At 31.2% G+C, this 131,028-nt stretch overlaps 1 protein-coding gene and 1 long non-coding RNA gene across 10 annotated transcripts; one reads left to right on the top strand and one right to left on the bottom strand.

Moving 5' to 3' along the window:
* Positions 1–18,448: 18,448 nt before the first annotated feature.
* Positions 18,449–122,089, bottom strand: dati (zinc finger protein datilografo). 8 transcript variants are annotated; one of them, XM_085201437.1, is made up of 10 exons: positions 121,811–122,089; positions 85,904–86,477; positions 83,820–83,918; positions 82,862–82,954; positions 79,370–79,438; positions 55,344–55,575; positions 26,925–27,109; positions 26,091–26,256; positions 24,989–25,210; positions 18,449–24,706 (listed from the first exon to the last, which is right to left on the bottom strand). In XM_085201437.1, the coding sequence occupies exons 2-10, from the start codon at positions 86,417–86,419 to the stop codon at positions 23,823–23,825; spliced, it is 2,466 nt and encodes an 821-aa protein (XP_085057563.1). In that variant the 5' UTR covers positions 86,420–86,477; positions 121,811–122,089; the 3' UTR covers positions 18,449–23,822. The 8 variants fall into 8 exon arrangements, with proteins under 8 accessions (XP_085057563.1, XP_085057569.1, XP_085057562.1 ...); XM_085201443.1 differs by lacking the exon at positions 121,811–122,089 and adding an exon at positions 94,505–94,690 and having other exon boundaries at positions 24,989–25,153; XM_085201436.1 differs by lacking the exon at positions 121,811–122,089 and adding an exon at positions 94,505–94,689.
* LOC146529689 (uncharacterized) lies at positions 95,995–108,519 on the top strand. Of its 2 annotated transcripts, XR_014878985.1 has the most exons (5): positions 95,995–96,359; positions 97,093–97,208; positions 98,603–98,728; positions 105,453–106,426; positions 108,292–108,519. It is a non-coding gene; the product is annotated as an uncharacterized LOC146529689 (long non-coding RNA). The 2 variants fall into 2 exon arrangements; XR_014878984.1 differs by lacking the exon at positions 108,292–108,519 and having other exon boundaries at positions 96,095–96,359; positions 98,603–98,696; positions 105,453–106,179.
* Positions 122,090–131,028: the final 8,939 nt, after the last annotated feature.

Here is a 131,028-nt window from a genome sequence, read left to right as displayed (position 1 = left end):
AATCGAGGATATGAATGGAGGGAATGGCATGGAGCAGTGTTAGTGTTATAATAGACAATAGAGACCACTCGTAGCGCACGGCACAAGTGTGTTACAGTAAGACTGGTTGTGGGTTCGATCCCCACTTGAAGTAATGAAACATTTAATATTTGTTTTATACCTATATAGATTTGTATACATATATTAAGGACATGAGCATATGACTGAATCGCGACAGTTATGGGTTCGATTTCCACTCGGAGGAATGAATTATTAGTAGTTTATATTTTCATTTCTTCCCTCAAGACAAAAGTGCTACTATAAAAGTAGTTCCCATTAGAATATATCAGTTAGAAACCTTATAGATTACAATTATAAGTATTTATGACAGCGTTGCATATGGGCTAGATCAAAATATTATCAAGGAAGAGGTCAAAGTTTTGATTCTCACTCAGAAAACATAATTGTAGCTCACTTATCTACTTGTACTTGTAAAGAGCGGCGGTAAGTTCCGCAACTCAACACACAATGCCTCCAGAATTCAGCGAAAAGTGGGGAACGGAAGCGTATTAATTGGAACGTCAAATGTATCACAGTTAAACATACACAGCTTCACGCTGCATCCCTGGCGGAGTAGTCAGAGAGAACGGAGAGCCAAAAGCTACGGTCTCTATATACCAGACATCAACCTCTTCATACATGACCTACGAGGGGTCCTCATGCTTTTTACGTGACTTCCTCGTGTTTTCGAAGGTCTTCCTCGTGTTTTCATCCTACGCCTGAAACTTTGTGTAATAATAATTAAGGCTGTCGTGGCGCAGCATCACATTTTCTGACTATAAGCGCGACAGTTACAAAAAACAAGAAAAAACCTTACAAATCCGCGATAACTATCGTGTTAAAATATAATATAATATATAATAGATACATTATAACCTCACTGAAAACAAAGCTAAATGAATTATAAATCATAATCGTCAATCATTTTATTATATGGTTTTAATCATCACTTTTCTTCGAGTTGGAGTCGGCAGAGCGTGAGGTCAGATATCATCTTAAACGTAAATTAAGATATGCACGCTTTATAATAATATATATTTATTACTAAATTTTATATGTTGAGGCCAGATGTAGCGCAGCGTACAAGTGTGTGACTGTATATGTAAAGATTGTGGGTTCGATTCCCACTCGAAGAAATTAAATATTGTATATTTTCAGTTGGCCGCTCTGCAGCAGGCGGCGTCCTCATCCGGCATGACCCTGATATTCAGCATTCCCGCTAGGCACACTGGGCTCCCCCTGCCTATCCTGTTATAAAAGTACAAGTTGCGGGGTAAAGGTGAAGCTGAGAAAAAAATTATGTACGACTTGGTGGCCGTGGTCAAATGTAAATGACTGGAAATGTATGATAGATAACACAATCTAGGTGTCTGCGGTAACTCCGTAGCACCTCATGCACTTAGAATGTGTCATAAAACAAATACCCTCATGTAATATATCTTATAGGCTCGATAGATTGACTTTCGAACACATAAATATATTTTTTTAATTTGCACAAGTAGTTACTGAGATTAGAGAAGAAGAGGCCAGTCGTGGTGCAGGGACACAAGCATTCAAGGAAAGAAAAAAATTAATATCTTCATTTCCTCGCTCTAGCAACGAAGAAAAGCGTGACGTTAGGCTCTACCACTGTTGAGTGGTAGAGCCTAACGTCGCGCTTGCATGTTGATGCAATGTCTCCAGAATTCGGCGAAAAGTGCAGAACGGAAGTGTCTTAATGGGAACGAGTGTCTTAATGGGAACGAGTGTCTTAATGGGAACGAGTGTCTTAATACTAGGCTTAAAGTAAAAAAAAAAGTAAGTATTGATATTCTTTAGATTCTGTCATCTCCGCATTACCTATTATTTTCATAGTGGGGTGGGCAGTTTTTTTTGTGTTAAGACACTACTTTTTGCCCACATAAAACATTGCGTATGAAATGGCACAATCCAAAACAATTTATTCCTTTTTTTTTAACAGAAAGTAGTAGCAACCCAGATACAAGGTTATCTCTACTCCGCTGTATAAGCAATATAGCAGGGTGGACACAGGTGAAACTAAAAAATATACATTATTATTTAAAGTCACATGAAAAGCTTATTTATAAAATTTTATTATTATTTTAATTATCTAATAAAACATATAAATATTTTTATTGTAATTTATTGTAAATGTTGTTTTTCATATTCTGTAAATTCTCACGGGTAAATTTTTATTCAGGTATATTATTTATTATTTAAAAATAATAATTCGTGGGAAAAACGGTGTAGCTCATTAGATTTTTTAAGCTTCACGCTGTATTCCGCACACGGCAGAGGGAAGCTGGGAATCTTCTATTAAAACATTCCCATTAAGACACTCCGTTCCCCACTTTCCACCGAATTCTTAAGGCATTACGTATTGAGTGGCGGAAATCAACGCCCCGCTTTGCCTCGTTACCAGAGCAATGAAATCAAAATAATTAATATTTTATTTCCCCCATTGAGAATCGAACCCACAACAAGTAATTAGCCCCTGCGCCACGACTGGCCTCAACTATTATACAAATAATAACCTATAATAATATTTACATAGCTTCACTCTGCATTTCGCATACGAGTATACCACGGTGATCACTTACCATAACATGAACCGTACGCTCGTTTGCCTTGCCTATATCCATAAAAAAGCATGGTAGGAACCTGGTGTTAATCCCTCCCTACGCACTGCCCAATTTTTAAAATATTGCATGGTGGGTGACAGAACTGAACGCCTCGGTTCATATTGTTATCAGCGCAAAACAATGAAAATAAATTATTTCCCCTATTGGGAATTGAACCCACAATCGTCGCATTTACAGTCTGAGGCTTCTTAATAGATTTATATTTACAATACAATAATAAAAACAACTCTACAAATATTTTTACTAATAAAATATATAATTTGCACTAAAAAGAAAAAAAAATACGTCAAAATCAATAAAATTAACAAACAATCAAAACGTCTCGGAATTCCCCGATGCAGGAATTTTATGGTAAATTTGAAATTTCAAATATCGAACGCTTCGAGTTCCAATTTTCAAATTTGAACTTGGAACGTCCAGTTTGAACGGACAAAAACTGACCGCGTAATGCCGGCCGTCATCTGCCCGAAACACCGCCGACTGTAGAGTAGTGCTTTGTTTATTTATCAACTTTATGTTATATTTTTTTCGTTACATTTTTGATAGTTATTTTAGTATAATGGACTGAACATTTTTCTTCTTTCGAATGTATATATGTATATCTAATTTTTTTTCTTTGCAGGCATCTATGGTATATTATGTTATAAACATATAGCACTTGGTGTCTGTCTCATCTATTAGTGAAAGAAAAATATAGATTTTTCCGAGTGAGAATACTGTCCGTATATTCTGCATACAAAGTTATAGGAAAATTTAATCAAGATATATTATTTAAAAAAAATTTACATAACAAGTATGTATGTTTTATTTTTTAATTTATGTATTAATTTAGACTGAAAAACAACTATATTTTACATAATAAATAAAAAATAATGAATAAGAATTATTCTATGAAATAGATTTTATACCACAAATCAAATAGAATTATCACAAAGCCGACTCTACCCACCGCGATGCCATACTGAAATATGCCGCCTAGCAGCGCAGACTATGCGCAAAAAGGGCGTCCTCGCGTTATCACATACGTATGAGTGGGAAAGAGACAGATATATATAACCAGTTTCTACTGACCCCTTCACTTCCCCGCGCCTTTGAAAAATCAATGAAATAAACTTAAAATGAAGGAAAATCGCAGGTCTTCTTATAATGGTCGTTTTAAAGAAAGAGTTGATTAAATCATTGCGTCCTTGTTTATCATTATTATTTGTAAGTATTAAAATTTAAGAAGACTAAACGCGATGGTTTTTAGTTCGATTCCCATTTGAGGTGGTCCCATTTCGGCCAGTCAAGGTGTCTCGAGAGGCAAGAATAGAACGAAGTGTCGTAAGTTCTCTCTGCAGTGTATGCAGGGAGTATCTAATGTCAAGATACTCCGTCGTCGTCGAAGCTATAAAATATATTATTATGATATAATTCAGTAGATGTAAATAATTAAATGCTAAATAAAAAAAATGGATAAATTAATAGCAAACCAAAGCTTATCTTATTTTTTTTTCATTTTGCTACACACATGAAAGAAATTATACCCCATAATGATAACTTAACCAAATTCATCATATTACCCTGGAAGCTCCACGATCTCTTGACATACTCCTAAATACTCTAGACAACAAAGTGACCCTATAAGGGTTCCATTTTATTCTTTTGAAATACGAAACTCTAAAAACGAACTCCCTACCATCACCGTACAGTGTGATACTTTCGAACTGTTCTTTACCTAGTGTTAGAGATGTTATAAAGGGAAAAAAACGTTAAAGCTCTTTTCACACCTTTTGTTTATACATACGAGTAGGTACATCGCGCGTCGTATATAGTTTCAATGAGACAGTTTCCAAGGTTCTTTCACATGGAATAGACAAGGGAATGCAGTTTCTCAATTTCTGTGCCGAATTCTGGAGGCATTGCATGCGGTGTGGCGGAACTCAACGCCGCTTCGCCTCGACACCAGAGCGAAAAAATGGAAATATACATTTAAATAAATATTACATCTCCTCGACTGGATTTAATTATTTATTAGTAATATTATTAATAAATAATTAAATCTATATAATAATAAACATAGTAACAAAGTGATAGAGGAAAAGCATTAGACGCCACAATTATAAGTGATTCTCACGAGCACAATGCCTATGTGGAAAAAAATATAGGTTCACATACATCTACGTACATTTTATATGTATTGTATATAAATACATACTTTCACCGATACAATCGATGTTTATATAACCGACTCTTAGACTTTTCTACGGTTTTCTTATAATATTACGTTATGGAGGTAAATTAAAAGATTATTCAATTATTTTTATTCTATTACCGTATTTAGATTTTAATTTGTGAGATGTTGTGTTTTTAGCTTTCCGCAAGCAACTTCAAGCAGAGTAGGCAGAGGGAACCTGGGAACTTAGTTTAGACAATTCTGTTCCCCACAACAAGCTATACCTTTAAAGCATTCAGTAAATCAAATCAAATTAAATCGCTGTGTCCTGCACAAAGTACGGTAGGCATAGGGAACCTAGTGTCAAGACACTCTATTTACTACTTTCCGCCGAAATCTATAGGCATTGTGTGTTGTGTGATTGCAACCGCGGGTTTTACCCCGACACCAGAGCGAAAAAATGAAAATATTTAAAAAAAATAGATATTTCATTTCCTCAAGTGGGGATAGAACCCACAATTAGTGCGTTAACACTCACACTTTGTGCTTTAAGGTATTAAATATTTAAATATTCAACAAGTCCAGCTATCACTTTTATCTGTAAAAGGTATTTTTGGTATCCAAATAGCTTACCGTACAAGCGACTGGATATATAACACCCGGTATGGGACAACTTAGTTTCGTTTCCGTTAAAATTTCCTAACCTAACTCGCCAACGTAAGTGGTATCTACAAATTAAAATATTTTTATACCTTCCTATTTTAGTTATTTACAAGTATATACCTATGGTATATTTATACCTATTATGGAAGTATTTTTAAACGATTTCAAAGAAAGGGGTTCAGTCGTGGTGCAAGGCACACAAGCATGTGATTGTAAACGCGTTAGGTTGTGAGTTCGATTTCCACTCGAGGAAATGAGACATTTAATATTGTCGAGGTAAAGCGCGGCGTTGAGTTCGGCCACTCAGTATACAATGCCTCCAGAATTCGGCGGAAATTGAGGAGCAGAGTGTTTTAAGCATAGGCTCTGAGGGAGCCTGCTACACGCGGGATACAGCGTGAAAAATGTCAGCCTTTCTTTTATATTAACATCCACACAAGTATTAAATGCAATAAATACTTCACTATTATATAATTCAAATTATATGTAATGAATTTACCCCATTGATAAATATAAAGGAATATCCTTATTTAGAAATGACATTTTGATAAAAATTTAATTATGACAATAGAGCTTTCTCAGTAAAAGAACAATTTTTTTGTCATTTTAATTATAATTACAATTTTTTTATTTAATATTAAACGTATTTTTTAATAATTATATTAGATATTATAAGCGATTTTTATATGCATTCAAAGGCGAGTGCCGCGCGGTCGACCACACCTGACCTTTATCAGCCACCTGTTTTTGCTCAATAAACGGTATAAAACTGAAATAGTCATAAACAAAATGTCAACATTTCCGTTTGTAGCTGAGTGATAAGAAAATAAAGGGTTGCGCCGGTTTTTTCTAACTTATTAATTGTATTAGTTTGTATTAATATTCAAATCATTATTAAATAAGGTTGCAGTATATGCACGTTTCTCTAAAAATAAAAAAATAAATTCTTTAAAACTGAAAAAAAGTATTTAAAAAAAAGATGCGATTTAGTACATTATAGCTTCCATAATATATGATACACTTGATTGCACTCTGCTATATAAATTTTAAAAAAATCAGCTTCACGCTGTATCCTGCACACAGCAGGGTAGGCAGAGGGAACCTATAAATTAATATAAATTATAAAAATTACACAACTATATTTTAAGTATTACAAATTTGGCTAGAATAATTATATAATGAACCCCTAACCACCGTAGTAAATAACAGACACTATATACCAAATTCAAAATCAAGAACTATTAGTTTCGTAGCTATTATGAAATCAACAGACAGTCAAACAAAAAAAACAAGATTATATACCTATACATAACGTATACTATACCATTCGCTTGACGTTTTACACGCATCATAAACCATTACGTTAGAGCACGCTACTATTCTATACCTATATGAATATATGAATTTATGTAGAATAATTTATTCTACATATTAATAGAAGTGAGCTACCACACCTATTTTGTTATATATCTAGGTATCATTTATTTTAAAGAACGGCGTTAAGTTCCGCTCCACTGTCTTAATATCGAGCGGTGTTTTTGACTCTACTTTATTTCTTCTGTTCCTACTATGTACTGGAAAGAATATAAAAAAGAAACTTACTTCAATATTATTTAGAGTTAATGTAAAAGTAAAAACAAATAACTCCTAAAAGTCCTGTAAACCGTAATAATAAACCCTTTTATAGTCAAGTGAACAGACAGACAGAAACTAAGACATGGCGAAACGTGACATATCCTAAGTGTCCTAAAATAGCCTGGCTACAGGCCTCCCTCCTTCGACAAATGGACTACCCAATACAATATATTAATTCGCGCCAGTAGTTCCTGAGATAACCGCGTTCAAACAAACAAACTCTTCAGCTAAGTATATAGAATACAGAACTATAGATGCGACTGTCAGTAGCTTTCCCCCGGAAGTATCGATAGTAGAAGTTATTGATTCCTTATATTAAAGTCATTACAATATTCTTCAATATTTTCCTTGCTTAGTAATATTATTAAGCAAGAGACTAGTGTGTTATCTTTTGACATAATTTAGAAGGAATCGGTATGGGTTCAATGCCAGTACAGGTTAATGTTTATTTAAATATAAATTATTTAGCTCAATAAATTGCATTCTGTTCTCTTAACGTACTTGTACAAACGTTTACGTAAACGTTTCAGTTCTCCAAACGTACTAAATACAAACGTTTCGTACGGGAAATCCCTAAAAGGAAGAACAACATATAACCGCCACCAAATACACAATGCCTCGAAAATTAAACGGATAGTAGGGAACGAAATGTCTTAACACTATTTTTCCCTCCGTCTGCCCTGCTATATACAATATACAGCGTGAAGCTACAAAAGCAGTGATTGAACCCAACACAAACACTACCAAAAATGTAGGCACCTGAAATGATTAAATAATAACAAAATGGTATATAGTTGTTTACTTTGTATCTAATAAATAAATAATAATCAATATTATGTCATTGTAGTCACAAATCCAATTAGTGTTGACATATCATTAAAGTGTCATTATTCTGTGTCTATTATTTTCTCAATACTACATATACTATGGAGGGAACAGAGTAGCTATGAATAGAGCTACAGTTTTTTTTAATGGGTTTTTATATACCTTTTTCTTTTTTCACGCTGTCGCCCGTACATAGTGGAGTAGGTAGAGGGAACCTGGAAATATAGTGTTGAGGCACTCCGTCCCTATTATGACGCTTCCCTTCCTCAACTTTTGATGGATTCTTGAGGTATTCCATGTTGAGTGGTGGAGTTTAACGCCGTACTTTACCTCGAAAACAGAGTGACGCAACGAAAAATATTAAATCGTATACAATTTATAATGTAACGTTTTGTATATTTTGGTTATAAACGACCTAATAGTCTATAAGTGGTTCGTTAATAATATATAATTATGGTACGGTAGTTCTATATCAAGCGTTTATTTATTAGTAATAACCAGATTGGTCTAAATTTAAGGTTTCCTATTGAAATATCATCCTAGATGAGTTGGTTCAAAATCCACGATTTATATAGGTACATATGTATTACATTTTCGTTATAAGTACACAAAATGAGTCCATCTTTGAATTTTTAATGGTTAAATTGCGTTATGGCGCAGCGGGACTCGCTCGCCCTAGAAATAAGACAAAGTGAGGCGCTGAATTCCGCCACTCATCAGTCATCATGATATCACGAGATTCAAATTCGCTACCATCAGTTAAATATACGTTATTAGGATTAATAATTAAATATTTAGTTCAAATTAAAACTTTATAAAAGTTAAAGTTAATTAGCAGTGTTCCTTAACATTTTCACGGCATTTAACCACGGCGTACGTTAATCATAGAAATTACCTGCTAGGGGGAAGATAAAGCAAAGGTTATATGGGATTAATTATGTTTACAAACGGAAATTCAACGAACTAAGTCATTATGAAAATTACATTGTAATTGAATAATTAAATATTCATACTCGTGTTATATATGTATTTATGTGTATATAATATGTAAAAATATGCGTTTTACGGCGTTAGTTACTAGTTAGTTCAGCTTTATAGTGTATGCCGCTAACTGCGGGTGGGAGCGTAGTGTTGAGACACTGTGTTGCCCACACATCACCCAATTTTGAGAGAGACTTTATTAATAATATAGAGACTTTTATAGACTATACATTCGGAACTTAAACCCGCGACAAAATTAAACTAACTCATCCTCTGAATGGGATCATAAGTCATAAGTTCTTTGATTTTCAAGGTTATTACACATTTTAAATGAAACTATTTTAACCGAATTAATCGCGTATATTTAGTATTATACATTTTTGGAAACCGGACGTTTCCAACACATTTGCAGTAGTCCGTGGTCACAAGTGGTGATAGACTGAGGTGGCATTCGTCTGTCAGTTGACATTTCTTAATTGCCTCAGGGTAGGGCAAATTTAATAACAATAATTAATAATTTAATTAATTGCAATTTAAATAATTGCATTAAGGCAGTACAGGGAAATTATTTTTAACTTAACTTTGTATCCCGTAAAGGAAGGTACAATGAAGGAATCATGGTTTTCATCAAGGTTTTCCATTTTTGCTTGATTTTTTACACAAGCATTGCGATTTGCCTTTTTACCAGAGTGAGATATTATGAAAATTATCGATTCCCCCTTTTTTCTTTTTTTCCCACATATACCAGGTATAGGCAGAACTGACCTGGGAACCTTAAGGCGGAGTGTCTTAGTCATTAATACACTTTCTTTCCCCACTTTCCGCGAAATTCTTGAGGCATTGTATATTAAGTTCCTGCGCTTTGCCCTGTTACCAACGCGAGGAAATGAAAATTTTAAATATTTCTGTACCCCGTATAGGAAACAAACTTATATATAACCGTCGCTCTTACAGTCGCACGCTTGTGCCCCTGCACCGGATTCAATTCCTCAAAAAAATGAATAGAAATATAAAAAAAATATAATAAAACTATCTGTGAATTTTTTATCTGTTACATATTCGACGTAAATCCTAAAACAATAGAAGTGATAGAAACTAAGTTATGGGAATACATACTTTCCAAGAATGATAATTGCAGTATACGCGCGCATTATTACGCGTAATCAGTGCCGTTTCTCAATAAATTTCTTGTTGAATAAATAAGTAATAAATATTTTAGTTATGTGCTTATGGACTATGACTACTATAAGTGCGACGGTTACGGGTTCGATTTCCATTTTTTTCCCCATAATATTTTTTTATCGCTCTTGTAAATAACAAAGCATTGCGTTTAGTTTCGCCACTCAACACGCAATATATCGGGGAAAATTGAGAACGTAGTGTCTTAACACTACTAAGCAGAGCTTGCCTGCTTGCCAAATAGCAGGGCCTACTATTTGCGGAATACAGAATAAATCTAAAAAAAATATTTCTGTCGCAGGTTCGGTATCAACCAGAGGCCTAATATTTTTGCTAGATTAAACGTGCGGCTTCGCCCGCTTATAATTTCAAATGGAAATAAACATATTTACTACGATTCTAAAATACTAACTAAGCGACATACATACTCTTTGTTAAATAGTCATAATTTGAAACACTACCATAGTCCTGGGTTCAAATTCCACGAGACATTATAATCAGAAACACACAGTATGCGTTCCTTGCATATCTATTTCAACATAACCTATCTCAAATAAGAATCCCTTCAGACTAATTGCACGATCTCAGGCGAGGCGCAACAACGTATGAAATATTTGAGCGATGAGATTGATATTGATAAAGGCGTGCTATGTTAATTTGCGTGCGTATTCTTTGATTATAGTACATTTGTTAGACGCATGCGCATGTTTGTATGGTTATTGGAGTAAAATTTCTTTTTTTTTTAGTTTCACGCTGTATCCCGCATATAGCAGGATAGGAAGAAAGAAACCTCCGTTTCCCATTTTCCGCCCAATTCTGGAGGCATTGCGTGTTGTGTGGTGGATTTCAACGCTGCGGTTTGCTCCATTACCAGAACAAAGAAATGAAAATATAAAATATTTAATTTCCTCAAGTGGGAATCGATCCTACGACCTGTCGCGTTTACGGACTCAGGCTTGTTTATTACGATGAATTTTTCTATCATTAAAATATGTTTAAATAGGAATGTGTAACTAATTGATAACCATAATAGAGTTCAGAATAACAAATTGTCAATTGTAATTTTAATTTATTATCATTAATTAAAATGCCAACTTTAATGTCATATACGACTTTTATAAAGATCACATAAAGCACTTTGTGAGTACTTTAAGTGAAGTGTCTTAACACTGGGTTCCCAGGTTCCCTCTGCCTATCCTGCCATGTGTGGGATACAGCGTGAAATTAAAAAAAATACATACATACATGACATAGGGGAGAACGGAGAGTTTACTTAAGAAAGATCTATGATAAAAAGAACTAGACAAAGCTATCAACGTGCTCTTTAAAGAAAAGTATACTTATCACAAAGAAAATAAATAGAGTGAAAATGGGAAAAAATATTCAATTAATTATATTATATTGACTTCGTGTGATGATTTTTTTATAAAGAACAATATATAATAAAATATTTCTCGAGGAAATCGTTAATTACCGTATTAAATATTTATACGCCTCAATAAGTGATTAGAAAATAAATACGATATCATATAGCTGTAAAAATACTTTAAATTCACATATATAAATAATAATTATAGAATATAAATAAATCAGTTTGTCTGTCCACTTGTAAAGACACTTTTAGTAGATTATAGTAGCCTATAGGGTACTTTGAGAGATAATAATTGTCGTACTAATTTCTTAATAAGTATTTTTCTTTCCTAAATGTGGAATAACACTTTAATAATGTTAAAAAATAATTAAATTTATCTACTCATACAATGTCGTGAAGAAATTAGTATTTTAAAGGACGAATATTAAGTATTTGAATTACCTAAGTATGCACATATACAGGGTGAGTCATATTGAACTTTCCGATTTCAATAAGGTGTGTATTAAAAACAAAGCGACATGCAGTAAAAATTATTTTATTGTTTGAAAGCACATAACATGCAGTTTTAATTTAGTTGGTTTTAAAAATGATATCCTGTAAATAGGAGGGGAGGGGATTGTTGAATTGAAGCCCGCACTCTATCCACGTTTTCCGCTGACGTTGACGTCCTAATTCGGCCTTGTGGTCTTGTTTTTAATGCTGATGATGTTGCTCTAAAATTTGATACCCAATTTCTGATTGTTGGTCCAGTGGGAATCGGATCACGTCGACCAATAGCAAAATGTAAACGGAACGCACGCTGTGTTGTGATCACGGAGCCGCCATTTTTAATAAACTCTTCAACTATAAACGCACGATGTTGTCCCGACCAAGCCATTGCTCACACTAAAACTGCATGTCATGGCGCGTCTAATGACACCATCCCCACCCTTCTACTCCTTCCCTTCTTCGTGCAACGTCCTTCCAAAACCGGAAAGTTCAATATGACTCACCCTGTATATAACATATTTAAATTCGATATACCATTTTTTGCAATTTTTTTTTAAATACCAAGACAAACTTACAGAGCCAGGGCAGCCAGCTAGTGATTATAATCAGTATAATCATAGTATTTAATATTTCCTATTTAATCCAACCAAGCGTTACTTACAGTAGCGTCTTTAGAAAATTAAACCTACCTATGCTTCGTTTCACTCTTAATACAATGATTATATCTTGTATTTTTTTGCTTGAATCTGTGTCATATATTTGGCGGGGTAGATAAAGAGTACCTAGTGTCAAAACACTCAGTTCTCCATTTTAATTTTTATAAAGTTTTTTTTGTCTGCTTTTTTAGTAGGCATAGACAACCATACATATTTGTGGATATGCAAAACATGTGTAACATATTATGACACACATATTTTTTGTATGACATCACATCTATGGATCTCCTCAGCCTCCCTTACCCTTGGGAGCCTTGAGTGGGCTTGTCTTGGGACAAGCAACCGCAAAAGCAGTCGCTTAATGGATTACGTAGCCCAGTTGCTCGATACAAGGAACACCTGTAAAATGGGGATACGCTCTGAACCTGCCACTATGGCGCTATCCCTTAAGCCATGGAATACTTACTCTCCTGCCCCAATTGTTTTCAAACTGTTAACCTGCTCATATGACCATCTGACTAGGGCTAAGGATAATTGGTGTAGTAAAACAACTAGCTCACGACCAAGACTGACTTTTATTTCTCATAACCAGTGTTACAATTGTTTTACATTCTACCTTACATTTATTGGGACGAAGTTCCTTACGGCGAGCTTGGAAGGGATAGGAATTTCGCTGCGTGACCGAACTGAAAAAAATGTGATAGTAAAACCGTAAGAAAAATGCGTGGAATAAAACCGTTAAATGAGACGTGCGCAGGCATCTATTGAATCCTTACCTAATTCCAAACAGTCAACATACACACGCCATCTGTTTGGAATCGTTTGAAGCACTATATTATTGATTACAAATAATATGTAATAAAATAATAATATTGCGATTTTTTTGCAATTTGTGTCGATTCTACATTAGCCGGAACTTTGTTCCTACCTGGTGCCCCACGACACCACATTTTTTTTAATATTAATATTACTTAATATATAACATTGGTACTATCCACCATATAAATAGAAGAAGACTTAGGCCTTTCGACATAGACATTGCTAGAAAAAAAATGCAACAGAGCTTCCATTTTAGCACAAATTCTTTCTTTTTCACAATATTTTTTTATTATTATTCCGTTATTTATAGGTAATTTTAAAATATTAGTATAGATATTTACAAAAAGATTTGTTTGTTTGTTTAAGATGTTTTTTTTGTTTTTAAACATTTTTGTATTGTCCATACTTTTAGCGTATGTATAATATAATAACGGGATACACACACTCCATACAATTACTCAACAGCTCGACGCGACGCAACTGATAAAGTTTATTATATTATTCTGATTCCCTTATTGTTTAATATTCAGGTGAGCAATGCGTGCTTGTAATGTTATGCTGTATTTCAATTTACTTTTATTTTGGCATTGAGAAAAAAAGTATGGCGTATGGCGTCTTGGCGCGGGAATGAAATATTTAATATTTTATTTTCTTCACTGGTGTTGAGGATACGTAATTCCTCTGGATATACGTAATGCTTTCGGCGAAAAGTGGGAACGGAAGTGTCATAATGGGAGTGACTTAACACTAGGTCCCCAAGTTACATCTGCCTGCCTTAGTATGTGGGGGGTACAGTGTTAAGGTAACAAAGAAAACTAAATATTTTTTTTAGCTGATCCTACCCCTCGTATAGCACAGGCAGAACCTACCGTGGAGAGGGCGCATGAGTTCTGCGCAAATGCAGAGTCGCGGACGTAGGCCAGGGGGATATGCGCAGAAGAAGGCGGTATGCGCATTTTCAATTCCCCCTACCCTAAAGGAGCTACTGCGGGAGAGCCATGATGATCCTCCTGCAAGTCATTGAGGCTGTGGGTGCCTTAGGAGAAACCCCAGGGCACCCTGAAGGTGACGTAATAGGCGGGCTTCCTGCGGCGTCTCAGATTCGTGGAGCGGGTTTCCGCTGGGTTTTAGTGGGTAGGATCGGATTCACCACTCACCCATAAGGCACTTGCCTTCCATGTGGGCGGTCTGCATAAATGCATTTAAGAAATATAAAAGAAGGCAGAACCCAAAGAAGGCTTTAAGTTTATTGCGGGAAAATGTAGTGAAGCCCAAAAGGAGTATGTTTTTGACGAATATGTATGTATGTCCGATGCTTTGTCCCCTTGTAACTTTTAAACCTGTGAGCCGATTTTGATAAAGGATAGGTCGTTGGATTTGTGTTAACGACGTAAGTATTATTATATAATTCTTTATGTAGCCCGACTGCATAATATTTTTTTGTTTTGTACTTACATAATTTACTTATTATATAAATTTTAAATGTCACATTAATATGTAAAATCGTTGCAAGCTCGCGTGATACTTCCGATAAAGTGCACGCCGCAGTCGGTGAGGATGAAGTGATAATGCACTAACCGTATCACCTGGACACGGTCGCTGGTGGTGATAAAAAAGAGGTCGTTCGAGGTCAAGATGTGTGTGTCTGTAAAACAAGTTTATTTTAACAATTACTTTTATATATAGATTCCTTATAATATGTTTTATTTCCGGTTGAGGTAAATTAAATGTTACATTCTTCTATAACGATACGAATGCCCTTATATAGAACTAACGTGTATGTATTTGTAATGGACACCCAATATTCAATAATTGTGTCTTCAAATTGTAATTCAATACGCAACGCACGCAAAAGTTTGAGGAACGGAGTGACTTGACACTGAGTTCTCTCTCTCTGTCTACTTTGCTATATGCGGGATACAGCGTGAAACTATTTATTCAGTGTTAGACATTAGCTAGATACTTCTCTAGAATAAATTTTAAATTTGCTTCCATGAAAGGGTTGCTTTTTTCTTCTCATAATTAAAGTGATGGTTTGACACGCCAATAGCGCTATTTGTTAGAAACTCATGCACCGTATCCTCATAGTGGGGAGACTGCGGTTAAAAACCTTTGATATTTACATTTTTTATATAAAACTTTTATTCGAGGTTGCTGTGCAGAATTATTTCTAAATAGATTTGTTATTTGCGTATATGTGAAATAATACATAAATTAAGAAAAAAGTGTTTTAATAGAAACATACTTCAGCTTAGTTTTAACACTAACAACTAACTCTGTAATGATTTTTTTTTTAATATTTTTTTATTAGCCTTAAGAACCTGGGCCTAGTATTAGGACTAGACCCAGGTTCCCTCGTCCCTACCTATTCTCTTTTAGGGGGATTACACGGGATACAGCGTAAAGACAATAAATAAATAATCCTAGTATCCTAATATTCCTGAGAATAGTCCGTTGAACTAACTTCAAGCTTTATAATGTTATACTATGTTAGAAAAAGTATATAAAAAATGTAAACAAACTTCTTACTTATGTTAATATTTAAAAAAAGTTAAAAATAAAAAAAATGAAATAATGCAAAATGAAAATTACGCATAGACTATGAGAAAAAGATGGCGGAAAAAATCTTATCGTTATTTAGTGATAAGGTTTGCACGCGATCGTGGCTTGGTTGCTTTGTGTGGAGAAGGCACTGGTACCGATGTCGTTCTATATCTAAATAAATATTAAATTGCAATATAGTTTTCATCTGTAACTACATGAAAGAAATATGTATAAAAAAAATTGTTTTTTATTTTTATTTTTGTCTGTACGGTTGTGCTGTTGTAAGAAACGGTCGTTTTAAGTTCAGTTTTCGCTATTGTACTTTGACAAAAATCTTTTAATATGCTTATTTTTAATACTTATTCATAACTAAAAAAAAAAATACTCAATATACAATATTTCGTTCGATTCGATACGAGAAACATATAAAAAAAATCTTCCTCCATACTAACCTACCTTGCATAGAGTAGCATCGCTCACATCGTATAAGAAGTTTTTCATCGGTTTTTTTAATATAATATTAATTATTACGGTCCGTTGGGGGTTCACTCGGGAACAACGGTCTTTGTATGATATAAATGTGTACATATAAATAATATTACACATTGCTTAATTTATACTGTAAACGTGGCGGTTGTGGGTTCGATTTCCACGATACGCGTAATAAAATATTTAGTACTTTTATTTTCTGGTAAAAAGGCAAAGAGCGGCGTTGAGTTCCACCAGTCACCACGCAATGCTGCAAGAATTCAGCAGAAAGTGGAGAATGTAGTGTTTTAATGAAGGACGAGTGTCTGAGCACTGGGTATTTAGCGTAAAGCTAAAAAATACATTTATTTTCAAGGCCGATTAGACGCGGTACGATGTCTCACTGTATCTAAACGTGACTCCTAGATTTTACTTTCTTTATTCTTTAACGCCAGAGCTCGTATTTATAAGCTACTCTCAACTGGTTTCAATTTGCCACTAAATAATTGTTATAAGAACAGTTTTATTCGGTTTGAAGTAAATGCTGTTAGCGACACCGACTGGGCAGGGAAGACAAGAGAGATGAAGCTTTGCTATTTCTTAGGGACAGAGGTTCCTATCTTTTTATATATTTATAAAAGATGATATCACAACTTAGAATGTAAAGCGATTTTTTTTTCGTCTTATAACAATTAGGTAAGCCAATTTTTCATTAAAACTGAATTACCTTTAATAAAACTAATAGAATTTAGTCATTTATAAACCCTAAAATTTTCTTAAATTAAAAAAAAAAATAACATTTTTGTTTTATTTTATCAACCAGAAAAATATATTTTAATTTTAAGGATTTTTAGTGTGAAAAGAAAATTACTTTAGATCATTTTTTTACACAATTATTTTACAATTATTTACTTATACAAAACTTCAATAAAAAAAGAGTTCACGCTATCTATGAGCAAAAGTTATTATTACGACTCACTGTACTCATGTACAGCGCCTTCTGTATTATAACTTAAAAACTATTTAGTGCTGCCATCTTTTAGTTAAAATTGCAACTATGTTGTACCGTGTAGTGTATGCTTTCTATTTGAAGTCTTAATAATTTTATAATAGATGGCAGTGTATTTCATTATATTTAAAAAAATATTTCTTAATAACGCGATCATTTCACATTTTTTTACACAAATATGATTTATAAATCGCTAAATTTCATGTATAGTAAACTCGTATTTGCTTCTTTTATTATAATTTATAAACTTACAGTTTAGGTTCCTATTATATTTAATAGCTCAAAAGAAGTCGGTTAATCAATTGTTATTACGAAAATCGAGAACATATGATTTTCACGTAGGATAGCTATCGTTGATTAAACAATCAATATAATTATTATAAGATTGAAAAGAAATTAATAAGATTCAACCAGAATTAAGAATAGGTATGATATTACTCCGTCGTGGCGCAGCGGCACAATGTCTGTAAAAGCGAGGGTTGTGTTCCTTCACTGAACACGCAATGTCTAAAAAATATGTCGTGCACTTCGACAGCGGAGTGTCTTAACATTAGATTCTCTCTGCTTACACAGCTGTGTGCGTGAAGCAGATTTTGTTTTTAATAGTCCAAAATTTATAACGATCGACGCTCTAATAAGACATTTTAACACAAAAAAGTATCTATTCATCAATAGATGGCGCTCCTAGCAACATAATAAAATATAAAGTTTACATTCCAATTTAAATAAAAATAAAATATATTTATGTAAGTAATTATCAATTTAATTTTTATCAATATTCCGCGTTTAGCAGAATAGACAATGAAATGAATGAATATGGTGTCCAAACATTATTTTGTGTCGAGTTGCGACATTCTACGTCGCTGCTCCTTATGTTACAGTCCTTTAAATTTAATTAAAATTCAAAATGAATTTAATTTACATAGGGGATTCCATTAATTGAACCTAAAAGGATAAAAAGAAAAACACGGATATGAATCATTCTTTTTATTTTTTAAAATAATTATAGCTAACCGTTTCGGCAATAATAGTCACTATTCTCATTTTAATGACACAGTAAGCATTTTCCGTTGTTAAAATTAACTTTAACATAAACATTAATGGGTTAAATTTTCAATTAAAAAATGTAAATTATAATAATTATATCGTAACATAACGAATTCTAACTTATCTATACATAGCGTTAGGTCGAGTACAAAAAAAATAATAATATATAATATAACTTCTATAAAAATATAATTTTTAAACACATTGCGGCTTACACTAAACTAAAGAAACATGGCATCTCAAATAACATATTACGAAACCACTTAATAATAAACAGCTATACAAAAATACAAAAAAATAATAACGAAAATTTGTCGTGACATATTTATAATTATATATATATCATTTTATTTCAAAATTTTGAACAGGACATTAGGTCTAAGCGTCTGTATATACGTAGAAGTTGGAAATGAGATGGAAAACCATTTTTTCTATTTCTTTCTCTTTCACACTATGTCAAAATTCAACAAATATTCCACGTATATAACTGGAACTAACACCAAACGTCACATCACATGCCTAAAGTTTATTTACAATGTTTTTTTTATTAATAATTTAAATAGGTACGCCAAACATGTTTTTTTTCCAAACTACTTAATTTTTTACCTCTATATATACTAAATTTTACAAATTACGCCGAAATTTTATATTAATTTTGAATTTTTTTACAATATTCTATTTCACATAATTAATATTATTATGTCCAAAAAGTGTTACAACTTTCGTATTTTCCAAATTTGCACGACATTTTTTTTATGCTTGTAAAAGGGTAGAAATTGTATAAAAATAAGACTAGAAATACACCAATTGAAAAATACGTTTTGTTTTTCATAACACAAGAAGAGCTCAGATTTTACGAATGTATGTCTGTGTGACATAAAACTGCGAAACGACATCAACGTAAATGCCCACGTGACATTATGAGGCTAGGTAGTAAATGTAGAAATAAATGCGCTGTTGGTTCAATTTGGCTTAATTTTTTTTAGTTCATCAATAGAATTGAGTGAATTTTTAAACTATCGTGACTAATATTATTATTATTAAGAAATAGTATAATCGCCGATCTATTTATGAATTTTGACTTTGTTGTATGTCCAAAGAAAGTCCAAACTTTGAAGCACCACCAAAAATAGCAGTATCGTGGTTAAACACCGCAATTTCTAAAAATCAGTAGAAAACATTTCTTATTTATCAACGTGTGACCAAAATTTCATATCAAAAGGATCTTAGCTTCAAAATGGATACGACACCAACACGTCGGGTAAACATACCCTTAAACACCAATATAAAGATCCATTATCTATTACATTAAGTACTTTTAAGTACACATATTTTTTTTGTATTTATTTGTTTTTTATTCGTTGTTCACTACATCGATAGTATGCATCAAGCTCATATACTCGTTTAATGCATGCTATCATCGGACCCGTTTATAAAAAATACATTTTATCCAACGGCATTTTATATAAAGAGCCCCGAATTACATTACATTTATTTAGTTACTAGCTTACAATTAAAGATATATGAAATTACTTCTATGTGAGTTATGAATTGAAAACCTGGCTATCCTGTCTACACTTAAATTTAAGATTAATAATTGTGTATATTTGGCTAAATATCGTAAAACAAGCGAATTCAACGGAAACGATGAAGCGTAAAAAGAAAAAACTTTAACAGTCAATAAGGATGAGTAATTCAAATCAACAGCAATTCATTATTAAAAACTTAACAGTTTTCACAGCTTGCACGCGTCTTGCACGAATCGTAGGTGTGAAAGATACTAATGTGTGCAAGAGTGTCCAAGTTGCGTAATTAAAATTTAACTCGAAATAAAAAATGTAATGTAATCGCAAGTTGAAACCGCGAACGTTTGGGATCTATTACGACGGTGGTCGTCAAAGTAATGTATTGTCAAAGTCGATGTATTCTATTCGCTACACATTATATTGTATGTATGTTTGACAGACACCGTCGCAAGAGCTCGCCTAGTGTTTACCACTATTGTTTTCCAAGATTCTTCAACGTGACCCAAGAAAACAAATGAGTGGCCTTAAATTTTTGTCATACATAATTCACAAAGCTAGTGAGGGGAGCGGCCGCTTTAATTTCATCAATATCACAATCAGTCAATAAACTCTTTATTCTATAACAATGTCTATCATTAATTTAGTCTGTTTTATCAAATTTGTACGAAAAAAATATTATTAACAACCCACCCCCCTCACTATTTGCATGAGAGATCAACTTATCCTAGTAACAGAACATTTAAAACAATAATTTGTAAATATTAAATGCCAATGAAACTATATATAAGTGTGTCGTATCCATTTCCCCGCGGGGATCTACCAACAGCGCACTCTGTGGGGGGACTACGGTAGTCGCAGTGAACAACAGAAACCAGTACTATTGATACTAACACGAAGTACGAGAATATTATCCTTTACTTCGTCACAGCCTCGCGGCCATTACTGTTAATTAGGCTTTAATCATTAAATGTACACAGCTTAACTATGGAATTTTTCATCGTAAAATAAATGTAGAAAAAATTTTCTTTCTTATCTTTTTTTTTATAATATTAAAAAATGTAACCTTCCAAAACTTAAGAATAACCTCTGACAACTCGCAGACACGGCCTGTTGTTTATAATAACTATTCCATTTTCGATGATCACAGAAATACGTGCGCGTCGACGTTGTTGCACGCTCGCGGTTTCCTAATTATTAATTTTCATTTGTTTTAATCAAAAAATCCTTAACTATTAAAATTTTATTATCTCGAAAATACGTCTTTTTACAAATATGTGGCGCGCGGCGCAACAACGTGGACGCGTTAGACTTGAACACTTTCTTGGAAACGTAACTTTCGTTCTAAAAATCTAAATTTAGGAGACACCATCCGTGCTTGTTTCTTCTCGCTTTGTACAAACTCGACTCACGAGCTAGTTCCTTAAAACGATGGGTTATTTTATTTATAACTTTAAAAATACCAAACGTCCATAAATTTTTCTTCCATCTACTACCACCTAAATTTAAAAACAATAGCATTTATACAATATTGATAGGAACTTTTTTTCTGTTGTTATATTAAATTTATTTATATATTATTAAAATTTATGAGAAAAGTTTTTTTACATAAATAGCGATCCGTTCACTTAATTTTTATTGCGTTTCTAGTATTTGTTTTGTGTTATCATATTATGTAATAATATCAGTCGAAAAGTTTGAATTTTTGCGTCCGAAATGTGTGATTTCACGTTTCCCAAAAAAAAAACAATCATCATCGGGTAACCCTTCGCGTCAGAACTGTCCATACCATTCCAAATCATAGGAAAAATCGGCCGAAATTTTTTGTATTTTATAAATGAAATACTATAATGGAAAACAATCAAAATATTCTCCACGAGAACCAAACGTCACGAACAAACTGAAAACGAGTTTTGGGCTATTGCATTGTATTTTTTTTCTACATACATTGACACCCCACACCAGGGGAGCTGCACCGTGCACCGGCTGCACCGGCTGCAGCCTCCACTGCTGCGCGAGACATCAATCATTAATTCAAGAAAATCATGATTACATTAAATCAGCTTAGAATACCTTACCTATGTTACGATTATTATATTACTCCGACTGGTCCGCACAAACCCGTACGGAAACGCATTTGTACGCACGAGTCGTCACTTAATTATAATACATGATGATAATATTAAAAGAATTATTCGGCAACACTTGACATTCTTATTGCAAAACTGCAAAATCGTTCTAATTCCAATCGAAATGGGACGATCTTGCTAGTTTCTATTTTATGTGAACTATAAAACTACTATTCGGGCAACTGCATTTATTTGTATATCATTCTGTTGTGTAAAACATTACTTGTTATCATATAAAATGATTTGGGCTATTGTTTATTTATATGTTATGTGTGAAAATAAAAATAAATATATTACTTGGGCTATGTCTGAGTCCGTGTTTAAAGAATGTCTCGTGTTCTTTTCGTCCATACAAGACCGTCCGTCGAACTGATGTTAGCGTCCGACCAAGTCCAATTCGGCATATCGTGTATCGATTCAGTGAATAATCGCTATTTTTATATACCATGAAATAATCACAATTATTTACAAAAGAAAAAAGAAAAATAACGGCAGTCTTCTGAAAAAAAGAACGTAATTCAATATATTAACTATACAAAAAAATATCTTTTAAATTATTAGATTTTTCAGTTAAAAATTATAACCGCTTAATAATAAAAAATAAATCGTTAATTTTTCATTTTTCAATTAAAAACATAAGCATCAACATTTTCTAAATCCTATATATTATTTACAATTATTACTAATATGGCATTTAAATAAAATTATAAGCCAAGAAATAAAGGACATTAATATAATAATAATATGAAAAAAAAAACTTTTTGTTAATATTTTCAAAAATAGAATTTGTGCGTTCAAAATTTGACTAGCATGAGACGTGTTATTGCGTGAAAGTTAAATAATGTTAAAATATATTTATATAATAATAATAATAATTATAGAAGTAATAAAAATATATTTGGAAACTTAATGTAAGTAAATATTGCAAAGGTTCGCTAAATGCGATAAAACGTGCATAAAACGTTTGGCACATCCAAAAAGTTTGTACTAAGCTAAAAAATACGTTGTTCTGTGATAAAGCTAAAATAAAAATAAATATATAAAATAAACTTTGTAACCGTACCCTCGACCGGAGATCCGATACTAAGCGAAGAGCGCGTTACGTATTCATAAAAAATATGGTAAACGCTAAAATTAAAATAAAATAAAATAAATATTGACAACACTAAAAAAAACCAAAACATGTGTATACTGACGATTGCACTCAGTACCTACATCTAATTATTTGTTCGGGCGAGTTTTTGTTCCATTATGTTCATTCGTCTATTTTTTTAGTTAATTTTTATATTTACACAATATTAGATTTCACTACCCCTATGTACACGTTAGTTCTATCTAAGTTTTAGTATAGCTTCAATATCGTCTGTAGGTATAACATTAACATAGAGTAAGTTACTAATCAGAGGCGACTTCTCGCTCCGAAAACGTCATTTTTTTCGAAAATATTGTCAGTGTGGAGCTCTGACGGATGACAATATTGAAAAACTAATTTTATACCTAAAATTGATTTCTCCTTCTCTGAAATATTCTTAAGTGCTTTTATAATTCATCAAATGTCAGAGCTAATAATATATAATAATAAAATATTTTTAGTTAATTTTATAGTATTGCGATAGACATCGCGTCGGATTAGTAATAACTGAATTTTCATGGTTGAGTGTTTTGTTGTAGGTGGACAGCTTGTTGTGCCGCTTGTTGCGCCGCTTGTTGTGCGACCTGCGCCGCTTGGTGCATTTGTTGTTGCTGGACTACTTGCTGAGCGGCTTGGGCGGCCTGAGCGGCCTGGGCTGCCTGAGCCGCCTGGGCAGCTTGAGCGGCCTGAGCGACCTGAGCAACTTGCGCCTGAGCCTGGGCCTGCTGAACTGGTGATGGTAAATTAAATCCAAGCATTCTCGGGTCGTGCAATCTTAGCGCTTGCTCTAGTCTTTGCTCTTGCGCAATTCTGAAGGCTTCGACTAATTCAGGTGATAGTTGTTCATTCGTTTGAAACCCGTTATGTCGTAATGGAGGGTTTTCGTTGTTATGCGCTTGAGATACGGCTAGCCTGAGTGCTTCAGCTTGACTTCGTAACAGAGCTTCGGCTTGTTGAATTCTAATCGCCGCTTCGGAGGGTGGTTGGGCTTCCTGTGTCGGTTCTCTTGCTAGCTGTTGGCGCATTGCTGATACTAGATTCGCAGCAGCTACCTGTACTGCATTGTTCTCACCTGATTGAGTCATCATGTTAGCGGCCGCGGCTATGGCTGCCATCCTTTCATCGTATTGACCATTTGATCGGAGAAGATCTGATATTTTGTTAACTGCTGTCCCTACTTCTGAACCAGCTGATGATGAAAGACGTCCATTTGATGAGGAGTCAGAATGTGCAGGTGAAGGTGGTGCCAGATTCAGAAGGCCAGAACTACCGGCGGACGCTGAGACGGCAGCTATAATATCTCTCTCGCGTCGTTCTGCAGCGGCTCTCGACAGGACGTACTGAGCCGCAAATTGATGTTTAGGTTCCATTCTCATATGCTCCATGTGCGATAGGAGACCTGAAATTATTTAGGTATTTAATTAATTTCCTGTGTGTTTTTTAAATAAAATTAATAGAAGATTCATAATAAATTACTTCTTTGGTAATTTGGGTACAAAAATTATCACACTGGTTAACCAGTAGATGTAATATTTAAAATTGTAAAATATCAAAAATGTTCAAATCAAGCTACTAAAACTAGTAAGTTTACGCTCTTATACAAATTTACATTCGTTGTTCCTAAGCTTGTTACCGACGATAAGGTGAGTGCCGAAATTCTTTAAATGCATAAATAACTTACCACTTTCATGAGTAAACACTGCTTGACAAACTGAGCACGGCCACATTCGCAGACCGCCGGACAGTTGGGACTCGGGGTGACACGCCAGGTGTTTCCTCAAAGAACCTTCATTGACATAATGCTTGCCGCACACCGGGCACGGGTGGTTAGCAGTCCGCCGCTTCGCTATATAAGGATCAATAGGTTTAGCTTGCGGAGGATACGGTGATGTTGAGGGCGGACCTGACATCACCGGGAAAGGTTAGTGGGTTAGGGAGGGAGAGAGAAAAAAAAACAAACGGTTAGTTCCAAGTTAGCTCAGTATGACGAACGACGACTTTTGGTAATTGCTGTTTGGTAATATTTATTTATGACGTGAATGTAGCTTAGACATGGATATTTAATGGGCCGCAATGTTTATTTTGAGGGAAGGCTTTTAACAAAAGTCGTCGTGGCTTAATAATAACGAAAGAAACATTTCAAAACGAGGGAAAACTAAAACAAACTAAATTAAATGGATGGCATTAGATCGATGAATTCAAAACGAGGGTAACAAAGATATAAGGCATATAAACAAAACATGTTATGATAATAAAGCTTCCACATCATCCGAAGAACCATTTGAACGAAGTAATGTTTGTAAAACAGTATACCCTTCCAATAAAGCAGTAACATAAACAGACGATTCTTCAGATGGTATTAAATAACTAATGCTATGACTTAAAATTATGGAGACGATACGTTTTTTGGTTGGTATAACCAACACCCCTTGTGGCTTTGAGCCGTCTGGAAGATTTTAGCTCTGTAAAATAGCAAGAGTTATTTATTTCTCCTTATAATAAGGAATTATCAATTCTTTATAAACTTCCAGTGACTTATCTTACAAACTAATAATCCCTTCTGTAATATTGTCTACTATTTAAATTTTTCACCTAACTTACTCCAAATCTATAATATTTGTAATTATGTAAGAAAAGGAAAGACAATTAAAACAAAGGAGATCGCTTAAACTATTTAAATCTAGAAACTGGATTCAAAAAATCCAAAAGAAACACTATCTATAGAGACAAACAATAGATGACGTTCCTTTAACCAACGAAAACCGAGCTGCCGAGAAACTTACTCGCAACGCCGGACGCATTGGGGTCCTTGTGTGTGTTCTTCATATGTTCGACTAGGGCTTCGCCACCGAATACTACTTTGTGGCATATCGGGCAAGGCGTGGCCGTAGCTCCACCTATCATGAGAGCCGCGTGTTGCTGCAAAACACCAAGGTGCAGCTGAAGCTCCTATCCAGCGTCGATGCGGGCATAGTAAAGATTAGTAATGTATAAACAAACAAACATTATCAAATGGAATTTCGAAATAAATATAATGTTTGAAATAAAAATATAACGGCCAAAGGGAATTTAGATTTTGAACATAAAATGCACCATTTTGCTTGGTGCGTCGTTTTAATATAAAATAGAAAATAAAAGAAATCATAGTTTTAAATATTGATTAAATATAAATAAATACATATTATAATTTAGCTCAATTATTATGCCTTTAAATAAACAGTAAAAAATACAAAAATTGCACTTAAAAAAACAAATGTGCATAATATTTTTAATTTAAGGAGTATTTTAACTTATACATATATCCAAGAAAATACTTTATATTTTTCAATGATAAAATATGAACTTGTAAAAACTATCCCAATAGTTAAATCTTTCCTTTGCAGTTACAAAAAATGTTATTTGTATTATTATTTATTGTTCACGATTAAGAGTTAGAGATTGAGAGAGTGTCTCTAAATGGACGAAAAGTGGACGTAGAAATCTTATTTTCACTCATTCACTAAATACGTAGTAACGTCAAAAGATTATTGCAAATTATTTCTAAGTCACATCAAAATTCACATTTCTAATTATAATTTTTAAATTTTGTTTCACTAAAACCCCATTATTATACTGACCTTTGCTGTGTGCGTTCTCAAGCTGCTCTCAGTGGCGAATCCTTTCCCGCATATGTTACAATGAAAGGGTCTATTCTTGGCTCTCTCGACCTGCGCGTCGTGGTTCCTGAGGTGTTGCTGGAGGTTTGATAGTTGTATGAAAGCTCTCCCGCAGTCCGGTAAATGGCACTTGTATGGACGTTCTCCTGTGAAGAAGGAATACTGTTAGTTTTTATAGTTTTAGTTTTTGTAGTTCTTATTGCCAGAGCAAATTAATTCATACCCCCGAAGGGAAATTGAACTCTGAAAATTAATTTACATCGATATAAATGAATGTATTCACATTCTATTCTATTCAGATTCTATTGTAAATTCTTATGAAAACTAGCCAAGTCAGATATTACACATAAATAAAGTCTCCAAGTTGTAAGAAGAGAGGGCATTTTCTGTTGTTATAAAATATTTTATATTGTTAAAAATAAATTTCAGGACTGACCATTGAACTTGGCATACATTTACATCTCACTTCTTTTATCGCTGAAAGCATACGTTTTATTACAAAACTTGGCTTTCATTTTACATTTATGTTTTTGATGGGATATCATTACTTTTTGTACAGAAATTATAAGTAGGAAGATTCATAATGTAGTCAAAATCAAAATATACTTTATTCAATTTGCCCATTACAAGTACTTTTCCTATAGGACGCTACTACGGCAAGAAACTCAAGAGTTGCTCTTTTTAAAACATAGTTTAGAGTAAGCGCTTTATAGGACATTTCTCTTCGCCGAATAAACCAAGTAGGACACCATTGTGATAATACACTTCTATCTTAATATTGTACAAATCTACTGCAGCCTTTATTTCGGAAGTAGCTCCGTACGTAGTTAAGCAAAGCATGTCTTCTTTAGAAGAGTAAGGATTCCCGTTTCGAGCGCTAGTGTAGATACTTAAATCATTCCAGTTACGACATACGTACTCTACTATAGTCTCGCGCAATTTATTAGTTTGTTGTATATCAATACGCTCAAACAAAGAATATATGCAATAGCATGGAAGAGACAGCTCCCATCGGGAGGCATTGGAACAATTCGGTGTAAGTTCTTGTTTCACCCACAAGCAATTCTATTGAACGACTCATTGTTCAACGTGTCTTGGAAAAAATATAAACAATAAGTTTATTAAGTGCTGACGGTACCAATCTGAATTGATATGATCCCAAGGTCGACTTCGTTCTCTGCCGTTTTCACAAGTGTTCCTAAAACCAGTAAAATCATGAAACCCAGGCCAAAAAAACCATTAAAATATGAGCGCCTTCGTACAATTAAATATATCTAATATAATTAGGTATTTACTTTTTTATTATGGTCAATAATATTATGTTTTATTACTCTTAAGATGATATTTAATTATATAAGAAAATAGATTATATATATCTATGAATCTCGACTATAGTTTTTATTTTGTTGATTAAATGACAGTTGTCAGATTAGAAAGTAATTAATGTATGCTGCGTTTAGAAATCTGATATATTTATTATTATTTTTTTCTAATTTTATTATTTTGTTGGAATAACTCAACACGCAATGCCTCCAGAGTTCGATGGAAAGAGAGGAACTGAGTGTCTTAACACTATGTTCCCTCTGTCTACCCCGCTATGTGTGGGATACATCGTAAAGCGGATTTATTTATTTTTTATTATTTTGTTTAAGTAATTTTTAATTTTCTCTTTTTTGCTCATTTTTTTTATTAACAATTACTTGAATTTTTACTGTTAATAATTACTTTATAATTACTTCTGTTAAGATAGCTGGTAGGCTGACAATATATCAAATTAAAAATCAAACCAGCTTCACGCTGTATCCCGCACACAGCAGAGTAGACAGAGAGAACCTAGCGTTAAGACACTCAGTAACTCCACTTTCCATCGAATTCTGGAGGCATTGCGTGTTGAGTGGCGGAACTCAATGCCACGCTTTGCCTTGGTGGAAATATAATTTTAAATAAATATTTCAATTCCTCGAGTGGTAATCGAACTCACAACCAGTCGGTTTTACAGACACACTTTGTGCCCCTATGCCACGATTGACCTTACAGATAGTATATTATTATTAAATTTTATATATATTTCTATCAATATAATTATTTTTTTTATATTTATATTTTAGTGTATTTTTTTTCTGTTTTAGGGTTCTGTACCTCGAAAGCAATAAAACAGAACCCTTATAGGATCTTATATAGGACTTAGTACTTAAATATTGTAGTCGACTATACAAATACTCTTAGTATAATAAGTACTAAAACATATGTTTAAATTATAATAAACTAGCGGACGCGCGCAGCTTCGCTTGCCTATTTAAGGGTGAATTCTAATAACCCATGAAACATGTGTTCAATGAAATATTTTTAAGTCTAAATTTTAAATTTTATAAAGATCGGTGGCGATTTAAAGATTTTTCCATACAAACTTTCAACCCCTTATTTGCACCCTTAGGGGGTGAATTCTAGAAAACCATGAAACATGTGTTTAATTATATACGTTTAAGAGTCTGAATTTCAAATTTTATGAAAATTGGTGACGATTTAAAAAAACCTATACAAACTTTCAACCCCTTATTTGCACCCTTAGGGGGAGAATTATAGAAAACGATGAATTAAATACTTTTAAAAATCTAAATATCAAATTTTATAAAAATCGGTACCGATTTAATTTTATTTCCATACAAATTTTCAACCCTTATTTTTTAATTATATTTATTAGAATTCACCCCTAAATAAGCTAGCGAAGCTGCGCGCGTCCGCTAGTATTTTTATATCTTTACGTGAAGCCCTTGAAGTCCACATGATGACAGGCTTTCTCAGGACATAAATTAGAGTCATTTTCAGCTACAGATGGAGACAATCTTATCTTAAAATATACTTGAAAGCATCGTGTTGTTTTAGATGGCTTACGTAAGTAATAGTGAAGTTAGTCTACAAAACAAATAAAATATTTACTGTGACATAAATAAAAGCAACATATATAAATAATGCATTGCTCTTATATTATGCCAGGCGCTACACTATAAGTAAATGTTCCTAATTGAATCTATTTATTGAAAAATTATAAGAAAATATTTAAAAAATACTAGTTTCGGATTTTTCCCTTTACATACACCCAATTACTTAACCGGATGCTAAATTTCACCATTCTAGGTCATCTGGAACTTGGTTAACATTAAGGTCTATAGGTCAGTCACCCCCCTAAAAATTAACGATTTTTGGACGTCATTATCTAAATAACTGTGTGAGCTGTGTTTATGAAATTTAATGCACGAATACAGGTAGGGGGTCTAAATATTTGAGCTAAATATTACAGGTTTAGGTGGAATAGATTTTGAGTTACGAATAGGTAAAAAGTGGCTTGAAATGGTTCGTGTAAAATAACACACGGTGCTGCTCGCCAGTTCTGTTTGTAAAAAAACTTGGCCACGCGCTCCGCGCGTTTTAAATTAAGTAACGTACTATATAATTTATGTAAATTCTATTAAAAATATATTCATTAAGTAATAACAAATAAGGATGTGGAGCCTCATCTGTCCCTATAATTATCTGTTCATCTCATGCATTGCGAACGGTTATTTTATGGCAAATGATACCTGAGTAATGGTGTTATAAACATCTAGTTTGGTTGGCTTAAGTGGATTTACACAATATATATTTTTTTAGTTTCACGTTAACCTGGGAACTTAGTGTTAAGGCCCTCTGTTCTCATTAAGAAACTTCCGTTCTTTGCCTCGTTACCAGAGCGAGGAAATATAATTATATATTATATGTTAAATTTATAGATAAAAATATTGTTTACGTATTCATATACCAGGGTAGATAAACAAATCTTAATGTCAAGACACTCCATTCACTGCTCTTCAACCGAATTCAGTGCGTAATGTGTGGCGGAATTCAACGCATCTAAAGCTTTAATAAAATTGATTGTCTCGACAGTAGGACTATAAGCTTTAGATAATATACATTAATGGATACTGAGAATTTGTATCTTGACTTTTCCTATTTAAAAGCTAGTTACTTAAGTATTATGTAAAATACACGTATTTTCTGATTTAAAATGATTTTATGAGTAATTCAATGAATTATTAATTACAACTGATACATATTAATGTATTAATTGAGATATTTATTGTTGTCGATGTATCAAATGATAACAAGGTGTAATTCACGTTTATATTGTTATCAACTTTTTAACTGTGACTTTGTTCGCATATTCTTTTAATTCGCAGTAGTTTCTGAGATCAGAACTTTCAACCAAACAAACTGTTCAGCTTAATAAAATTAGCATAGATATAGAAGTATAGATGAAAATCCAACATATACGTAGTATTACAAGAAGTGAGTTCAATATATTTCGTTATTTGTATTATTTTTTAACAAGAGTAAGCAACTTTGTACATATGAAGATGAAATTTAATATGATTAAAATGAAATAAATGTGTCAATAAAATTCACACCATTGAAGGCCGTTGAGTAATGTCTTATACACTATCTTTGCTTAAAACATTGCCTATATTTAAAACCTTAGTTTAGTTCTTAACGCCGTTAAGCCAAAATGCGGTGTAAAGTTCCGCCACTAGATAACGTGTTAACAGTCTGTATGCCTATTCTGTTATGAAAAAAAGGCTGGCATATATTTTCATTCATCCGGTCATTCACCAACTAACCCGAAACGCAAGTTCAACCGCAACCCACTATGACCGAGCTCATTTTAAAAATAGCACAGCAAAAGTGCATACACCCAGTGCATTGAGGCGAAAGGTTCAGGTCTTTAAAGGAAGTAATAACTTTAAAACGTTAAAATATTAAATAAATGTATTATAATACAGATTCCGGCTGTAAAGCGATGATTGTGGGTTCGATACTTTTGAGGGGGAATGAGTTATTCTCACTTCCTCGCTCTGGTAGAACGCTCAAGTGAAGAACGGAGTGTCTTAACACTAGGCTACATCTGCCTATTCGGCCACTATACGGCCAAACATGTGAAGATATAATTATAGACGGGAAAGACATCTTTCCTATTTTAATCGTAATGTGTTTTGGACATTGTCATGAGAAAATTTTTCTTTTGTTACAGGTGAAGCCTGAAGGCAGTATTCTAAAATTGATCTGTCTCTTTTACCGTACAATTTACTTAGTATGATCTCCATACAACGTGACATTAGAGGAGTGATTAGTTTTCAACTGGCATGTTGGGAGAACAACAGAAAAGAACAGAGATAAATGGGTATTAGAAGTCATAGTCGTGTCTAAGTTAATTTTACTAGACCTAAATATATTTTATGACCATAAAAAAATCGTTTGTCCAATATTTAAAAACATGATTATGCTAACGCTTCTCCATATTACACAACAGTCCCAAATTTCGGCAACCCGGCCATTCATCCCATAACCCAAATCTGCACACGACCGCGACCTAACCCACTATGACCGAGTGCATTTTTTTTAAAGTCCATAATAAAACCGACGCATACTTTTAGCTGCAAGCAAATGCAAAAGTCAATGTCCTCGGCCAACGCACACAGGCGCACATCCCTGTACAACACATATACAGAATGTTTTTGACACGTCCATGTGTGCGTGTTTTTGCATGTTGAGAAGAATGCGCGTACGCACACCGACGCATTTAGAAAGATATTGTAGAATTATTTCCTAGATGCCAAGCCTAGATATATGATATATTGTGCTATTATATATATACATATATAGTATGAATATGACATATGTACGTGTTATAATAAATCTTTTGGATTGAATAACGGGTGATTTTGATTTCTATTTGTGTGGCTTATAGTACTTAGGTGGTCGTGAGTTCGATTTTAGGTTTGGTGTATTGTATTTTGTGTAGGTTTTGTGATTTTTTTTATAAACGGATAAACGAACGTTTTGTGATAAACGAATTTAGTAACAAAAAGTAAATAATTAATGAAGATGACATTTATCCATAAATGTATATCATAGATGTGAGTTCATATCTCACTATAAAATAAAATTAGATATGGCGTTTTTTAATCTTCACGCTGTGAAACATAATGTTGCAAGACATTCCGATGCTCACTTTCTGCCCAATTTTCAAGACAGCATGTTGAGTGGCGAAACTCAACTCCGCGAAGATATTTCTAGATATTTATTAGAGAAAATATGTTCGTCTCATATTTACCAAAGTGAATGTAGGCTTCTAACGGTCCTTACTTTTATTGATAGTAAATTTTACAAGGCCATTTTATTGGATCAATAGATTTTGAAATAGTTTTGTTACTCAATTTCATTACGTAAGGGGTTAATGGAGACTTCGTGAAATTGTTTACATCATGTTATAGTGAAAGTATGGATTGAATAAATTTAATAAACGACAACAAAAACATAAAATAGACCGAAAAACTAACTTCAAAATAAAAAAATAAACATTTTTTTTGCATAACTCCGTACAAGATCTAAAAAGTAACAGATTAAATCTTGTAGTAAGACCTTCCGGGTTCACTGTGCCTCGCACTATTGTAGCTAAGGCCGCCATTTTTCAATACAACCTACGCGTAGTACAAACCAAAATGCGTTGACCTCTCATTTCTAACACACTCACCGCTCATTGGTTTGTACACACTCCCCAGTAACGAAGTGGGGGTTCATTTTATAATGGCCATGTATATGTATATTTTTGTTATTTTCTATGAATAAATGCAAAGGGAAAGGCGTTCGCCTTAGCACAGTTTGAACGATGTTAGCTTGGGATGGTATCTTAAGATTACAATATTTATTGGTATTAATTTGCAAATGTATCTATTATGCTTGTTTTTCGGTTAGATTTATTAGTTTTATAATATATTAAACTATTATAATGAAGAGAAGAGTTTTATATACATAGGTATACAAATAGGTTTAAGTATAAAATATTAAAATTTATAATAAAAGTGGAGAATATAATAAGCAATAAGACACTCTACATAACCCTCATAATGAAGAAAAAAAAACTTGACATTTTGAAAATGTAGACAATTAGAAAATTTAGAAAGAAAATATGTTTTTTAATTGTAATTATTGTAAATTATAAAAGAAATATTTTTTGTATCTAAAATTATATCCCTTGTTAATTATTAATTATTATACTTTATCTAAAAAAGTAATAAGTAGTAAAAAGTCAATAACTCTATAATTTAAAAAAATAACACAATAATTTAAACACTAAATTCGCAATGAAATTAAATGTATAAAATAGATAAAATGGTAATTACTTTCAAGTAACAATCGTCTAGATATCGAAATCAAAGACCTAGGCGGCCCGAGCCTACGCACTAGATTTACATACAAAAGTGCCAGCTCACAAGCTTTGCAAGCGTAGGATTTTGAATTCTTCGCATTATTATAATGTTTAACTGCAGCGTTGAGTTACGCAAATTAAAATGTTGGGTAGAAAGTCGGGAATGGACTGTTTTGAGACTGGGATCACTGTAACATAAAATAGGTATTAAAGTTTTTTTAAGTTCACGCTGAATGGGTGGGAATTGACCCCACACTCATTGCGCAAAAAAAAATATTTTTTTTTTATTTATTGTCGCACGCTGGTGCCGGCCTCGTTAGTAATTCTTATTAATTAATTAAACTTTCCCAACTTAGATAATAGTTTAAACTGATAAAAATAACACTTTCTTGGGTAGGTACCTACACTTTTGTGTAGTTGTTACTTTGTAGTTGTCAATTTAAAATTCAAATAAAATATTTTAACATTTCAAAAGTACGGAGTTAGGTTCCGCCACTTACATGTATTGACTCAAATAAGTGGTGAATGGAGAATACAATGATTTATCAGTAATTTCTTTTAGAACCTAAAATTATAACCAAAACTAACATAAAAAAACTTACTAACTAAATATAAACTAAATAAATATTTACAATTAAGTTATAAGTAAAAAAATAGTTATAAGGCATTTTAATATAACTAATAATAGTTATTAGTACATAGATATTTTTTTCTTTTTAAAATCGACATCAAACGTTGCATACTGGCGTCGATTTTAAAGCGAAAGCCGACGGCGCGATGCAAAATTTATTTTTGAATTTGGGACGCAATCGCCGACGTTATAACTTGCTGTAATGTACTTGTAAAAGCTGAATCTTTTAAATATTTTTCTTAATGTTTGTCTTTAGATTTTTGTCTTAAAAAAACTATAAAAGCTCCTACTATCCTATTAAAATATGTAGGTTATATTGCTCTTAAAAATTAATTTTGTACTATAGGTAATTTGTAAAACATAATTATATTTATTGTAAAACCTCATAGGCTATTATCGATGTCTTTCGAAGATAGAGATTTTTTTAATTGGATTTTTATAGGAAATGCAATGCAATCATTGAATGAAATTGTATATAAGAAAACAGTAAAAGCTTAGTGGTCAGAGAGCTTGGACGTGTTCCAAGAGGATTTCCTTTTTTAAACAAGTTTAAAAAACATGTAAGAAAAAAACAATAAATATATAAGTAAGCTGAAATAATTCCACGTTATTTATAGCAAAAAAGTTGTGAAATTTTGTATGTTTTATACAAAAACTTACCAATAAATATATTAAATTAAAACAACGACAGTAAAAACCAACGAAAACTGCAATTACACTACAATTACACACGTACCTATGTAGGTACATACACACCAACGAACATAACGTATTGAGATTTCATTAGAGCGTTATCCTTGTAACGTCGTTATTTTTAACTTGTTTATCTGAACTCGAGTAACGCCAGGTGACGCGGCTAGGTTAATTTAACAAATAAAATTCGTATGAATTTAAAATATTTTCAACGTTTCAAACTAGTAGTTAGTGGACAAAGTATTAAAATGAATTATTTTAATTTAACATTTAGTTAAATATATATAAAAAAATAATTTATAATATAAAATATCCTTAAATTACACATAGTTACGTATCTTTAAAATACATAACATTAATTTTCTATTAATCATGCGTACGTATCGGAAATTTAAATTATTGGGCATGAATTTGCGTGCACACACGTTAAGTGCATTCCCCCTGGTCCCACCCTCGGATGGGGTGGCGGGGGCACGCACTCCCCCACTCCCCCAGCTGGGAGGAACCCACCCTCAACTATTTGGGGGTGGGTCAAAGAAAAAATATAATAGTATTCCACCTGCGTCGAGCGAATATGCGCGATAGCCAATTTATTGCAACGTTGAGTCGCCATTTTGTTTTTATTAAACTGTTTAATATTTAGTTTAGTTGTATTGAGTGCTTGTTGTTTGTAGATGTATGATTTTAATTGTATCTAATAATATTTTTGTTGGAATTTATTTATTTATATAGAGAATATGTTTTACTAAAATATTATTATTATTGTATATAAATATATGAATCGATATGTTCAATATATATTATACCGGTAGAAGCGTGAGAAGCGTGGAGGCCAGTGCGGACATAGCGTTGAGGCGCAGGCGTGTGACACTACAGTTTACAACACGATGGTTTGTGAGTTCGATTCCCACTTGAGGAAATTAAATACTCAATATTTTCACTTCCTCGCTCTTGTAACGAAATAATGTGCGGCGTGGAGTTACGCTATTCAACACGTAATACCTACTACAGAAAGTGGGGAACCGGTATGTCTTAAGTGAATTAATTTCAATAAACAGATTTACAACAGTTTACATTGAAGATAAGAAACAAGCAGCAACTTTACTCTTTTTCCGCATATTGCACATTGCGTGTTGCATGGCGGAATACAACTCCGCGTATTATCACAAACGACTATTACGATGAATCTACTTTAAGTATAATTTTTAACATAATTGTTTGACAATAAAAAAACAAAACAAAAATGAATTGCAAAGTAGTCTAAAGCAATAAAACATCACCCCTTCCTTACTTTCTTAACGTTGTGAAACTTCTATCCTGAGGATTGCGTATTTTTCCTCTGGTTTGGTTTTTTTTTAATTTTCACCGCGCGGCGCTATCTCGCGAATGCTTCAGTGGTCAAATAAAAACTTAAGGGGTTTTCAAGGAATACAGGAGTTTGTGGAGTTTTCTTTTCAAATTAGTTTATTTTATTTTTTAGACACTAAAAATTGAGTTGAGTTTGAGCGAGTGAATTCATACATTTGAGAAAATGACAATAACAATAACAGAGACAATAACCAAAAAGCTCGGGTTCAACTTCCCGCTAAACTTTAAATATTTATGAGTTTTCTAAAATATTTTTCTTTATTTATGTAGAGTACCTAATGTTTGAATTTAAAAGAAAAAATATTTTTAAGATTTCTAAAGTATTAGGTATACTTTAGAAATCTTAAAAATATTTTTTTAAGTATAAAAATCTAAAATGATGATAGTTCGTTCGTAATAATTTGACGCATTTTTATTTTATATACCTAATAGGAATATCACACTTATGTTTCTTTAAATGGGCAAAGAGTTTAACGTCTTATTTAGTTTTCGTCACAACGGCATATCACTATATTTTTAAAATATTGCAGTCAAGCGTAAAAATAATATATAGTAATTCAATAAAACAACAACAACAATTTTCATACAAAAATTCTACACACTAGAATATCTACTCCAATGCACTATTGTTTTGAACAGTCAAGTTAAGAGATAGCCGGCCAACTCCTGAAAAGGGTACACGTTTTCAAGTAAAAAGATTCCAGGCGAGGAACGGAATAAAGAAAATAATTAAAAAAGTATAATATAACCGTTTTGTAGAGAAAAAAGAGAGAACCAATGTTGGCAAGTTTTCCTTAAGTTCGAGAAAAGCGTCTCGGTTTACGAGTAGGTAGGTACTAGCTAGTAGGGCTGCCGCTAACGACTTTCACACTTAACTTATCATCGTTATTAGTTTTTGAGCTTTTTTTGTGGATTTATTTTTTTCTTGTTTCCATGTTTTTTTTTAAAGTTCAAATATTTTTTATTTAAATAGACTTTTTAGTCAAAAATCAGTTCTTGTGAAAACGGACAAGTTTAATAATGTCCCGACACATGTTTATGGTTAATATAATTTTAATAATTATCAAAAAAATTAGCTTGAAGTTAAAAAAATGGAACATTTGCATATTAGCAAAGAGTGTGTAAAAAAGTCAGTTTAGATTACTAAAACAGAATTTAGAAGTACTGACTGAAAAAAAAATGTATAATACATTTTTTTAATAACCAGCCCTAAGATAAAATTGTATGAACAGAGTAAGAATAGAGGTTGCCGGCGTCACTTCTACAATTATTTTTATTCATCGCCCGAGACATTTTCTAAAAGAAGAAAAAGATACCGAAAGCTGCATCTTACAGAGATTTAAAAATTTAACTCGACTCGATTCGTTGAGAGAATTCAACTTGCAGACACTTTTCATGATTTATATTTAAAAGCTTCTTCAAATATTTTTAAACTGTTACTCAAGTTGTGAGGTTTTAAGTTTTTTTAATTGAAATAATATAAGATAAAAGTGTTATTTTTATGAAAATACATACACAATATTGGTCGCTAGTATTATTTCTGTACTTGTCAAGTAAGAAAAGAGTGATTTATCTATAACTTGTTAGTCTAAGAACATATAACATAATACTTATAACTTGAACTACTAAGGTCCTTTTACCTACTTTTTATAAGTTTTTATAAATATAATAGTGTTTTTAAGTTAATGAATCTTTTATGGGTCTGAGTATACGTGTATATAATAAAATTCCGCAGTGTATTCTTAGTTTGCCACTACCAAAATTTAAAATATCTGTAAAAAAAATGCTAACAAGTAAAGCGTATTACACTGTTCAAGAATATTTAGAGGATAAGCATGTATGGAATTAATGTCTATTGAATGTAATGCAGGATGGCTGCCAGCTAATGTAATAGATTGTACCATTGATTTTGAAAAGAGCAACTGTTGAGTTTCTTGCCGGCTCTTCTCAGCAGAACTGCCTTCCGAACCGGTGGTAACTTTTTGTTCATATGTTCATTCGACGATTCAAAAGTGCTTATAATAATTGCCTATTTTAATAAAGAATATTTTGAATTTCAATTAGAATTTGAATTTAATTTCTAGCAACAGTTAGAAACTAAAAACACTACTAATTTGAAAAATCAAACTTCAAAGAAGCTCGAGTGAGTTTCTAATAAAACAGCGCGCCTTGCAGGTCAACTTTTAGAATAATAATCGAGTCCCCATGATGTTATAAAACAAATAATAAATACTTCCGTTGTAGACTAAAAAAGTGTAACACAATATTAATATAAATCCTCCATTCGGAATCGACCCCATGTTCTTCATCCATTACATATTATATATATTACTCATAACCCTTTGATTACCTGTTGTTTTTTGTAGCAGAAGGGTCCGGTACGCCAATTGTCGAATTTATTTGACATTCGTGTTTAAATGAATCAAATAATTTGTAATTTTATAACGGAATTATTTTAATAATCCGTTTTTTATTGTAGTAATTTTACTTTATATTAATTTTTAGAAAACAATATTCTCAAAGCCCATTTTTCCACTAATCTCGCTATTTTTGTATGGATTTCGTACAAAAAAATGATCACAATAATATATTATTATGTCTTACAATTTTAAAACATACATTTTGGAACTTGTCATGGATTTTATTAGATTTAACGGTGACTTTCTCCGTACACGATAGCCACTAAGATAATAAAAATAATTAATATCTCTAGGTAACAATAATAACACAAAGTATTATTCATATTTCAATTCAAAATTATAGTGGAAGGGTTTAATTTTATCTATTGTTTCGTCCGAAGATGCAATCCAAAAAGGGTGACCCCTGAATGCATCGATGCACAAATTCCGGTGGACAATGGCCACAGAAAAAAAATGGCCTGCAGCTGCCCGTTAGCCAATAACCCCGAAACTATAGAAGTACACTATTATTATGCTAATATTAGTGCTATTATTTAATATTACAGGTATAAACAAGGAAGGGCATCGCATTGTCCGAATTTCGTTTTTGGTAACTTTTTTTGCCATCGACGTGTGAACGGTTGTTATTTGATTGATGACTGGTGTTTGGTTCGGCCTTTATTATTTTGCTAGTTATTTTTTGTTTTATGTTCTTTCGTTTTATATCCTTGTGGTTTAGATGGGAAGTGTGAGATGTGATAGCTTATTCGAATTCTAAATTGAATTTTGTATTTTCGCGACGTTGATTTTCACCAAATCACATGCAGTGAAAATTAGGTGGAAAGTGGATAACGAAGTATCTTAATACTATGCTAAGCGGGAACTCTATTTTTGATAAAATAAAAGCTTCAACTACCGAACGAGGAAAATTATACACCTATATACACGTTTAATTTATATATTTACTAAAAATAATTATAAATATAATATAGGACTTATTTATTTTTAGTACGATATAAGTTATGTATAGTAACGACAAGAATTAATAGTTTATAGTAAAATACCTACAACATAATACCCACAAAATAGGTGCACATAAATCATTTATCAAAAATCAAGATTAGGGTTCCTCAAAAGTCCCCGAAATGAAATACGAATTTTAAAACATCCATAATTATTCATCCAATTAGAATGCACTGCATCTTATACCATTGATTGTCCCAAAATTGAATTTTAATCACCGATTCTTTGCTCACAATAGCCGCGAAGAATGCCAAAAAATAGGGAAAATGGGGAAAATTGCTTTCACAAATGGGTTCGATTTATCCGCCATCGAGAGAGCAGAGAGCAATTATCTCGAGTATCTTTTGAGTTTAAATTAAGTGAAAAAACTTGACTTGTTTTTGTTCGGGAGGGTCCAAGATACACTTTAAGGTTGGATGAAATTCTTATTTATATGATATTTTTGCTGTAATTGTATTTTTTTAACTTTGCTAGAGATAAAAGGAAACTGTAGTTTGAAATTTTACAATATTTTTGTAAATTACAGCGTGGGATACATATTCTACATACAGCTGGGTAAATAGAGGGAACATAGTGTTAAGATACTAAGTTTATATTATATTAGATATAAAAAAACTTTATTACACTTGCTATTATTGAAAAAATAATGCGATATATTACAAGATTCTACTTCAAATGAAAAAAAAAAATTAATACAAACAGATAACCCACACTTAGCCCTATGTAAAATAATCATCAATATCTCTTAAAACGAGAATATAATTATGTTTCATTACACCTATAATTCACCAATACCAGTTATTTGATACAAATCACAGTTTTAATTAAGGTGTGTCTAGCAATCGGCTGGTCGCAGTGTAGACGATAAACAACGTAACCCTTCCGTGTTGCGGGTCAAAAAGGCCCGCACGCAATGAAAACTAAATAACTTCACTATAAGTACCGTGTTTATGGAACTGTTATATTAAATACATGTCTAAATCATGGGAAATTTAATAGTTCTAGCTATATAAGCTAGCTATATAGCTAGCTATATATAAGTGTTATACTTATAATATGCAAAAGTATTCCTATTAATTAAATTAAACAGTTAGGTATATGAAATATATAAACCATGTGAAATTGTCCTATTTATAATCTTTAAATTCATTTTAAAAAGGCGTTATTAAAATATTATTGAATCTTTATCTATCATGTACAGTAACGTTCTAATTTTACCACGAAAATAATTTAGAATTTATACGAAGTTGAAATTTGAATATACATGAAATAAAAATCGAATTTATTACTTCCATCATTATTAAATAAGGCACTGACTGTAAACTCAATAGATGTAGTAGGTTCAAATACTACTCTGGGAAAATGAATTGTTTTCACTTCTTTGCTCTGGTAACACCACGACTCAACACACAAATTCTCAACAATTGGACAGAAAGTGGAGAACGGAGTATCTTAACACTACCAACTACGTTTCTATATATGACATTCAACGTGAAGCTTCCATAATATTTTTCAATTGTAACGATAAAATAGGAATAACCTAGTCATATTTAATATTTAAACAAGGATATTTTCTATTGTAACAGCTATCGTATATAAAGTGTGGGTGCATGTAAGAAAACCAGTTGTACCTACGAGTATGCGGTATTGCACAGCACCGTTAGCTCCACTGATGCAACTTTTGATGCCTATAATAATATAATAGTTCAATTTTAACGTATTCTCATATATTACACGGTTAACGGTTGTTTAAAAATATTATTTTGATTTCTAATCTGGAAATGAACCTGTAACGTTCGTTTAAGTATAAGTACTACGATATTTAGTTAAAGGTATATAAAACTTTTATAAAGTAATATTCAAGTAAAAACTATATATACCTATTTACAATTATTATAAAAAATAATAATTATAATCAACAGAAAATTTAAAGAAACAAAACAAATTTAATTTAAAACTTTCGCCCGAATAAACTCAAACAAACTTACCTTTTAAAAACTTAAACAAAAGGTAAAAAATTTGCATGTCATAACAAAATGTTGTAATGGCTGAACACATTATTCCCATTGTCTTTTCTACGGTCGTAATTAAATTAAAAAAAAACGGATACAAAAAAAATCACGCAACACCATTCTTAGTTAATTAAAGAGCTTTAGTCGACTTAAGTAGCAAGTTGGGAATAAAAAAGGCGGAATGAGTTTAAAAGTTTGCATGTTCTATCAGTTAAGGCGTTTTTTAATATTGTTTTGAAATCTAACACCTTTAAGCGCAATGGAGAAGTTTCTCGTGATAGCTGTAGGTTCGATATCAAAAAATATTGAAAATATTGTCGTTCTCATGATTTGGTTGGATTGAGTGCGACGTTGATTCCGTTTAACGCGCTCAAATATTTATTTATAAAGAGTCTATATACATAAGTCGATAAAATCGGTTAATAATTTCATAAGCAATATTATAATCCAATACCAGCGTTACAAAAATAACCCAAGATTATTTAAATCATATATGCATAAAATACATTTTTAAAGTAAAAGTTCAAGCATCGTCGACTTGAATAAGTATTTTTTTCGTAAGCTCCATTTATCTCACGCAAAGCACCTGTTGCGCTCAGATGTTGCCGGGATCCGGTAAAAAATCACTACACCAATATTGATGGGTCACTTCCGGTGTTTTTTGGTAGATTCCATTAAAACACGATTTTATTGAGCGAAACGAAATCCTACCATTCTACCATATGTTGTCAGTTTTTGTTTAGCGGATTTACGCGTTTATATTTTTGACTGAAATTAAAAATGTATTATTAAAAGCTTACGATACTAACTACAAATATATCCATAGTTTACTATAAATGCAAAAAATTAAGCTATTTTCAATAGGCATTGCATAAATGTAGATTTTATTATTTATAAGCTATAACATACAGAATCGATATTGCAAAACAATGAATATTTAAAAAACACACGGAAGTCTATGCAATTGTATGACAACACTAATTTGTAAACCATAAGAATTTGTATGGAACAAAAATCCTCTTTCTTAGTTCCCTGAGTGTGGCAAATCGTAGTTTTACATTACAATCGGTGGTGTGACGCGAGAAACAATATTGCAACGGAAAAACAGGTTTACTGCAATATGCATTTGAACGCGAGGCCTTCTAGAATGTATTTTTTATCTATTGTTTTCGATTTATAATGACATAAGCTGTGCGATGTGTGCACCAACAGACTTGTTGGTTACGTATCGTTTATATCTAGATGTTTTATAACATTTTTGTTATTTGTGCCATTTTTATTATGTATATGCTTAAATATTATTTGACAATTAAGTAATATAAACAAAAAAGCAACAAAAACAATACGTAATTGAGTTGTTAAGTTAATAATTGAATATATTGAATTGAATAAGTGACCAAAAAATATATTAGAACATATTTAAAAAAAACATGGTAAAGAGAAAAATAGTTTTATCACTTCTAATATCAACCATTTTTTCCATGCTATAATCTAGAAAAATAATTTAAACATAAAAATAAAAAAAATAAGCCTTAATCAAACCAAAAGTCATAACAACGCTAAAAAGCTCAACCCTTCCTTCCATATGGCGTAAAGGGTTGTATCAAGAATAAGAACAAAACACTATATAATTAATATCTACAATTAATTATTCTTATAACGTTATAAAAGAGACGCCGACTGTTCTCATTTTTTTGTTGTTCTCTTCGACTCCATTGTTTTTCAGATTAAATTGTTCTACTCGTTTTGTTCTAATTAGCTGGTTTTTTGTTACATTTGTTTTCTTTTGTAGAAGTATAGTTGTCTTGTATTCAATATTATTAAGGAGCTTACGTTCATTTTCTTTGATACAATAGTTTGTATTTGACCATCTGTTGTGTTTTTAGACAATTGTTTTATAAAAGGACACTTTGTATTATACCTAAGATTAATATTAACTAGTTTAATTGTAATCTTTATTGTTAATTTTGAATACGTATTCGGTATACAAAATTAGTTAAATAATTAATACTTTCTATAATTCTCGGCTTTTACAGATGAATGAATTGGTGTTTCATATTTTCATTTTATTTATTTTACAATACTTTTGTAATACGTATAATAAAATAAAAGACTGAATTCAAAATGGAACCAAAATTAAAAAATGTGCGTAGACAATTAAGACGAGGGTGAAATCGTAAGTCCGATTTAATAACCAATCGCTCCCGACACCTTGAGAAAAAGAAGAAATTCCACCCCCAATATAATTTCCTAATCGCCGAGTCGAACGTCCGGTTCCGACGAAAAAACTCTTAGATAGGTACAAGTGAGTCTGTCAAATTTCGCAATAATTGGATACGACTTTTATTTTTTATTTTTAAGTAAAATGCTGCAAATATTTTGGGGAAGTTATTTTCATTTCTTCAATCTGATAACACAGATCGGGGTTGAGCTCCGTCAATACCCAATGTGACGGAGTGTCTTAACACTTAACCATGCCAAGCAAACCGGACAAATCACAGTGCTTGGTTCAATCATTATAAAGGGTTTTTTTTCAGTATGGATTTTAAACAGAAGATGCAATTTATTGTGTCATACGAGGTAAGCAGAGATAACTTAGTGGCAGATCACTCTATTCTTTTCTTTCCCTCCATTGTGGCGAAAAATGGAAGTGAAGAATGTGGAAAAATGGAAGAGAAGACTGGAATGGAAGAAGGAACTTAACGTCGCCATTATCAATACAAAACAAAAAAACATATTAAAATATTTTTATGAAAAGAAGGTCCACAAGAACCAAGCGTTCAACGTCAATATTTACACGAGGAAAAGAAGGCGACAAAAAATAAATTAGGCGAAAGCTCATTTTGCCTAAATCTCGGCGACATCTGCGGCCCGAGGGCCCGAGGGCCCGAGGGGCCTACGTCTATTACTGTTCGAGTGTTCTTCATACTGATTGTACTGTTATATGCAATTGGTATGGATATATATGTGGTGGGACCCCTATTTACGTATAAAAATATAGCTATAGAGGTGTATAAGAATTGAATGATTGAATGTAGGATATGAACATGCAACTTCTAAATGCTATCTAAAAGATTGATTGAATTTTTTCTAACTATATAATGTTTTCATATTTAGAATAATTATAAAAACAATAATATAAAAAAAAATATCTTTATATTTTCATAATCTGAAATAATTATAAAACAATAATAATTATAAATTATAATCAAAATGTGTGATTTACATTATGACGTGTGTAATATGTGTGTGGAAAATATAGAATCGGGTGTCTTATTTCTATTATCTACCTTACTACAGGGTAGGCAGAGGGAAGCCACTCACCACTCAATTTTCTAGTCATTGGAGAACTCAACTAAGAATTGAACCTACAACGGTGGGATATGTGTAATAAATAATATTATATAGATATTCAAATACGATAAAGAATCTAGCAATTACTTGTATATGCTAAAAAGAAAAATAAAAAAAAATCTTATTCAAAAAGTAATAACTGAAACTGTTATTGAAAGTAAAATTTTTACTCTCAAGAAAAACACTTAGAGTTAATTAAAAGATAACTCGGGCGAATATCGTTACCTTCTTAAAAAGCAAGGGTTACGACTTTGGATTCAATACTTTTTACTAAAAAAATAAGCTTGAGATACAAAAAAGCTTCAAATAAAATAAGTTTTTAAAAAGTTTCGTATTTGCAAATTGTATTAGAATTATAATTTTTTGATTAATTTTAGTTTTTAGGTATAATTGAAAAATTTAAATCAATTTGTATTTAATGGAAATATTACTTAAACAGTTCATACAAACATAATGTAGGTGTGACATTCGTCTTTGGTTCAAATACCAAAAATATAGGTTCCCGACCTAGCTGAATAGACATAGGCTCCGAACAGTCAAAACATGTACCGTACATGAAAGAAAATATTCAAGAGATGCCTTAGAACGCGGAATTATTTTAATTTCCTCTTTAGCAAAATGTACGGAGTTGAGTTCTGCCAATCAATACGCAACGCTGTATTCGGGCGAAGTGTTTTACCATTAGGTACTTTCAAAAAAAAAGAAAAAAAAGGTTCCATACATAAAAGTAAATTTATTTTAAAACAAAATTTCCTTAATTTTCTCTTTTGCAAGGTTTCCCAAAGCAAAACGACAAGACAAGATAAAAACGTAACGTAACAGCGCCGTCGCTAATTTGTACGCAAACACGGTGAAATCAAATAAAGGCCGATCACGCGGAACCTTTTTTCCATTTCGCCTTTTGCAAATACGCTCTTTTGTACTGTGTGCACGATGTTTTGATATTGTGAGTATTTTTTTTTATATTGTTTTTGTCGATTAATATAGTGAAATATATATAAAAACAAGTAGGTTTGCTTTGTCCCGTGCTAAGACAACAATTAGTGCCAATACACTCGTTTCGAGTGGAACTTAACGCTGCACTGCTTTTCTTTTCTCTTAGTGCTTAAATGGTTGACCGACGAAATAAGAATTAAACTTCTCTTTTGTATTTTCTATGTTGTATGTTATTATTATTATTGTGTGAAGAAACTAATGATATTCATATAAAACATATGACTCATTTAAAATACAGGTATTTTAATTATATAGTAAGAAAAATATCCGTAGTTTAAATTCGTTTCGCTTCATTTTTAATATGCGTTAAATTTATAAATTGTATGAATCATTATGTCAATAAATAGTGTGTCATTTTAACTGATTCATTGTAAATTATATAAATATATGGAAGAAATTGTAATAGTTAAATTATTCTCCATTTTTAATAAAGAATATACTTATATGTTGGATTCTGCACATATAATTGGGCCTAAACAATTAAATAGATTAGATAAATAGAAGATATTTTTAATATGCGTAATAATTATTTTCACCTTTTTCTCGTCAACATCATACTATCGTATAAAAAAGAAATAAAAAAAAGGAGTAACCTACTTTGACCTCAGCTTCCTATCAAAGGTGAACTAGAAACATTATACTAGATTGATTAAATACCTATATGCGGTAATAAGCGTACCGTTATTTCATATAATAAATGAACGCAGTTTTACTACGGAGAGATCATTTAAAACTATGATTAAGCAGATACGCCGTATTAGATATAAGTCTTTGCCAATTGCGTTCCACATTATATATTATTAATATCGTTTTGCTGATATTATTATAGATTTAATGAAAAATATATAATTATAAACGTTTTTTTGGTCGTATTTTTTTAATATATAGGTATATAGTTTTTTATCGGCTACGTTATAAAATTATTTTTGATGATATTTATAATAAATATTTATTACATATTATACATAGTATAAACTATAAAACGTTAATTAAAAAGACAAATAATTAAAATTAGTTAATATATTATTTAAAAAAAAATCCCCAAGTATCGAGATTCCTCATTATACAGCCGACCTGTCTTTTCTGAAGGGTGGAATAAAGACGCAGTGAACAAAAAAAATGACAAAAAGATAACCGGGGGCCTCCCGAGTTGGACCAATCATGGAAATTACGCTTCCATTGGGCCTTATTTGTTTTTACTTTCCACTTCGAGAAACATATTTTGAATATATTTTCCTGTGAAATTTTATCTTTTTTATAATGTAAATAGGTTTTGAAGTATTTTTTCTTTTAGGGAAATTACTAAAGAGAAAATTACGCAGAATGGCAGGTACACTCGAGAATGACACAGTGAGAATGAAGAAAAAAAATTCGATATTTTGGATAGGTAGGTATTTCGAGAAAATGAGTAATGAAAGTATGAGAAAAGAGATTTTTGAAGAAAAAGTAAGTGATAAGAGAGGCAGAGGAGACTTCACTTTATTATCGAAAAACAGCGATGATACTAAAGGAAGCTCACGTAAAAAGCACGAGGACGAGGCGAGAGAGATATGCAGATACTGTATGACCTTTGGCACTTCGTGCTCTCTCGCTAGGGATAGAAAGGCAGTTACAGTTAAATATAATATTATTCCAATAAATACAAAATGCAAAAAGCCAGCCTCAAAACTCAATAAAACTCTAAAATAAGTTCACAATGGTTTTTCGACGGTAAAAAGTTTCCGTGAAATTTTCAAACTGTTACAACCGACGTCGGCGTTCCCACGTGTATTCTACTGACAGAACTAAGTTAAAATAAACCCGTTTTTATTAAACTTTTTTGTATACATTTCCAAATTTTATAATTTGGTCAAGAATAATAAGAGGGGAGAATATGAATAATAAATTAAACAAAAATATTTCTCAATAGATAAAAAGTAACTTGATGCTTTTTCCAGAAAAGCAAGGCAGACAGCGTAAACCTGGTGTTACGGAGTGTCTCCGTTTCAATTTTCCAGATAGTATACGGTCAGTGGCTTTCGGTTCACTTAATAATGGAAGATTTATATAGAGGTATACATGTAGATATATAGATTAGAGAAAGTACCTATTATTTTTTACTGTAAGTACTTATATGCATTAAACGAGTCGCATCAATTAAGTAAGAAAGAAAATTTGCATCCCTTGTGGCCGGATTTCGTCCTGCCGCGAATTTTTCCATTAAAATTTTTGAAAACGATAAGATGGATTATGTGCTCAAGTTACCGCAATCCTTTGGGACTCATCATCCCCTCACTTTTGAACATTAGTAAATGAAAAAAGTGGGGTAGGTTGTGAATTCTACCTAATATGTTAAATATTTATTAAATACTAGCGACCCGCCTGTGGTTTCGCCCGCTTGCACTTATTGTTGTATTATAAAAAGTCTGTATATAAACTGTAAGCCTGGACTGGTTTTTTTTAAAATGCGTATAGTAGTTTTTTCGTAAACGGGGCACAAATTTCTATCCATCCTCAAACATAGATAAACTTTCACATTTATAATATTAGTAGGATAATATAAAGTAGATAGCTATAGTATATACGTATAAAACCTTCATATGGTAAATTTAGATTTGTACGGATGACAAGATAAATTAAAAATTCTAAAATAAATATTTTTGTCTGCTCTTTATTAGTCAATTAGTAACAAAATAGTTTAATATATTATACTTATACAGATTATGAAAATATAATTGCTTCCCAGCTTACAAAAAGAGGCCTAACTCCACAATTCACCTAATCTTCCAAAACATTTTAAACAAACAATATGCAATCCAGCCAACAATACATACAAAATTACCATATTAGGCATTCCGCTTTGTGAATTTACGAATAGCAGCTAAAATATATATATCTATAATATATTAATAACACAAATACTAAATCCTATCTAATTAGGCTAAACAAAATCGAACTAATGTATTAACATTTATTGTATAGTTTAGTTTAATTTAGAGGAAATGGATAAGCCGCAATGTGGTGAGCGCTTCGTGGGTTATATACGGACGTACATACATACATGTTATAATTTTAATATTTAGTAATTTTGCCGGCTACTGGTGGTATATAATAGCATGTAGTTAATGCGTCGGACAAGCGATTTGATTCGGCTTTGTCTGTGTATATAAAAATATTTGATTTTGGAGGTTAAGTAAGATATTGATAATAATGAAACAATACTTAAAGAATGTTAAAAAGCATCCTCTAATCGTTTTAATTTTATCGAAATTTATAGTTAGGAACAAAAAACAGAACGAGCAAAAAATAATTTTAAAAAACGCATTTAAATCGATTTTAAGCCAAAGTCTTTGTAATTATAAGTAAAAATGCATTAATATTTTAGACAAGCACCAACGAAGGCTTATAATTAAATACAATAATAATTGAAAAGGGAATTGTTGTTATAAGTAAAGAAAAGGGAATTGTATAATAAAAATGTGTATGCGTAAAATTATATTAATAATTTTATTAATAATATTGAAATACTTTATTTTTAAACAATACAAATAATTATAAAATCATAGCGTTCAATACAAAAAACATATGAAAAACCCCAAGCACCTCCAAAAAATAGACCACGCGCCATACAACCCATACAACTTACATACAAAAAAGACGGAATATCTGTACGATTAATACATTTAAAGGCACTACGAGTACAAGCGTGCGAGCTCCACGGGTCAGCGTCATCGCGACGCAATGACTATTGATTTCCCCACACTACTTGTTAGTTAGTTGACGGTACACCCCGAAAGCACACCACTATAAATATGGAGCTTAAAGCTCTATAATGTTCATTTATTACGTTTATTAAGTTATTATTATTATGTTATTGGAAATTAAGTGTTTTTTTTTAATAATATTTGTTAATATAGTTGTGTTTATATGTGAGTGAGGGTTGTAGGTTCGATTCGTATTTGAGGGAATTAATTTTTTTTTATCTCTTCTCCGCTACTCAATACGTAATGTCTCGGAAACTGGGCGGCGTGTGGGGAACAGAGTGTCTTAATAGGTTCCCTGTGCCTACAACGTTATATACAGCATCAAGCTACTCGTTTATATTATGTATATGTTTATATAATACTTAAAACTGTCGATTTTGAAGTAATCGCACTCGCGACGCCACGTATTCGTTTACCGTAGAGCGGAGAAACGAAAATAATTTATTTCTTGTGTAGATATCGAACCCAAAACAATTGTGTTAATAGTAACACTGTGCCACAGTACCACGACGGCCCGATGTTGAAATTAAATTTTAATTTAAGCTTGTTGAACTCTTTTAACCTTTAAATCACCGGCAAAGAATGAAAAGTGATATCAGAAAATGTTAATAAAAAAACTTCTGAACAGTTACAAAAGGGATGGAACTCTGTAAATTAGTAAAATACTTTCTACTCGGACAGCGAGTCTTTGTTGGCTGGCGACGATTTTTGGGGATCCCCACGAGATATTGACATAAGAGAGGTATATTTTCTAGGGAAATATAAAAACATTTATTATTTTCTATGTAATTAAGTAAATAAATATTTTTTAAAAAGGAAAAGTTAGAAATAAAATTGTAATACACCACTAAATATAGTAGAATATAATACATTTTTAAAAATATAGTAGAATATTATAATTAACCATTTTTAACTTTAATAAATCTTTATAGAATAATATAAGTCTATAAAAAACTCTATGAATGTAAGTTTAAATGTCATTGGTCCTAATACCTATATATAACTAACATTTAATGAACGCCGTGAAATGGAAATATTTTCTGAATAACATATGGATAGAGCCATCCTAACTATGTAAAGTATTTTTAACTTCACTCCAGATATAGGGGACCTAGTGTAAAGAAAAATATCTACGGAGAGATGATAATTATTTAAATATAACCATTCCCCAGATTGGGAGTCGAATTCGCAACGATCGCGAGTAACAGTTTCTTAACGCTCGGCGAGGATATTTTTCATGCTTTGTGCTATTTAATTACTTGTATTCAGTGAAAACATTATTAAAATCTGTTGCGTACTTTTAAATTAAGCGTAGGTACATCAGTGGCAAGTGACGTTGTTCGACACTATATAAAGATAAAATAAAAGATAGAATATAAAACGTATTATACAATATTATGTAATAAGTAATCGTATAATTGATAAGAAACTCGCTCTTGTCAGTTCCACCTCGGCTCGACTTTACAGTTTGATATTGAGTTTTCGCGCTCCCGAGCGTAAGATCCGAGCTGCTGGCCACCTGCGCTTTTTTATCCAGAAATATTACTATTATATACTTAAATTGAATAAAACCATTAGTTTTATATATCTGAATTTAATATAACTTTTAGTAGACTTCAAAAACTTTATCTTATTGATTAAGATTTTTTTTTATTCATAATCTATTAAGAGCTTCATGGTTTTTTCGTATAAAGCAGGATAAAAAGAAGAAATCTAGTGTTAAAACACTCAGTTTCAAACTTTACGTACATTTTTCGGAGACATCGCTGTATTTTACCAGAGCGGAGAAATGAAACTTATTCCACCGATCTATTTCTATAAATATAATTTCAATACTTTATTAAACATACAAATACCTACGATGTTTATATAAATATTATATATATTTCTATATAAAATACCTAATAAATAACTCAATATTAATATATTTTAAGTTTCACATTTCATTCATTTGCATGTTGAATACATTATTTCAAGAGGCCATTCGTACTAAGTTGCGAGTACTTTTAAAACATTACATAAAACATAAGATATAAAGTAAAGTGGAGCTTTCACGTTTTTGCCCCATTGTTATGCGAAATCGAAGAAACGCCGAAGAAAGTCTTTTTCCTCGTCCCCCATTCAAAGGAAAAAAAAATGTTTTGCAAATGTTCTTGTAATTATACTAATTGAATTCATTAAGCGACTTCTGTACCTACCTATTTGTTTTTTATTGTTGTACTTAGTTGTATATTTAGACTAGACTTTTTAGATTAAAACCAGAATTGAGTTCGGTAATTTAAAGTTTAAATAAAAAATATCGTCATAAATAATAATGTCCTTATAAAAATTTCAAATCGATTAAAATATTATAAAACAAACGACAATTAAAAATATTTTTTTCTTATTTTTTATTTTTACATGTCACTTAAACCTGTTAATACAGTTAAAAATCACAACTCCATACTACAGATAATAAATAACCAAATCAAACATCGATACCAACCAACAAATCCAAACCAAACAAAACAAAAATAAAATCGATTCAAATCAACAATCAGCTGTCACTTAAGTAACATAAGTCAACATGTTAAATATGAAATTCACACTCGACTCGTCACGGACAGCGGGTAATTACCACAATTAAAAAAGTCATTAAGTCCAACCATCCATTCACCGGCGGCAAATAATTAGCACGTTCTGATAAAAAAAACGTGGGAATTTTAGGCGTGTTTCGTATAAGTAGTTTGTTTGAATTAATCATTCAGTGTTGTTTCGCAATATTGATTATAATACTAAACTTGCTTTTTATAATATTATGTTGAATTAACAAGAACTGCAAGATATTTTTTCACAAACTTATGTAATTTTAGGTAGTTTAAATAGTCTGTCAATTGTGGAATATATATGGAGATTTAATACGTATTAGCTATACGTATCCAGGAATTAATCATTTTTTCGAATTTGAACTCACAGTCAACGCGTTACACAAGCATGTCCTAATTGCGTTCTAATGGTGTTTTAATATTAAAATATCAAAACATACATCAACTAGTAAAATAAAATCGATTACATTTAATCGAAAAGAAATTGTCTTCAAAAAGTACAGATAATAAAATATCATACAAAGATTAAACAAGAATTAAATTAAACAAGATATGACTTAATAGTTTCACATAATAATAATTTGCATACAAAACAAGATCTCTACATTTATTACTACAATAACCAATAATAAAAAAAACTACAATTATTTTACGTTATATACATAGAAATAGAACATAAAACAAACAATACAAGCCCAATTAAAAACAAAACCCCGCCATTGGCCAACCAGAAAAGCGATACCGTGAAACGAAAAAAGAAACGTGAATTTTTTCTTAACACGTAGAATATACGGAAACGTGAAGCGCCGTGATTGGCCGCCTGCAACGAGGCAAATGCCGACGATTGGATAATTTTTTTTCCCGCTTTTCACTTATACGGTGTGAATTTTTTTCACGGAAATGCCGGCCAATGGTGGTAATACTGGTGGAACTTAGTTTTAATTATAAAAGTTGTTCTACGCTTTGTTTTTGCGTGTGTTCAAATGCGAGTATGGGCGGCATAACGAGTTGGCTGCTAGGTATTCTATAAGTCCACTATTAAAGCGGAAACTCCATTTTAATTTTAGATTTTGTGATGTTTTAGTGCTTTTTGTTACATTTGGCTTGTTTGATTATAGATGTACATAATTATATCACACTAATAGTATTATTTAGATTGTTTTTCTGATGTTTTTATGTTGAACGATAAAAGGGAGATACGGAGTGATAAACTTCTCTGGAGACAGAGAAAACGTTAATTACTATAAACAATAACTGTAAAGAAAACAATTATACACATGTTTTGTGTACTTTCGTTGCAAATCACATTTCGCTTTATCCATATAAAAACAATGAATTCCACCGAATGGAATCGAACTTACAACCATCACTTACAGCCAGACCCAGTCGCACGGCCTCACACTATTCTCTCCGTCTGTCATAAAATAAATCCCAACGCATATTTTTGCACAAAATTGCATCTCGATGCAATCTGCTTTATAATGGCTCGAGTTAAATTTGGAAGACACATCCCGTATGCTGCATACATCAGTATTCGCATATGCATGCATGTCAGTGAGCATGCGTTTTAATAAATTTTGTTTATTTGTTCTATGTTTAACGTTTTACTTTGGATATTGTGAAATCTTTAAATGGTTGGTTGGATTTATGTTTGTTTAGTTCAAGATTTATTTGTGTTATAATAGTATCTATAGATTAGTTATTATTTGATCTTTGATTTTGGACTAAGGACTTTAGCGAAGTGTTCGAGACGTGAAATTAAAAAAATGTATCAAACTTTCAAGGTTCATTAAAGAGTAAAATAGTCATTATTTGATTAACATAGCCAGTTAAGATATATTTTTTTTGAGGACAAAGGAGAAATTAGTGACTCAGTATTCTGTTCTCTTTCGATTTAAGTGACCTTTAGGTCAGTATATTCACATATTATTAAAATATATTTTAGAATAACTTATTAGAATACCATAATTTAATTAATTACGTATTAGGTATTAAAATAAATTTACTCAAGGAAATAAAATGATTAATAATATGTGTATTGTTATTTATAGAAACTGATACACTGATTGTTTTAAATCACGTAACAAATTGGATTCATTAAATCTCATCTAATATATACAAAAATACTTAAAAGATATGGAGAAACAGAAAGATTTGTCACTAAATCGTTATTTTTAGCTATTATCTCCTATTGTTTAGATATTTCATTTTTATTTTATTATAATATTTTTTATAATTCGTCTAGTTTTCATATTATAAATTTGTTAAAAATCTTTATATAAACTGTAGAATATAATATCTAAGCTGTATCAACAAAAGGAAACAAATAGACTCACCAGTATGTAGCCTCGTATGTTGCTGAACATGACTTAGTTGCTTAAATCTTCTATCACAATAAGAGCATTTGTATGGTTTCTCCCCAGTATGCACCCTAATATGTTGTACTAGTTGATGATTGGAGCTGAATGACTTCAAGCACTGCTGACACTGGTGTGGCTTGACTTCACCTCCCAACCCTCGTTGCAGTTCTCTTGCGTGCATTTGCATTGCGTTCTTGTGCATGAAGATCTGGAAGTTGAAGGTGGCTTTATTTTGGCTATGGAGGGTTGTTTTTGGTTGCGTTCGTTCTTGCATAGAGTGAATTATTTTATGTTATAGTTATTTTTTTTATGTTGAAGACACAAAGTACAGTAGATCTTTCATTTCTAATATGAAGTGACGGAGACTCTATCTTATATTATATTAGCGAATTTAAATATATTTGTTAGACGGTATACTACTACATACTATGGTACTTGTTTGAATGATAGAAAAAATCATTTAATATGTAAATTTTAGCTTTTGAGCTGTACATAAAGGTTGTAGGTTCATATTGGGAAAAAAATCTAAATGCTATTACGTTCAATTCTCCTAAATATCTTTTAACTTTTTTATGTAGTAAGAAGAATTTATTGAAGCTTTCAATAATAGAACAAGTTCTATAACTTAATATTAATATCACTTGAAGTATAAATGAAAATTGTTATTTTTCGCAGAAACTATAAAATTTATATTTATTTACATTACTTATTAATTTCTAAAAGACAATATCAATCAAAGACGTGTATTTTTTCACAGAATAAAGGAAAAGGAGAAAGGCATAAAGAAACTAGTGTTAAGACACTTCGATCCCCAATCACTACCCAATTTTAGACTTTGCATATTAAGAGGCGGAACTCTACGCCACGAGATGCTTATGTCCATGAAAATGCTATAAAGAATAAAATATTACTGTTAACTATTTATTTCAACAAACTAAAAAGTTTCATCAAAAATTGCATTTCAAATATGATTTAAACTGAATATATCGTATAAAAAGTACCATAACTTCGTGTGTAAGCCACATTACGTAGCTCCAGTGTTAAGTTTCACGCGGACTGCTATTATTTAGCTATGGCAAAGAAATTGCCTTCCAGGGCACCAGATAAGGCGGAATTATAGGGACTTAAAATTATTTATCGTCGGTATAGAACTCGCGAGGGTTTTGATATACTTTTCATATGTAATTCTTGTTTTAATGTCATATGTTTTATTGAATAACTAGTAAATTTTAATAAATAAGTGAATAAAACAATGTTGATTGATCGGTCCGCGGCGTTGAGTTCCGCAGCTAAATCATCTTAGGAATTGGAGTGGAGTATTTTAATACTATAATGCATGAAAAATTGTAGCTGCTGTATCTTGCAACGGAGTGGTTACGTTATCTCTATCTTAAGAAATAGACAATTAACAGTTTCTTTTTCTTTTTCTAAGTATTTTATCTTAAAATATATAAATATGTAATATGGATATGTTCGTAGTATATTTAAAAAAAAAATTTCTTCATATTATGTTTTTTTATTTCGGTAGTATAATTAATAACGTCGAGTGTTCGGATAAGTGTTAGGATTGCATAGCAACTAAGAACAAAAATTTAATTTAGAAGTTTTTATGTGACCTGGCTTTTATACTATAGAAAAATTTAATAAAAATCTATTACTAAACACATTTTCTATAATTTGAAGTGAAAAAAATTCACTTAAAAAGAAAAATAATTAGGTATAATTAACAATTTCCACAAACAACCATATAAATTAATAATAGAAAATAGCTATTGTCGTTAACAAATAACTAATCTTTTATATCTGCGTTATATATAATATAGGTACATTTATCGAAGCCTTACTTCTATGCGATTGCAAAGAAACGACTTTAGACACGCAAACGTACAATGTAGGCCGAGAAAATGTGTACACCAATACTTGTATATATGAGTATTACGGCCTAGTACGATATATTAACATTATATTGAATCTGTGATAAATGATAATAAAAGATTAAATAAATTTCTATAAAAAAATTAGGGGAATTTACTAAACGTTTTGTCGTGTAATTTAGAAGAATGAGTGAGTAAGGTTACATTTTTTTTATTTCTCGTATACAGATCGCATCTATAAGCATAGAATTTGCAATCAGATACTATTTAATTAACATACATTTTTTTACACTGTAGAAAATAAATTTACCAAAAATCTGTCTTTTGTATTAGTACTTTTACCAAAAATTGCTATCCTTATAATGTGAACAAAATTAAAAAAAATACAATTAAATTCGACAAAAAAAAAACATTTACCTGCTGTAAAAACGGCGCATTTTCAAATTTATTCAAAGTCCACAAATCACAGTGCATTATATTACTTTGAAAAAACGCGTTCATACTACGAGGACGTCTCAAAACATAATGTCAATACTATTTTAATATACATTGATTAAGGAAAATGTGTCGTAAACATTTAATAAATAGTTTTACATAAATAAAATATTTTTAACATATTAACATTATCGTCTTCCTGCAATAAGCTGGAATATTTTTCAGCAGACAACAGGAAAAGACGCTGTGGTGATTTATTTATTATATTATTTTAATACAACATTTGTTAAAAATAATAATACGATTATAGATTCTAATTTAAGAAAAAACAAATAAAACTTGTAAAAAGTTTAAAAACATTACCAATATCAATAATTAATAGAAAGATACTGTTTTTAAATTAAAATTTCGTTTGAATTATTATTAAAATCGTAAGAGGAAAAAAACAAGAATCTTTTGTTAATTAAAATAATTATTAAAATTACAATCGTGATTATACAAGTAAACTGTTGAACTTTTTCCTTAACAAAATTTAGGTTAATGGTTTTTTTTTATTATATGATTTTAAGCTATATTTTAAAAAATGAATAGAAAGTTACAGAAAGAAAACAAAATAAAATAAGACGTCACATTATATTTATATTTGTATAAGAAATAAATAAAAAACATTTTTTTTCTAAAAGCTTTACTTTTTATCAAAAAAAAAACTATTTATTAGAACACTAATATTTATTAAAAAAATGTAGTAATTTTAAGAAAAAATTATTAATTTTACAGTTTCTCGATTAGTCAGGCGTATTGAAATTATTCCGTTATTCGAATATAAGTGGAGTGCCTTCAACCTGGCCTGCAGTGTAGCCCTTTCACGCGTGTTAGAAAGTGGAACTAGAGGTTTTGATCATGCAACGAAGAAATTGCAAAGAATTTATGATTTTGATACCCTATAAGGTCTAAGATTTGATTCCCGGAAAACAGTGGGAGATAAAATGATAATAGTTCAGATTTGAATAAATATAAATTAATTATATCGAATCTCTTATAGAGATTGTCGTGATGCAGGAGTGTACCGTCTGACTGTAAAAGCGATGGTTGTGAGTTCGATTCCCACTTTAGAAAAATTAATTTGATTTCCCGCTGTGGCAAAACGAAGCGCGACATGGAAGTTCACCACTCAGCCCGCAATGTTAGAAATTCGTCTGGAATGGAGAGGACGGAGTGTCTTGACACTTACCCGTGTAAGCAGAGAGAATTAAAATTATTCGCGGGTTAAAGCATGAAGCTGAATCAGAAACGCATATAAATACTTGTTAGTAATAACATTAAAAATAGAAGACGCGTTCTGTAATTATATTCCAGCTTTGTTATTATATTTCTATCTACATTTGTTTCCTGATAATTGTCCTCTTTCCGTACATTTTATTTAAAACAATAACTCTTTACTTAATTTGTTTAATTACACAATAGACCACAAATTAGCTTATTATATAAAATTTTATATAAAAAGTGAACACAACGTTGCATTAAGAACCGATTTGAGGCTATCGTGGTTTAGTGGTACAGCCTAAGTCTAGGTTGCGGGTTCGATTCCTTCTCAAGAATATACTATTACGAAATACTGCGCAAATTAACGCCAAAAACTACGTATACCCAGGAAAAATAACCCTCTTACCAAACAATTGTATTACAATAATTAGTCTCAATCAATTTTTACGTACTTTTCCTTAAAAATACAAAGCTAATATCATTAATTAATCACGTCACACTTAAAACGTTACAGTAAAATCCCCCACCACCCCCACCACCGTAATGAGCAACATAAAAAATTGACGTAAAAACCCCATGAAAAATGTACACTCCATAATTTTTACGTAAACCGTTCCGGCGGAGGCATTAAGTCTCTATTAGTAAGACAACCCTTCCCGATGCGATTTTTAACAAGATTTTTGTCATGATAGCTTGAATTCATTTCAGTTTTTAGAATAAATTATGATTTTTATTACTTTAATTTGTTTTTTTTAGCTTATTGCTGTATCTCGCATATAGCAAAGGACCTAGTGTTAAGACACTCTATTCTCCACTTACCGAGATATTGTATGTTGAGTGGTGGAACTCAACGCCGTGCTTTGTTTTGTTACCAGAGCGAAGAAATGGAAATATTAAAAAAAACATCAGCTGAGAAGGAACCGTCACGTTTCATAGACGACGACGGCTTTACGTTTTAAGTTATTTTTGCCTATCAAAATTTAAATTTTCTATATAGTAACAAAATTAATATATTAATATAATTTGAAGGGTAATATTAAAGTGTTAGTAATGAATGTTAAATTTATATGCCTATTTTATAGATACTAAAAGCTAGGCTAGAACTTAACGCCACGATGTAAGTATTTCTTTTTTAAAATGCTAATTTACATTGTAAATGTTAATGCAAAAAAATGCTAATTTACATACGTAAATGCAACCGCCTGTTTATTTAATGTTTTATTACTGCATTATGTATAAACAATAAGACAACTAATCACAATAAAAAAAAGTGTGATAGAAGAATTCTTTAAGAAAAAGATATCAAAACATTAACGGCAAGCAAAGTCAGGTAAAGAAGCTATTCTACATAAGCAATTCAAACAAAAAATTGACACAAGTCGACAGTGTGTCAAGGTAATGAGCGCTTACAGGCTACTTGTAAGGCAAAGAAAATGTAATTTACATACATACGACAACACGACTTTTTATATATATTTAATCATGATACTCATTAATATGCAAATAAGAAATATTTAGTTAGCCAATTGTTTAAGTTAGTTTTTGTATTTGTGGATATAATACTGGATTTTGAGCTTTTTTGTCTGTTTTGATATAAGTAATTGTATGTCGAGTAAGACCGGCAATTTTTTTTATATTAATTAACCTAGAGCTATTTTGAATAATTTTTTTAACTACAAAAATCTTTATTTTTAAACAAAAAAAATAACATTTTTTTCAATAAAACAAACAAACTGAAATAAAAAGTTGCGATTTAAAAGCTTATTTATAAATAAACATTATAAGAAAGTAAGTCAAGTTCAGAAAAATGCGTTCACAGTCATCAGGTCAGGTATATATAATCTGAATGAGAGCCAAGCCCGATGTAAAAAAATAACTGGGCTTTTGTTGTCGGCGTCGAGTGATAACGGGTGTGAGAAAGATAAAACGTACCTATATGTATTATAAGTAAGAATGTATGTCTGGTTGTTTTGTTTGTTTGTTACGTTATAAGGCAAAAACATATATAAATTTTAATTAAAATAAGCTTAATTTTGTTCTTTGTAAAAGTGATGTTTGTAGATGGTGATGGTTGATGTAGTATTATTTAGTTTTTTTTTTTGTTGAGATTTAGCAATTTAATGTCTTTTTATTATTTTCAGTAATTTTTTAATTCTTTTATTATTTTAAAAATAAATTATAGTTTTTATTAATTATTATATTTCTCTGTTTTAAATTTAGAAACTTAAATGGCTACATGAATTTCATTATGGTGGAGCATGAAGTCTTGAACCGAGCTCGTAGGAATCTGTCAATCTGTACGCCTTAGCCTACAAAGGACCGTTATTGATGCATAGCATATTATTTTTAATTTCATTTAAATACAATAAAAACTTTGTTTTTGTTTACAATAAAAGCTTTAATTTAAGATATTGTTGCTCAGTGAAATATCTAGTAGTAATCGATACAATATGCTCGGAGATTTTATTAAATTTATACTTTTTTTTCCCGACACTGGCAAGTGAAAGTGCGGCGTTAGGTTCCACCACACGTAATCTAGATATAAAGCTTACAATCGAGAACGGAATGTTTCAACATTAGGTTCTCTTTACCTTGCTATACAACAATTAGCAATAAGCCAAAGGTTACATGCAAAAATCACTGTTGTTTTTCTATTCTTGTTTTTTTTAAGCTTCACGCTGTCTCCCGCACACAGCAAGGTAGGCAAAGTGTTAAAACACTCCACTCCCCACTTTCCGCCGAATCCTAGAGGCATTTGTGCCCCTGCATCACTACTGGCCTCTGTTATAATTAACTATATTTTAATTAACTTGGGAATCATAGAATTAAGAATCGATATAGAAAATCCAAATTAGACAAAGAATCAATTAAATCTCCATTACCAATTTACTACCTACTAACTATACTACAAACGAAATACGATTATATCAATTTTAATAACAAACGATAGTTTTTTCCCCCTTTTTTCCAAATAACCAGTTGTAATAACTAAATGACAGGGTGCGCGGGAAGTGATAACTTGTTAATTGTAACTTTGACACCTGTGCCTGTAAGTGTAGTCTGGTACCGGCTACCTCTATCATATGTTTATTTATTGACAACTCAACCGCAAGGGTCTCCAGTGGGGTATTAATGTGGTTTTTTTTTAATTGTTTGTGTTTGTTTGTTTTTTTTTCGATGTCAAATGTCTTCTTTTTTTAGTTTTACCCTGTATATTGTATTAAGCAGGTTAGGTAGAGGTAACTTAGTGTTAAGACACTCCGTTCTTCTCGTGTTAAGTGGTGGAATTTACAGCTAGACGCTGTGCCTCTGCGCCACGATGGCATTAATCAAAAGGAAACCTATTTAAATATACCTCATCCCCCAAATGAGAATCGTACCTACTACCCTCGTGAATAGAGCAACTGTTTTAGCAACGTTCACGACAACACATACCTACATGGTAATCTTAATAAAAACATTTCTTATTATATTTTATGACACACAGTTATAAGTGGGAAAAAAATGTTTTTTCTTTATCGGTTCAAGGCTACATTAGTCATATATTAAACTCGTATTGTTAAAGCGGCCTCGGTTAAGAAAGTACACAGTACTTTTATATATAAAAAAAATGTTTTTAATTCTTATAAAATGACGTTATTTTGTTTCTGTGGGACGTTTATATGAATACGATTATGGTTGTCGGTTTGATTCCCACTTTTGTAAAGATTTCTTCAGTCGAGTAAGATGCGACGTTCAGTTTGGTTCGAACTGTAAGCACGACGATTATAGGTGCGATTCCCAGTCAGGGGAGAGAAATATTAAATATTTTCATTTCCTCGCTCAGGTAAAGCAAAGCGTGGCGCTGAGTTCTGCCATTGAACAACTCGGTAGGAAGTTGGGAACGGCCAGGTTCCCTCAAGCTACCCTGATATGAACGGAATACAATGTGAAGCTAAAAAAAATCCTAGACTTGATTGTAACTACAAAATGAAAAACATTAAACAAATGCTCCATTTCATTCCAGGTATGTAGGTTATGCTGTGTGCGAGCGAGACAGACGCAGTCTGGTCAGATCGCTGTTAAGATAATAACTATCTCGATTGTACGCCCACGAGATTTTGTACTTCCTACTCTTAGAATGTTTTTGGTGGAAGTGGCATTTCTGTGATTGTGTTTTTCTATGCTAAAAACAATATAGTATTTACTTTTTTAAATGTCTATTTCTTTCTTCTTCTCTAGTGAGCTCTAGTACATTTGATTTAAAATACACAATATGAATATACTTTAGGCAAAATTTTAAAAAGGAAACTAAACTTAAATATGTACTTCTAACAAAAAACTTTGAAAAAACATATAACAATTGTGTGCGGCTGATAGTAATTTTGAAATATATAGTCAAGTAGGCGGCGCGGCGTTGAGTTCCGTGAGTCAACACGGAATGTTTTGAAAATCAGAGGCAGAATAAGAAATAGTATCTTAGCACTAGGTTCTCTCTGCCTATCTTGCGGGATACAGCGTAAAGCTGACATATGCCATTTCCGTATTCATATATTCTTAGATCACAACCATAGTGTGCTACATACCATAAATTCCATATCCAATCAAATAACAACTTTAATATAAAGAAATTAAGTTCATTTTTAATTATGAAGCTCTAACTATTAGGCTTTTATTCCACTGACAGCGTAGTTTCACAGAATTATGCCAGACGTACAAATTATGGCTTTAATTGGTCAACTATTCAATAGTTGTAGATTTTATTGGCTGTATAATCGATATATATGTATATAAGTAATATATGTGTAATCGATATATTATCTGAATGAGAAAATCGATTTTTTATAGATCTTTAAAGAGATGATATGTATTTATACATATGTAAGTGGTTTATATTGGAATCAATTATTTAGGTCACAAAGCTTATTTAATAAAATATTGTAATTATATAGAAGCTGTAAACAGTTTCTTTGTATGTTTCAGGGGCAAAATGTATATGTAAATATATAATAAATATATAATAATTACAGTAAATACATAAATATAAGCAATTATTACTAGGATACACCAGGCCAGTCGTTGAGGAGAGGGGGAAATATAAACAGAATTCGGCGGGAAATGAGGAACGGAGTGTCTTAGCACTAGGTTCCCTCTGCCTACCCTGCTGTGTGCTATACCAACTACATAACATGTAATATGTAACATATATAATGTAGAAGTCATTGACAGCACTAAAAAGTGCGCGCATCACTGACCTACGACAACTATGTGTGAAAGTACGTACGTTCATATGGATATCATTGTGTGAGTCTTATAAAGAAACGTGTTGGAATATTTAAAATTGATTGAAAAAATTGCATTTTTTACGTATCTACTTAAAGATTTTTTTTTAAATTTTATGTACGAGTACGTAAGTACATTCTAGGATAGACAGAGGAAACTTAATGTTAAGACACTCCGTTCTCTTTCAGGCCAAATTGCGCAATTTTTGAGACATTGCGAATTAATTGGCGGAACCCAACCCGTATTTTACTTTTTTCTTTATGTATTTTTAATAACATGTCTATAATTATGTATTTAATACTGAAAAATATTTTTTTTTAGTAAAAAAAATGCAAATGTTTTTATTTCTTTTTAAAGAAAACTTTACGTTTTTTATTACAATTTTATCTCCTTTTTCCTTGATCTTATCACATTGACAGTTATAGTGCTATTATACTTTACAAAAAGGCAATAACAAAAGTATATTATGAATACTGACCTATCACAATCATTTTAAACGCGCTTGTAATTTTTATTTATATACATATATATATAAGTGGGTGTATGTGTAAGTATTTTTATATGGTTTTATATAATTTGTCGAAAATTTATATTGAATTTCTAATTGTAAATTATATTAAATTGTTTATAACATAGTTGTATTTATTGTATATTTTTTCCCTACTCATCGCATTTGAGGTGAACTGCAAAGAAAATGGTTATGGATTCCATTCCCACTGACTTCTAGCTAAAATTTTAAAATCTTTTTATTTGGCCCATATACAAAATGTGATCTTAAGTTAGTAAACTCAAAGCTAATTAAGCAGATAAAAATGACTTGAAATGTTTATCGCTAGGATCATTACCAAATTTGAACTCAAGACAATTTTTTTGGTATACAACATTAAAAACCAAGTGTCCTTATAGAGATATTTTTAAAGTGCACATGTGTGCGTGTGTGTGTGTTTATAACGTATCACACATACACATATAAACAATGACATCGCATTCAGATAACCTCATTTCTTTCCGCGATAGCACTCACACTAACGTACATTGAGTTACTCGTACATCGACAACGTGGATGTCCATACATAAATGGTATAAGAAACTGTATTTTTTTTATAGGAAATTTTTAATATTTCAAGTAGGTACCTATTTAAAATTAGAAAAAAATGTTCTAAATTTGGATGTAACATCGAAAAGAATGAAGGAACTCAAGAACTATAGGACCGATGTTTATAAGCCGCTCTCAAGTCTAAGATTGAAGTTGAGATGCCGTTTTCATTTATAAATGATATATTTATGAATGAAAACAGGATCTCAAGATCGATCTCCACCTTGAAAGCGGATTATAAATAAAAAACTACAAACTGTAACTGTGATACAAATGATGTAAAACGACAAAAACATATAGGCTGGAGCATATTGTAAAGAGGTGTAGGTCATCCTGTAGTTCTTATATAAAAAAATTAAATATAGCTATATTCCAATAAAAAAGGATAAGATCAAAAAGTAAATCAGTAATTTCAACATTAAATTGCTTAATAAAAAATTTTATATCATAATTTTTATAAGAATATAAATTCAATTAATAATTTAATTCCATCCAGCCTAAGTTCCATAAAAACAAACGCCTAATGGCCACCATTGCCTAACAAGTCTAACGTAATAAAAATGTACATCAATTGCAGTACAACTAAGTCAATAATTGGAAGAAACTAAAATAATACGTATTACCTTAAAAATAAGATTCATAATTATATACAATATTTATGAATAGTTGAGAATTGGCAATATCCGCGAACGTAGAGCCACAAAGGTATACTATTAATTAAAAAAAACATTGATTCGATTTTAGTTTCTAGTACTTTGAAATAAGAGTTATATTCTCTTGTAATAATTAAGCTAGGTATGCGATGATGTAATGCCTTATAATGTTTATTAGAGAAATGGGATGTGCCTAGAATTTTATAAGTATTTTGCTTGAAATGTATACTTTTTTTAGTGATAAAGAGAGTTGATACTATTTTTATTAATGTAGTAAAAATATAATGTTATTCTAAAGGACGCTATATAATAGTATTATTTTTTAATAAATAATAATATAATAATTCCGTTTTCTCAAAATATTATTTATTTCATCTTTCTTTATATAATTACACACGTTACTCATGAAATCATGATATTTAAATATTAACAGTTATTAATATTCAATTATTAATTTGTATGTTAAAATGGAAGAAGCAACTTTTAATACCTGAATAGGATAAATTATAATAATTGTCAAAAATACTTTCTTAGTTCAGAACGCCATGGCGCAGCAGCACGTCTGACTGTAAGCGCGATGGTCGTGGGCTAGGTTCCCACTCATGTTATGTGTTGTGGATTTAATTAAGTTAACGGAAAGTGAACAGAGGAGTGACTTAACACTAGACTTCCTCAGCATATGCTAAATGCGGGAAGAAATAAAATCGTAACCCAGCACTAGTTATCAAGCAGCCCTAATCTCGATTTCAATTACCCCTCTAATTGATTGAACCAAACCAAACCAAGTACACAACTAAGACCGACATACGTACACACGTACAAAACAACATTTTATAAGTATAAAGTGAATGTGTATAAAAATGAAGTGTCCCTAAGTGCATTGCCCTACCTACTGATATCTTTGTTATTCTTATCAAGAGCCCTGAGCGTTAGCCCTGCGTTTTAAGACCTCACTTGGTCTATATATTCTTTATTGTGTAATAAATTATATTTATGTAACATTGTATGGAGTTTTTAGAGAGGAAGGCTCGTTCGTTATTATTTTTTGATTTATGTTAGAGGGAGGCTATAAAATATCCAGATTTACCTATATGGTATGCGTGGGGAATGGAAGTGTTATAACACTAGGTCCCTAGGATCCCTCTGCCTACTCTGCTGTCTGCGAGACAATAATAAAAAAATAGGCAACAGTCATTCAAATTCCCTTCTTCCCTAACAAAGGGTAACGTATCTATCATAAGCTGTTAAATATCTCTATTCCACCCAAATGTATGTATGGGTTATACAAAAACCCAATTACAATTTCAAATACCTCATGCACTATACATAAGCGCAGGTCACGATCAAGCCTCGAAACTCGCATTTTTCAATGGATTACAGCACAATGTACGCATAAGATGGTTTTTAAAGTTATTCCTTTTAAAACAATACCTTGGATAAGGAATTGTATGTAAATTTATTAATTAATACTTAAAACACACTTTTGTTTATGATACAATATGAATATTTATTTAGCTTTCTTTATTTTTTGAATAATGGAAATGTGTTAATAATTCCTTTTTAATTCGAACTGATGAGTGTAATCTCCGGAAATTGTCTTTAAAAATATTACAACAAAATTTAATATATAAACATTTATTTTTTATTTTTAAATCTAGCTAATTTCTATTTTATATCAAATTTTTCAACACAAATCTACAAATTTAACTTAAAACGAAAGGATGAATACGTAATAAAATATATGGTCCATACCACGTGTTGCCATAATAAAAATAATGGGAGTCTGCGAAACGAGAGGTCGATCACCTCCCTAACCTAAGACAAGAGCTACGCATCACGCACACTAGCACACACACACAAACACGTTCATGTATTCAGTATACATACACGTTTGCCACACACACTAGTATAACCGGCGCGTGCGCCGAACGAGTTTAGACAAACGGAAGAAATATTGTTTCTCTTTTTAGGCGCAAGCTTTTGCGTTATATTCGTTTTTAACGTGTTATTTTTTAATTTTTTTATATTTTTTTTTAAATAAAAATATTTTTTGACAACAAATTGACGCTTACTTTAAATTTAGGTCGTATATTATTGTTATTCATTGTTTATCTATATATATAAAAGGACTTGTCCTCACTGACTGAGGTAAGACGCACGCACAGCCGCAACCGCTGATGGTAGAAACGTGAAATTTGGACAAAAGTTTACTTTCATAATCTGGACATCCACTAAGAAGGGATTTTGAAAAATTTAAACCTTAAAGGGGTGAAATAGGGGTTCAAAGTTTGTATGGAAAAAAAATTAAATCGGCACCGATTTTTATAAAATTTGAAATTTCGATTTTTAAAAGTATTTAATTGAACACGTATTTCATCGTTTTCTATAATTCTCTCCCTAAGGGTGCAAATAAGGGGTTGAAAGTTTGTATAGGTTTTTTTTGAATCGTCACCAATTTTTATAAAATTTGAAATTCAGACTCTTAAACGTATATAATTAAACACATGTTTCATGGTTTTCTAGAATTCACCCCCTAAGGGTGCAAATAAGGGGTTGAAAGTTTGTATGGAAAAACCTTTAAATCGCCACCGACTCTTAAACCACCGACTCTTTTAGACATAAAAAAAATATTTCATTAAACACATGTTTCTTGGTTTATTACGCCTAAATACGCAAGCGAAGCTGCGCGCGTCCGCTAGTCACATATAATAGCATTATGACGAAATTCGACACCTTACACAAAAATACCAAAATCGACATTATTTTGAAAATAAATACCTTCCAAGTATACTTAATAAGCGTTTTAATGCTCTAATTAGAAAGAGACAGCTATAGAATTGAATTACTATGCTATAGCTAAAAATTTATATTTGCAAAACGATACCGTTCGCGTACGTTGATCCTGCGTGCATGTGTGCGTGCGTCTTGACCTACGACAACGTCTGTGTTACGTAATATACTTTTTTTATATATTTTTTTGCTTTTATTATGAACTAACACTTTATGTTATGAAGTTATGCTGTTATTTTTTTCATAATATTTATTTATAAATAAATTGAGCTAAGTTTTAATAATTATATAAGAAATATATTATAATTGCATTTATTTTCGTCATTTTTTTTTATCCGATACTAATCGTTGGGTATATTTTTTTTATAAAAGATATTCAGGGCTACTAATCCATTAAAAAGATCATATAGATATATAGATTTTATTATTTTTACTATACTAATTGTGTAAATGTATTTTTTTCCATACAAATCTGTTTAAAATTCATAAAAATCACAATTTAAATAAAATCTGTCTCAGAACAACCGAGAACCTTGACGTCAGGATGGACAAAAGAAGTATTTTTATCGGGATCAAGTGCGCAGTAACTTTGATATAAACGTTTATAACGAAGGATTTAATAAAAGAAGTTTTCTTGATTATTAATATTTTTAACGTATTAAGAATATTTTTTTCTCAGGCCGTATCTAGAATAATAGCAATTTAGACAGAACGAACTTGGTGTCAAGACACTCCGCTCTCCACTTTCTGGCTAATTTTTATACCGTTTCCGAACTTTGTTATGGAATATATAAAAGCAGCATTCCTTATATCATTATAGAGTGGGAAAATAAACATATAAATTATAATTGCCCCCAGTCGGGATCGGACACATAACCGTTGCGTTTAAAGTCCAACGCTACGCCACTGCGCCAGAACGGTCTGATAAATATATTTATAATTATATGGCCCGGATACGGATACGGATGAGGCCCAAACGTATAACTGTAACGGTTGTGGGTTCAATTCCCACTCAGGGGAACGAAATATTTATTATTATCATCTCTTTGCTCTGATAACGAGACAAAGCACGGCTTTGAGCTTTGCCAATCAACACGCTATGGCTTAAGAAATTGGGGGAAAACGGAGAAATGTCTTCATGAGGAATATTGTAATTATTTTATTCACGTATCTGTAGATATTATTTAAAATTATCGTTTTTATTTTCCGAATCAAATAGAAAAGCATAAAGTACCTCGAAATAAGTCACTACTTTAAATATTGTGCCCATTGAGAATTTTTTACCATTATCTCGATAAAACCAGTACGCCTCTACTGCGTAATATGAAGTAATGTGTATATATTTAATATATAGTAGGTATAATAAAGTATAATGAAATTATTATATTACACTTACGTTAGGTGCGCACGTTGTTTTTTATATAGTATTTTAAATAGCATTTATTCGGATAATAGGAAATATTTAGCATATCTATTGCGGCGTTCAGTTCCGTCACTCAATACGTAATTTCCTTTAAATCGGGTGGAAAATGGTGAATGGAATGTCTTAACATTAGGTTCCCTTTGTTGAATAATTATTAAATACATTTTTACTTCCTTTATAGGTACCCACTTGTTTGAGATGGTCGACTAAAAGATAAATTTCATTTATTATAGAAACAAATTATAGAATTTAAATTATTATGATAAAAAAATAATATAAATAAGTCGTAACAAGCGTAAAAGAATTTCGACGCAGTTTGGGCATAAAGCTTAGTGAACCGTCCAAGTGCGTTGTCTTGGCTTGTCAAGAGGCGCAGGTTCGAGTCTCGTTACGTTTATTTTTATTAAACGTTTTCGAAAAAAATATTGTGTTTAATACTATAAAAATGTTAAAAATAAATAATATACATTTATAATAATATAAATAAAATACATGTTTATACATCTTTATTCAGCATCAAAACAGGAAAACTAATTTTTGAGTTAGACATCGACCGCAAAACACTCGGCTTAATTAACAAAAAAATAATAAAATTGATAAATTTCAAACTATTGTACGTATTGTTACAGCAGGAAGACGATAAAAGTAAACAAGTTTCATATTAGTATAACTATGATTGAATAGGACCGTGTTGGCGCAATAGGACAGCGCCGGTTCGATTCCCGCTTGGAAGAATTCTATTTAATTATTGTCATTTACTCGCTCTGGTAAATAAACCGCGGCGTGGAGTTCAACCAATTATTACAAAATGTTTCGAAAATTTTTGCCTTGCCTTTTGATTATTCGTATGCCGTGTTAACACTGGGTTTCGTCTATCTATTATACGGGAAAGGCGTGAAGCACTAACGATCTATTATAAAGAAAGTCATTACAATTTAAAACTTACTATAAAATTATAATCATAATAATATATTGTTATTTTTGTAAGTGTTACTCGCATTCTACATATATATTTTTTAATATCAAATATTTGTCATAGCTTAATGAGAAGCCATAACTGAAAAAGAAATTCATAAAAAATCTTTTAAATACAGTATTTAAGTATTTTTTGTGAATTTATTTTTGGGTCGTTATTTATAATTAATTATGACATAAAGAAAATAAAAAGAAAATTAAGTAATGAACTTATTATTATAAAAAAAATCATTTATTATTTTATAGACTCTTATATTATATAGTTTTATTGTGTTTTTAGCCTCTATCTTGCATTACTTTAAGCAGGGTAGGAAGATTAGTAGAAACCTAGTGCTATGACATCATTTCAATTATCTTATCGCCATTCTTTGACTTGTTACCAGAGTAAAGAAATGCAAATTATTCATCCCCTGAGTGGGAATCAAACTCTCAACCGTTCCGTTTGCGGTCAAACACTGTGCTGTGCCACAAGAGGCCTATATATTATAATTATATTTTTATATTAGAACTATATTTATATTTATACGCATTTGTAATTAGAACAAAATGTAAATGTCACGTTATGGCATTTAACGCGGTGAACTTATACGTGTTTGTTAGGTTACTTTCCCTAACCGCGTGTTAAACTTAACTGTATAGCTTTTGATAATATTATAAGAAAAGTAATTTTAAAAATAAATTAACGATTTCATAAGTTTTCTATTAATTCGATTATTTTATAATTAAAATATAAGTAACTTAATTTTTTATATGAAAACAAAAATATATAATTCAACTATAATAGTTTGAACTAAAATATAACAAAGTTATATATAATAAAATAATAACTATAATACATTATATAAATAAACACGTCTAAGGATAACAATAAAAAAAATAAACACAATGTTATAAATAACTATTTACCTGCATCGATATATCAATAGAGCTCTACATAGAGACATTTCACACTTCAAGACACTCACTATACAGAAAAAGTATCCAAAAAAATTGCAAGAGTCCACAAAAAAAAACAATAATCTACAAAAAAAAATGCAAGAAAACCACAAAAAAAAATTCTAGCAATTCTAGCAAAACAAACAATATGTCTGTTATCGTCAAATAGTATTTTTCAAATGTCAGGCAAAAAATCCGCGGAGCTCCGTTCGCCTGTAGGCGTGCGGTACTATAGCTAGTACGTAATGCACTTATGTGTAGTAACTTTTTTATTATACTTGGTTCCTTGGTGAGGCTCGCAAGGATGGACGATCTTGATCAGTGTTATGTCACTTTTGGTGAAGTTGTGAAGCTTATTGTGAAGTTTATTGGATAGAGAATGTAGAGTCAAAAATTATGGACATTTGGAGAGAAAAAAGAAAAGATTCTAATTCATAGAAAAAAGAAAGATTTAAAAAAATTTTGCTGCAAGAATTGCTTAATTAAATTGTTATTATAATTTTGTTATTTCGTTTCAATTGTACATAATTAAGCAATTTTATAAACAAGCCATTGACGTGACGTGGTAGGTGGGTGGGTTTGGGTTCGAATCCAACTTAAAGAAACAAAAAACTGCAAGCATGGTATTGTGTGCATGGTAATACAGGTAATGTCCAGAAGAACAAGAAACTGGAGTGACTGAACTCTAAATAGTTTCTAGCCCACAGTTTCTAACTAATAATTACAGCTAGATAAAGAAAATTGGAATATTTGACAAATTTAATAAAATAACTATAAAACAAAGTATTAAAAACACGAAAATAGTATATTAAAATTAAAAGGAATGTATCAAGTCGTCTCTACTACGATATCTCGAGCGAGAAGGCACTATTGCAGTTTTTCATCGCCCTCTCACCGATGTTTTTTTCCGTACCGTTTTTATAACTCCTTATTCGCGATACTCTTGACATTTCTTATGGTTACTTCTAGGTGGTCTTCGTTAAAATAGAAATAATGTATTTTATAATAATATATTTACTTTTGGATATTAATAGTAGAGCTTGGAAGGTTATGGGTTCAATTTCAAATGAAGTTACATCAGTATTTCTCTGATCTGGTTTTACAAAGAACAGCGTTGTGTTACGGTTGCGCTGAACAGCAAACAAAATAGGAAGAAAAGCATTTAAATACAAATTAGTTACTTGTTACTCCTGATTGTTAATCTGTTACATGATTAGATAAATGCATTTAAAAATAAAAGTAAGAAGTAATCTTAATAAGATGTTATATAATTTTTAGTGGCAGCAACAGGAAGTAACTTCGATGAACTTAAGCTCTATCAAGATTTTTTATAACTATATAAGATACCGGTTATTATCGAGGATAGAAAGAGAAAAAGAAAGAGAGTAGCTATTAGAAAGAAAGAAATTTTACTATTTTGTTTGTCTTGGTGTTGAGGTGGCGGAGCTCGGCGCTATGCCTTTTCACCAGAACGAGAAAAGAAAATCCATGTAATTCCCACGAGTGAAAATCAAACCCACAAACGTCGCCTTTACAGTTAGAGTCAAATTTTTAAAAAATATTGTTATTTTTAAATATATTTTTATTTTTAAATATAGTGTAATTAACTGCACCGTGAAACCATGAAATGAGTTAACAACAATCTAAACGTACCGACATCTTCAATGGTTGCCGATAAAAAGCTACACTTAGGTCTTACTTAGGGTTCAACGGAGCGGTAAATGTCTCAAATTAGGTTGTAAATAATAGCTTGTTATTATAGCAACAGCAAAGTTGAACTTGGATGTAATATGTCACGATGTTGGCAATATTGAATTATAAATATAAGAAAAATATTTTAAATGGTTTGAATATGGATATTTTTTATGGGCTAGAGATCTCATAAATATTTTTCAATGAAATGATATAAATATAAATCGTTCTCCGTATTTGACGTAGTTTTGGATTTGATTCCCACTCGGGGGTTAATATAAATAGTTTCGTTTTTGCACTAGAAAATTCAGAGTTAAGTTTCGCCACTCAGCACGTAATGTCTCAAATTCAGTTAATATGACATAAGGTTCTCTGTCTAACCCTCAAATAAGTGATAAAGCGTGAATGTGAATAAAAAATTATATCTTCTTATAAAAAAAAAACTATTAAAATATATGGAAAGTAATATTAAGTAACAGGGGCTGACGCGCTGGTGAAATTAAAGCAAATTCACGTTTGCGAAGGAAAATGCTCATTTTTGGAAATATAAGAAATTAGGTAAGGCAAGAAACAGAATGGCGTTCGTTAGCCTGTTTTAATTTCAACTAATTTTTATTTCTCGTCGTCTTTTTTAAGCGCACGGACCATTAGTGCTGTTGTGAGATGCTAAGTGTTTTGATACTGGTAATTTATGTCTTTTTTGTGCTTTTTCACTCTCTCTCCAGGAGCAAATTAGATAAAGAAATAGATTTTCTCTTTCCTTACATATAAAGCAGTAATAATAAATTTTATTCAAAAATCTAAATTTAAAAAAAAAGACAAAAATAAATATTAAACAGCTTCTAACTTAATACGACCGTTTGTTTTACGCAATGATTGCAAAGACTCGACATGATGAAATATTTATTTTGCACGTACAAACATTTTCTAGTCTTTTCAAGACTTAATGTGTTAATGACACTCATGTTCAACTAATGTTTTTTTTTACTTTTATTAACTTTACGCTGTAATCCTCCCATACAAAAAATATTTATCGGTACTGTCTTGCGAAGTTAGATAATGGATCATTAGCAAGGCTTTCATTTATAAAAAAAACAACACATGGTGTTAAAAAAATCCGTTCACCTTCCGTGTTAAAGAGCGACAGACCTGAATTTATTTTATTTTATTAAACGGAGAATAAATTCACAACCATCGTTAAAAACTAACAATAAAAACTTAACATTTTAAGCAGTAAATATATGATATCTTTTATAAGAATTATATTACCACAAAAAATATACAAATAAATCATGAATAAATAAAAATATGAGAGCAAGTATCAAAATTGGATCGCGCGTCATTTAAATCTAATTTTTTCGAATTTTCATTGAATTCATCTCGAGGGACATTTTTCTAACAATTAGTAATGTTTGTGTCATTTTAAATGGTTACATTATCGCCTGTTTAGAAGTTAACGAGTTTTATAAATTTCTAAAGTTTTATATGAAAAAGCAAAAAATAAAATATATATTCCGCTATATTAGTAGCTTTTAAGAGGACCAAGAAAGCAATCAACCTTCTTTGTGCTGGAGACTGCTGGGTAGCGGAGCTTAACGCCACACATTATTATTTTCAATATAAATATATCCCTAAAAGTAGAAGCTGAATCATCAAATCGTCTACAGTTATGTTTCGCTAATTTTCATTTTAAATGTTTTAGGCCATAGCTATATATCTCTATATATTTTCTTGAATACATAATATAAAATAATTAATATTTTAAGTGCAAATAAAATTAAGTAAAGAGCAGGTGTATGAAAAAAGCGAATTTTTACGAGCCATAAGAAAGTTTTCTAATAATGTCTCGACAAGTTAAGAGTGTTTCACCGCTAATTGCAAAATAAATTTTCAAGTTTCACCAAAAAACCTTCCTCCACGGCGTGAGTTATGACGTTGGAAAAAAATAAGATAACACGGTTCTATGTAATACTGTTATTGCGTTAAAGTTCTTTTTTTATGTAAAAAAGTTGAATTGCTCTATATTTTAGTTTTTAGTAGATATTTTTTTTAATATTCTTGATTCTATTATTTGGCAAGGTAATGCAAATTTGTGAGAGATTTATAAATGGCAATGGATGCGAAGGTTGCGGATTTAATTCCCGGAGTAAATATTTATATTTATAATCTTATAAAGCTATATTGTAATTTAATGTAGTATACATTTTGTTACATTTTTACCGAACATCTTAAAGTGGGGACCGGAGTGACTTAACACTATGTTCTTCCTGCCATTCCTACTTATGCGTGATGCAGCGTGAAGCTATATTAAATTCTTTGCGCATCTTGAAAATTTTTCATTTTAAAAAAGCAAAGGGTTAAATATAATTGTATTCTTAAGCGACTTCGACTATGACATCTTGTAAGAAGCGGGGGTGGTAATTATGAAAAGTGTCCAAGGGTGGAAAAATCGTCCGCGATGAGAAAAAGTGCTATAATGACGACCCGCTCTTAAAGTTAATAGCTTTCGAAAGATTTTCACAACCGCTCCTTTCTTTAACAAGATTCGACTATTTTATTTTTTATTATAATAAGTCGTAGCGCAGGGACTGCTTCTAGCTGTAAACGCGGTTGTAGGTTCAATTCCCGTTGTGTGGAATGAATTAGTTTTATTTTCTCGTCATCAATATCTCATGTCTTAACACAACTCTTTCTATCCTGCTATACGCGGGATACAGCGTGAAGCAAAAAAAGTAAGCAAAAACAATCGCACAACAATATATTCCCAGTGACATAAAAAGACAATTCGAAACGAACGCTTTCATCTCATACATCATTAAAAACATTTTTAAAACAATATTTATAAGAGAGATGCCGCTCAAAAAAGTAAAGTCAATTGATTTACTATTGCATTTCGAAAAATGTATCGGAGATAATATACTGCGTGGTAGGAATGTTTGTATGTACATGTATGTATGTACGTATGTATGTATGTATGTATGTATGTATGTATAAGAGGTGTATGAAGTTAATAAGTTAATAGTATTGGATGGTGAGTAGTGAATTGGTCACTTTTTTTCATTGAATAAAGAAATATATGAAGTTATAGTTTTATTTTTTCGAATTTTCTTTAATTTGTTTAGTTAGAAAAGTTTAAGGCTGATTTACAATTTTATATAAATGTTAACATTTATGAGCTTACTTAATTTTTTTTTTAAAGTATGAAAGTTCATATTTACAACTGGTAAAATTTCAAAGTGTTTTCAGTGAATCGTTTCGTACAATAACTATTGAAAATAAATTAAGCTAATGTACTTCTTAATTAAAACTATTAATATAATTGTCTTTGTAGCAGGACAAGAAGCGGCGTTGAGCTCTGCCATTTAACATGCAGTCAAATTTATGCGCAAACGTCTTGAGGTGTCTTGGCACAAGGTTATGTCTGATTACCCTACTTTGCGGAAAAAGTCGTAAATGGGTTGATGAAATACATACATACCTATATTCACTTGTACATAATAAAAATCTTAAATATCTTTCTTTTCTTTTCCCAAACAATACAAGTAAAAAGGCTAAACACACGTCGCTTGCGACGGATATCAAAATTGTCTCAATTTAAAGGCAAAAACAATTGAAAATTTGAATTTCAAATCGTATACGCGGTGATTTTCATAAGATTTTTTCGGTACACCGCCCTAATAAATCTTGAAGCAATAACAATAAATTCATCCGATCGACATGCAAATGTGGATTTTTTCGACACACTACTTTCTTTGTTGGAAACAAAAACTGAATGGAGCTGTTTGTCGTTTGTTTGAATATTTTTGCATGATATATTTTATTTTTATTTTTATTTTGTAGCTGTAGTAGGTATAGCGCGGTGTTGAGTTCCGTAATTGAACACACAATGTCGAGAATTCGGGTGGAAAGCAGGGAACGGAGTGTTTTAACACTAGGTTCCTTTTGTCTATTCTGGTATCAGAGGAAAAGCGTGAAGCTGTGTTTTGTTTAATAATTTATTATTATTAGAAAGATTGTAGCAAGTGCTTCTTATTAATTTTAATCCTATGATTTTATCTACTTTATGTTAACATATCTATCGAAAATGTAATCAAGTAGGTACTAATAAGTTTTTCTTATATTTAAGAAAAGAAGGCACGACCTTCACCTATGGATATTTATAACAAAAAGCCATTTCCCCAAACAAGAACGGAACCAGCAACCTTCACGTAACACAACCACGACACACGTATGTTCTTAATTCCAAATGTCTCACATTTACGTCTAAAAGAACTGTCGTACACCGGACGGTTTCCGCCAGCAGTATCAGTATCTACAATGCATGCATGACGTTACTTTTTCACCTGTTTACAGCACGATAGGTTGTTATTTAGATTTTAGGCGTTTGTTTTTGTGAACAACGAAAAACTTATTTATTTTAGTATCTGCTTCCTTTGTGGAGTGTTTGTGGGATGTGATATGTGGTGTTGTGGTTGAAATGTAGCTGATGGGAGGGTCTATTATTTTTTCTTTTAATTTCATATACAGCGTGTAAATGAAAAAATAAAAAATAGACCCCACGTGTAAAAGAGTAGGAAGAGGGAACCTAGTTGTAAAACACACCGCTCTCCACTTTTCAGGTACAATTGATAAGTAATTTATACTAAAAAGTTTATAGAATACAAATCTAATTGTAAGCGCAATGGTTGTGAGTTTGATTCCCACTTGAAAGAACTCTGGTAACAAGACAAAGCGCGTCGTTGATTTCCGTCACTCAACAAGTAACGTCTCGAAAATTGGGTGAAACGAGGAGCAAGGAGTATCTTAATACTAGGTTCCAATTACCCCCGGCTATAAGCGGGATACAGCGTGAAGCTAACCAAAGAAAAAAACTAAAGTGTAAACTCTCAAAATATTCGTTTTGCAACAGTTTGGTTCAATTTTATTTTCACGGCAATAATTCAGTATAATACATATGCTGTGTAAGTGCACTTACTTCCTGGACACCACCTTTGGAGCAGATGGCGCAAAAAAAGGAAAAAGAGTGAAATCTCGATACAAATAAATTGTTAGCACACCCCGAGGCACTTTATCGTGCCCATTGCCTTTTGTTATCTTGACCGATTCTATGCGAGGTGTTTTAATGTATTCAAGATTGATATTGCTAGATATTTTATAGTTGCTGCGAAAAATAAACTTTTTTTTTCACCTTTTGATTTGATAGGTATCTATCGTATAGAGATAAAAATCTTATTATTTTTATGTTTTTGTTTATTTTTAATATAAATTTATAAATTGTTTTAATTTTTGTACGTATTTATGAAATCAAAAAGTGAAATATTTAAAATTCTTAACACTAAAGAGTGATTGGTTAAAACCAATACCCCCATACGATTAGAGGCTGTGTTTTAGCTGCTCTGAATGACGGACGTTGAAGTACAGTAGTAGCGAATTCAATTCCTGATTGAATCAAATATCTTATAATTTACTCTTATAATAAGAAAATATATTCTCAAAGAAACTCTAGAAATAAATTTCATTGAACACGTCAATATCAGAGCTGCCGCCGCACGTCCCCTACTTTTGGAAGATAACAATACGCATTGAAACAGGTGCCAACTCACTCGCTGTAGTGTCGACCAGCATTCTTCTAGCGTCCGCTCACTTATGCTCTGACCGGACCTCGCTTGTTGCTAAATTAAGAGGAAAAAACAAGAAATTAGTATAAACATTATATTCTGAACAACATAGCAGAACGTAGTGACGAATCACTATTTTCTTTTTCGTACTGTTATAGCGAATACGACACAAGAAGCTTTGAGATGAATAAATTGCATAATGAAATTCTTATGAGTATTATAACCATGGTAGGGGTCTTTGAAGGATACTTTACGTAAGCTTTATTATTTTTATTTATAAATAAGAATCGATTTCTGTTTATCATAGAAAATGTTAATGTTCCAGTAAATGGCTCAAGCAAAATTAAATATTTTTTTAAGAATTTAAAATTTAATATGATATTACATTTAGAGTTAACTTTCAAAATGACAAATCGACTAGTTAATAATAATAATACTTACGAAAACTGGATTATTTTTGAAACTTTTAAACTCCACTAAGACAAATATTATAAAAATATAGACAAATATACAAACTAATGTTACAAATAGTGTTAGAAAGAAGAGTAAAATAGAAAAAGATAGTATAAGTAAGCGCCAAGACAAACTACTAGAGCTTTTAATTTGCCAGAAAAGTATTGTACAATGAGCTTTATCTATATAAAAATCTGTTTAAGACGTAAGGTGTTTGTTAGCCTCACATTCATTTGTATGAAACTATATATATTTTTTTCTTTTTTTCTCGCTCTATGCCTGAAAGGGGTAGCCAGAGGGGTAGGTCTCCATCTCTATCACCTCGTCCACTATCATCAATCGTTGTTGATGTTTAGACTTTGGTGTACATATTGGTGCAACAATGACATATTTGCGCGTTTTGAAACGTGGTAAGAGACTCAATATAAATTTGTTATTAGTATATCCGCGATGACCCACATTTCCATATTGAATTATTTTTTTAAAAAAAGTAGTTTTTACTTTAACTAAAGTAAAAACATTTTTTTAATACTAATTTAACTAAATTAGGTGTTTTTTTAAAGTCCAATTAAATCATTGTTGCACTAAATGAGCCTATGTGATATATTTATTTAGCAATTCTATTATTTATTAAATCACTGTGAAGATAAAGCTTATTGAAAAAGCAAAAGAAAATTTGCGGAAATTCATTCGAAATGTGTACCTAAAATATAATAAATATTACTTATTAACATACATAACCTGCCACTTATTTTGATAATGTTTAATATAAAAAAAAAATAATTGATTTACCGTCCTCTTTTTAGTTTTACTTTAACTACTAATTGCTTATTTGTATTCAGTATAAAGATTTTTTTATTCCCCCGCTTTGTAAGTAGATACTACTATAATAAGAGAAAAAATAAAACAAAAGAAAGCTAATGTTAACATACTTCATTCCCTAATGTTCAAAAAATTGCGTGTTTAGTGGCGGAATTTAGCGCCGCGTTTTATCTACCAGAGCCAATGTAGTTGTAAATAGAAAGGTTGAAATCGATATAGCTATATACATATGAACATATATATATGTAGAACTGTATATAGATATAAATGATAAATAATCGATTATATGTACGAATAATTTATTTAATATCTAATAGTCTCTACATTAAAGTTATTAAAAGAAGTAACAAGGCACGTAATTACGCGGTTTTAGGTCAATCGCCAGCTAAAATCTATATTATGAAGGTAAATTTTATATGTTATAGAAGTATTTTTATGAGTACTAGTTGTCGCCCTTGACTTTCTTTAAGTATTTACTTTATTAATAATATTTTTTCAGTAAATAAGGATACGATTAAAAATAATAGATAAAACGCGGCGTTAAGTTCCGCCACTCAACTCGCCATATTTTAATATTTATCGAATCTAGAACCTTCACCTAAAGTATACTTATATTTTTCTTAATAAATTTTAATAATTAGATGTCTATAATTTTATTAAGCGATGTTCTTACGCGATTAGCAATATCATTACAAATGACCTTATAGAAGCGATTTTTATTAACCGGTTAATAAGTGTTTGAATAAATAATAAATGTATACTATAAAATATACATATATGCAGTTGATACATCATATAAAACGATAGTCGTGGATTGAAATATGTCGCAATTTTTCTCATGATTTTATTAAGTCTAGTGACGGGATGCGGCGTTAAGTTACGTTTCTTGTTATGCAATGACAAAAAAATAATAAAAATAGAAACCATAATAGTTTATCAGACAGTTGGTTTTCTATTCCCTAAAATGACATGATGTCTGTGTTGAATATATTGACTTTACGTTAATTTCAGATCTCCACCAGGGAAATTAAATATTTTAATTTCTGCGGTCTGGTAACACGATAAAAACCGGCGTTGAATTTCGCCATTCAACAGGCAATGTCTTGAAAATTGGGCAGACATTAGATAGCAGTGTCTTAACACTACGTTCCTTCTGCCTAACCTGGTAATGGAACCTGTGGTAGGCGGAATACAGCGCGAAGCCGACAAAAAAATCACAACTTACCTACAGGAAAAATCTTAAGTTATTATTGCGCATTATAATTACTTGACAAGTTCTAAAGATATCTATAAAAAATAATTAATTATTACTAATATACAGCTCTGACGTCCAACTTATACGCTTTACATCATATATTTTCTTATGACGTGTGTTTATTTATTATTTTAAATTATTATTATGATTTTTTTTAAATTCACAATATATTCTAAACATAGGAGGGTAGAAAGTTCTTTTTTTCGCTTTAGAAAGAAAAACCGTAGCGTTGGATTCCGCCGCAAAACACACAATATCTCAATATCTTTTTTAAAGTGAATAATGAAATATTAAAAATTAGTTTTTCTCTTCTCGAATAAAAAAGAAAATATTTTATTAAAACTTTGATAAGTCGAACAAAGCCACGATCGAAGGTTAGTTTAAGATAAAAATCCTAATAGACGATCGACAACTTTTATTCTACGGTTTAAGTAGTGACATGTGGGCTCTTTTCATTAAATTCAATTGTTAAATTGACGTGAAGGAATTTTCTATCAAAAAGTTTTATTGGGTTTTTAACCTTTTATCACAAAAAAGCGCTGTTTTTATAATATTATTTCTATAGCTGTAGAGTATGTTGAAGGCACTTATCTCATGAAATAGTTATTCCAATTTAATATTTTTTTGATATAGTCCATTTATGAGGGAAGGACCTAGGCTATATCTTAATAAGTAATCATTTCGGTGTAAACTGCAGTCCTAGTAATCTCAAGTATATAGGATGTCACGTGTTGTAAACTTCTTTTTCAGGCGAAGCCGGAAATAATAGCTAGTATGATATACTCGTACGTGTTTCTTTTAGTTTTTTTTTCTAATTATTTTTTATCATATATTCATCGTATTAAGAATATAAATAAGAGTCAAAGATATTTTTTTTAATTCCGCAAAATTTTCGAATGAATTTCCAAGCGCAGTAGTGGAGATAAGAAAAGAAGATAAATAATTACATCAATATTGAGGCTATTCAGGAAATTTACCAATGCGAAGGGCAGCACGTTGCGGTCGCCCAGCGGGGCTTCCCCGGACGGCGATTGCTGTGGCTGTAGCAATAAGTTTTATTATTATTATATCTGTATAAATATCTGTAAATAGTAATAAAATGTGAGAAACTTCTCTTTATATTTTTAGGTACATTTATAATATTAAAATAGCAATACCAATTTACGTAATAAAATAAATATTACTTGTAACTTCAACTTAATTCAAGTTTTGTCAAAATAATTGAAAAATATTTAGTACAAATTCAAAATAAAATAATTAAAATGTTTTTGTTTGTAATATGATTCTATTTAGTCTAAGCCGTATCCGTTAGGCATCACAATGAATATCGATACAATTGTTATTATATTTTGACGTAAACAACGTCTAACATGACAACATGCACAATGCACATGCATGCCCATGCGTTTATATATTGTATGAAGAAAACATAACTTCACAAATAAATATCAAAATGTAAATCCAAATTCAGTTTTTTTAAAATATTGTAATAAAAAATGTAATGTAGCGAGATTTGAATCGGCGTCTCTTGAATATATTTTAATAGAGAGCTAGAGTTCACCATCCAAAAATTATAAAATTTTAATTCAATTTATTTACTATCCTAATAAAAAAAAGAAAGAAAATCGCAAAACTACTTTAAATACGAAAAAAAAGCATAAAATCGACTCACACAAAAAATAAAAAAACTTTAACTATAGGCGACGGACGATAAACTACACTGATGTAAACTACTGACATAACTAAATTTCTTTTAAAAATCTTTAAAAATCTTAGCATGTAAATAACACTTTCAAACACAAAAAAGATACACTTGCTACTTTGAAATACTAGAAAAGCTCAAAATTCACTCAAAAAAAGGCAAAAAAATCCAAACAAGATAAAGATATAAAAAATATTATTTACATCAACTTTATTGATTGACGATAGTAAATTTACCAGTGCGAATGGCACGAGGCTCCTCTCGCTCATCGTGGAGTCCGCTGACGGGGACTGCTGTTGCTGCTTCCGGTGGAAACGGAAAAATATTATTATAATAAATATACTAATCTTATTTATATTTTGCAATAATAATAATAACAATAAATGACATATTATTTATTTTCATTTTTTCAGACATTTTTTGCAGTTTCACGCTTTTCCCGTATGAAAGAGTAGGCAGAGAGAACCCTGTTCAATATTTTCCGCCCAAATTTTAAAATATTGCGAAGTGAGAGACAGCTGTATTTAATATAACACTTTTGTCTATCAGATAGAGGATTTAGAAAATTGTGATTTTTCACGTTTTCCATATCATGAAAGGTAAAGAGTACTTCCATTTTTAGAACTAGAAAGTATTAGCTCAACTTAACCATAAGTTTTCATAAGTACATGGGAGAAACGAAAATATTAAAAATTTAAGCATTACATCGGGTAAGAATTGAATCCACTAACATCATGGTAACAAAATCTTCCTATTACCACAATTTTTCTATTGATTATTTTTATAAAGGTATGAGAACGTACGCATTAAAAATCATGCTAATAATATTCTAAATCACAGAATTAAATCTCAAATATATCACAGAGCACTTCATAAATAACACTTATATTTTGTTAGCAAACACTCCAACTGACACACGAGGAGCGTAAAAATACGAATAAAGCAAATTTTAATTAACCGTTGTTCCAAAAAAACTAACCGCAAAAGTTCAACTGGTCCGCGTCGAACCGTTAAATCTTAATTTACTATAAAAACTATTATGAATGCGAAATACGAATATCGAGAACCGGTTCCTAAGCAAACAATGCTAAAACAAAAAAATTGGAACAGATTCGCAGCAACAAATAACTGTCATCACCCCTTTCGTGAAACAAAGCGACTTAAAAAAATTTGAAAAAATAAAATTACAATGAGCCCCTAATCCGAGCCGTGGGAACCCGACAAATGCTTACCTTGAACGAATATGAAACTAATTTAAAAAGTAATTTTTGTTTCAGTTCACAAATTTTAATTTTAAAATACATGCTATGCACAGCTTTGCATTTAACTTCCGTTTTGTAATAAATGACAATTTGAAATTTTTCAAATTATAATTTGAAACTTTTAATGTTCTAGCATTATTATTTTTTATTTAGGCTGTATAGATTGCTACCTTCGTCAAAAATGTACATATCAAACAAATATTAGCCAACTGTCAAAAAGCAAACGTATATTATTTTAGTACAAAAAAGGTGGTGATTTTATAGAAATATTAAACAATGATATCGGGTTAATAAAATTATCACTGATTAATGTAATCAGTAAATTTTACATATCCTTTGTGGGGCCGGATGCGACAGAAGGACAAAAACGATTTAATAATATGTATGACGGCCCTTAACCCTTTCTTAACAAAAGCTTCACAACATGTTGCTGGTGCGTCTTGTCTTTTTTTTAAGGAAATAGCGATCATTCAAATTCGAAACGAGTTTTTAGACCTCTGAGGTCAGTCTATCGATATGTTTTGGTGAAGATACACGTACGCGTTATATTATTAAATTATTCTCCTATATTTATTTAAATTTTTATTAGTTTGTGTGTTTTGGAAAGTGCAACGGATAGTGATTTGACGAACTACTCGTATAATGAAAATTAGAGTTATGTATACGGAACTTTCCTAAATGCAGTCGTTAAAAATTTGATTTTTTTTGTAATTCCCAAAAAAATATTTTTAAAAGTCTAATATTTCCTAATTTGAATGATTTCCTAAACATTTTTGCGTTTCAACTTGTAAGGTTGCCGGCGGGCCGCGTAAGACGATCTGACTCATATTTTATGATTTTTATGATTCATCTCCTAAAAAAATGCTTTTATTTCAATATATTTCACTGTTTTTCTTGTAACATTTATTACCGTTAATAAAATAAGAAAAATTATAATATATATTTTTTCAAACTGTAACTATATTCAAGCCTAATATTTCTAATTGAATAACACTTCCTAAATTTATTAAAAAAATGCAACTAACCTGGATTTCATTGACCAGTTTTTCTGCCAACATCTTGTGGTCAGGAGTGGCGGGTGGCTGAGGAGTTGGGGGCGCCGGTCCTGGCTGGGTATTCTCGACCTGCTCCTGCAGGGGGGACTCAGGACGGCTTCTGTTCCAAAAGTCCTGCATCTTGAACCTCTGAGCTTCCGTTTGCAAGGTCGGTATGTGTAAAGACAGAGGTGCAGCGCGAAGGTCCAAGGCACTGCCTCCAGCAGCTGCCTCGTTGCCCTCTGCCGCAGTCATCTTGAAGGAGTTGTGCAGCCAGCTGGCCACGAAGTTCTCCTCCTCCTTGGGCGGCTCCAGGAGTCGCGGGTACGGCGGCGCGGCGCCCGGTTCGAATGCGCCCTCGCCGCCGACCGCCTCGCCTTCCTCCGCTATTTTTGGTACTTTTGCCTCCCGCGGTGAGTCCTCTACTTCCGTCTTCCGATACTCATGGAGGTCCCTGTACCTCTCCTGGAGCGCTAGGGATATGTTCTCATTGAAGTACTTCAACATTAATTCCAGCTTCGGGCGTATCGTCACAAGGAATTCATGCGACGGTCGCCGCGCGGACCTGTAAAGAGCTGGCGGTCAGTGCTCGCGAGTCAGGCCGCGTGTTTACGGTGTCGCGAGGGTCGGGAAAGCGGAAGCGGACCTCCTCGAGGCGCGGGCGGGCGACGACTAACTTCTTGGTGGAAAACTTGAGCGCCGCGACGCTTTCTTGCGGGGCGGGGCGGACGCGCGCGTCGGCCGAAGACGCCGCTCCAACTAGCAAGACGCGGCGCCGCCCCCGCCGCCTTAGACGCCGCCAAGAACATCCCCTCCGGCGTCGCGCCCGCGCGCGCCCGCTCGCGCCCCGCGACAGGCGCACGCGCCCCGCGATTTTTCCGCGGAAAAATGTGTCCGGTCAAGGAAAAGACGCCGCCGTGCCCGCTCGGACCTCGCTCGGACCGCAACTATCAGCGAGGGCGCCCTCTCGCTCGCCGCCGCCCGGCGCCCGCACCCTCGCGCCACCCGCGTTAGACAAGGACGGATATCGCAATTTTTTCTAAGCCGCTATTAGTGAGGGAGGAAATAGAAAAGAATGGGTTCTTTCTGATTTTTTTCTTATTGCTCTGTCTCGCTCTCTCCGAGGGGTTTTGTATAGCGTCGTTTTGTTCGGAGTTTTTATTATTTCTTTCCGTGCCGCCTACTTTACTATTGAATTTTTTTCATGTTCAGGCGGAGCTTAGCATGGGATTTGGCCAACGGCCTCTAATTGCTGAGTTTTTATTTCATTTTTACCTAAACTTGGAAAGTTTTTAAGATTACACCTACCGCTTGTTGGACTTTAAGCTTTACAGATCGAGTAACATTTATAAATGTTTATTGTATAACATGATTTATATAAAAATAGTCAGTAGCACTAGGTACTACCACTACACTGTACTCTAATATCATAAGAACAACTATTTTATGCAACTGACTGAAATTTTTTTTTACGACTGACTGAAGTATTCTTTTTACGCTCTAGGTGTAAGTCGTCAAAGAAAATTTCTCATGCACAAACTTTTCTCATCGCTACCCCACGACAGATGGCGTAGCTCGCTACGAAAACCTCTACGATAGTACTAAGATATCAGATTAGTTTTATTATAAATAGCGATTTTATATTAACTGAATATAGAATTATTTTATTTTATTCAATTATCTATGGGATATTTATTTATTTAATACAAATTGTAAAAAGAAAAGAAATTAAATATAGTATAAAGTTGTTATTTTATATGAAGTTTTAATAAAGTATTTATATAATTGGATAATTGTTTTAATGACCCTTCTTTTTAAGCAAACGAATTAATCAAAAACATTTTAACGCCAAATTTTGAGACATGTTTGTTTAGTGGCGGAACTCAACAACGTGCTTTGTCTTATAACCGAAACCGAAACCGACTGAGTAAGCGAAAATAATTTATTCCACTAAGTGGAAAATGTATCCACAACCGTCGCGCTTACAGTCAAACATTGTGTCTCTTGTTTTTTTGTGAAAAATGAAAAAAAGAAAAAAGAATGAAAATGAAAAATGAATCTCATACTATTGTAATTCTATACAAATGTATTCATTTATAATGATTTTTAATGACGCAGGCGGAGTCACGGCCAGCCGCCAGTGATGTACAAATGATAACATTAATACATACATAATGACAGGCGTGGCCGTAATGTATGGGAATGTTTTTTTTTACGGTCCGTAAACACGATTGTTCTAGTAGACGAGACGAATATACTTATACTATACAAGTAATATATAAGGCGGAAATGATCATTACCGATTATTACCGTGGATATATTTTTTGGTTTTTTTTTTAAATAATAATAGTTAGCAGAGAAACAAGATAAATAATTATTATCGATTTTTACTCAGGTAATATATTTTTTTCTTTTAATGTTTTTTTAGTTTAAGCTTAATTGTAGGGTTTGTATCGAAGCTTAAGGGTTTTAATCTAAGATTAGAGGTTTGAGTATGAATTAAATTAACAAAAAATAATTTAATGTTCTTTTATAGATATAAGATAAATATGTTACAGTAAATGATTTAACGTTTTCGAAATATTATTTGCAAATCAATTTTTACTTAAATACCTGAAACTTGTTTTTTCAGTGCACATAGCACTGCTATCGAAAATAATATATTCTCTTGTATAAATACTAATAAAACCTTCTAAATGCCTTTAAAAAACATGTATAAAATAGTAATATTAAAGCTAAATAACAAATATAAAATTGACTAATTTTTATCAATCCAAATATTTAACTAATATGAGAACCAAGAATTTCGATAAGAACCTGAAGTAATGAAAATAATGAAAAGCAGTGGTTCTTATCTAAATCACAACCCTTTTAGATAAATGAAACAACCCTTTCTTTGACGCAAACCGTTGCAACTTCTATAAGAACCTATAGTAAGTTTTTTATATGTAGGTATTTACTTAAACAACAGAAAAAAAAGATAATAATTATGGCTTAAAAAACAAAAAAAAATTAAAATAAATAATAAAAAAAAATTCGAGTGGAGTGTCTTAACTATGTTCCCAAGTTCCCTCTGCTTTTCCTGTACGTATGATACAACGTGGAGCTAAAAAATAATAAAACATAATATTATATGTTCATTTGGTGACAACAATGATGTATGTATTAAAGCTTTTTTTAAATATTGCAGGAGACGCGATCAAAGTTTATGAAAAAAAAAATGCAATTGCATCATTGTTGCACCAGGCGAGTGATAAAGTCTATAATATTAATTTAATTTATTTTTTCATAATTCTAATAAAAAGTAAGTACTTATCCACTGCAATCTAAAATTTACCATAAAGTCGTTGTCTTAGCTAAGTATTAAAAAGAAACGTCAATAATAATTATTAATATAAAAAAATACATTTCGATCTAACCCCTCATGTAGCTGACCATCTGTTATTAGTTTATGATATTAAGAAATAAAACACGGACAGACGGGCGAAGTAAAGTAATATCCGGTCACATAAAGTTCGGCCTCCTTCGTTATAGCTTTGGGGGGTAGCTGTACCTAAATGTGGGCTTGTGTCCGCTGATGGTTACAAGTTCAACTCTCTATTGGGGTAATCAAAATGTATGTTTACTTTTTGAGAAAGCGTATAAAGTTTTTTTAGTTTTTTTTTAGATAAAACCTAATGAGAGATTAGGTAACCTAACTCTAGAGGCAGGAAACGAAAATAATCATACCCCCATGGGGATCGAACCCACAATCATCGCGTTCTCATCCAGGCACTGCATCCCAATAGATAAAACTATACTTATAGTACCTACAAAATATTATTTTCCTTCACGAACCTGAGAAATATGTTTTTCTCAGACTTCGCAATTGTATCAGTTTTTAAACATGACACACTGATTGTGACCTTTGTAACCCATAAATACGTTAAAGTAGGTAAACTACTAACATTTAAGATTTGTTCAAGCTAGATATCGATTGCTGATTACATAGTGTAATAAAACTCTGTATAATTTATTTAACTTAATTTTATTACTAATTTTAATTAAAATAATTTATTATTTTATTATATTTTTTTAATTTATTAAATAGTATCGGTATGAAATTGATATGGTAGTGGAGGAAATATCAATAAGTCACTAGATTCACTATTCACTAAAAAAGCAACCAAGTGCGAGGCGAATTCGCGTAAGAAGGATTTCGTACCTTTATCTATGTAACGAACGAACGAATGAACGAACCTCAGTAATTTAAATAAAATACTTACAAGTTTAAGCCTCACAGTACTACTATCCTATATAGAACGATAGGCAGAGAGTACCTACATAGTGCGCAAAACACTCCGTTCCTCATTTTCATCCCAGTTTTCAATACAACATGTATTGAGTAGTGGAACTCAACGCCACACTTTGTCTTGTAACGAGAACAAGAATCGAACCCACTCGAGTCACAAAATAAAGAGACGTAATTCAATATCAACTTCCGTTTAACACAGTAATCGTATCACTACATCAAATATTCCCATACAAAAATATCCATTCATTTAAACTTTCAAGTTCGCGTATCATTCATCGAAAAGCTCACAAAAAACAATAGAAAAAGTAACATTTAAGCTTCCTCCTTTCATTGAATCAGTTCCGGAATAAATAATGCAGTCATTTGACCCTTATGCAAATGATATCAAATATCTTTAGAGGAGAGCTTTTTGTTTTTTTTTCTGTTCTTCCGCAAACCGGTTATTTCCGGTATTGTCTGAAACGTCATTGTCTCCCTGAGAACAGATAAAAGATAAAAGATGCTTGTTGCAATGAAATTTGAAGTTTTTGCCAACGTGAGAACTTATCTTAGATTAAGATAATGTGTATAATTGTTTTGTTTTGTTTGTTGTTGTTATGTTGGTAGTGTGGTGGTTTACGTAATTTTTGTAAATATTATTATTGAGGCCAGTTGTGGCACAGTGTCATAAGCGTGCGACTGTAATCACGATAGATTGTGGTTCGGTTCTCAGTCGAGGAAATAAAATATTTCATATGTTCATTTCCTCGCTCTGGTAACTGGTCTGCCCGCCGTTTAAAATTAAGTAATTTTTTATCTATTCCCGAAGTTATAGTAAAATATCATTAATTAACTTAATAAAATATTCATTTTGAAGTAACATGATCAAATACAATGCTTAGTAACTTACAATTGTATGTGATGTAGGTATAGTTATATTTTTAATTTGTAGTGTTTTAGAATATGTGAATCATAAAATAAATTTAAAAAAAAAATATAGAGAAAATAGTTGAAATACTTATTTTTATTTTTCGATACAAATAATATGTAGATACGTTCTCTTCAGTATACTTTTAGGAAAAAAAAATATTCAGTATAGAAGAAAATACAACAAAAACAAAAGATTAACATTACATAACAATCTATATAAAATTAATAAAATAGAATAAACTAAAACAGAAGGGAAACTAAAAAGTTATTAGTAAGAGAGCTAATGGCGGCGCGATCACGCACCGCGACCTATTTTTAATCATTTTTGGAAGAAACGAGTGGGGTTGTAGAAATCAATGTATGGATACAGCTTTTTAATATATTTAAAGTATATAAAAAACAGCTGCACGGTGTATAGCCCGCATAGCTAGGCAGAGGAAATGTACTTAGTTCAAATCTTTCTTATTCTAATCTTAAATTAAAATTCAAAAATCAAGTTATGTTGTATCATAGTAATTAATTGTTATATATTTCTTACAAAGCAATTTGAAAAAAAAAAAAATTACTGATAACCATTTATGTGTCCGAAATTACCAAAAAAATAATTTTAAAAAATCTATGAATATAAAATTTTACCGTTGCCAGTTCAGTTCAGTTGTTCAGTTTTACCTGAACTTAGAAAATTTTGATTTCTCATGTACCTATGTATACCTACATATTTTGGGTAATTTGGTAATTTTGGGGAGCCCTAAGAGAAGATTTTCCACTTACACCTGAAAGTCCACCCAAACAATGTTACAAGCTACTACTAGTCTACTATATAATTCAAAACAAAAGCCATCTCCTCACCAACCCCCAACCTGGCAACGTAAAACATTATTGATGGTACAATTCCGTGACAAGTGATACCTACTCGTACACTGGGAACGTCGAGCGGGCCGCGGGATCGATATCCGGCAAACGGAATTTTTAATTTACCTACAAAATACATATATCGATATACGAATTATTTTATTTATATCTTTCTCAAGAAATAAAATTGTACAGGAAATTCATATTTTTTATATAAATTGTTTCAAGGTTGTATTTATTTATCAATCTGTAGGTTTTTATTCGGTATTTTCCCAATATTTATACTGTATTTTATTTATTCTTTTTATCTTTTTAAGGGCAAAGATTGCAGCTCAGTAATTTTATTATATTTATTTACTCTGACATACGGCTTCTCAAAAGTTGAGCTTAAAAAGAAATATTCTTCCCACAAAAAAAATCGAAAAACGAATATACGACACATTATTAAACATAGTCTTAATAAAACATTTGTAATATTACAAAAGTAGATGATTAAAATTCATTCAAAAGTAAAAACGAAACGGAAAAACAAAAAAAAACATCCCTCTCAAATCGACCGTTAAACAGAAGCCAAGTATCAATTCAAAAACGTTTACAGATAAAAAAAGGAAAGTGTAAAAAAAGCACCCTGTCCAAATATTGCGTGTCAAAGCCCACCGCCGTTGTAAAAAAAAAAGAAAAAAACCCACGATTGTTAATCTTAACACATTTGCTTAGAAAAAAGTAGCTGACATGAAAAAACCGCCCTAACATTAGCTCGACCAATGGAAAAGAAAAAAAAAGTGTACTTAGAAAAAAAGGGACTTAATTGGCTCGTGCCGCCCTAGTTGCTTTTTTTTATACAACTTTTTTTTATTCCATTCACGTTTCGACGTGGGGTGAGGTTTTTTGTGACAATTATGCTTCCCGCCAACAAATTATTTAAGATTATAACCTTTTAAACGATGTTAACACTGCATTATTTAGTATGTAATTTATGTTCGACTTAATTTACTACCGACTATTAGTTGTGTTGTGAATAATAGATGTAGTGTTTTTTCTTTTCTTTTTGTTCTTTTAATAATCATAAAAAAAATATTTTTTATGTTGTTTAAAGAAACAATTAAAATTAATAATATTTTATATATCAATTATTAATTTTTCAATAATTAATTAATTATTGTATATAAAAGCTCTGAGGCATAATTTTTATTTCTCAGCGGTGATTGAGCCACGACCAGAGTGTTGGGACTCTTCAGAGGTTACTATTTGAGTTTAGGCTCATACAATTAATAGTTCTAAGCATATTCTATAGCACTTGTATCAATTGGTGTAGAAAAGCGTGATTTTTAGTTTTTTTTTTATTTTATATCATTATATCAATTACTATATAACCTTCAGGATTGTGGATTTTTTTTTTTTTTTTATTTCATGCAATAGGTAGGGATTTATGTATACATTTTTTTAAATTAATTTATTTGTTTATTTTTTTATTTGCATTACTTACAAATTAGAATCCGAGTATATGTTTGTTTATACATTTTATAATATTACAAACTTAAGCTAAAGCACGAGTAATGGCGTAAAATATTACCTTAAGCATTTTACGTCTACTTATCAAAGAGATTTAATTGCCTATTTTTTTGTTTAGAATCTTTTGGTGAATCCATTGTGTTTGTTTTTTTTTCAGCTTTACGGTATACAGTTGGTGAGAGACATTGCCTTGTCTTATTACTAGAACGAGGAAGTAATTATTTCCCCCGAGTGGAACATGAATCCACTACCATTGAATTCACTATTAGATGCTGTTCACTACGACTTCAAATGTTTCGTCGATAATTTTCATTTAAATACTTTAACTTACTTAATTTTTATTTCAGCCTTAAGAAAATAATACATTAAAAATATCATATTTAAAAATAATTAAAGATTTCTAAATATAAAAAATTGAATACATTATTCCATATAATATTTCACAATCATGTTTAAAATGTATATCAGCAATTTACATACAAAAGATTATAAAACCTCATTATCTTTATAATGTACACATTCATTATTAAAATAAAATAATCATTGATAAGAGAATTAAAAACCTTGTCACGGTGACATCTGGTGAACAATAGTTGAACTAAAGATATTAAAAAAATCTTATTGGAAATTTTCGTTCATGATTCAAACGTTCTTGTTAGAACTAAATTTAATTGTATTTTTAATATATATTTAGAAATCATATTAGAATAGTCTTAGATAGTTGAAAACAATTGTTAATAATAGGTAATATATCACAAAAAAATTGAAAAAAAACATAAAAAATAATTAATGTCAAGGTCAAAAATATTCAAAAATAACTCAAAAGTCAAAAAAAGAATATAAAAAAGCGAATCGTATGAAGAATACTTCATACTCAAAGTCAATAAAAAAGCTGCGCAATAACACCTTTCTAGACAAAAAATACACTTGACGCTCAAATTTAGATTAAACTTGTCAAAAAAACATAAAAAAAGAATAAAAAATCACTAAATATTACATAATAAAAAAATAAGTTATATAATTACCTTTCCGTTAAAAAGAAAAATACAACCGACCCGCGCCACGACAACTTATAAAATTTCCGTTTAAAACACACAGCTCATTATCTTTTTTCTAACGAAAAATACTTTATTTTGTGATACTAAAAAACTGTAAATATCATATAACATTATTAAGTTTAAACTTTATTTATTAATTGATATGATTTAATTTAATTTAATGTTAATTCTGATATACGTCTTTAAGGAATGAGACTGTTTCGTCTTGGGCTACTTTATTGCCCACTAGTGAAGGGATAGCATCGTCTTAAAACGTAGTCTGTATAATCTTGCTGAGATTTTTTTATTAATTTTTATGTAGTTTTTTTCTAATATATGCATATTACTTTTTTAAATTAATAAAGAAAGTTTCATTTTTTGTCTGAATATGTGCAACGATGAACAAACTTTACTCATAGTTTATTTTTAAAGAAATCTATATCTATTTAACCTAATGGTTTTTTTTCTATTCACAATAAGTTTGTATTCACATTACAAATAACAAAAATAATTACTTACTTAATAGAAAAACCTTTGATGCATGAAAAGAAATAGTGTTAAATTACTACAAAGAATTCTTAGAAGTTTATGTATGAACATAATTTTTTTCCGATACTAAGTGACTGACAGACTCACAGTTGAAACTACTGAAATTCGTGAGGGATCGAATAAAAATGAGATCTTCCATTTTACATTTTTAATTCGACAAAATAAATCCAAAATATATAAAAGAATTATTAGACTTGAAAACTTCATTAGTCGATCGACTTTCGACTAAGCGACCACCCAAGTCTACAGACTGCACTTGCAATGCACATCACTATCAACGCTTGTGTGTGTTATCAGTAATGCACTGTAGTACGTAGATAAAATTTTGAAAAATTCTCAACTTTTCCGCGATAACCCCGCCCGGACGCGCCCGGACGCGCAGAAAAAAGCTTCCAAGCTGTATTCATAGTGATTATTTATTTATATCACGATATGTCATAATTTTTTTGTATACTTTTACTTTGTATCTAGTAAGTAGGGTAAGCAGAGGGAAAGTAGTGTCAGGATACTCCGTTTCCCACTTTCCGTTCAATCTTCGTGACATTGTGTACGAGTGGCAGAACTCAACGCCGCCCTTCATCTTGTTACGCTTAGACACATTACGTGCTATACAAAATATAAATAATATCTAGCCTAGTCCAGAAAAAATGTTTTATTGTATTACTAAATAAAAAAAATGTTACTAAACAGAAAATATTCTACGTCGTAAACAGTAAGTAAGCAAATTTTTGCAAACCGTATTTGTTAAATCCATTAACTTAATTCAATAAGACGGTATTATGAGTATTATAACTGATATTTTGATAGTTTTTTAGCTTTCTCTGCATGTGCATTCTAGCAGAGTACCTAGTATTCAAACTTGTGTGTTGAGTTCCAGAACTCATTGCAGTGATTTGTCTTGTCAATTTCCCGGAGTGAGAATTGAACCCATAATAGTTGTATCGGAAATTGGAGAATGTGTCTTTAGCCTAAGTTCCTAGGTTATCTCTGCCTATCCTACACACAGAAACCAACTAAGAAGGCCAACTAAAAAAAATATTAAGTAAATTATTATAATATTACAACAAAAACAACATAATCGATCCTCGACTATAAATACAGTATTTTATAAATAAACTGCACGTCCAACAAGTATTATTTGCTATACGTTATCACGTGTGTGTACAACAGGGTGTCTTTGTGAGGGTCTAGATAAAACTATCAGCCTAGATATAACCTGGCTAGAATATAATGTACTGGATGTAGACTAATTATAATGTTATAAGTTATGAAATGTGAACAAATTGTTTTACCTGTAAGTATTTTTAATTTGGTTGTGTTTTTTCTTCATTGCGTAATTTGGGTGTGTTTGTGTTCGTGTTATTTTAATAACTGTAATATTGGTTAAGTGGGATTAAATGTGGCGTAATTCAAATTTAAAATAATTTTTTTTTGCTTCACGCTATATAACTATGGCACTCACCGCTTAAATATCTAGACTTGATGAGTGATGGAACTCAACGCCGTGCTTTGTCCTGTCCTGTTATTAAATGTCCTGTTGTCCTGTTATTAAATTGAAGAGAGAAAAGTCTCTTTAAAATATTTTTATTAAAATTAATATTAGCAAGCACTTTTGACTGAGTTACCACTTCTTCGAAAGAGCAGTTCTGATTAGAAGAGCAGGAGGAAAATTCAACAGTTGCTATCTAATTTCTTTTAAATAATGTTCCTATAATTTTAAGGCAAGTAAAACGGAGTGACATCACTTATAACCTAAAATCTTAAATAATATTTCTGTGTATATTACAATATTTCTTTGTTTCTGGATATATTATAACATATTTTTAATTCAAATTACTTTTGGCAAGCGCTTTTGAATAAACATACGAATAAACATAAAGCTACCACCAGGTCGGACGACAGTTCTGCTGAGAAGCCAGTAAAAACTTTACATTAAGTAAAGGTTACATTTTTATTATTATCAACAACAGTACAAAACAATTTACGTAGAATTATTAATAATCAAAGTATTTTTTTTTTACTTTCAGTCAACATCACCGTGCAGCAGGCTTAAACAGAGGACAATCACAGAATCACAGAAGTCGCAGGTTTAACTGAATAATAATTGGTGAAATAATAAGTAAATGGACTAAGAGCAGAAAAGGTGATTATTATAAAGGGAGCTTGTTTTTTCTATACAGGTTATGGTAAAACAAAAACTTATTTGCACTTTTTGGAATATTGCAGGAGATGCAATCATTTGCTTAAATAGTATTTATTTTTTTTATTAATTGGAATTACTTATATAAGTAATGCACCATTTTTTGCTTCACGCTTTATCCCAAGCGTTGTAGCCAGAGAGAACGGATACCTCTTTCGGATATTCTTTCTTTCTCTGGTCTACTATCATCAGACTCTTTAAAACTATTAAAATAAAAACCGGCCAAGTGCGAGTCGAATTTGTGCACGAAGGGAAGGCCATACCATTACCGATGGCAGTAGGTTCAATATCACTTAAAATGATTTTCTAACTCAATTTTTTTATAAAGATGGAGAATCCTTTATCTTGTCTAATGTGAAAAAGAATAACAATATTTTTTTCATCATCATTTAGGTACACTTACAGCAATTTTCTAGTACCTAATTAATCACAAAATAATTAACTAAGAAACTTATTAAAATAAAGAAAATTATTTAAAATCACGCGGAAGAGCTAAAACGTTTTAATTGCTGCACTCAATTAATAAACTAAAGGAATTCTCTAATCGACTCCGCCGTAAAAAGATATATCGTGTACAGGACCTATGGTAATTGGACTATCTAACGGTTACCGTTACATAGACAAGCTTTAATGGTAGGCTTTAGAGTTTTTTTTTCTATTTAGTGATAGAAAAAGACCATGTGGTCTGGAGTTGCTCTGTTTTTTGGTTTGGTTCTTTCCTTTTTTCATATGGTTTTTTATTATTTTGGTTGCAAGTAAAATATATCTTCTTTTCTGGGATAATTGAGTGTACTGACGCTAAGTTCTAGCTGCCTATACTGATTTGTCGAATCTTTAAATAAAAGATTTAGACTTTTGAAAATATAAGTTGACAATAAATTTTACTAGTGTGTGAGGTAATTTCTAATTATAATATTCAAAACGTGTACGAAAATGAAAATCTTAATTTTTTGTCTTAAAAAAGTACCTAAAAATGATTTAAATATAAAAAACAAAAGCTAATATAGCACATAATACTACAAAATAAAATCAAGTCTCAAAGAGCCAAATGTCAAATCATTCTTTTTTTCTTTTTTTTTTGTTCCATATAAAACACTCTATTTAGCTTGACCTGTATCCCGTACCTATATATTACAGTACGCAAATCCTCCCACGAACACATATTTGCATACATGTTCTTGTTACCAGAGCTAGGAAATTGAATAAATTCGTTCCCCCGAATAGGAATTGAACCCACAACCGACACTTACAGTCACACCACGCCAATAAAAATAATTTATTAACATTAAAACGAAAATTAAATTACAGTAATAATAAAATGTAATACTCCTTTTCAGAAAGTGGGTTTACGTCAATGACCTGACCGACCGGCGGCCGCAAGCCTAGATTAATGAGGAAGCAGACTAATTAAGACAAGTTTATCTTTCACAGGTGAAAAATTACTGGCAATCATTAAAATGACGGTATATAAACGAACTTTCATTATTTTATTTATATGAAAATTATAAAAATTAATGATGTGCCATTAAAAAAATATTTGTCATTAGAACTAACATTGTAATTTATATAATTTAAGGGTCATGTTATCAATGTTTTCTAAATAAGGAAAAATTGGCCGGAAACGTAGTGATTGGTCACTAAATTACTTTCATACTTACTTGTTTGCTATAAATAATACAAAAGTAACAAAAAAAAACGAGCTTAAAGCTCTTTTTTTTCATAACAAGGTAGGGAAAACCTAGTGTTGAGGCACTCTCTATCTTGTCCACTTTTCATTTTTCGAGATATTGAGTTGTGAAACTCAAAAATACTCTAAATGAGATCGAACCGAAAACTATAATATTTACTTCACCTTCAATGCACTAAAAACTATACAAAAAAGGAAGTAAGAATACGCAGTGCACTTCCCTTAATTGGATTATAGTGTAACGGCTTTAGTGCTAGCAATTAAGCTTTAATAGTAGAGAAAGTAATAGGTTTTACTATAACTATATTATAAATCATAGAACACACTAAACACATTAAAGAAAATATAACACTTCGAAAATATTATTTTTTTCAGAGGGAACCTAATGCTAAGACACCCCCGTTCCCTTCTTTTCCCCCAATTTTCGTACCATTGCCTATAAAATTGCGGAACTGCACTGCGCTTTGTGTGTTAGAGCGGAAAAATCAAAATAATTTAAAAAAAATCCCCTGAATGGAATGGAACCCACAATCGTTGCGTTTATAGCCAGACTGTATAATTGCACCATGATGTACTTAATGGAAGGATTCATACAATATTTAACTTTTAATCACTAAACTTATTACTTATTATTAAAGAGAGGAGAAAGAAAGGAGAAAAACTGCAATAAATATCTCTTTTCTCTATCCTTTATTTTAAAAATTCGAGAGAGCACTATTTTGCACTTCATTAATCATAATAAACCAATTAATATAGCAACTAGTTAGAACGTAACAAAGTATGTAACTACGAAATAATTGCGATAAGGCTTTAGACACTATTAATTTTACATAATAGCCTATACACGACTGGGCCGCCATAATATATTATTTTGTATGTAAATCTTATTTTAGTATGAAAATTGGTGTTTTTTATTTTAAATCCTCTTATTTTTAGAGATGTTTGGATCCTATTTTTCACGCAGTATATATATATAAATTAGGGTTAAGACACTACGTTCCTCACTTTCCTCTCAATTTTCTTGAACTAGCGTGTTTAGAGTATCCAGTAGAACTAAAGTACCTACTTTATTTCAGTCCCAAAAGAGACAGTTGCTTAGAATATTTAAGCAAAATCATTAATTCATTGAAAGTGATTTTTGTAACACTCATTTGGTCCAATAATGACGTAATTACCCTTTTTTAAGAATATTTATTTTTTGTTATTTTTATTTTATATAATTTATTTCTTATTATAAGTCTAGTCTTTACTCTTCCAATATTTCAAAAAGTGCAAATGACATGAAAATATAGTTTATCTAAAATTACAGGATTATTTAAACAAATATTCAATTATTTAATTTATATCTTGTTTTACTTCTAGTAATATTTAGAGAGGTACATAGCACAGTATCACAGCTTCTTTAATTCCCACTCAAGGAAATTCATTGTTTTCATTTTGCGGCGTTGAGTTCCGCCACTCAATACTAATATAATAATGTCTCAAAAATTAAAATGTTTCTTTAGAGTACAGCGTGAACCTAAAAAAAACATGACAATACTTCTAAAACATAAGATATACCACTTTATCATCCATTGAACGACAATCTTACTATATGAGTCAGTATTTTCATAAGCGTCAATCTCAAGCAGTCGTGAGGGTGTCAAAGCTAGACGACCGCTGGTATTACATTTGGAATACAAGCCTACGACATTCCTTGTAAGTTAATCACATTCAGTATTACAATTAACAAAGGCATTAAATAAGTATATTGAGAGAATTTGAACTTAAATTGGAAACTTGAACCGCGGCGTTGAGTTACGCCACTTAAGAACCAAAACAAACCAACTTCGGATATTTGTAGGTAAATATTATGGAGAAAATAATTTTTAAATTTTTAAATCAGAAAGAAATATGGCTTTCTTATGCCACACAATGTCAATATTTTAACGGAAAATGGAAAATCGATAAAGTTTTTATTAGAGTGAAAATAAAAAAAGCAGAATCATTTCGTTACAAAAATTAAATACTTGTACTGTGTTTATAATATTAAATTACAAAATAAAAATCCATATTTACATAATTATATAATAAAGATTTATTCATATCTATACCATTTAGATGTTTTAAAATTTGAAGTAGTTACCTAATATATAATCAACAAGGCATCCACTGCGCTATACGGTAGTTTTCTTATATTTTTTATAACGGAACTCTATTATAGGATGCATTTCACGACTTTGAAGCAATCCTGTTTCAATATCGTGTCAAACAAAACCAGTTGGAAGGTATAACATTTTCTTTTAACCTACAGTAGAGTTACTTTGTGAGACACGTCTGCCCTTTTTTATATAAACATAGAATTTTAGTGTATTTTATGGATACCTATGCGTTTTTTTATATTTTGGTTACCAGCTTCAGGCCGTCGTGACGGGAACATAAACGTGACGGTCGTGGGTTTGATTCCCGGGTTCCCTTTGCCTACCAGGGGGGAACCTGGGAACTTAGTATATCTTGCACTTAGGGATGTGCAAGATACAGCGTGAAGCTATAAAAATACTGAGGGCTATCACGTCGGAACGATGCTAATGAGACGAGACTTTATATTCAACTCATGTTATTTTTGAATAATATTAATTATTTTGTTATACCTCTACAATACTAATACTTAGAGAAACTTACAAACGCCTTATTTTAATTTTATTTATCATTCTTTATTCTTACAATTAAGTTACATTTAAGTCACTTCCGCTTCCTTTTTTATGACGAATTCTCAAGGTATTGTTGAGTGGCGTAACTTAACGCTATGCGTTATTTCATTACAAAAGCGAGGAAACGAAAATATTAACTATATATATTTCATACCCTCCAGTGGGTTTCGAACCCACGACTGACGCGCCCACAAAAGCACGCCTGTTCCCTACGCCACGTCGCCCTCATTTTTTCCATAGATAAAAAAAACATTTACTTATTATTTTCTTTTTAATACTCATTTTAAAATTGCCAATATTGTAAAGCTCCCATTAGAAATTCCTTTAAAAATTCTAAACTACAGAAACATCCACGCGGCCTAGCACAAAGCTCTAAAAGAAAGAGGAAAAAAGAAAGGGAAAAAGAAATAACGACCGCGAATACCCCGCGGGCGAACGAACTGTGAAAAATAAGACGAAAAAGTGCGCCCGCGCACATGTGCGTTGAAACACTTTTTTACAATCTATCTATACATAGTGGTTTTTTTCTAAACTACACTTACTAGGTATAGTTTATGTACTTTCGTTTTGCCTATTTGCCTTTAATCTATATTTTCAGTTAGTGTTAAAACACTTCGCTCTCTACTTTGTGTTGTAGTCAGTCATTTTAAGCTGTAGCAGAGCAGTGATTCAGCGCCCAGCTGTAACATGAAGATGTGTAGGTTCGATTCTCATTCGATTATGAGAATATATTGTCTCGAAAATTGAGTGTAAAGTGGGAAAGAGAATATTTTAAATAAACTTCATATTTCTTTTTATTCAAAGAAATGGAAATATACAAATACAAATAATATAAAATATTCAATCCTAAGAAAAGAAAGTTGAACTTAGAGGTTAGCTTGTATTCCCGTTTATATTCATTTCCATTTTAGTTTCTTTATGTTAGTTATGAGATGAATGGTCTGGTTACAGAATAGGCTTGACCTATTCTTATGATTTCTAAGCTTAAGCCGACTTAATACTGTAAAATGTGCACATATTTTTAATCTTACCAAATATGGTAAAATCTAACAAATTATTTCTTATGTGGAGCAATTACTTATTTTCATGTTCGCACTCCGATAAGAAAACAGCACGGTGTTGAGATCCGCCTATCAAATCCCGATTTGGACGGATTCTAGAGAACGAAATGTTTTGACACTAGCTTCTTTCTATTTATTCTGCAACTAAAGACGAAGCCTTGCAAAAAGAATATTCACAAAGAACATACCTAGTATTTCTCTAATGTCTTGATGTCTTCCTACATAATCCACTTAAAACCGTCTCAAGAGAAAACTACCTCTATTTACAATTAAATAAGGTATAAAATGAATTTATATATTGTAATGAACCCGTCGTTCAGTGATTTAGAGGACTATTGGAGACTTTTTAATTGATGCCTTTTTCTCGGCTTGTTTATAGTAACCGGTTAAGGGCAAGAAGGTCTTAAGGTACATCTTAGTAGAATTTTACAGTTTTTAAAGTTTTCCCCATAGTTCTACTTAGAAAAAACAAACATATTTTACAGAATGTATAAAAGTCTTAGCGTAGCTGGATTTAAACCCACACTTCTTCTTGATAAGTATATATTATTTTAGTTTTTTACATATATATTTCTCATATTTTCCCATTTTATTGGATACCTATTTTAAGTCGGGATTATTTTATAATATAATTCCGAAGGGAAAACGTCAGGGTCCAAATTGAACCTATAAATATATTTAACTGATTTATATTTTTAATAATATAAAATATCTAGTTTGGTAATATTATAAAAACGAAGAATTTGTTTGGTTAAAGGCGCTGTAAAATGTTAGAATTTTTTAGTTGGAATTGAAATAATTTCGCTGGCGCTGAGTTCCGCAACTCGATACCCAATGCCTCGAAAATTAGGCGGAGTGTCTTAACACTACGTTTCCTCTACACATATTGGCTATATGACATTTTATGGGATACAGTGTGAAGAAATAAGTCCTTAGAAATGTCTAGCATTGGCCTTAAGATACTTTCTTAACTAACGTGCAGATCACCAGCGGGGGCATTAAATTGGTGTAAATTTTTACGACGACACTAAACTTATACTGTTTCCTTACTATACCCTATTTTGAACCTAATTAGGTACGCGTTATCTCTATAAATAATAAGAAATCTATTACAAAATATTTCTAATAAAGATACTACTGTTTTATATTTTACTTTTAAAATTAATTTAACTTTTTTTTTCTTTATACTGCATATAGCAGAATAGACAAAGGTAACCTAGTGTTAATAAATTCCTTTCTTCACTTTCTTCTCATTTTCAGAGACATCGCGTGTTAATAATGCTCGCCACGTTTTGTCTCCTTACCAGAGCAAGGAAGAGTAAATGACTGAAGTAAAAATTGAACCCACAACGGTTACGTTTACATACTTTACTAATCCAAAATTATAAATATTAATAGAAGCCAATAAATAACTAAAGTATTTAAGACAGAAGTGCACATGTTACGTAACCGACTATCGGTAAAATTGGTCAAGTGCTCTAGATAGCCTCACAAAAGGATCGACATATCAATAAATACTTCAAAACCATTATAATTTTCGCAATTATATATAGCATTGTATTTATTTTCAAATATAAACGAATATTGAGCGACGGACCGTAATCGCGATGGGGGGTACCGTTATATTTAAATTGCATTATTTTTCCTACTTTGGTAGACTAAGCGCGGCGTTGAGTTACGCTAGTTAATAGGCAATGTCTGAGAAATTAGATAGAAAGTGGTCAACGGATTTTCTCATCTTTTAAAGATAGGTTTTACTGTTGTGCGGGAAGAAGCGGTGTATATTGTATGAACGACTTTTTACTAGTTGAATTAATGTTTGTCTGTACACGTGGTGGTTGTAGGTTCTATTCTTATTCAAAGGAAATATCCTTCTAATAATTTTTTATATAAAAATATTTCTTGTTACCTGTTTAAATAACATTGTGAACTCAACAATATTGTAGATGACAAACCACTACCGTAACTATAATGGTAGGCAAATAATAAGGCAATTTGTTCTTCACCTTTCACAATTACTACTTTTTTTTTTTTTTTTTTATTTTAAAAAACTACATCCACGGGCTCATAGTTGCCCGTGCCTTTTTTTATTTTAAGAAAGTCACAATTACTACTTATATGGAGAAAATTTAAAAAAAAAACTACCCACTCCGGAATCCCCCTAAAAAAAGTTTAAGTAGGTATAATTATCCAATAATATCCAAATTATATTGATTGCCAACACGGCGTTGAATTCCGTCAATTAACACGCGACTCGAATTAGGGCGGAATCACACTAGGTTCCCTCTGCCTCCACTGCTATATAGCAGCAATGGAAAAAATCTAAGCCTATTAAATTCCTCAAGTATAATGATTCCGAATAAAAAAGGTCATTGAGAATATCTAGATAGGTTATTAATAAGAACACGGTGTAAACGTCTATTATTGGATGTTCGACATAATAGCTAACGTATAAAAAGGGTGTGGATGCATTTAAAAAACTTGCCTGATAGACCTCTTGTAAAATAATCGTAAGCAGATTTTAATGAAACTTTGTAAGCTATTACAATACGTGGAAAATTGTAATTTCTTGTTGTAAAAAAAATAATGTTATTTTAATTAAGTTTTATTATATCTATCTAGAAATATAGGTACTTATTAGTTGTATCAACTCTGGTGACGTGAATTACAAAAACTGTTTTTTTGTCAGTTTTCATAGGATTTTTGGAAAATATTCACATTAAATATTATATTTTCGTCTTCTTTACAGAGGGAGCCTGCTCTGAGAAAAGAACCTAATGGAATCCATCTACAGATACGTACAATACATATATAAATTTTGGACTCCAAATTCTTTGTCAAATTTTACAGACGAGTAAAACCATAGAAAAAAACAATGATTAAAATTACTGCATATCAATTTTCTATCGTTTAAAATAAAATATTCTTAAAAAACAAAATTAAAAAAATAAATCAAAATCATTTAGCACAAGAAGTCTTAAAGAAAATCAGAAAATATGTTATTCTATAAAAATATTAATATGTAATCTGACTTGTATAACAATTACATTATGACCCGTATTGCATTAAACATAAGATCTATATTAAAAAAGTGTTTAGAAGAAACATAACGCTGGGGCCAGTGCTCAGCCTTGCCTAACCTGTTTTTTCTACATATCACCTTACCTATTCTAAAGTAACACAATTACTAAGACAATGCCAATTAAGTTTTTACTTTTAACGTATTATTCGAGGGAGTTACGAGTTTTTATGTGATATACATACATAAAATGTCTCATTTGGAGCAACAATGACGTATTTGTACTTTTTTATAGGAATAAAAGTTTGTAGATGTTGTCTTATCGCATAAATTAACATGTTTAACTTGTTTTTTTTAACAATAGTGTAATTCCGTCAATGTTGCAGCAAATGATACATCAATGATTTAGTGAACGTTGGATTGAAATTAAATAAAAATTATAATGTGACGGTGGAAAATACTTTTTTGTGTAATTATTAGCTAATACGGAATTCCTTATTCTAACTAAGGGTGAGTGGTAAGAGAGGCAGGAGGAGTCTTTGGTTGACCTCTGAGAACAGTCTCAACCTCTGAGTAAAGACGATGATAGTGGACGAAGCGTGAAGTATAGGATCCGTGAGAACACTAGTATTAACATAAGAAGTTCCAACATCAAGAAAAGAATAGACTTAAGATGTCTATCAAAATAACATCCAGGTTCTGTGGTTAGTATGGCTTCGTACATACAATACAAAATATTTCATTAAATTTAATGTATGTATTTAATTCATATTATATAATTAAACTAATATTTGTTAGTTATCTATGTAAAGTTTACACCGAACCTACATTTAGATAAACCTACATATTATATTTAAGTTTTTTTAGCATTAAGACAATTCTCGAAGCATTGTGTGTTGAGTGGAGGAAGGCAACGCCGGAAGTTATATTAGTATAAACTTATTAGACCATAGGGAATAAAATAGTTAGTATTGCAGAGATCTATTCTACTGTGAAATAACTGAAATCATCTCTTTACTTAAGAAAACTTTAATTTTAAAACTGAGGAATTAATTATTTTGATTTCCTATGGTAACACGGCAGAGTGAGGCTTTGAGTTTTGCCACTTAAAAGTCTTGAAAGTTGGGCAAATAAATGTAAATGGAGTATCTTAACACTAGGTTATGTCTGTCTACCCTGCTAAATACGAAATACCGCATGAAGCTATTTTTTTATGTTTTTAATATATATTATTTAATTTCAAAATTGTGATAATCATAAAAATACGTAATACCTATTTGCTAGAATATAAGCTTCATTGAATATCAATAAGTGGATAGAACGCATGTAGGTACATATAAGATAATTAAATTATCTATAAAATATTATAATTTGTTTTAATGTCGAAACGAGTCTCATGCTTTGATTATTTATGACTTATGTATTATGTTTGTATTAATATTTTTTTATTAATGCTGAGTTCGAATTTGAGTAAGAATACGTAGTGTTGAAACACTTGGCTCCACACTTTTCGTTGACTTTTTTAGCTCCTGCACGTAGCAGGGTGGGCGGAGGTAAATTGATAGCCGCGCAGGGGCAGAAACGTGCGAAACACTTCCATTATAAAGTATAAAAAAATGAAGATTTCTATTAATTTACATCACCAAAATCAAATTCAATAATACCCTACCCCACGTAACTAGCAGTATATATTCTTACGCAACCTAATTAGAACGGGATGCAGTCAGATCGAGCCTTTGATGTTTAAATATTCCTCTCACATAGTTTCTTAAACCAATTCTTGATTTTAAAACGAAAACTCATGTTACATTTCGTAAAACCTAGCAGCAGCCTTCGGTTAGTCTTACAAACGAGAATATTCTTTATTATTAGTTGAAATAAGATTTAGATTTGCTTTTCACCCGTAAACTCCCCCCTACATAGCTGCGAGTGAGTCAACTGCGCGGGCGCAATTTTGCAACCAAAATTCTACTGGTTTTAGACAATGGCATTATTAGGCGTTAGACGCCATTTTGTTTAGATAAAACGAGATTTAAAGCACATCTATACATTGTTTCTAAAAGGCTAACTAGATAGTGCTATATAGAAAAATAGTTATGCTAATTCACAGCGGCTTTAGTGAATGTTTTAGTCCCGTTTATATTTAGTCTTTATCTCCTTTAGATCGACTGGTAAATACCATCTTGGAAATAGTTTGGTTATAATTGTAAATGTTTAAATGTATTTTTTTACAACAAAATAAGAGAGGCCGTGTCAGGTTGTGAATTCGATTCTGACTTGACTTGACAAAACAATTTAATATTTTTATTTTTCCGCTATGGTAACGAGACAAAGCACAACCCAACCCGGTTCCGCCATTCAACACGCATTGCTGCTTGATGTCGACTTTAAAACATACATTTTTACAACTGGTAATTCATAATTTTATTGGTCCTTTTTTAAGAATTATTAAGCAACAATGAAATTATTTCTTTTAATCGACGTCAAAAAGAGAGATTATCAGTTCAAAATGTACGTGTATGGTATACATGCCTACTTAGTTGCAATTGTATAATATTTTTTCTTTCAGCCACCAGAAAAAATATATTTAACATAACTTTTCTGGAATGTATGATTTTTTTAAAGTAAAACAAGAATTCTGAATACCTTTCATAACAAACCTTGCCAACACTATTTCAAGAAACACACTTATGTCACAAGAACATCACTAGTTAGATACTTACATAAATGTCAAACAATCATATAAAAAAACAGAAATAAAACGTACGTAATATCGAAGTAATTGCGTGTTTTTCTTAAATTCAGCTCCATTTGAGGTACAAAAAGCAACATTTGTAATTTTGCTAACGATAATTATTATTATTGCTAAATTACTTAAATTACTGCTATAGAGTCACCTACATATATGTATGTTTATGCTTAGTAAATAATACTATTTTCTGTAATTGTAAACGCAAAAGATTGAGGGTTCGATTACCACTGGAAGAAAAAATAATAATATTTCCATCCATCCGAGGCAAAGCGCCGCCGTGTTGAATTACGGCACTCAACACATAATGCCGACAGAATATGGCAGAAAATGGGGAACAGAGTATCTTAACACTAGGTTCCCTCTACCTAAAATGCTGCGTGGGGGATACAGTGTAAAGCACAGACTACAAAATGAAAAGAAATAACCAATATATTATTTTACTTTTGTTTAACGCAGTCGTGGTTAAATATTGGCAAAATATGATCTGAATTTTCCAAGCACTCAACGCCGCGTTTTGCCTCGACTCAAGCGGAAATCGAACCCCCAACCTGTCACGTTTACAGCCCCAGTGTGTACTCCTGCGCCACCACTGGCCTCAGTATTTATATTCGATGTATACAATCATACACCCTCCAAAGGTATGTCAGTATTACGACAGCCGATGACAGATGTGATCAAATGACGTTATTATTACTGTACAATGAATCATATTACACCATTAAATATTTTTTTATAAAATAATCAATCACAATGGTACCTATATCATTGTTTCTATTACTAGCGACCAAGACGCGGCTTCGCCCGCTTTAATTTATTTTTATTATAGCCATTCACAACATAAACAAAGTCTCATATAAATTTTAGCCTATGTGTTGTTCTTATGTATAAGCTACATTACTGTAAAGTATCATCAAAACTTGATCAGTAATTATTGGCGTGAAAAGGGAACAAACATCCTAACAAACGTTTACATTTATAATATTAGTAAGATTTCAGTATATACCAATAATCGATAGGTGCAAAAATTCCTATTAGAGCACTCGTGGCCGCTCTGAAGCTAGTATGTCGCACTATGGTTTTTTTACTGTCGATAATTTTTTCCCGAGTAAACAAATTGCAGAATACCGAACTTCAGAGAGGCCACAACTCGCCGACCGAACTGTAATCCACATATCTACATATATGCACAAATAATTTTTGCATCTATTTCTAAACTAGTTGCGTGGGCTACTTTAAACATAGTAAAATGTTCGAAAGAGCTGGGTACTATCTTGATGTTTGTTTGCACTGGCTGAAAGAAGCGAATCTGGCGTTCTTAGACCTAGTGTTCACGACATGCAATAAAATATGTAACGTAAATTTATTTTGTACTAGGATTCTAATATAATAAAATATAGAAAAAACTATTAAGATAGCAAATAAAGTGGTAACAGCGGCACAACGTCTCACTGCAAACATGAAGATTCGATTCTATCTCGAAGGAATTAATTACTATATTTTTGTCACTCCTGAAGGTCATCTCTCAAGACAAAATGCGGCGTTGTGTTCCGCTACTCAACACTCAATGGCTCGAAAATTTTGAAAATTGGATACAGCGAAAGGAAAAAAAGAACCAAGGCAAAATGTTTATCGGTGTATATGTTCCTATGTAATAAGAGTCCATTATACAACGTATTTCAAGAAGGAAGAAGAAGAAATAATTAATATAATAAAACCTATTATATTTTTTAAATAAAATTAAAAATGTCATAGTACATTTAACCTGAAAACATACAGTAATTAACAAGTAAATAAATCTAAATATTAAAGATTGATCTAATCTAAATATATAGGTACTATATAGGTAGCTAAGATATGTATAACTCGTAAAGTGAAAGTGAAGACCGGCTTCAATACTGCACTATAGCACTATAAGTTTTATTATAATTCCTAGGATTAACACTAGATTTTATGTTTGCAATTGCTCTTTATTCTAACTTATTGCTATTTTTATAGGTTACTTGAGACCTAAATTATTATGAACTACCCTCAGTGATTTTTCGCCTAGTCTTAATCATTTTAATGCTTAATGTTGGTGGTGCTGAGTTTCGCCAATCCACACGCAATATCTTGAAAAGTCAGCTTTATGGGGAATTCAGTGTGAAACTGTTTTTTATAAAAAAAAATTGGGGGGGGGGGGGGAATTAAAAAATGGAATGGAAGAAATGGAAAATGGGAATCATATGCAAACAATTAAAATAATTCATACAAGTAGAAGTACATTTCTCACAAAAGATGTGAACGTGCGATAGACAAATTGAATAAATTGAATAAAAGTATATTGAATTGTTTTTTGCTTTATCGTCAGTATATAAAAATGAATAATTTTCTCGCTACATTAACAACACATACATTACCATTATAAAATTATGTAACAAATAATAGCTTATTGAATGGAAGTAGGTATATAACATGATTGTATAATTGAAGTAAATTTTAAAATTCATTTTACAATAAGCATTAGATAGATTGTGGATTAATTTCCCACTTGAGGAAATTCCAATGTAATATTTTCATTTCCTCGCTCTGGTAACGAGGTAAAACGCGGCGTTGAATACCGCCACGGTATGGAAATGCTTTAATGGGAACGGAGTTTCTTAGCACTAGCATATCTCTCTGCCTACCGGACTATGTGCGTGATACAGCGTAAAGCTAAAAAAAAATACATCACACATTTATATACTTATTAAACCTATACATTTTCCTAAACGAGAATCGAATCCACAACAACGGTCACCACCACCAAAAACCACAAAAATAAACCAAAAGTTAAAGATCAAAAAGCTAACGAAGCATAAATTTATTAAACGCCCCTACCGCATGTGAACACCTCGGCTCTAACTCAATCTATTTTTGATGTTTAGATCGCTGCAGGCGCAGTTTTATGCACAATTTTGCGCCGGATGAAACAACCGCCATTTTTACATGTACGTACGCGCGCTGTGTGTATGTATGTATGTATAGGGAAACGTATCGCAGGAAACTGTATGCTATTTTAAAATTTTATTTCGTCTAGGCGGAGTTTTCTAGAACATGGCCGGCTTGGTTTATTGTTGATGAAATCTACAGTTAATGAGAGTTATTACGTATTTTTTCAATTATTATGTTACGCGGCGTTGGGTTGCGCTAATCGACATGTATTGTCTTGAATTTAAGTGGAAAACGCAAAAGGGAATGTAACACTAGGTTCATACTCTGCAGGACATAGCGCGAAACTTAAAAATCAACCGAATTGAGAACCTCCTCCGTTAAAGTCGGTTAAAAATTACATCTTTGCGTGGTTTATACTTATACGTATATATGAAACTCAACCCCACATGTGATAAGCTAGATGCCAAATAATATTTCTATGATAATAATTAATTTTCATTTTATAATTTTTTGGATATCCTAAAATACAATATTTATACTAAGTAGTTTTTCTCTAAGTAATTAAAATATATTTAAAAAAATCCTAATTATTAAGATATTCCGTTGACCACTTTCTGCACAATTTTCGAGATTTTTAGCGTGAAGTGGCGGAGCTTAACGCCGCATTTTGTTTTGTTACGAAAGTGAAGAAAATCAACATAATTGATTCCCCCGAGTGGGAGTCTAACCCAAAACCATCCACATTTACAGTCGAAAATTGTATATGAAAGAATTGGACTAAAATAAGAAATTCTTTTAAACATACGAGTATCGATACCCTGATCTAGATTTACTTGACTTCTGCTCTATAGGTCTCTCAATTAACCATTTTATAAAAATATTGTCAATTTTTTTTACATATTAGTAAATAAATGAAATTGTTGAAATCATGATTAAAATGTATCATATTTCTTTATTTACCTAATTCAAACTAAACTAAGAAGAAAAATAACATTACACATTTCATAAAGTCACCATATCTTTCTGTTTACTTTATAAATTTTATACTATAATATTATATATAAGATGTATATAAAATGAAATAATATATACCTATATAAATATCCAACTTTCTGAAGCCCTAAGAGTATTCTTTCAGCGCGATTACGTCACAGCGATCGCGGTCTTTTTATAAATAATCAAAAAGCGAGATCTGCGATGCCAAGTGCAATGGGTGCATCACAAAAATATCCACTAAAATTCATTTTCAAGGTTGCTGCAAAAATAACGCCGGATTTCGTTCTGATGCACTTGAGGCGCGCTCAGATCGACTTTTATCCGACCGCCTTTTGATAAAATAGTACTAGTAATATTACGTTTTATGAAAAAAATGTACCTGTCAGTTCACATGGCGATTGTGGGTTCGATTCCCGCTTAAGGTACTAATATTTTCATTTCTTTTCCCTGGTAACAAGACAAAGCACAGCGTTGAGTTCCGCCACCAATACAACGACTTGAAAATTCAAAAAATTTTGTAGATATAGGCTGACAGTGGGAAAAGTAGAGATTAGAATTGAGAGTATGGAACAGTATGACTTCAAATTTTATGTCCAGTATTTTTTTGTCTGTACGTTGTCTCTCAATCACTCAGTAAGGGAAAAGCTTTATATATAGGTATATAGATAAATCATTTCATCTATTTTGCAGTACATTTTTATAATATGTATCTGTGCCAAAAGAAAATACATATTTTGCCAATTATACATTTTAGATGAGACATTTGAATTCTTCGTTGCATTTCAGCAATATAGTGCTCCAACATCAATTTCATAATAAATACGGACTACTCTCTCTCTCTCTCTCTCTCTCTCTTCTTTAAGCTTTATTCGTCTACTACAAAACAAACAACTAAACTTTAGTAATTATTGAGCCTAGAATTCAAGATTCTTATACCTATATAAATATTTCTGGTTGAATACAGTTTAGTCTTCATACAATTATAATAAAAAAAGGTTTTTTAAAAGTTTTGTCTGTTTGTCTGTTAGAAAAGACTAAATGATATGTGCTTTTACTATGTATTGGTTGGTTGGTTGCTTGGTTAAGTTCCTTTAACATTTAGTTTTTATTTTATTGAAATTAGTTCATAAATTAAGGACTTATATTTACTTACAAAGTAAATTAAATTTAATATAAAAAAATAGCTACAAAATAATTGTTTTATTTGATTTGCTGAAACTTTAGTTTCCAATATACTTACATATATCTTTAAAATGATAATGTTATTACAACTCTAAAGCTATTCAGATTACTATTCAAATAATTCTGTCTTCAAAATCATTGTGTATTTCGTTAGTTATAATTTAAAGTTTCTTTAAGAAAAAAAACAAATTTACCGCTATTGAATTTGGTCTAATGCATCTCAACTTAGCAATGGCGTCTTCCCAAAATTTTTAAGTAAATATTACGTAGAAAAAAAATCATACATTCAATGTAGGTGTTATCTATTCACCAATGGTGTTGCCGAATTTCTAACACACTAACACAATACTAACGTCTAACGCCACGCACACACGCAACGGAGGCACCCGATTGGTCACTCTCTTTAAATATGCCGCTCATTTTTCAAGCATCTATTTTTACGATGCTGTGTTTTTTATACAGGTCGTACGAGGTGCGAATGATTTTGATGCTTTAAGTTTATTATAATTCAATATATTTGTATTTTAGTACTTTGGTTATATTATTATTAACTTTACAGAAATGTCATCATCATCAAACATCATCATCAAAGCTACTACAGCCGCGGGTTGGCCTCACAGAAATGTCTCTTCAAATCAATATTTTAGTTTTAATGATATCTTAAAAGCTTTTTTACTGTTTCATAAAATATAAAGATATGTAAGCAGTATTTAGATTAAGACAGAAACATTTCATTTATGTAGAAATAATTTAAAATAACATAGACATTTAGTACAAGAATAACTTTCCTAGTTAACTAATATTATTTCTAATACTCTGATCCTTCAATCCATGACTGTGTTTCAATTTGTATTTAAAGTGGTAGTTGATACTGTTAACGCTTATGTATTATGTATGGCTGCGACCAGTTAAGACTTTAAGTCATGAACACCACTTCCTTTATTACTTCCCACATTTTTAAAAGGGAAATTTAAAATCAATTAGTTACATATATAGCTATTTATTTCTTGTATTTATCTATAAATTCCTATTAGTATAACCAAAACTGAATTCATTTTATCTAAAATATTTATTGAAAATATCTGTAAATCAATGAAATTAAATTGAATAAAATTGTAGATATATTATTAAAAAATATACCTACGTACCACTGGTATACCTTATACACTAACAGTATCAAGACGTCACAGTCAGCGTGCTCCATGTTTTTTGGCACGCCCGCCAAGCTTTGGTTTATGTGATGCGCTGTCAGAAACAAACAGACTTGTAGCCACAGTCTGTATAAGAAAATAAAGCTTTTTCATTTTTATATATATATAAGGCCGTCGTAACTCAGTGAAACAGCGTCTCATTTTACTGAGTCGTTCACGGGTTCGGTTCCTGCTTGAGAGAATAAGTTATATTATAAGTTCAAGTATTTTTATTTTCTCGCTCTGGTAACAAGACGTTTCTTTATAAAAAAAAATCTTCATATCTTTTTTCGTAACTAGTTGGCAGAGATGAGAATATCTTAGTACTAGAAAAAATAATTAAAAAAAATAAACCTACTTCTGATGCCTGTCAATTACCTAGTAGGTTACATATAATGTGCATGTTCCAAAACCGCGTGAATGCTTACGTCTTCTTTATCACCGACTTTGAAAAAACTTAAATTGTCTTTAAGTTAGAATATACCAGATTAAAATAAAGAAGGATAATCGAAATATGACTTTTAGTTACTGAGAAATATTAAAAATAACAAGTGCTTGTAAGCCTAAATAGATCTTCATACTCAAATATTATCCAATTTCAACAATTTCAAATACCTACTTACAGGTCAAACAGTTCACCTCCTTTTTTGAAGTCGGTTAAAAGTGCATTTTTTCCTAAGTCTATTGATAGCAATGTCTATTTGCAACAGTTAACGACACTACGCGCTATTCTATTGTCCTTTTTCCTGCAACGTGTCAAATTATTATCTAAACAAAGCATTGTTCTAGCGCTAGTGTTTTTGAAATACATTTTCATATAGAACCGGCGAAGTATCGATGTTAACTCTATGATGATATTTTTTTTATAAATGTAAAGAAATCTATCAATCTGTCTAAATTTGCGTGCATCACATTTGAGGCCAGTAGTGGCGCATGGGCAGAAGAGTGCAACTGTAAACACAACAGATTATGGGTTCGATTCCCACTTGAGGAAATTAAATATTTATTATCATCATTTCCTCGTTCAGGTGACAGAGCAAGACTCGGAATCGAATTGTTTTAATGGGAACCCAACTTTATCAGGTTCCTTCTACTACATTGCATATACAGCTTGAAGCTTAAAAAAATATCAATAAGAAAATATTTTAGATATACGAGACTAAATTGTATAATAACAAAAAAATATAAATAACATAACATTTGCAAAAAAATGTTTTTTCTATAGAAAAAAGCTATAAGAGAACATCTGGAGTAGTTTCATTTCCCAATGGATATGGTCCTAGTACCGATCACACTCGAAGGAATGACAACAACAGAGGAGCCGTGTCGGTGAAGGTGTCCACGCGACGCATGAAAGCCACCAAATTGTAGCGCTCTGGGAAAATCTCAGGAGGCAGAACATTCCACGATTAGTATATTCAACACATCCTTGGTTTAGAGTATAAACTTGTAAGTCTGTTTGTATCATTATATAATCGCATATATACATTTTTATATCATTCGAATATATAATAATATTAAAATCGATATTTATTTTAATTCATATAATAGAGAATACAAATCCCTCTCCCTCTAAATCCTTCTTCCTCCTGAGAATTTGGACTTTTGGAGAATTTTTAATAGGCTGTTTGCAGGTTTACACTCTAAACTGACGTTATGCCACTAGATTGTTGTAGATTCAAGTTAATTTGAGGAAATATTTGTATTCAGGGTAAATATAAATACTTTTAGAACTTTATAGATTGGATGAAAATATGTGAACTTACGTTTCTTGAATACATTCGTCTTTTGAGAGGACAGCGTAAAAAAAGAGGGATAAAATGTGAAAGCTAAAAAAAGAATACTATCTTACGCCACTTTAGTCCCAATTTCAATACATACTGAATCACCATTAAATTTGTTTAGAATAGTACGTAATACGTATAGCATGTAAGAATTATTCATCCAATTAAAATGCTCTTAGGAAATCTCGATCGTTTATCGTTTGAAATGTAACAAACGGCGCGGCGTCCGACCTAGTACTGTTACCATCCTGTATTCTACACTGTAGACTAGTATTAAACGGGTTCAATCCTTACTTAGGGCTTCTTGCATACTGTATATAGCAGGTTAAGCAGAGGGAACCTATTGTTCAGTAAGTCTGTTCCCCACTTTCCGTCGAATTATATTAGTAAAAAAGAGTGCTTTTTTTTTTTTTTTGATTATATATTTTTATATTGTATTCAAATGAAGCTACATCTGAATTTATGAAGTAATTTTGTTACCTTCTATAGTCACCATAGAAACCAATCATAAAATTATTTGTCATAAGAAGTTTTGCTACAGATCTCTTAATCAATATCCTACTATTATTTCTAGAAAACTTATGGAAACCGTCCAAGAGGATATAAAGTACTAATATATAATCTCTAAACAAAATATAGCTATAGGAAATGTATTAAATAAAATTTCTCATAGTATTAGTTTATTTTCGACTTCCAACCTTCGTTGGAAATGGATTGCGGTATTGTCAACGTTTGGTCCCGATTTGTAAAGCTTATTTTATAGGAAAAATCTTTCCCACGGAACAACTTTGACTTACCTACTTTGTATTTTATAGCGATACCGTTATAAGAATTTATAGTTAAGGAGAAGCGCTATAAATAAATATATTAAAAAATCTTTAAAAAATGTTACGTTTCAAATATTTTTTTATTCTCGCTCTGATAAGATAAAATGTCACTACCACCCAAATCGTATTTACATCATTATCACTTTGCCAAATCTGTTAACACTTCTGTACAAATTATATAATAAAATACAATTTTTTTTTTTCTAATTAAGAAATATAGAACGATTTTAATCATTAAACAAGATTATCTCATTTATAACCTGCCTGGAACATACAACGAATTTAACTTTAATATATAATTCTACCATAATTAATATATAAACATAAAATTAAACTAATATCTAGTAACTAGTTATTGCGGTAAAGTGGCGAGTATTAACCTCTAATAAATAATAGTAGCTAGTATAGAATTCTAGTTAAAATATTCTATACATTTACCTTCTCCTATATCATTTAGAAACCGCAAAATTTTGGTTTATTATATTAATAAACACATTAATAAGGGAATCTCTATGATTTTGTATGTTTTTTTTATGAAAAATTTGTAACTTCGAGCTTTCGCATATAGCAGGGTAGGTAAAATAAACCTAGCTTTAAGACACTCCGTACTTCACTCTCCGACCAATTTTTGGGATATTGGGTGTTAGGTAGCGGAACTCAACGCTGAGGGCCACGCTGATTAATTTTAATATAAACATGAAAACTCAGGTAAATAAAATATCATAATTAATATAATTTTTGTACTGTTAAAAGATTTTTAGTTACATTTCTTAATGTGAGACTGAAGTCAGATAATTTTAAAAAAATGCCTATTTTTAGTAGAAATTTGTATTATGTTTACAAATAAAATTTTATTTTTGTATCTAGTACAGCACTAATACAAGATGGTCGTGAGTGCCCCATCACTCAACATACAGTGTCTCTGTATAAAAAATTAATATTTTAAAAATAAAAAATTGAATTAAATTAAATCATCATATTTTTTTGATAAGATAATACTAAGATTTCTCATACCTTATGAACAGTTTACAGTATTTTTATTAAAAAATAAGTTTAATTCTGAGCCTCATTTTTATATGGGCAACTGCGTTAGGTTTATTGAAATGTATGTAAATTTGTGCATAAACTATGCTAGTTCTTATATTACTGCGCGGGCGCATTAAACGTAAGCACTTTTCAACAATATCTAACCTACTGTAGGGCAGTTGAGGAATTTTTCACAGAAGTAGAGTTAAGACTCTCCGTTTTGCACTTTTAATTTCTTAAAAGCGTAACCGGATTCCACGTTCTAATTTACTTCATCAGAGAAAAATTCGATATAGATATTTATGAAAAAAATACAAATTAACAAAATTATCCAACGTAAAATTTATAATAACATTAATTGACAATTTATTAATGTAAATTATATTTTTTTATATTGTATTATATTCAAATACCACGGCTATAAAAATATTTAATACATCTAAATTTCACCACGTTTCCCTCTGCTTATACTGCTATGTGCGGGATACAACGTGAAGCAAAAAAAAAAAACAGAATTTAAGCCCGTAATTATCGCCTTCAATCAGCCAAGCTACAAATATAATAAATCGTTGTTATTTTTACATAATATGTTTACCATATAGCATATATTTTTTCTATATACTCTGGCCTTACTACGTAAAGTGACAATGGGAACAGTCAACACGATAATACATGCTTCGTACGTACAAAACAACGTATTGCCTTTAAAAAACATTACGTAACTAAGCGCCGATACTTTTATTGTTAAATCTTACCGTGAATATATAAAATATTCCTTTTTTTCTTCATCTATTATTTATAACGGTATCTATTTGAAATAAGCGATCGCGGCGTAAAATATATGATTAATCTTCTATGGTAAATTTAATGGTTGTTAGTTCAATTATATTATTTTGTATGGGAGTTTTTTTATAGCATAAAGCAGGGTAGTAGTACGAAGTGTTCAGACATTCCGCTCTCCTTATTTTAGAAACATTGCGCAATACGACACTTAATACGACAATTTAATAATTGCGACAAATCATTATTCATTATACTACCAGCATTTCATAATTCTTTAAAGAAATTGAATTAAATTTAAAGATTTAAATTAAAAAGGAAAGAAAAAAGTGAAGAAAAGAAAAATGCTGAAATTGTAAATTATAAATAGTTCTTTCGGTTTTCTATTTTAGCATTTTCCTTAAAGCTAATACATGTTATAAGGATTCCTGTATAGACTACATATGTAGGTTATAATCCTACCTAATTCTACCTAATACATTCGATGGAAAGTGGGGAACGAAAGTGCCTTAATGTAAACGAGGTGTTTTAACAATAGGTTCCCAGGTTCCTTTTGCCTACCTTTCTCCGTGCGGGATACAGCGCTAAGCTAAAAAACTAAAATAAGTATATTTAATTTTTCCAATGTTATTTATCACTAATTAAAAATATTAGTAACAAACAAGGCCGCTTAAAATCACCTAATTAATATAGGACCTAGATAACAATACGTACTTATGCAGGTATGTATGTATGTAATTGATCTTCGTTATTTTGTTTGTCCATCTACATCAACGATCAGCCTAATAAAATGCAAATTGACACAAATAGAATAGTTACGTTCATTCAGCTTTATTGATTAAAGCCTGAAAACCGACAGTTAAAGAAACACTTCAAAAAATAATTGCCAGAGAAATAGTCTGGTTATAAAACCGATGGTTGTGGGTTCGATCTCGACTCGAGGCGTTTTTTCTCATTTCACTGCTCCGTTAGTACAAAACGCGTGTTAAATTCCGCCGTTGCACGCAACACAACGGATAGTCTAGAAGGGAGTATCTTGACAATATCTTGTCTCTGAGATTAACCCCTACTAAGTAGGATAAAATTTCGTTATTTCGTTAAAAGTAAAATAAAATTAATTAAAAAAAACACTCAAATATATAGGTAATTACAATCATGTCAATACAATAGCTAAATATAAAAATATATACATCGCTTTCCGTCCGTTCAAAGTAGGTTTGTTAGTTAACATTACTACCAAGTTCTAATTAGTGGAGAAAGTTCAATCAATGATTGAAAAGCTCTAAGCTCAAAAGCTTGACCTATTTCTATAATTAATTTATTAAAAGTAAATTTTAAATTTATTTTTATTTATATTTTATCTACTTATTATATTAAATCGTTATATTTTATTAAATCATACTAAGGTGTTATTTTGATATTAATTAATTGGTTTTAGATCTCATTTAAGTACAACAACTATCTTAATTATTCATAAAAAAAGGTTAAATAAAAAGATATAAGTACAAAAATAATACTTACAGAAAAGTAAAACAAAAATAATAATTATATAATATCTACATATATTTACAGAAACGTATAAAATTGTATAAAAAATACATTTTTCAATAATATTAAAAACTTTTTGTAAAAGCTCAATCTAACTATTATTAAGTTCTATATAAAACAACGATAAACCAGTGAAGTTAATAGTATAATAATACATGCAAATAATAACAGTTATTAAATACAGCCTTGGAACAAAATTTTCTTGCAAAGATTTTTGATTAATATAATTTATGTTAGGTACTTAAACATGTTGTCAATTAAAATTATTTTTTGCACTTAAAAAACGTAGCAAATTATAAGCCCAAAAAATTATCCAAGTAAAAAAAAAAATTATATAACCGAAAAGTAGAAAACGGAGAACACATACTGAGAACATGAAGTTCCGCGTGAACACTAACTGCCTGACGTCGCTTTTTTAATTATTTTTTTATGATTCTATTGAACTTAAGCCAAAATCAAATTGTAATAAGCAAATTTGAAATATTTATATTCCATTTTAAATATAGATAACTTACATCATTCACAATATGTATTTCTTTACTATATTTATTATAATGACAAATTCTTATTTTTGGATACCTATAACAGATTCGGCGTCAGGTGCTGAACAGTTTTAGGCGCGTTATTATACTACTACAATATATTGGAATATTATAATATATTCTGTAATTTTCGCTAACAATATAAATCTAGTTTTTATTTTATTTTTTATATTAATATTTCTTAAGTAATGCTCATAAAATGCCAGAACTTTACTTATATTCCGTCCGTGTCTTATTTTCCTATTTTATTTATTGTAAAAATATTTAGAAATGTATAAAAATAATAATAATGAAGACTCAAATACGAAACCATAATTAAACCTTAGTAAATTAAATATTATAAATATTTATACCTATAAACAATTCAAGAAAGAAGCGAAATAAAGTTGTCGAAATAAGTATTTATGAGCGCCAAAGCATTAATGAAAATAAAATGTAGGATTAACACTAATATTTTTATTGAAATTATTCGAAAATAATCATAAATTATAGAATATTTTTTTTGTCATTTATAAAAATTTAAAAATACAAAAAAAAAACACTGAACTGACCTTAGCCTCCATAAAGTCCGAACACTAAACCAAAAAATATATAGTCTATGCTTTTACATTTCCAAAACCAACATGGCGGGTGCGCGCGAAAATATTGAACACTAATTACGTAATTGCATTTTTTTTAATTTCCCCAAAACGAATTTCACTTTGAATTTTGCACAAATTTGGTCACTTTTTACTATAATTTGTTACGGAGAAGTGGTTTTTATTAAAGATGGCGGTTTTTTTGCCGGTGCGTTGGCATTGTAGCGCACAGGCACTTTCAACACATTATGATCTAACACTGGCGGACTCTCGATTGCAGAACACACTTATTCTAAGTCAACTTACATTCGTTCATATTTGCCTGCGGGGCGTAGGGCTGTACTAGGACAGTACAATCAACACTTCCTTTTACTTATATTTTATAGAAACTAGAGAGGCCTACAGAAGTGGGAAAATAATCAATACTGATTTTTTTAAATATGGTTGCTTTATTGATTCTAATACTTAAAGGAAATCTATTTATTTTGTTTTTTTAAATGATATTTTAACATTATAATATGATATTTTAACTTGCATTTACAAAATCTATATTGATTTATATGTTTTTTTTCGTAATAGGTTAGATATTTTTCAAACAAAAAAATATAATTAAAAATGTTATTTACCCGTCATATAATTCTTCTCTTTCTTAGATTTTATCTTCAATTCAAGAAATTTCCATACTTATTAACATACCTATATGAATATTTCAATAACGCTTAAATAATATATAATTATAATATAATTTATTAGCTGTAATTAGTATTCCTTTATAGTTGACGTTACATGTAATTTATAGGTTTAGCAGAAAGAGTTAAAAAAAAGAAAAGGAGTTGCATATGTACTAACATTATAATGCTGAAGAATTTGTTTGATTTACAGCGTTAATCTCAGAAACTACTCAATCAAATTGTTTGTATTGGTATATAAAAAAATATGTTTATATTAGCTGGTATACTTAGAGGAAGGCTCTGTGGCGTAGCCTTCCTCTGAGTGTACCAGCACGTCCACCGCTTCGATGTGACCCACTGTATCTGCCATCAGACTTATAATTTTTTAATGAACTAAGTTCACAATAATCGCTTTCTTTACCTTTCCTTGTACATACTAACTTTTAAGTTTAAAAGGCATTTTTTTTATTATATTAGTAGTTATGTTTTTATCGGAAATTCTTCGATTAGGTTAATTATTTAAAAGAATTTTTATTTATTCAATTTTATTTCTCGCTTCACAATTTGATTACATAGAGTGCATGATCGTCAAAAAGTAATGTCTCTTAATAGGACGGAGAAGAGAAGAACGAAGTGTCAACAAAAGTTTCACTTAGCAATCTAGGCAGAGAATAATTTGTGTTAAGAGCCACCACCAAATTCTTATGACATTGCATGTTGAGACGGGACTCAATGTCGCGTTTAATCTTGATACCAGAGCGAGTAAAGGAAAATAATTAATTTACCGAGTGGGAATCGAACCCACAATCACCGCTTAGACAGTCACCGCAGCGCCACAACGCAAATATACCTATGTAAAATAAAAAAAAAGATTACACATACAAAAAAAGTAAGCGACAAGCAACCCTAGTTTTGGCGTAGTACAAGAAACGTCTTGCATATAATAATATGTTTTAGCCTATATCGAACGTTTACAGGCATCGGGAAGGAATGGCCAGCGCTTAGCTCTAGCGTTGTTATTTTTAAAGCGCTTTTTCTTTCGTACTTTTGGAAAAACTTTAGAATTTAAAACATAAATAGTGAAACATTTTTTTTAATAACTCTGCTTAATGTAACAATTAATTTAAAATAAAAGCTTATAATTTTTCTTTTTTATAATTTTATTTATATTTGAAATATTTTAAAAAGTTATTTATTATTACATATATTTAGTACACATTGTAAACTAAATTAAAATCCAATTTATACTTAATTAATATTATCCAATTTAAACCATATAATTTAATACTATTGCACTACCAAACCGTTGTAATAAAAAAACTATTACATATAATATTAAAAATGTACATCACTACGTTATTCCGATGCAAGACGCAACACTATTAGTTGTATGCATCGTGCATTGGCCTGTACTGCCGTATTCCTCCTTACACCAAAAAAGGCCTAACTTTCAAATTAAGAAACCTAAAAATATACCTTATGTTTTTGTAATAAAGTATTAATTTCCATGAAAAATTTTAGGTTGTTATCATTTATATGGTAATAAGTTTTTTCGTAGCTAGTTCTTATACTTATTTCACTATGAATTTTAGATATAGCTTTACGTATAGAAAGAATCGCTTGTCTGTACGCGTGGGTTTCTAGGACGGTAGAAATCTGGCATAGCGGTATAATTAGGATGGACTAAGTTTGCGAAAAAGTTTATTTATTATTTTATTATTATGTTGTTTTTACATAATTATTATTAAATAAGTAGTGGTCGTCGATTTCATTTTGCTTTGATTTTTTTTATATTTAGTCAGTTAGTACTCATTTTATTTATTTTTAGAAAGAGTATGACAATGAATTCGTTGCAATGGCTATTGATAATTTTTACTTTTACATACGGAAGTAACGAGTAAGTAAGAAAGAGAACATTGACAACTTCGTAATAAAATACGCTTCATAATTAGATTCGTAATATTATTAATTAATATTTTCATTTCTACGCTCTGGCTCCAAGGCAAAAGCCCGATTTGGAATCTCTTCGCCACTCAAAATACAATCTCTTGAAAAATTCGACGAAAAATGAGGAACGGAGTGTCTTAACACTATGTTCCCCACTACCTATTTTGCCGTGTGCGGGATACAACGTGAAACTGATTTAAATCTTTTTTATGTTGAGTTACTTAGATTAGCAATAAAATATTACATTTTTCTCCATATATAAAGTGCATGACATGATGACTGCTTAAAATATTGTTAATTTATTATTTATTATATTTTTTGGGTAAATTTTGTGCATCAATAAATGTAACTAGTGTTTGTCTAAATATTTATTTATTTATTTATTTAAATAAATAAATAAATAAATCAATTACCAAACTGGGTCCTAAGTTCATACTCAGAAGAAGGACAATAGTTTTCACATAGTTTTACTCACGCTTCATTTTACTAACAACGCCGAAACCTGTCAAATAGTGAAAGTTTAATTAAAAACTTTCTAATCGCTTTCCTTTATACGCATATAGTAGTAGTTAAGTATTTTATATACATCATTTTTTATTTTCACGCATTTCTTTTCCTTATTACTTTATTGCAGGATAGGACAGAGCACTATCACTTCGTTTGCATTTTTCACTTATCAAGAATTATAGCCTGATGTAGTTCAAAGTCAAAACTAGTACAAAGAATTTTAAAATGTTAAATTTTTTGAACTATTGAATATTAAATTTATATCTTATATGTATGTATTATATATAAAATAAGTTAAAATAAGTTTTAAACCTTAACTTCACGCTTTATCCCTAGCGGGATAGTCAGAGAGAACGGAGCGCCAAACGTTACTGTCTCTACATACCTCTTTTGCCTCGTCCACTGTCATCAACCTCTTCAGACATGCCCTCCGAAGGGTCCTGGTGCTTTTTACGACCTTTCTCCAGTATCTTTTATACTTTGTTTTCGAAGGTCAACTTGTCTTAACATACCTATATGTCGAAAATTGGATGATGTGAGGAGAAAGTAGTGTTTTATCTAGGCTTTTACTATCTAGGCAAAAAAAATCAAACAATAAATAAATAAATCTTAGTTTAGCTAAAGAAGTGAAGATATTAATATATTTGTATATATATAATTTTTACGCAAATTTAGGCTGTAGGCTGCGTAACTGTTCTACCGCCGCACAGTGCTGTAAAACATACGTCACAAAATTTACCTTGTAAGGAGTGCCCCTCATCGGATTTTATTATTTAATTCCTTATTATAATCTTGATGAGATTGAGTATCAATTCCTTCAGCCATATTACGAAGTCTGAGAACATTAAATTATTTAGTAGTGATGAAAAATCAATAAAAGTGAAAAAAAAACGCCTTTTTTTATTTTTTATCACTTTTAATAATTATTACCCCATAACGATGACATCTTTGCAAGCTTGAGAAGAAAACACGTCGATTATTATAGAAATAGGTCCGGATTCGATTCCCGCAATGTTCTAAGCATTGAATTTAATACATTTATTATATTTAAATAAAACAGTTATCTTACAATTCATCAGTAAATTAAATCCCCAATGGTTCAATAGTTTAAGCTGTACCGTGAAACCGAAGCTCACGTCGACTCGATCAACACAAATGCATGCAAAACATCATCGTAATGTAATAAGACGCATTTTTCTTTCACAAAAACGTATGCACTTAATGGTGTTAGAAAATTGATGCGAGTTCAATAGAGGTCTCGTCGAGAGTGTGCTCTACTAAGTCTTTATATTTTTTTCTATTATAATTAATTCAAAAAAATGATAATCCATGATATTTATCCATTGTGCCAAAAAAATATCATAATTAAAAGTATTATTTCATTGAAATTAATGATTAAGTTTTGTTTTAGTTATTGCAATTGCCGACGGTAAAAATATTAACGCTCTTTATGCAATTATAAATATAACTCCTGTCGTGGAACATGTACTTTTTAATTACTAATATTTTTGTGTTGAATGGCGGAACTCAACGCATCTACTATTAAAATCGATAATAAAATTGTACTTTCATCAAATTGTTTTTTCGGGGCGTTGTATTACGCTAATCTCCGTCACAAAAATAAAGTGGAATAAAGGAAACGAATTGTCAATATATTAGGCCTTTTATTATCCCACCTGTATTTCTCATTATTTTTCTTACCTGCCCAGCTATGCCAAAAAAATCATAATGTTGCTTATTTAAATGTAAGCCTAATAAGAAAATAATATAATAAAATAACATATTTTTGCATACAGAGCATATTTCCGTCAGCTACATTATAACTAGCGCTAAGTTTTTACTTCGCATTCTTCGCGACCACTCGGACAAGGCATTCCGATGGAGCAAAACAAGTAACTGCCCACGCACCGTCCGCTCTATGAGACTCATTTTTGTAATATTAACGCTAATAGAAACGTATTTTCAGCATTTTTTTATTAGTGATAATTATGGTTTTCTGATATATCTTTTTATTTCCAATTCCGGTCTGGATGGGAAACTAAAATTTTAATCTTTATGTTGTGTCTGTCTAGACGTAGCTTTGTTCTATCTACTCTATTTTTGTAAGTGTTATATGGCGTAACTCAGTTCTGCGCCTTATGTAGATAGAGAGATTGAGAGACAGAATTCTTTGTATTTCTCTTTATTTGATACCTATAATCAAACTTTAACCACCGCATTTATCAACAGTTGATTCTATGAATCTTTGTATATAAACTTTTATATTAATAAGATTTTTTATTAATTTAGAGTATTATTATAAACTTTCATAAGATAAACTGAGAAGCTAAAAGATATTAGGTGACATTTTGTCTTCGGCCACCTCGCTCTGTTTTCAGAACAATTTAAACACAAACTATCAAATAAATATAAATATTTTCTGGAGCTGAAACCGATCCTGTAACCGCTATGTAAAATTCAATTAATATTCCCTTTAAGTATTTTTAAACAAAAAGTTCCTTAAAACACTTGATTTTAAATATTATTTCACAATTTTTTTAATTTGACTTTCAATTTATTTTTTCCACAATATTTTGCTTTAAAAACTACCTGCTACCTTTATTAAAAAAAACAACGCTATCATATCTGAATTTTTAGCTAAATTATTGTTTCTCCACCCTCGCATAGTATTAGACTGGGGTTTACTCTGCCATACATAGGTATAGAACTCAGGCTCACATGCGAGTGTCGAGAATATAGGGATATAGTTTATTAACACCCTAACGCTAGGGCTAGAGCGTTACCTAGTATACATGTTTATCTATAGGTTTAGTGCCCTTTGCGTTGCACAAACCCTAACCAGTTAATCAATCGCCGTTCAAACGTGGTATTTAAATACCCTATACTTAGCAAAGATGTCATCTAATAATGTATGATAATAAAGTATGAGCCGTCATATTGTTTTTACTTAGCCTCAAGTAAGTCGATTCGTTAAGCAGAAATGATTATAGAAAGAAACATTAAAGATGAAAGCCCTTAGTCCTTATAATAAAAAGTACCCGCCATTACGTAGATGGTATTATGTAGTAGAGAATGATTAAATAAATGTTATACGACCAGACTATATAAAGCTCTGATGATGAACGAGAACAATATATGTACATATAAAATTTAAAACCGTTTAATGAAAACCCATCAATGTTCCGCTAAAGCTCGTCCATAAATTCCGAACACGCAGGCGGGGCCGATAGAATTTAATACAAAATCCGTTGAAATCCGCCATATTGATATATACATTTTTTCCCCCACCTCCCCCCACCCTACATAATTGAGCGTTGTGAAAACTATCACATTGGTAAATGACGCTCCCCCTTCCTCCTGCAGTTTTCCGACTACCCGCAATCAATAATTTGGCTGGGCAATGACTGCGATGACTTAGGCATGCGCACTGCACCCCACCCGAGTCATCGGCAAAACCTGAACTTGACTTGACGAAAACGAAAGTTAGAGGCGAATGTTTCTATGCCATTCTTGGCATTCGATACGCATGAGGTGCCACCTAACGTAGAGCTAGACAATATTTTGATACAACTTTCTGAGTCAAACTTGTAGATTTGGACACGCCTTTCAAATATTGATAATGACAAAAAATTTGCTAATAACGATGAAGATACTTATTTAAAACTGAATAAAGAACTTAAATCTAAATTAGGTGCTGACTTTACAATTATAGAAATTACTGAAAATATTAAATTTATCGTAGATGTTATGTAAAATGAAACTGACGCTATACAAGAGTCCCGTGAGAGCAAAAGAGACAGATATAAAGCCATAGCGCTTATGAACAGGATTTTCATAATGGCTGCAAAATTATTGAGCGTGGATGCTCTTTGGAGGAAAAATTATAATTTTCATATACTATCAAAAATCTATGTAGATAACAAAATTACTTAAACCTATTAACTTACCTGAAATCAGGTTTGTTGGTGTTTATTGTCAGTCTGGGAATTTTCTTCTTTTCAAATATTAGTTTCCTTTTTATAAGATCTGTGATCCTCTTCGTCTCCAACTCGTCGGTTTTTACCTCAGAGTAATCTTTATTTGTATTGTCTTTATTTATCACGTTTAGCCCTCAATTATTTTGAAGCCCATTTAATTTTATAGATATATATATGTACTCATATAAAACGTTATAGGTATAGAAATAACAAAACATTTAACTAAGTCTTAATTTTAATTTACTTTTAATTTTGTACTATTAAAGAAATCTAGAAGTCGTTTCAACAGGTAGGTAAAATTTAGATTTTTTTTGTAATTTTTTTGGCGTAATTTTAATCTTACCTTTTTACTATTAATTTAAGGCCAATTTAAGGCACGAGTTTTTTTTTGCTTAATTTGTTTTCATCACCCTATAATCTGAATCGGTTGATGAAATTGGTCGAAACTTTTCCAAAAGTTATTTGCCAAAAGTCTCAAATATCACTTAGCCTTATGTTTAGGTCCAGAGTCACTAGATTACTTTCACTATAATATATATGGAGAGTCTGTATATAAAACTCAAAGTAAATCAATCGAAAAGTTCCAAAAATAACCAGTGTTGTTTAAATGTACTTAAAAAACTGAAATTCTTAAATTCTCTTTTCTATTGTTTTCTTATAATAACGGTTGATATAAACGTAAAACTTGTTCTATTGCGAAAAAACGTGTTTCTTTATCGTCAAATGGCGATGGCTGTTATTTGTTTATTCCTAAATTTCCTTTTGCTATAAAATGTTGGCTGCTTTAGGTTTCTTGCGCATTTAACTTAGTTGTTTCTGCATCTATGGAGCCACGGCTTCTTTCGTGGTTTTCCCATGGATCTTCTTCTTCTTCTTACGATTATCAGCTGCTCCTCCCGGATGGTTGTAGATCTTGTTTTAGCCCTTTTACAACGAATCCGAGCTGAACTGCCTCTCAGTTGCCTTAATACTAGTTTACAGTTTACAGAAAATTAAACCGGTGTTCCGATCTATTGCAAAAGTTCAAGTGTTGCTGAATACTATTGATTAATAAATCACTTAAAATCTAAGATGATTATGTGAAAAAACTGAATATCGTCTATTGCATAAAACTATCTCTTGAATGTGTCAGCGGGCGGCAGCGATGACTCTAACGCATGCGCGTAATTTCGAAATTTTTATTAAACCAAAATATTGGTATTTTAAATTTTCGATTTTTTTGTATTTTTAGGCCGTTTGAAATTATTTTTTTTTGAGATATTTTTTTATATTTTTTTTTGCGCGGTGAGTTTTTTTGCGCGTTGCGTAGGTGGTAAACACGCGTCGTCATCAGGCTCGCTGGCCACACTGATGCCGGAAGGTTGCATTGCTGCTGCATCGGCCCCAGCTTCGGGGGAGTGGGCGGCCCCCGGGAGGCCACCTGCCTCCCGAGCCATCCCAGTCATCCGCGTACACCTCGGAATCATCAAATAATGATTTTGTGTGTTTATTATAAAACTCCCATATATATGCCCACCCGCGTTGCCTCTAGGACCCGAGCGAGGAATTCAATTTACAAATTACTAAATGTTTGTGTGTGTAATATGTATATGTATGTATGTATTTTGTACGGACGTTTAGAATAAACTATTTGCTTGTTATTAATTTCAACTGAGGCGTTATCAGCGCGCGATCAATACCGCGAATTTTATGTATATAAAGATTTATATACAAAATGGCCAGGCTCTTTCTGAAATAAATATACATATATATAATGTGGGCGGCCATTTTGCGTTCATCTTCTCTCATTTACGGGATCTTTGACCTGTCTGATATCATTATAAATAATTGTATTAATGTCACGTGACTGATTATGGATTTATTTTTACGTAAGTTAAATCAAACCTGCACTATAGTAGCTTTGACCACTACAAGTGGGTAGTTATTGTTTTAGAAGAAAGTATCTTTCTAACCTAAATTTAAAGATCATTTTCGTGAATCATCTATTTCGTCTGCAGTTCGGAACTAACCTGCCCTAACAATTGCATGCGATTGGGTTAGATGGCCTATTGCGATAGGTAGCGTGAACCCTAAATGAAAGGATCACGGT

Source organism: Heliconius melpomene, chromosome 18 (assembly GCF_056956725.1).
Source record: "Heliconius melpomene rosina isolate 202511_hmr_F chromosome 18, ASM5695672v1, whole genome shotgun sequence".
In the NCBI taxonomy this organism is placed as follows: Eukaryota; Metazoa; Arthropoda; class Insecta; order Lepidoptera; family Nymphalidae; genus Heliconius; species Heliconius melpomene.
The sequence above is the reverse complement of the archived record's forward strand: the minus strand, read 5'-3'. Positions and strand labels throughout refer to the sequence as shown.

What these genes read in the sequence shown, in the direction of transcription:
- dati (XM_085201437.1), bottom strand. Translation starts at nt 86,419, where the DNA reads ATGTTGAAGTACTTCAATGAGAACATATCCCTAGCGCTCCAGGAGAGG. An exon ending in GCTGGTCGACACTACAGCGA is followed by an intron (nt 55,576 to 79,369) that starts GTGAGTTGGCAC and finishes TTCAACTTCCAG; the next exon opens with ATCTTCATGCACAAGAACGC. An exon ending in CAATGCGTCCGGCGTTGCGA is followed by an intron (nt 25,211 to 26,090) that starts GTAAGTTTCTCG and finishes CGGTGATGTCAG; the next exon opens with GTCCGCCCTCAACATCACCG.